The 110,887-nt window shown below is 35.3% G+C and overlaps 5 protein-coding genes and 2 long non-coding RNA genes across 8 annotated transcripts; 6 read left to right on the forward strand and 1 right to left on the reverse strand.

Moving 5' to 3' along the window:
• The first annotated feature begins 5,238 nt into the window (after nucleotides 1-5,238).
• LOC133869288 (receptor-like protein EIX2) lies at nucleotides 5,239-8,519 on the forward strand. The gene has a single exon (XM_062306242.1). It carries the CDS (start codon nucleotides 5,286-5,288, stop codon nucleotides 8,517-8,519), a length of 3,234 nt encoding a protein of 1,077 aa, XP_062162226.1. The 5' UTR covers nucleotides 5,239-5,285.
• A 3,375-nt stretch (nucleotides 8,520-11,894) lies between these two features.
• LOC133868799 (uncharacterized) lies at nucleotides 11,895-65,828 on the reverse strand. Of its 2 annotated transcripts, XM_062305810.1 has the most exons (3): nucleotides 65,512-65,767; nucleotides 65,085-65,366; nucleotides 63,766-64,125 (listed from the first exon to the last, which is right to left on the reverse strand). In XM_062305810.1, exons 2-3 carry the CDS (start codon nucleotides 65,272-65,274, stop codon nucleotides 63,986-63,988), a joined length of 330 nt encoding a protein of 109 aa, XP_062161794.1. In that variant the 5' UTR covers nucleotides 65,275-65,366; nucleotides 65,512-65,767; the 3' UTR covers nucleotides 63,766-63,985. The 2 variants fall into 2 exon arrangements, with proteins under 2 accessions (XP_062161795.1, XP_062161794.1); XM_062305811.1 differs by lacking the exon at nucleotides 63,766-64,125 and adding an exon at nucleotides 11,895-12,171 and having other exon boundaries at nucleotides 65,085-65,828.
• On the forward strand, nucleotides 43,289-48,057 carry LOC133868142 (uncharacterized). The gene is made up of 7 exons (XM_062304961.1): nucleotides 43,289-43,613; nucleotides 43,750-43,994; nucleotides 44,095-44,328; nucleotides 44,456-44,548; nucleotides 44,659-44,777; nucleotides 47,668-47,782; nucleotides 47,980-48,057. The coding sequence occupies exons 1-7, from the start codon at nucleotides 43,289-43,291 to the stop codon at nucleotides 48,055-48,057; spliced, it is 1,209 nt and encodes a 402-aa protein (XP_062160945.1).
• On the forward strand, nucleotides 58,120-61,807 carry LOC133868144 (receptor-like protein EIX1). Its single transcript, XM_062304962.1, has one exon. The coding sequence runs from the start codon at nucleotides 58,172-58,174 to the stop codon at nucleotides 61,805-61,807; it is 3,636 nt and encodes a 1,211-aa protein (XP_062160946.1). The 5' UTR covers nucleotides 58,120-58,171.
• A 1,383-nt stretch (nucleotides 65,829-67,211) lies between the features above and the next one.
• Nucleotides 67,212-69,635, forward strand: LOC133867836 (uncharacterized). The gene is made up of 4 exons (XR_009900207.1): nucleotides 67,212-67,350; nucleotides 68,491-68,598; nucleotides 68,760-68,871; nucleotides 69,445-69,635. It is a non-coding gene; the product is annotated as an uncharacterized LOC133867836 (long non-coding RNA).
• A 1,663-nt stretch (nucleotides 69,636-71,298) lies between these two features.
• On the forward strand, nucleotides 71,299-75,021 carry LOC133869770 (uncharacterized). The gene is made up of 3 exons (XR_009900531.1): nucleotides 71,299-71,724; nucleotides 73,330-73,427; nucleotides 74,720-75,021. It is a non-coding gene; the product is annotated as an uncharacterized LOC133869770 (long non-coding RNA).
• A 14,018-nt stretch (nucleotides 75,022-89,039) lies between these two features.
• On the forward strand, nucleotides 89,040-92,085 carry LOC133869290 (receptor-like protein EIX2). Its single transcript, XM_062306243.1, has 2 exons — nucleotides 89,040-89,062; nucleotides 89,169-92,085. Exons 1-2 carry the CDS (start codon nucleotides 89,040-89,042, stop codon nucleotides 92,041-92,043), a joined length of 2,898 nt encoding a protein of 965 aa, XP_062162227.1. The 3' UTR covers nucleotides 92,044-92,085.
• Nucleotides 92,086-110,887: the final 18,802 nt, after the last annotated feature.

Here is a 110,887-nt window from a genome sequence, read left to right on the forward strand (position 1 = left end):
TCATCTTTATATACACTTACACTTAATTTATTGAATATTATCACTTGCAAATAATTGACATGCACAGGGCCCATGTGGAACTTACCGGGCAATTTGCATGAAGAAGATAAACTTTTCCAAACACAATTAATAGAGCAATTATTGAGTCAAAGAAAAGTGGATATCTTTCATTGTCACACCCTAATAACTCTTCGAATTGGACCTCAACCAAACTTTGACCCGTCTCCTCCATTCAAACCTAATTAAGTTTGCATGTAAAGGTAAAACCATAAAACAAACAAACCAGAGGAGGGGAGGTAGGAATGTAGCTAGTACGAAGTTGGGCGGTGTTTCAATGTGCCACATTATGGTATAAAAATTTGTACTTCTGTTTATTTTTTTTACTTCCTAAAAAGAGAAAGCAAGAATGGTGGCAAGGATGTCGGAGATGATGGAGGAGACGTAACCAATGTGGACGGACCAATGTACGTAGCGGATGTGAATTCTTTTTATTTTCCATGGTTTATAATTCTTTGGATTTATTCTTATATAGTCAGTCAAGGGAGTAGCTTATACTCAAAAAGTCTTCACTAGTTTTGTCATGTCACAACATTAATAAATTATCATGTACTCTTAAGACTGGGTACCAAGACTCGAAGCGTGGAGTCTTTGTATTTAGATGGCAGCTGACCCATTAATAAAGCAGTACGTTGTTACATCTTCTTTATTTCCCATGCCCTATTTTCTTGGATACCCACAAACTCACGTCACAATATTAAACAATATAAACACTTTCATATATTTGAGATAAGTTTTGGGTATGTTTGGGGCTGCTATTTAAATAAATAGTGATTTCAAAACATAATTTTTAAATTTGCAGTTAGTGTTTGGTAACATTTATTAGAAAAAAGGATTAAATAAGTTTAATCGACCTCCTTTAACGACTTTATTTTTTACTCCCTATGGTTTATTTCGTATCGTAGATGGTACCTCGTTTATGGTTCAAAATGGAGATGGTACCTCTGTCCAATTTTCGTTAAAAAAATTTACAGAAGTCCACATCATTGGCCTTAAAAAATTGACACACATCCCTATGCATAATTAAAAATTTAAAAATTTAAAAACTAAAAAACTAAAAATAATAAAAAATTGAAAAAATTGAAAAAAAAAAAAAAAAAAAAAAAAAGGTGACTCGAGCCAACCCTTTTGGCCAAAATGGAGTGGTCAAAATCGGTTAACCGCTAACCACTTTTAAAAGCGATTGAAAAAAATCATTATCCGCCTAAGTGGTTAGTAATTTTTATAAAATGCGGTTATGGTTCTAATGGATGTGTGGTAATTAAGACTTTTTTTAAAGCATTCTTGGATTTATTCTTAGTGAGTTAAGAAAGTGGATGTGCAAATTAAAAAGTCTTCACTATTTTCCTTGTCACGACCTCATAGAAAATATAAAATTAATAACTCTTACAATTGACCATTTTATCGAATGTCTCTCTCTCACACACATATATAAATTTTTTGAAAACAAAATTATAAGTAAACATTTTTTTTTTTTTTTTCAAAATACATATAACATCGACTTATATATTATTTGTTCTGAGAACATTTTAAGAAAAATGAGTGACATTTAAAGGATCTAGATGTTATTTGTTCCCTCGTCGGATTTGGAACTATGGCGCCAGAGATCCAGAGAGATATACAAATTCTTTAAAAATAAAAATTTAAAAAAAAAAAAAGAAAAAAAAAAAAGAAAAGAAAGAAAGAAGAAGAACAGGAATTTTTTTTTTTTTTTTTTTTTTTTGTTTTTCTAAAGAAAAATATAATTAGATGTTAACGACGTGGGTTAGTGGCACGTGGCTAAAAGTGCCTATTTTCCTTCTTTTTTTTTTTTTTTAAAAAAATAATAATAAAAAAAATAAAAATTACATTTAGCCACATGTTAGATGTGGCTAAAAGTCTCATGTCGCTAAATAACCACATACATAAAATACCACATCGCTAATTGTCATTTAGCGACAACCTAATTAACCACACGGAATCCACGTTGCTAACGCCATGTGGCGATCCGTTAGCGACGTAGATGACCCTCATCCACGTGGCTAATTGCATGTGGCTAATTTTTATTTTATTTTTGTAGTGAGTGGAGATGTCAAAATTGCTAATATGGTCAGAGAATAACTACAAATAAAAGAAAAAACCAAAATAGGAGGGTGAAGATACGTAAGAGTGGCAGTAGAAAGAGAGAGAGAGGAGGAGGGAGCAAACTCTTCTCAGATCTGTTTTCTAAGAGATGAGATCTAAAACCGACTAGAGAGACTCTTTTGAAATCATGCTGTACTGAGTTAAAATATAAGGGGGTAAGTAAGACAAGGAGATTGTTTATGGAATAAAAGTTTAACGTAGGGAAGTTGAATTATTGCAAATTATATTCATCGAAAAAAAAAAAAAAAGAAGAAAAAAAGAACCGTTGCAAATAATTGTCATCGTATGGCCCTTATGTGGAACTTACGTGGAATTTGCGTATAGGCGACTCCAAGCGTGGAGTCTTTGCATTGGGATAAACTTTGAATCCCAAAGTGGACGGCAATTACATCTTCTTTTGAATTTATTGTGAGTAAAGAAAAAGTGGATATGTGCATGCAAAGTCTTCACTGCTTTCATTATATAATCATGACTCTTAGAATTATTGACTTTTTCAGATACATGCAATTTTATCTTGAAAGCTGAAACTCAACCATTTCATGGGTAACATCACATATATTTATATTTTTTGAAAACAAAATTATGAGTGTACATTTTTTTAAAAAATATTATTAATTTGTACGTGAATTAAGAAAAATGAGTGACAGTTTAGTAGGGAATTTGGGATAAATATTGATTTATATAGAAATAACTTCATTTTAGTATACTCTAGTTTATGGAATTGGCCATGGAGATCATAGACAAATTTATTTGTGGACATTTTAGTACGGAATTTGTCGACAACCCTTGAGTGGAAAACTGTAGATAAAGAGTGGTTTTAGTGTTATGTATATGTAATGACCGGGAGCAACCATTGTATTGAGTCCCTTCCTACCTATGTAACTTTTGGACTTATCTAAATTGTATGCAGCCTCTCATAGTTAGAACGGTACTCATGTCATTTGAACGCTTTGGTTTTTCAACTTATCATATGCGACTTCACACCATACTTTTCGAACGGTTATTTTGAATCGTTCAAATGGTAAGGTTTTCTCTGTGCCCCATGTGGGTTTCCACATAATCGTTCGAATGGTTACTTTATATACATCGTCCAAGCAGTAGTAGGGTTTTTCCTTAACCCCACATGGCATATCATTCGAACGGTATCTCTCCACCATTAAAGCGATTCTAAACAGATTTACTACAATTTTCCTAATCTACACCTTAATTATTGTCTCTTATTTATCTCTTAACCCTTATTATGAGTAATACTAAAATATCAATGGACGTAAGCACATTACCTAATCACGTAACTCTGTGTCTTGATTTTCTCTTGCTCTCTCTTTTTTCGATTCCATATTATTCATTATTATTGTGTACGATAACCACACAAGGGTTGTTCCATATGACCCATGGTATGCGCAAACTCTACCGTGAAATGTTTAAGCTTTAAGGGCACGAATAAGCCAAATAGAGTAGAGTTATGACTGTTATGATAAAAAATAATAATAAAAATAAAAATAATAACAATAATAATAATAATAATAATAATAAGAGAATAGTTATGACTGTTAATATATGTATTAGTATTATATTGTGCACCTCATCAACATGATTTTCTATCTAATTTAACTGGCGTATGATTTTCTATATACCTTTAATTGGTACATGATTTTCTGAGTACAATACCACACATAATATTTTTGCCAAACACATCGTTTTTAATTAACAAAGGTTACAGTAATATTTAATTCCAACGGTTAAGCATAACTTGTCAATTAATATAAGGTGTTTTAACCTCAGTTCTATCACTGCCAACGATTTCTTACAATGTTTATTGTGCTTATTTATATGTTTAACCTTCTTTTACTAATACAAAATGGGCTCATGACTGTATGGGCTATGTTTCATCGGTGATTTCCTTACTAAGTCGTGAACTTAAATATTTTTTGACTTGTAAAACGATCTTATTTAATTTACAGATCAATTAGCTAGCAATAATACATAAAGAAGGCTAAAAGTAATTACGGGATTTCGAGGCCGCAGTGGGATGTCATGTTATTAGTGCATTGGTTTGTAAATTTATTTAGGGGCTATGATGTTGTACTGATGATAACAGTGGAAAGGAAAAGAAAGAAAAAATGTGGGAGTAGGATATAGGCAATCTTAGATCTCTCATGAATCATGATCTACGTACAATTCCTCCGCATAAATTAATTAATTCTGATAATGTGATAGTATTATTGTAGCATTTTAAGTTAATTAACTTAATATTTTACAAATTTGAGTAGAAATAATTGCCAATATCTTTCCAAATGTTTCATGTCATCCTTATGCATGTGCATCTCATTGATTATCCCTTGTGATTCTTACGACGTGCAATTTGGGTATGGACGACTCCAAGCGTGGAGTCTTTTTAATATTGAGATAAACTTCCAAACTCATACTTGAATTTATCAACGAATTGAATCATCTTACGTACTGGAAGAATTCTAAAAAAGAAAAAAGAAAAATAGAAATTTAGACAAATTAAAATCTCACTATATTAATTTAAATCACTATATGTGAAATTTAACTGGCAAATTTAATTTGCATCTTGAAGACTCCAAGTCATGTGGTTCTTCAAATTGCGAATCAGACTCCAAGTCAATCTTTAATTCTTGACTTCTTTTATTTAACCTTCAAATTGCATTGACATAAAATTCCAAACCCAAAGTGGACGGAACATCCATCTTCTTTACTTCTTTTTGTACACTTGATTGTATTACATCTTGCAACGTACGTGTTCAACACTTAATTGTAGCATCAGCCGCCCATGTGGAATTTGCATCTCCAAACATTCCAAAAGTGCACGTGGTTCTCTGCATTCACACAAACTTTAATTTAAAGCCTAAAGTGGATTTATTGTTAGTCGGTCCCTATTGCATTTTTGTTTCTTGGACAAAATAATGACAGTTGGCTAGCTATAGCTAGCAAAGTTGGACTGGTCCCCTGCTTCTAATCTAATAAGTTGATGATGAAGCTATTGCCCTCTCTTAATCGGTAACAATAAATACTTGAATCCCCCTCCCCGCTTGTCTAGGCATCCCTTGCATTTTGATTTCTTGACTATTTTCATTCCCAAAATGATTAGCACCCACTTATTTATGTCCACTGTTCATCTCCTCCTGATTTTTTTCTTCTCTTTCTTTGGAACTGCATCCTATCTACGAGTTATTCAACCTGTTTCATGCACTAAAAACCCTATTTTCAAATGCTCTGAAATGGAGACAAAAGCCCTTCTTAGCTTCAAAGAAGGTCTCACAGATCCATCGGGTCGTCTCTCGTCTTGGGTTGGTGAGGATTGCTGCAACTGGACAGGCGTTGGCTGTGACAATTCCATAGGTCATGTCGTCAAACTCAACCTCAGAAACTCATTACCGGTGATTGAATCAGAATTTATTGAATATGAGGATGACTATGATGAAATAGTAAAAGCTTACGAGAAGTCGTGCTTGGAGGGTAAGATAAGTCCTTCATTACTCAATTTAAAGCATTTGAGTTACTTGGACCTAAGCCTGAATAATTTTAGTGGAAACACTATTCCAAAGTTTTTGGGTTCCCTTGAGAGTTTGATGTATCTCAATCTCTCTTTCTCAATGTTTGCCGGAGTTGTTCCTCCCCATCTTGGGAATCTATCAAGGCTGCAATATCTAGATCTTAATTCATTAGATTTGGAAGTCAAAAGCCTGGAGTGGTTGGTTGGTTTTCCATCTCTAAGGTACCTTAATCTGGGATATGTAAATCTTGAGAAAGTACCCCATTGGCTTCATTCAGTTAATATGCTCCCTTCCTTGGTGGAGTTGCACCTATTTGACTGTGGACTCACTAGTCTTCCTCACTCTGTTTCCTCCAACAACTTGACATTGCTTTCAGTCCTTGATCTCTCTCACAACAATTTGAACTCCTCCATACCTCACTGGTTGTCAAATGTGAGTAGCCTTTCAACAATAAATCTTGGGTACAATTCACTTAGAGGTGCTATTCCAGATGGTATGGGACATCTAGCCAACTTGCGCAGCTTGGAATTAGCTTACAACGTTCTAATTGGAAAGATACCGAGTTCATTTTCAAACCTTTGCAACTTGCAAACATTAAAGCTGTATTCCACCAACATAAGTGGGGAGGTAGTTGAGTTTTTGGATGGCTTGTCTCAATGTTCCAACAGTAGCCTTGAGTATCTAGATTTGAGTGAAAATATCTTCCTTGGGGGGAACTTGCCCTATTCATTGGGAGGTCTCAAGAATTTGAAAACTATTTACCTCTTTGAAAGCTCTTTTGGGGGTTCAATTCCAGATTCTATTGGAAACTTGACGTCATTGCAAACACTTTACCTCTCTCTAAGCTCTGTTGGGGGTTCAATTCCAGATTCTATTGGAAACTTGACGTCATTGCAAACACTTTACCTCTCTCTAAGCTCTGTTGGGGGTTCAATTCCAGATTCTATTGGAAACTTGATGTCATTGCAAGAACTTTACCTTTACCTCTCTGGAAGCTCTGTTGGGGGTTCAATTCCAGATTCTATTGGAAACTTGACGTCATTGCAAGAACTTGACCTCTCATATAATCAAATGAACGGAGTCATTCCAGAAAGCATCGGGAAACTGTCAATGCTTGTTTCACTGAGCCTTTCTTCGAATCCTTGGGAAGGTTTCCTAACTGAAGCTCATTTTCAAAATCTCACCAGATTAAAATTTCTTGACTTGAGTGTGGAACTTTTGGCAAACTATACATTGGTTTTTAATGTCAAACACGACTGGGTTCCTCCTTTTAAGCTAAGAAGAATTTATTTACGTAACATGAAGATCGGCCCAAAGTTTCCAGCATGGCTACAAACACAAAATAAACTCATCGAGATTGGGCTCGACAATGTTGGCATTTCGGACACCATTCCACATGGCCTTTGGAAGTCCTGCCCAAACGTCACTTCTTGGAGTCTATCCGGTAACAAGCTGCGTGGGCAGGTACCATACTTTCAATTTCACCCTTCGGCAGCTTATTTTGATTTGAGTTCCAACAACTTAGAGGGTCCACTTCCTCTTTTTCGTAGTAATTTGTCTTTTCTACTTCTTCAAAACAATATGTTTTCTGGAGCTATTCCTGAAAACATAAGTGAACTATTGCCCAAGTTATCTTGGTTGGACCTTTCTTCAAATTCAATTACTGGTAGGATTCCCCACTCTATTGGAATGCTTAAGGAATTGACAGGTCTTGTTTTGAGAAATAATTCCCTATCCAGGAAACTCCCCCCTCATTGGAAGGATTTACGGAAGTTAGTGGTGTTGAACTTAGCAGAGAACAATATATCTGGCAGTGTTCCAAGTTCAATGCAATATTTGAAATCACTACAGCAAATATCATTGAGCCAAAATCATCTTGAAGGAGAGCTTCCTTTTTTCTTTAGAAACTATAGATACTTGGGATTCCTTGATCTTGGAGGAAACAAGTTCTCTGGAAAACTTCCAGCATGGATAGGAGAAAGTTTATCATCTTTAGTGAAGTTAAGCCTACGATCCAACTTGTTTCACGGGAACATACCACCTCAATTATGTCTACTTTCAAGTCTTCAGATCCTAGACCTTGCAAATAATGATTTTTCAGGAGCAATCCCTCAATGTTTAGGAAACTTCAGTGATGATGGATATAGTCGTTATTATAACTATAGTGATCAGGAAATGCTGCTAGTTTCTAAAGGAAGAGAATATCTATTTGGTTGGTCTATTATTCGTTTTTTCCATTCCATAGACCTTTCGAATAATAATTTATCCGGAGAAATACCTGGTAATATAACAAGCCACTTAAGATTGGTCAACTTGAATTTATCAATGAATCATCTTATTGGAAGAATTCCAGAAAAAATTGGGGATTTACACATGTTAGAGTCACTTGATCTCTCAATAAATGAGCTTTCTGGTCCTATCCCTGAAAGTTTGTCTTCTTTGACCTTCTTAAATCACTTGAATTTGTCGTTCAACAACTTGTCTGGAAAAATTCCAAATGGGAATCAACTTCAAACATTGAATGACTCTTCTATATATGAAGGTAACTCTTTACTCTGTGGGCCTCCTCTTTCAACCAAATGTTCAGAAGATGAAACTAAACCTAGAGTAGCCAAGGAAAATGGAAGGGGAATTGAGTCAATCTCGTTCTACGTTAGCATGGTAGCGGGGTTTATTTTCGGTTTTTGGGGAATTTGTGGCACATTGATAATCAAAACATCATGGAGACATGCTTACTTTCGAAGCTTTGATAATTTGAAAGACAAGATTGCTATGTTCGTCGTGGTCAAAATTGTTCACTTGCTCAGGAAGGTCAAGTAAGAGTTGAGGGTATGGGCATTGAAGCTTTCCATATTATGAAACATTTATGTATTGTAAGTTTAATTTTCATGTTGTTGTAATAATAAATGCTCATCCAATCTTTACTTGTTAAAGTTATATATATGGATGATTTTAAAATTGTACGTGTGTGAGACATTTTATCTTTATCTTTTATTGCATCGATCCTATTTTTCAATAATCATTTGTCATCATATATCATTATGTTCTCATTTTGGATTTGAATGGTGCTGCAACAAAATGGTGAGCAAAAGGTTGGCTAAAGAAGTTCTAACAAATGCACATCGATCTTGAATTCAAATTTTAATATCAAACCATGATTTTATATCCAAACTATGTAAAAGTCAATCCAAAATTTCAGGGATTAATTAATTGCTTCCAATATGGATTACGCAACCAAGAAAACGGTTATTAGGTATTTATTAGAGAACTTTCTAAAACAAAAGTGGATTTGAGCTACAAAAAATAAAAAATAAAAATAAAAATGATTCCTATGGAAGAAGAAAAAACATAAACAATTTATTGACCTATCTTTGCATTTATCATTTTTATTTAAGAACTAGCTAGTTCTCTTAATCACTTGTTAGTAATCAAGTTTTAACACCAAATACATAGTTTAATTATCGTTAAAGTAATATATTGTAATAGTGTTTATAATCATCTAATTAATGTTAATTTTTTCTTTGCATATGCACAACAAATACAGATAAATATATACATAAGCATTATACAGAGGCAACTGATGGATTGTGTATCAAGCAAAATATCTTGAGTTATCAATCCTTTAACACCAGGATCCTACACATTCCACCTATAAGCTTTAAAGAATGCCTGCTTTGGTTTCCGTTGGTCATCTACACATCTGTCAAATGATGAACAGAAAATCCAGATCATCAAACTTGAAAGTTCTGACAGGCATTAGAGATAACATTGTTTCCGGCCATTTCAAAGAATTACTCTTGAGCTAATTGCAGATGGAGCAAAATCATGCATACTATTCACTAATAATTCACATACTCAACTTAATTCTGTCCATTCTTACTATATTTTGAACGCAAAAGCATTTCCATGTAAAATGCAATGATCACCAAAAAAATCAATTGATGATAATTCCATAGAATATGCACAGTTACCACAAAATGACTGCGAGTAAATTGAGATCAATAGTATGAATCTTACCATGCTATGCTTAAATTATTACTTAAATCCAAGTAGAACAAATGAAGGGGATGAAATCAAAATAGAACAATTAGCTGTAAGCACCTATGCTAGGTTAAGCTGCCAATAAAACGGAAGCAAGAAATCAAAATAGTACAACTATTAGAAAATCAATGACTCTGTTAGCAGAACTATTAACAAACAGAGCCAATTATATATTTTCTAATGTTACTGAGTTTGGAAAGTATATACGTAGTGCACAGTTGAACTGCAGTTTTTATCTTTAATTTGCGTCTCAAAGATGTAGAAGTCAATTAGAATTCGAACTGTAGATGGATATGTATACATCACTTAATTTAAAGAGATTCACTTAATTACTAAACCCACAATATTTTTTAATTATAAAATAAATAATAAAAATCAAATCTCTCAAATATTTAATAAATTCCTCAGAATATTTTTCAAATTTGAATGGAAACAATAAATCCCATAGACTTATGATTTCGTTTCATGAATATCACCTCTAGGAATCAATCAACAAACACTATATTAGTTAACTGGAAATTTACATCTTGAAGACTCCAAGTGTGGCTCGTTGCATTAATTTACACAATTTAGTCATTTTAAATATTTGTTCATCAAACTTAATTAATAGTTAATTTGGATGGATGGGATAAATTGATAGAGAAACTTTAAAATAGAAATCATGTTGTACTGAGTTAAAATATATATAAGGGGGTAATTTAAGCAAGACAATGATCTAGTTTATGAAAGAAAAGTGATTTTTTTTTTTTTTTTGGATTTATTTGGAATGAATCAAGAGAGTGGATACCCAAGAATTCCATCACAACATTAAATAAAATATGAGCTATATATGTATGCTTTATTGATATATATATATATATATATATATATATATATATATATATATAAACAAGTAATTTGCATGCAGAGGACTTGATAAACTCAGAAATTAGAATTATCACTTGTAAAACTATTGATATCATGGGTCCCACGTGGAATTTAAGAGGCAATTCGCAAAGGGGAGTGATTGTTGTAAGTGTACAACAATCATTATTCATTCGCAAATTAAGCGTGGATTCTTTGGATTTGTGGAAAATGTTACTTCTCCTTTATTTCTCATCACTGTCTACTTTTCTTGGATTTAATCTTGGTCAGTCGAGAAATTGGATATGTGCATGAAATTAAAAGTCCTCACTGGACTATTTAATCAATAACATCACACATATCTAAATTCTTTGAAAACAAAATTATAATTTATTTTTCTTTTGTTCTTTTTCTAGCATTCTCTACTGATGTAACATTATTAATCTAAGTGTAGATCAATTTTTATTAAAAAAAACAAAAAAAAAATAATAATAGATTAATAATACCGCATCAACAAATAATAATAAGTAAAATAATTAAAGACGAGAATATATAGTAGAGTTCTCAAATACCACATCAGCAGCTTCTTTCGGCTTGTGGCTGGGTTTATCTTCAGTATGGTTAGAGGGAGATGAACTGGATATTATAATGGCTTTGGGTAGGGAGGAGGATGACGAGGGTAAGTATGTGAATTATTTGGTTGAAACCCGTGGCATCATGAAGCAATTTTGATCCTTTACTGTAGGGCATGTTCGTAGAGAAGGTAATTTTGCAGCACACTTTTTTAGCAAAATTGGCTGTATCTCATCAGTTCAAATCAAGTGTGGTTCGACTCTTTTCCGCCTTGTATTTTGAGCGTTGTGTCTTCTGAATTTGTTGTTTCTTAATTTATGAAATTACAAGATCTTTTCAAAAAAAAAAAAAACATAGGTTTCAGAACTAATGATCGACTTGACATATTAAGATACAATTTTATCTTGAAAGTTTAATTTTAATTGAATAATTTTATATTTAGTATCTTTTGTCGTTGCTATTTCATATTTGATAAATTGATATGACACTCAACGACATTAAACTGATCAGATCATACATATCTAAATTTTCAACTTGTCATTATTATTTGATATGACACTAAACCATATTGTTAAAAAACGACAGAGTAGACTGTTGTAGAACTTAAACTTCATAATATATATTCCTCCTGGTAATTAAGGTAAGGGAAGAACTGGCATGGGGCTTCCCTAAGTTTTTATAAGTTATGATAAAAGAAAAAGGATAGTTTACATTCATGTGATTGAACAACTTTCTGAACTTAAATCCCTAAGAAACAAAATCAGAATACAAAAAACACCCATCTTAGAAGTACCAAGATTGCCCAAAGGCCACAAGAAAGCCCTTACTTAATACAGTAGGAGAAAAATATCAGTTACCAAGTATCTGCTATGGAATCAAATATGGTCCTTCCTCCTATTGGCCTTACCACGGCGCTTGCCATTACCCATCTTGAATTTTCTTTTGGACTTCTTCCCTATTCCACCGGTAGGCTTTAAAGAATGCAAGTTTTGATTCCCATCAGCCATCTCCACATCTGTCAAATGATGAAGAGAAAATCCAAATCATCAAACTTGAAAGTGCTGACATGCACGCATTAGAGATAACGTTGTTTCCACTGACTTTGAGTCAATTGCAGATGGTTGGAGCAAAATCATGCAGTATATTCACATATTCAAGTTCCTTTCTTACTATATTTTGAAAGCAAAAGCATTTCCATGTAAAATACATTGATCACCAAAAAAATCAACTTATGATAATTCCACGAATAAGCAAAGTCACCACAAAATGACTGCGAGTAAATTGAGATCACTATTATGAATCTGACCATACTATTCTTAAATTACTTTAATCCAAGTAAAAAAATGAAGGGCAGAAAATGAAAATAGCAAAATTAGTTTCAAAACAGAATCAAAGCATATAACTGCAAGCACCTATTCTATGTTTAGTTGCCAAGAAAGCATAAGCAAGAAATCAGTTAGTACAATTATTAGAAAATCAACGACTCTGTTACTTATCAAAAATAGAAAATCAATGGCTTTGTTCGTTAAACTTCACGTTTTCTATTCTCATAATAAAAACATTAACAAACAACCCAAATACAAAACAATCTTCAAAACACAAAATAGATGGTAAAATGGAGGAATCCAACGTACATAGAAACTATCATAGCACGGTTTCTTCAGTACAAAGCTTCCTTCTTCTTTTTCTCCCCCTTTGCCTTTGCTGTATACTGAGGAATCAGAAGGGGTATCATCCGATCATTGTATAATAGTTGAAACATGTAGTTATGGTAGAACGTGAATAGTGGTGTTATTGTATTGGTGGGTAATGGGGTTCTACATCATTAACCAAAATTCCTCTGAAAATTCGTATTTAAAATCAGAAGTTGAAAATAGCCCAAATTCTGATCAAAACGTCACAGTTTTGATCGAAAAATGGGCTGAATGCGGCCTCCTAGGTCCCAGAAGGAACGACTTCGTTTCACCAATACTGTGATCAATATTGGCCTTTAACTTCTTGTTATTTAATGTGTCCCATCGTTGGCATACGCTTCGGTTGCTCTTAATAATCACACGTACGTTTTACTTTTGCGTTTTGGCAAATTGCGCTACTTCACATTATTTCAAATCAAACTATTTAAAAAAATTTAAATTACTTAACACCGTCCATTTACATGTCATTAAATACCGGAGAATAAATTTTTTTATAATAAAATGACTACTCTCAATTTTAAGTAAAATAAAAAAAAAAAATCTTATTTTTTAAATCAACAATCTCATTTAAATTTAGGGCAATTGTAGACCTTGGACCTGCGCTTCTCCAAATCAACAATCTCATTTAAATTTGGAAAAATTAAATTATTGGTCCTTGTGGTTGGCCTAAATTACAAATCATTTATTGTAGGATCAAAATTAATTCTGAAATACCTGTGGTTGGCCTAATTTACAAATTACTCCTTGAAATCAAATTCCGTTAAAAATTTTAACTGGATCCGTTAGGCGCCACTCAGAGCCAATAAGATGGCGACATGTATCACTCTTAATAAAAAAAATATAAATTATATTCAAAAATATAAATATAATTATATAAAACTTAAAAAATTAATTTTTTTTTTTTTTTAAAAAAAGAAAAAATTGAAGAAAGGAAAGTAGCCACCCCCAAAGAGATCTAGGGGTGGCCGTGCCGGTCCGTACGCCACCCCTAAATCCCTTTGGGAAGGAAAATAATTTTTTTGGAAAGAAATTCTTTTTGGCTATACCTTGGTAACTTGCTAGCTTTTTAATAGGTGACATTTTTCAAGTTGTTCGATACTAGGAACAACTTGAATTTCGTAATTTTAGAATCTACAATATTTTTAAAATTCTAAAGGATCCTGATCCTATGATTCTTACATATATTTTGAACATGTGTAAGTTTCTTTTCTTTTTTTGGAGAGAATATGAATCAGTTTAGTAAACTAAATTAGAGGAATTCTTTCTGATTTAGTTGAGAGGAAAACTTTGCTCTTATTTAAAGCTATTGCCTATTTTTCCCACCTTTTTGTACATTATACTATTATAGTACAAATGAAAAGTATTGATCAACCAAAAATATTAATTTTTGAAGTCCAGCAAAGCATAAAACGGTGAGCATTGCTACAGAGGCTACAAATTTTCAAACATATATATATATTATTTATTTCAAACTGTGTGACACTTGCATGGATGTTGTCACGTTAATTGGCAACTTAACAAATAAATTTACAAATTACTGATGTAGCAATTGCCATATATATAGGAATAAGATGCTACGTTCATTAGTTTGTAGAAGAAACGTATTAATTAAATTGATAGTATCTTAATTAGCATTTTCCTAATGATTTATGCTTTCACAGAGTGAGCCATGTTATGCTCTCAACCAATGCTTTCACGCGTGAAAGCATGTATAATCCGTTTGAGACTTGAGTAATGGTACGTATAATCTTTTTATGCTTTCACAAAGTTTTTGGGCTCCATTAACACTTTGTAGTATATATCTCGATCTCTCTTGATCTCTTTAGAAACGAACTTGTTGATTCTATTTCTGAAAGCTTGTCTTCTTTAAATTTCTTAAGTTATTTGAACTTGTCATTCAATAACTTGTTTGGAAAAATTCAATTTGGAAATCAACTACGTACAGACGCTTTGCTCGTCCATCTATCAAGGTAACATCTGACTCTGTGGACCTCCTCTTCCAACAAAGTGTCCAGGAGATGAAATCGATCCAAAAGCAACATCAAATAGTGGCAATGATGACTAGGGAATTGAGTCACTATTTTTCTATATGAGCATGGCAGTAGGCTTTATTTTTGGATTTTGGGGAGTTTGCGGCACATTAATTATTAAAACATCATGGAGGCATGCTTACTTTCAACACTAAGCTAGATAATTTGAAAGACTGAATTGCTATTCATGTTATGTTAAAAGTTGTTCCCAGGCAAAAGAAGGTCAAGTTGGAGAGAAGTTGAGGCAAATGGACAATGGAGCTTTCTTTAATTAATTTGCATCATTATGTAATATTATAACTTTTTATGTTGTCATATAATATATTTCCAAAATTCCTACGCAATGGACATGCACACAGTGTAACGCGCGCCCCTAGTCTCAGAGGCGGCATAGTAGCAAACTTATGGCACTTATATATATATATATATATATAATAGAGAGAGAGAGGTTTGGTTATCTCAACGAGAAATGCTTGGTAGTACACTCTCATCCCACTCTTGTCTACTTGGACCAATAATGTTAGAGATGGTGGAGAGAGTGTAGTGGGACCCATTTTTTTTAACAATATTATTGGTCCAAGTAGACAAAGGTGGGATAGGAGTGGGATGAAAGTGTACAACCAAGCATTTCTCTATCTCAACATATGTCTTCAGGCAATTGATTGACACGTGATCTCATGAATATGAAACGAAATAGCACACACACACACACACACACACACACACACATATATATATATATATGGATTCACTCATTCAATGAAAGCAACGTAATAACTTTTTGATTTGTTGAAATCGTTTTTCAATATTCAAGCAAAGCTATCATCAGGAGGAATATGTAATTAGGGATGTTAGATTAGCCTAATTACTCGTGAACTCGGCTCGATTCAGTTCGGTTAAACTCGATTCAGTTTCGATTTGAATAAAAAATGAGTCTTTCGTGAACACAATAATCTGCTCGAATATTAAACGAGACATACTTATATAAACTCAACTCGATTCGAATAAAGCTTGTGAGCTCAACGTGTATAAATTCGACTCGACTCGCTCGGTTCAAATTTTTAGTTTGCTCGTGCGTGTGTGTGTGTGTGTATATATTGAATAGATGCGCACAAACTCACAAATGAAATTTCAATTTGTTTTTCATTTAATATTGTTTGCTTTTAGGCTTTGGCTGCATATTTACTCTCTAGACCGCCCTTATTTATAACTCCCCAAATAACCGAAAGCCCACTACTGGACAACAACCCAAATGACGGGTTATAAATCATATCATCTAAACAAACTGCAATTGCAAAACATACAAATAACATGAGATATAAAACGTTTATAATTTTTGTACAAATTTTATATAATTTTTTTTTTTCAAACTAACTATTTAATCTGTTTTATTATATGTGAGTCTTATATATTTAATAATTGATTTTTATTTTTTTTATTTTTTATTTTTAAAAAATAAAATTCTACAAAAATTGTACAAAAATCGTAACATATCATACCTCAAAACGCATACAGGTGGTAAGGGGAAATCTGAAATCCTCTATTGCGCTCTAGGTAAACACGCTAGTCAAATATCTTTTGATAACCACCTCCAATCAGTTGCTGCCATGGCTTCCTCGTAACGTGCACTACTCAGACGCGTCAGTTCCCTTTGAGATTCATGCTTATCACCCCTGCTTTCCCCATTTACCACTTTTACACAAAACTCTTCTGCAACCTTGCCTTCTCTCTGAAACGATGAAACCATTCTCTTTCACACATTGTCCAGACATAACCCCTATGCTTATATTTCTCTTTCGGACGAGCGAAAGTAGTACTCTTACTCTCACTCTCTCTCTCTCTCCCATCTTTGTGCCGCGCTGACCAATTTCAAGGGCATCTAGAATCAGAATCAAAATTCTCATCCAAAATCTGCACTTTCTTTTCCTACGATTTAGTTGACTCTAAAACCCCGTTTGGTTGCCGAGAAAATGCACAAACACCAGAGAGGTAAAGAGAACGCCCTTCTAGCTTACCCACTACCTGGCCAACTTCTCACCAATGCATCATTTTTCCGAAAAAACATTTGTTTTCTTTCCTTTCTACAACCATGACCGAGGGTTGGGATCCTTGCCGCTTAAATCGAGCTTGAGCTTGATTGGAGGCTCGGCTAGTTAACCTAGCCGAGTTCGCACTTGTAAATTCGATATAATGCAGAATTTCGTCGTAGAAAATAATTACGCAAAAATGAACTAATATTTCAATTAAATCATCTGATAAAGTTACAGATTTTTAATTAACTTAAAAGAAAGTGGAGGACCAATATATGGAGCAGATGTGACTTTTTTAATTTTCCATGGTCTATGTTTCTTTGGCTTTATTCTTAGTCAGTTGCTAGCGTAGGTACTCTAAAAGTCTTCACTGGTTTTGTCATGTCACAACGTTAATAATAAACTATCAATTACTCCTAAGACTTTGGTACCAAGACTCAAAGCCTGGAGTCTTTGCATTTTAGATAAACTTGGGCAGAGCAAGTAATAAATCAAATGTTACATCTTCTTTAAATTTCTAATGGCCTATTTTCTTGGATACCTACAAATTCACGTTATAACTTAAATAAAGAGGAATGTTAGAGCATTCCTAGTAGCCTCACCAAATTTTACTCACCAAAATAACTAAAAATTACTTTTTTTTATTATGATGAGCCACTTTATTAAAATTCTCCCAGCAGCCTCACCATTTTAACTAGTCAATATTCACTATTCCATTTAAATAATAATTTTTTCATATTTCTTTATTTTTTCTCTATATAATATTTTTATAAAAAATCATTTATATCCATGAAATAAGGACATTATCGTGTGAGAGATGGGAGATGAGAGAAGAAAATGAGAGAAAAAAGGAAAAAAGTGTGCTAATCATGTGAGAGAGAAATGTGAAACAAAATTTGGTGAGTGAGTTGTTGAGTGAAAATGCCTGGTCTAATTTGACTAGTAATTTCAGTCATCAAATTTTTTTGGTTAAAATGGTGAGGCTGCTGGGAGTGGTTTTTAAGAGTTTTCATCAAATTGGCTCACCAAAATAGCTAAAAAACTAATTTTGTGAGGCTACTAAAAATGCTCTTAGAGCTTCTTTTATTTTTTTTATAGAGTTATTCTATGCTGACATGTCACCTGTATTTTTTAATAAAAACAAAAGAGAGAAATCAAGCTGTAGTTTTTCTTTATTAATTAAAAGGAAAATGATTATTACACTCACATTGCACAACTTCAGCACTCACACTAGACATAAAGAAGTGGGAATCACACACTAGGTCCTACTTTCTTGTGTCTAGTGTGAGTGCTGGAGTTGTGGAGTGTGAGTGTAACAATCACTCCTCTAATTAAAAACAGGGTGCCATGTCAACCTAGAAGGCTATGATTTGTTATAAATTCTCTCTTTTTTTTTTTTATTTTTTTTTTATTTTTTAGTAAGTAAATAAAGAAAAGGTTAAATGGATTAGAACACTGAAAAATAAGTAGGCTCTCCAATAATAGGCCCAAATAAAGAATTTCAATGTAAAATATATGAACAACTAGTAAGAAATGGGTCAAAAAGATTCTTTGGATGCATGAGCCATGAGCACCACCCTTAGGCCTTAGCTGTAAAACTTCATTCCAATTGCGTTTTCAGTCTTTCGAGAAAATGTTATCTATTATTTGTCTAATCACTTGTTAATAATCAAGTTTTAGCACCAGATACTCAGGCTTATCAAAAAAGTAATATATTTTAGAGTGTTTGTAATCGTCTAATGTTAATTATTGTTTCTTTTCATATGCACACAACAAATACAAACAAATATGTATAATCGATTATCAAGCAAAATATCTCGAGTTATCCTTTACCACCAGCATCCAGCACGTACATTCCAGCGATTCCAGATTACAATCTATCAAAGCATTAAATAAGTAAACCAAATCCCTAGAGATAATTGTCGAGTGAAGCTATCAAAGAGGTTCTTAAATCCTTGCAATAATTGAATTCCTCCTCAAATGGTTCTCATTCAAAACAAAAGTCACATGCTTAACATTCTTCATAAATGACAGAGTAGACTGTTGTAGCAACTTGTTTTTAGTTAAAAAACAATATATAAGAACTTGAACTTCATAATATAAATTCCTCCTGGTAAGGTAATTAAGGGAAGAACTGGGGTTTCCCCAAGTTTTTACACTACTTTGTACTTGCTGCAACACTCTTTGGTGAAAGAGTCAGTTGAATAAATTAAAGGCACGTTTGTCCTCCAATCAACTATCAATATTATGAATCTGACCATGCAATTCTTAAATTACTTTAATCCAAGTAAAAAAATGAAGGGCAGAAAATGAAAATAGCAAAATTACTTCCAAAACAGAATCATAGCATATAAATCAATTAGTACAATTATTAGAAAATCATTCCCTCCGTTACTTATCAAAAAATAAATAAAAAAATTAATGGCTATGTTTGTTAAACTTCACGTTTTCTGTTCTCATAACAAAAACATTGACAAACAACCCAAACACAAAATTGATGTAGAATGGAGGAATTCAACATAGAAACTAGCAGAGCACGGTTCCTTCAGTACAAAGCTTCCCTGTTCTTTTTTTCTCCCTTTGACTTTCTTGTATACTGTATACTGAGGAATCAGAAGGGGTATCATCCCATCATTGTACAATAGTTGAAACATGTCGTAATGGTAGGACGTGAGTGGTGGTGTTGATGTATTGGTGGGTAATGGGTTCTACAAAATTTCTCTGAAAATTCGTATTCAAAATCAAAAGTTGAAAATAGCCCAAATTTTGATCACAACGTCACAATTTTTATCAGAAAAGGGGCTGAATTCGGCCCATAAGCAAAGTCACAGTTTTTTGTTTTTTTATTTCTATTTTTTGTTTTGTTTTATTTTATTTTTTTGTTTTCCCACTTAAAGTAGAAACTGATCCCTCTTATTTTGGCCTTGTTCTTGACATTATTGTGATCAATATTAGCCTTTAATTTATTGTAATTTAATGTGATATATCCTATCGTTCGCATCTACTTCGGTTGCTCTTAATAGTCAAAAGTTCTACTTGTGTTTCAGGGAGTTGCGCTACTTCACATGATTTCAAATCAAACAGAGAGATTCATTTCGTGGTCAGATGTATATGTGATTTATATTTTATCATACTATTTTTTTAAAAAAATAATAATAAATTACTTAACACCGCTCATTTACATGCCATTAATTAATGCAAGAAAATAAAATTTTTAATAATAAAATGACTACTCTCAATTCTAAGTAAAATGAAAAAAATTCTATTTTTTAACAATATGGGCCCATGACCCATGGGAGCCAGGAATTGGGCAATTGTGGACCTTGAACCTGGGCTTTCCCCAATCAACAATCTCATTTAAATTTGAAAAAATTGTATTCTTGATCTTTGTGATTGGCATAAATTACAAATAACTCCATTTGATATCAAAATTAATTCTGAGATCTTTGTGGTTGGCCTAATTTACAAATCATTCTTTGGAGTCAAATTTCGTTAGGCGCCACTCAGGACCACTCAGTGCCAATAAAATGTTGACATGTATCAGTCTTAATAGAAAGATATAAATATATTAAAAATATAAATATACAAAACTTGAAAAATTATTTTTTTTAAAAAAAAAAATTGAGAAAAAGAATGACAGTGGCCACCTGCCACCCCAAAGATGTATGGCATTTCTGACACCGTTCCGCCTAGCTCTTGGAATTCTTGCTTAAACTATCAGCCATTTGTGTTTGTCCAATAACAGACTATAGGGGAAGGTACCAAACACTCGATCTCATCGTCTAGTATTTTTTCTTAATTTGAGTTCCAACAATATAGAGGGTCCACTCCCACTTTATTTTACAAATGTAGGCATCTTATATATATCTTCAAAAAAAAAATATGTTTCCTGGTCCTGTACCCGAAACCATAGGTGAGCTCTTGCCTAGATTAATGTTCTTGGACCTCTCTTCAAATTCTATTAGGGGCAGGATTCCTCATTCTATTGGAATGTTACAGAAATTGAAAGTTCTTGATTTGAGAAACAACTACTAGCTTGTCTGGGAAACTCCCTCCTCAATGGCAAGATTTGAAGTAGAGAATACGCATATAATTCAACTATTTCTCGTCTATTCCTTAGACCTCTCAAGTAATAATCTATTAAGAGAAATACCTGATAATATAACAAGGCTCGTAACATTAATTGGTCAACATGAATCTATCAATGAACCATTTGATAAGGAAAAGTTTCTAAAAAAATTGTAGATTTGTCCATGTTAGAATTGCTTGATCTTTCAAGAAACGAACATTTTGGTCCTATTCCTGAAAGCTTATTTTATTTAAATTTCTTAAGTTATTTGAATTTGTTATTCAATAACTTGTCTGGAAAAATTTCATTTGGGAATTAACTACAGACGCTCGGCTCGTCCCGCTATCAAGGTAACATCTTACTTTGCAGACCTCCACTTCCAACAAAGTGCCCAGGAGATGAAATCGATCCAAAATCAACATCAAATGGTGGCAATGATGGCAAGGAAACTGAGTCACTACGTTTCTATATTAGCATGGCAGTTGGTTATATTTTGAGATTTTGGGAAGTTTGCGGCACATTAATTAATTGTCCAAACATCATGGAGGCATGCTTACTTTCAGCACTTTGAAAATTTGAAAGACAGAATTGCTATTCTTGTTATGTTCAAAGTTGTTCCTTGGCAAAAGAAGGTCAAGTTGGAGAGAAGTTGAGGCAAATGGACAACGGAGCTTTCTTTATTAATTAATATGCATCATTATGTAATGTTATAAGTTTTTGTTGTTGCTGTATAATAATATATATCCAATCTTCCTATGCAGAGGTTTTATATATAGGTAAAATTTTAACAAAGCCTCTTGAACTAATTAACAGTCGATTTTAAAATAGCTCACTGAATTTTTAAGTGTGCTGATGTGATCCATTAAATTATCAAAGTGTGCAAAAAAATGCCATTTTTTTATTATATTCATATAATACGCTTATTCTTTGAAAAATAAAAATAAAAAAAATAAAACAAAAAATTAAAGAAATTAAAAAAGAACTATTAATATAAAACTGAAAAGTTAAATAAATTAAAAACTTAGAAAAATTTTAATTAAAAAAACAAAAAAAAACAAAAGGGTGGCTTGGTTGGAGGAGGCCTGCGAGCCACCAAAGGTGGGGCCATTGGGGTGGCCTTTGAGCCACCCCTAGTAGTGTCTCTAGGTTGGCGTCCACCATCGCCAGCCCATGGAGGCGACTGCGGGCTACCCCCGACCACCTCTAGAGGCCACCTTGATCGACCACTTGGGGTGGCTTGAAGGTCACCCCACCCACTTCTCGAGGTCGTTTCACTTACAAAAACGACTTTAAATTTAAATTTAGTGTCGTTTGGGGAACCAAACAACATTAATTATATATATATATATATTTTTTGGAAAAATAAAACCCTTCTTTCCCCCTTATTCCTCCCACCTTCTCATTCTTGTTTTTTTTTTTGCACAACTCAAAAGAGATCCAGAGAGATTCAGTTCGAGAGAGAAGAAGGGAAAAAAACAAAAAAAGGGTTTTTGGCCATGGGTTCTATTGGATAAAATTCAAAGCTTCCCTTTGCATTTTCTTGATACCCATTGTTGATAGAACACGAAAATCATGTGATTGATTTAGGTTTTAGGTTAAAATGTGAATGTTTAAATTCATTATGCTTGAAATTAGCTTTCCTACATAATTAATGTTCGGGGTTTTTATTGTTTCATGGATTTTAAACTTTTTTTTAACCCATCCACATAATTCCCGTGTACCCAGGGTAGAAAGTGCGCTACGCTCCAGACTCCATTGAAATTTTTGTAATTTTTTTTAATTATTTTATCCATATTGGAGTTGTTTTGCAGCTAATGTTGGAGTTGTTTTACTGTTCAAACGTCTCAAAATTAGTTTTTTTTTTTTTTCCTTTCTTTTTTCTTTGTTTGTTTGGGTTTTTTTTTTTTTTTTTTTTTTTTTTTTTTTTTTTTTTTTTTTTTTGTAATCAGAGATGATTTATTTCCAGTCCTAGACCGTGGAACATCTCCCTATAGGAACTTGAACGGTCCGGCTCATCAGCTCGCCAAGTTGGCTATTACTCATGTTATATCTCAAATTTGGGTTGATTACCATCCTGAATGTATTGCATCAATTGTACTTGCAGAGCAAGTTTCCTTTTTATTAATAAGATTGAGATGATTTTTTTTTAAAAAAATATATATATATATATATATATATATATATATGAAGAGAAGAGATGATTCTTACACACTCATGATCAATGATTACTACTGTGTTAAGACTTTTTATGGTTTATTACTTGATTATATGGTGTTTCCCAATACCCATTTGTTAACACATTTCATTACATTAATTTGCGTGTAGACGAATACAAGCGTTGAGTCTATGCATCGAGATAAACTTTCAATTCCCAAGCGGACGGCTTCTTTATTTTCAAAGTAGATTTGTCTTTTGGCTTCATTGAGAATGAATCAAGAGATCAGTAGATAAGTCGCATCAAAACATTAAAATAAAATATGAGTTATATATGTAAGCTTTATTGATTATCACTTGCAAGCAAATTGACACAATGAGGTCCTACGTAGAATTTAACAAGCAATTTGCATGAAGATGACTTGAAGGGAGGAGGAATCTTGGTATTGAGATAAAGATTCCAAACCCATGTTTAGGTCTGCCTTTTTTGGATTTATTCTTAGTCAGTCAAGAAAAAGTTAGCTACATGATTATTGACATTAATTAGGGACCCATGCATGTGGAATTTAACAAGCAATTTGTTGGATTTATAGCAAATGTTAAATCTTCTTTATTTCTCGGGGTCTACTTTTCTTGGATTTATTTTAAGTCAGTCAAGAAAGTAGCCGGATATCTTCATGAAAAGTTCTCGATCACTGCTTTCATTATTGATCACAACCTCATAAAATATATGGAAAAAATATACATAGCTCTCTCAAACTACCATTTAATTATCAGTGTACTTCTCAAACTACCAATTATGTTAATGTTTCCTCCTTAAATTACTAAAAAATGTCAATGTTCCTCTAATAACAAAAATACCCTTCATAAAATTATTAAAATAAAATAAAAACTAAAAAAATTATTAAAAAAAATATAAAATAACAAAAATTGATAATAAAAATTACAAATTAAAAATTGTTTTTTGTTTTTTTTTCTCGTTTATTTATTTATTTATTTTTAAAAAAAATCTTTATTTCTTGTTTTTTTAATTTTTTCGATTTTAATAAAAAATAATTTTTTTTTTCTTTTTTATTTTTTTTTCTTTTTTAGTGTTAGTTTTTTTTTAAAAAAAAATTTATAAGGACATTTTTGTCTTATTTAAAAAAAAAAATTTAGGGTTATTTTTGTCTTTTTGTTGGCATTAGGGGGCACATTGACATTTTCTAGTAGTTTGAGGAGGAACATTGACACAATTGGTAGTTTGTGGGGTACATTAACAATTGAGTTGTAGTTTGAGAGGGATATGTGTACTTTTTCAAAAATATAAACATGATTAGTAGCTCTTAGAATTATTGACTTAACATGTTTAGATATAATTTTATCTTGAAAGCTGAAACTCAACCATTTAATCGATAACAATTAATGTAAAATCACATATATTTATTAAGGCTTGGGCTTGAACGATTTTCGAACTGGCCGGGTGATTTTAAAAAATATAAGTTGAAAGCACTATTGTTATTGAAATCGTTGCTTGGTTACTGTAAAGGTGGAAGCATTCGAACGTTTAAAAATAAAAAATAAAAAATAAAATAAAATAAAGGGCGGATTGTAAATCTCTTCTCTCTCTCTCTCTCTCTCTCTCATAATTTTGTATTTTTCTACTTGATATTCAAAAGTTTCTAAACTGATGAGAAGTCCCAATTTTTTTTTTTAAAGAGATTCACATAAGTAAACCCACAGTATTTTTTTAATAGGTGGAATTGTTAAAATAAATAAATAAATCTGCCAAATATTTAAAAAATTCTTGACATATTTACAAATTTGAATGGAAACAATACGTCCGTCGCATATATAGACTATGATTGCATGAATGAGTAATGCTAAATCTCTTCAATTTTTTTTTTTTTTTTTAATAAAAACTGATAAATACTGTCACATTAACCCAAACTTAAATAAAATAAAAGAATAATATATAGCATTAATCTTGCATGACTATCAAATTAAAGGAATCAATCAACAAACAATATTATATTAGATCTTCTGATCACACGCGTGTCATCTTTATGTACACTTGTGATTGATTATCACTTGCAAATATATATGAGGGGACCATGTGGAATTTAACTGGCCACCAATTTGCACATTGAAGACTCCAAGTGTACGTGGTTCTTTGCATTCACACAAACTTCTAAAGCCAATGTGCACGGCACAAAGGTAACAATCATCTTTGCATTGACATAAAATTCCAAACCCAAAGCGGACGGAACAACTTCTTTATTTATTTCTTATTATTATTATCATTATTATTTATACTCTCCATCAATTAGTCATGTCATGAATGGATACTTGGAAAGTTCTTAATTAGCATATAAGGATTCTCTCAATTTGAAATGGATATATTTTATAGTCATGATTAAAAGTTAATGCATTTAACGTTGTATATATAAATATATATAATATTATATAGATTATATAATATATATCATATTTATATAATATTATTATATCTATATTATGATTTATGTATTATATAATCTATATATATATTACTATAATATATTACAGCCATAAACTATAATATATCATAAATAAATATATATATTTAATATATAGATTATATATATATATATATATATATATATATATATATATATATTATATAGATTATATATTATATAGATTATATATAATAATATAATCTATATATTATATAATATATAATATATAATATATATATACCATTTTTCGTTTTTCAAAAAAAAAAAAAATAAATAAATAAAAACAGATAGAGACGTGTATAATAATACACGTCTCTAATTGGCCGGGTGGCATTACGCCACGCGGCCAATTTTTGGCCAGGTGACCTGCGCGGGACATTTCCCGCGCGCCACCTGGCTGATATTTCAATTAAGTTAAAAAAAAAAAAAAAAAAAAAAAAAAGGGTAGCTTCCAGAGGAAGCTACCCTCGATCCCCACGTACATTTCCCTCTCTCCCTCAGCTCGATCTCTCAGCTCGCTCACTCATCTCTCACTCGGTCACTCAGCTCTCTCTCTCTCTCTCTCTCTCTCTCTCTCTCTCCCTCTCCGTCCACCGACCACCAGGATCCAGTGTCTTCTCCGGCCAGCTCCCTCTCCGGCCGTGACTGCACCACCCGTGTTCGGCAATAGGTACGGTGCATGCTCTCTCTCTCTCTCTATCTCTCTCTCTCTCTATCTCTCTCTCTCTTTATCTCTGTCTCTCTCTAGCTCTCTCTCTCTCTCTAACCGAACCAGGAACCCTAACCCTAGGTCCGGACCTATCTCTCTCTACACCTCCCTCTCACTCTCTCTCTCTCTCTGGCTCTCTCTCTAGCTCTCTCTCTCTCTAGCTCTCTCTCTCTCTCTCTCTCTCTAACCGAACCAGGAACCCTAACCCTAGGTCCGGACCTATCTCTCTCTACATCTCCCTCTCGCTCTCTCTCTCTCTCTCTCTCTCTCTCTTTCTCTCTGTCTCTCTCTAGCTTTCTCTCTCTCTAGCTCTCTCTCTCTCTCTAACCGAACCACAGACTAAACCCTAACCCTAGTCTCTCTCTCTCTCTCTCTCTACACCCATCTCTCTGACACTATCTCTCTCTACATCTCTCTCTCTCTCTGAAACCTCTCCCGGTCTCTCTCTCTCTCTATCTCTCTCTCTCTCTCTCTGCCTTGTACGTGATTAGTATTTTTTTAGTTGTTTTGGGATATTATTTTGGGACTAATATGTTTTAATGCAGGTACATTTTGGCAAAGGAGCATACAAATCACAAAAAAAAAAATTATTGTGAGTAATTTTAGCATTAAATTTTTTTCTTTACCTTTTGGCTATAATAAACTTGGTGCATTTAAATTAATTTATTTAAAATCTGTTTCTAACTTTTTTAATAGTTTCATATAATAATTGTGGATTTAGCAATTAATAATGGTCTATGCAATGCTGTTAATTTTGTTGGGTTTGAATATCTATTGTTGTGTAATTTTATGTGTTTTGATGTGGTTGGTTGTTATGCATGAAAAATATTCTTACAGTTGTGGTATTTTATTTTATTTTTGGTAATATGTTTTACTGTACTACGAATTTGTGTGTGGATTATTATTTGTCACAATTATTTTATTAACTTAATCATAAAATAAATGATCAAAACCAATAAAATATAAATAAGTATTCGGTACTACAAAAAACAATTTTTGGGTTTTTTAAGAACAAAGAAAAAAAGTTTAATTGTTCATTTCAAGTAATTTTTTTACAAACAAAAAAAAACCAATTCAAAGTAAACTCGCCATCATTTCATAATAAAATGATCGTATCTAACGATTATTGGATAGATACAGAAAATTAAATTTGGCCACTGTCTACCATTTATAATTATTTTTTTTATTATTCAATTTATAACAAAGGTGTAAACAATAAACCCTAAACCCTAAATCAAAACCAATATAAAAATGCCTATGATCAAATCTCAAAACCAAACCCCTAAGCTTTATACTCTAAAAAACAAGCAAAAACCATAAACCCTAAACCCTAGCCCAAATTACCGTTCACCCTAAAAACCCTAAACCCTACAAAAGAGTGAAATTTTTTTATTACTTTTTTATTGTAGTTAAACCCTAAAAAAAAAAAATTGTATTCGGTGAGCTCGTTTGTCAAAGCTTTTTAAACTTTTTTTTTTTCTTTTTAATAAAACAAAGCAAAAACATTAATATACAATTCCAAACACCAAACATTAAAAAATTATTTTTACCTCTATATGTCACGACTTAATAGAAAAACAAAAAACAATCTATAAATTTTTACCAAAGGAACAATTTGTGGATCAAATATGTTAAGAGGACACCTTTTTCAGTCAATCGATCTCCTCAACGAAATTGAACTTTTCTTTTTTAAAACAAAACTAGTTGCCTCTAGAGATGTGAGAATAATTTTCTTTTCTAAAACAATCATTACATTTTTTTTTGGTGGGTCAAATAATAATAATAATGAGGTATAAAATGATAGAAAGCCAAAGATCGATACAAAAAAAAAGGAAGAAAAAAAAAAATCATCCTTGGTTTCATAACTTTCATGCTGTTAGAATATTCTGAGTATATATATATATTATGATATTTATCTTATTGATTTATATTTTTTAATATAAGTGGGTTTACGTGGGAATCAATATATTGTAAACTAGTCAAGTTAATGAGACACAATATTGCTTTAGGACTATTTAGAGTGGTGGACGTAAGTGTCTAACACCGAACTACTCGTAATTTGTTATTTATTATCATTTTTTTTCTCTCTTTCTTCCGCTATTATTTCATTTATTCACCTATTTTAAATTTACATACAAGTTGTAATATATGCAATGAAAATGAACCCTAACCCTAAAAATTAAACCCTAAAAACCTAAATCCTAACCTTAAAACCCTAACCCTAAAACCCTAAATCCTAACCTTAAAACCCTAAACCTCAAATACTTTCTCCCTAAAAACCTAAATCCTAACCTTAAAACCCTAAAACCTAAACCCTAAACCCTAAATTCTAACCTTAAAACCCTAACCCTAAAAACTAAACCCTAAACCCTAACCTTAAAACCCTAACCCTAAAACCCTAAACCCTAACCTTAAAACCCTAACCCTAAAATACTTAAAACCCTAAAACCCTAATCCTAACCTTAAAACCCTAAAACCTAAACCCTAAACCCTAAATTCTAACCTTAAAACCCTAACTCTAAAAACTAAACCGTAAAAACTAAACCTTAAAAACCTAAATCCTAACCTTAAAACCCTAAAACCTAAACCCTAACCCTAAAAACCCTAAAACCTAAACCCTAAACCCTAAATTCTAACCTTAAAACACTAACCCTAAAAACTAAACCGTAAAAACTAAACCCTAAAACCTAAACCCTAACCCTAAAAACTAAACCTTCAAAACCTAAACCCTAACCCTAAAAACTAAACCCTAAACCCTAACCTTAAAACCCTAACCCTAAAACCCTAAACCCTAACCTTAAAACCCTAACCCTAAAATACTTAAAACCCTAAAACCCTAATCCTAACCTTAAAACCCTAAACCCTAAAACCCTAAACCCTAAATTCTAACCTTAAAACCCTAACTCTAAAAACTAAACTGTAAAAACTAAACCCTAAAAACCTAAATCCTAACCTTAAAACCCTAAAACCTAAACCCTAACCCTAAAAACCCTAAAACCTAAACCCTAAACCCTAAATTCTAACCTTAAAACACTAACCCTAAACATCTAAACCGTAAAAACTAAACCCTAAAACCTAAACCCTAACCCTAAAAACTAAACCTTCAAAACCTAAACCCTAACCCTAAAAACTAAACCCTAACAACCTAAACCCTAACCTTAAAACCCTAACCCTAAAACCCTAAACCCTAACCTTAAAACCCTAACCCTAAATACTAAACCCTAAACCCTAACCTTAAAACCCAAACCCTAAAACCTTAAACCCTAACCTTAAAACCCTAACCCTAAAAACCTAAACCCTAACCTTTTTAACCCTAACCCTAAAAACTAAACCTTCAAAACCTAAACCCTAACCCTAAAAACTAAACCCTAAACCCTAAACCCTAACAACCTAAAACCCTAACCCTAAAAACCTAAACCCTAACCTTTTTAACCCTAACCCTAAAAACTAAACCTTCAAAACCTAAACCCTAACCCTAAAAACTAAACCCTAAACCCTAAACCCTAACAACCTAAAACCCTAACCCTAAAACCCTAAACCCTAACCTTTTTAATCCTAACCCTAACCCTAAAAAAAGAAACCTTAAAACTCTAAACCATAAATAAAGAAAGAAGAATATTAAAAAAGAAAAAATTAAAAAAGGGAGAGATCTCTTTTTTTTTTTTTAATTACTTTTTATGGTGAGGTAAACCCAAACCCAAACCCTAACCCTACAAACTAAACCGTAAAAACCTAAAACCCTAAACCCTAAGAAAAAAAAAAACTAAACCCTAAACCAAAAAAAAAGAAAGAAGAATATTAAAAAATATAAAAGAAAAGGGTTCGAGATCTCTTTTTTTTTTTTTTTTTTACTATTTTATTTTAGTTAAACCCTAAACCCTAAACCCTAAAACCCTACACCCTAACCTTAAACCCTAAACCCTACAAATATTAAAACCTAAACCCTAAACCCTAACCCTAAAAACTAAACCCTTAAAAACCTAAACCCTAACCTTAAAACCTAAAAAGGAAAAACCCTAACCCCTAAAAAAAGTATGAGAAAATGATACTTTGAGTTAACTGTTTAAAACAAACAGTAAACAAACAAGCACTTTATTTGCTGTAATCAAATAACATATTTCGTTTCAGACTGTTAACTCGCGTACAGAGGAATATGGATAAGTCGTGGATGTCAGCACCTAGAGGTACGACACAGTATAATGACGGGTGTAGAGCGTTCGCGGCATTTGCCGTTCGTAACTGTAGGTCTGCTGATGGCAAAATTTACTGCACATGTAAGTACTGCCGGAATAACCAGCGGCACCCCCCAGATTACGTTCTTGCACACCTGACAGGGGGGACCGGAATGTCCACGGGATACGGTTTCTGGTATATGCACGGTGAGACAACCCTAAACCCTGCTGGTCCTGTTCGGGGTCACGACCATCCCAGTGTCACAGATACGGCTGCATGTGGCATTGAACATGTAGAAGTCATAGAACAAGGCGGAGACCTGGAACAAGGTGGTGACATGCACGCAATGTTGCGTGACGCCTTCGGCGTGCACGAAGTAGGTGACACCGATAATGTTGGCCAGCCCGGAGAAGTAAATGAAGGAACCTCTGCAAGGGACACATTGAAGTACCTTGAGTTGTTGAAGACTGCCAACAAGCCACTTCACCCCGGTACAAAGCACAGTAAATTGAGTGCTACTGTACATTTCTACAACTTGAAGTGCATTGGAGGTATTAGTAACAAGATTTTTTCTGATATTCTGGAGCTTGTCAGTCAGTTATTGCCTCCTTGCGATGATGCATTGCCGGTTAATACGTACGAGGCGAAGAAATTCCTCAGTTCCATGGGTCTCGGGTATGAGAAGATTCCGGCGTGCCGTAATGACTGTATGCTATTCTGGAAAGACAATAAAGATCTAGATACCTGCACCGTATGTGGAGAATCTAAGTGGATGGCTGATATACATTTCGATCAGGATGGTGAGGTAATATCGTCGAGGAAAAAACGTCCAGTGAAGGTGTTGAGATGGTTTCCACTCATCCCACGGTTACAGAGGTTATTCATGTCGGAGCACACGGCGCACAATATGAGGTGGCATGCAGAAGGCCGCACTAGGGACGGGGTATTGAGGCACCCCGCTGACGGTGAGGCATGGAGATCGTTCGACTCTCTACATCCGGATTTCATGGCCGACAGTAGGAACGTGCGGCTTGGACTGACAGCAGACGGATTCAATCCATTTGGGAACATGAGTACATCCCACAGCACATGGCCCGTATTGCTTGTACCGTACAATTTGCCTCCTTGGATGTGCATGAAACAGACGTCGTTCATCCTGTCACTGGTTATCCCCGGACCGAGCTCACCTGGTATGGATATCGACGTCTACCTTCAGCCACTGATTGATGAGCTGTTGGAGCTGTGGGATGTAGGGGTACGAACACTAGATGCTGCGAAGATGGAGAATTTCAATATGCGTGCTCAGTTGATGTGGACAATAAACGACTTCCCGGCGTATGCAGATTTATCCGGTTGGCCTAACAAAGGTGTGAAGGCATGTCCTTGTTGCATGCATTCGACACGTTCTAAACATCTGAAGAACGGTTGTAAATTTTGTTACATGGGACACAGGAGGTACTTGCCAGCCGAACATCTGTGGCGGCTGAACAGAAGAACGTTTGATGGGACTGAGGAGTTAGAATGTGCTCCTGATGTGCCTTGCGGGGACGAGATCCTCCAACAGTTGGACGGAGTTGCGTTTGGGAATGAGAATGCGGGTAAGACGAGACGGAAGAAGCGGAAGACGGGTGCACGGGGTGCTGATGATGTTGTATGGAAGAAGAAAAGTATTTTCTTCAGATTGCCGTACTGGAAGGACAATTTGCTTCGGCACAATCTTGATGTCATGCACATAGAGAAAAATGTCATGGACAATATACTTGGCACTATTTTGGACATCAAAGGGAAAACGAAGGACAACTTGGCAGCTCGGCTGGATTTGTATGACATGGGGTTGAGACCTAAATTGCATCCGTTCACCGCCGCAAATGGTAAAACATATATACCCGCGGCTTGTCACACGATATCCAGGGAGGATAAAGAAAGCTTTTTAAAGGTGCTTCGAAATGTGAGAGTTCCAGACGGATATGCGTCGAACATTTCACGGTGTGTTCGGATGAAGGACCGTACAATTTCAGGGTTAAAAAGTCATGACAGCCACATACTGATGCAGCAGCTTCTACCAATTGCGGTGCGTCAGTCATTGCCAGACAAAGTGGTCTGACCTATCGTTGAGATGTCAGCATTTTTTAGAGGCATATGCTCAACCAAGCTAACCCAAGCTGAGATGGACCGACTGCAGGGTGACGTATGTATCACACTGTGCAAGCTGGAACAGGTATTTCCTCCTGGGTTTTTTACTAGCATGGTCCACTTGGTCGTGCATCTTGTGCGCGAATGTAGACTCGGCGAACCCGTTCAGTATAGGTGGATGTACCCGGCAGAGAGGTAAAATACAACAGAATATATATATATATATATATATATATATATATATATATATATATATATATATATATATATATATATATATATATATATATATATATATATATATATATATATATATATACATTTTCTCATGTAACTCATGGCATTAAACGGGGGCAAGTCCTTAATGTTTGTGTGTGCACCAGGAGTCTTGGGGGTTTCAAGTCGAATGTGCGCAACAAAGCGGCTCCTGAGGGGTGCATTGCGGAAGGTTACATAGCGACCGAGCTAGTAACGTTCTGTTCGAGATATCTAGAAAATGCACCAACCTTCCACAACAGACCTTTGAGAAACCTTGATGGTTCCAAGGGGGCGGGAACGCGAGTTAGATTGAACCGGTTGACGATGCATCAGATTCATCGTTATATTGTGTTCAACTCTGACGAGTTTCTCAATTTGCGGATGTAAGTAGTGTTTACATATTGAAACTTATTATCAAATGATATAATTGATAATAATTAGTTTTTTAATTATATCCGCTGAATGTAGGATGCATAAAGACGCTATTAGGCGATCATGCGTTAGGGGTCGCATCACGGACGCTCTGATTGAAGCCCAACATCACGAGCAGTTCTGCGAGTGGTACCGCGCATATGTAAGGAAGTAGTGGTATTTTCGTATATAATATTTACCTATGTTCAGTGTCAATTTAAGATAGGGTGTCGACAATATGCCGCTATTAACCGATGTATTCTTTTTATATATGAAATGATAACATAGGTTGATGGCCTTGACGATCAAAGTAGGGAGGAATTGGGGCTGAAATTGGTTATGCGGAGTAGAGGGTTGAAGGAGACAGCAGTGAAGTATAACAGGTACGTGGTAAACGGGAAATTGTTCTGCACGCTAGCCCATGATGTGGGAAGGAGGACTCAGAACAACGGGGTATGTGTGCCAACCGTTGAATGCGAAACCTACTACGGGCAGTTAACCGATGTGGTTGAGGTCGAGTACTACGATAGGACTACGTACGTCCTATTTAAGTGCAATTGGGCGGACCCCACGATGGACAGAGGATTTAGAGTCGACGATTATGGTCTAGCGTTTGTCAACTTCACTCACCTTGTCCACAGGGGAGAACTGCTTACTGACGAGCCTTACGTGCTTACATCTCAGGTAGACCAAGTGTTTTATGTCGAGGATGAAAGGAACCCAAACTGGGTTTGTGCCGTGAGGACTAAACCGCGCAACGTGTACGATGTTGGTCAGGGGGAAGGGAGTAGTGATGCAGATAATGCATATCACGAGTGTGTACCGATCGTATTACCCACTGATGACCTGCATGATACGAATGATGAATTCGATCACGACAGGCCCGACATTGATCCGATTGAAGCACATGTTATACAATGATTGCTATATTTATTATTGGTACAATTTGCTTAAACTCAAAATACTTTCTTATTTTGCATAGAGCTCATTGTATATTATGCATATTCTATTTTAATATTAAAATTAAAACGAATTTCAAGTAATTTGTCTCACATTTGTTCGCAGGGTTCGATGGACCCGAGACCCCCTACTTGCGCACATCGTGCACCACGCCAGCCCGTGCATTGCACGACTACATCCACACCGGCGATGTCAGCGGCACTACATACCACACCGTGGCCACACCACCCGGACGCTGTATACAGACCATTACCCCCGGGTACGGCGGGGATGAGCAGGTCAGATCCCGGGCAGACGAGCACAGCTGGATATTCTCCTTCTCTATACCCGCCTACGTCGACACCGGCGATGTCAGCGACACTACATACTACACCGTGGCCACACCACCCGGACGCCGTTTATAGACCATTGCCCCCGGGTACGGCGGGGATGAGCAGGTCAGATCCCGGCCAGACGAGCTCAGCTGGATATTCTCTTTCTCCATTCACGACGTTATCGCAGTTGGGGCTGACCTCACCGGGCCATGTTGATCGATGGTGGGCGCGAGAGTGTCATGATCCGAGCAGATTTCCGTTGTACTATCCATACCCCCTTCCACCACCTATGCCAGTTGATGAGTACCAAATATTGTGTATTTGGACCCCTTAATTTACATTAGTTAAACCTTTAGCTTTGTTATTTTCTAATGCTTTGGTTAGTTTTAGTGTTTTTATATTTTGTAGGATAATAAGAGAGAAATGATACAATTCAAGCAAAATACAAGGAAATTCGGATGCAGCAGACCAGTACATTTAGACTGATCATAACAGGACCAAAAGATATCCTTTTTGGGAGTTTCTTAGGTCTAAATTGAAGTTCAAGATGTCAACTTTCCAACGCAACAAGTTTCAGCCAATTTAGAGATGCGTGGAAAAAGATATGGCTGTTTGAATTTCAGTCGTCGGATCATCCCGAAAATCCGGAACCATCACTCTTATTATTTTTCTTTTGCTTCATCCCTTCTCTCCCCAAAGCTAGAGCCAATACACGTTTTTCTCCACATTCTCAGCCACTTAATCACTTTTTTTTCCACTCAACATCATTCCATAAAACACTCACCACTCATTCCATAAAACACTCACCACTCATTCCATAAAACACTCACCACTCATTCCATAAAACACTCACCACTCATCTCTCCACTCATACACCCACTCACCCATTCCACACAAACCACTTGGCTATAAAAGGAGACCAAGGCTGAAAATCAAGGAAGAGAGGAGGCATGAGCCTCTTTGTACATAACTTCTTGCTTCTCTTCTTCTTGTAGCTTATTTCTTTCCTTTTGAAACTCTTTGATTTTTATGCTTTTTTAATATTTTAAGTTGTAGTTATTTTATCATGTGTAGCTAATATTTTCGTTTGGGGTTGAGGATGAAACCTCACCATTGAAGAGAAACCGAGTTTTTGTGCTTGTTCATGCTATTTGAGTTTATGGATTTGATTTCTCATTGCTCTACTTCGGTTTTCTTGAAATGATGTTTTGATATCTCTTGTGGTTTCCGGATACAAGTGATGATGTGGAATAAGTTTCATTAAATCGGTTGCTTGGTTTTTCATCTATCAAAACATTGGACATTCATTGTGCGCCGTTTGACTAATACATTGTTTTATCGGTTAGAATGAAGATATCCATTGTGATTGAATGATACATTGGATGTTTGGATTTCAATTGGTACTCTTTGTGATTTGTGCTATGAACGGAATCATAGGATGATCTAAATGAATTTTGAAGCAATGTAGAGCATACCTAAGATTTATAAGTGACAACCTTGAATAAGTGTGATGAGCATGAGATTAGGTTGATATGATTTGGTGAGTGTGAATTCCAAAACCCTAAACCCCTTTATTTTCGTTATTTTCGTTTATACTTTCTTTTAACAAAAACCATAAATTTGGAACTAGGTTAAAATAGGATTAGTTTGAATAGAGATTAATTTTCGCAACACAATTCCCTGTGGGATCGACCTCGCACTTGCACATACACTATATTGCAAAAGATTCGTGCGCTTGCGAGTATTATAATTTGCACATCAAGTTTTTGGCGCCGTTGCCGGGGAATTGTTTTGTTTGTGGAAATTGATTTTTGTTTGAATTGATTTTATTTTTCTACTAGTTTAGGTAGATTTTTGTTTTCTTTTTCTTCTTCCAATTTTTGTTTCTTTTTATTTTTATTTGTTTTTGTTTTATTGTCTAACCCAAAAAAAAAAAAAAAAAAAAGCAAGGTTTTCTGTTTTATTGTTATTTCAGGTTGTGCGGAATTTTACGAAGTCGATCGATCGAACCAACTCTTGAGGTGTTACCTGGAATAGTTCAGTAGCAGAAATTCTTGCCAAAAAAAAAATTATTTTTCGGTCCAAATTTGTAAGTTTTAATTCTTGCATTTCTGGTATCTTTGGTTGTTTTATGCATTCTTGTTAGTCTTCAATTTTTTTTATTTATTTATTTTGTTTGTGCTATTTTTTTTTTTTTCTTTTAATCTTTAAAAAAAAAAAAAACTTTGCTAGTGTGGTCTACGGCGCTATCCAAGTGTCTAGGCAAGTTCTGGCTAGGAAAGTCTTGGGATTTAAGTGTGTCCGGTGTGACCCCCCTCACTTTCCTGGGAACGAACCTGGGCTCTTAGAGAATTCTGTTTGCCCCACTTGCAGCAAAAAATTTGGTTCATATCTTTGGTGGGATATTTTCTTGCTATAGGGTGTAAGTGAAGCATGGATTCTTATTTTGATAATCATTGTGATTTTTCTGCACAATATGTTTCACCTAGTGGTAGGACATTTGCTCCAACCAACTACCCTTACAGTTTCAACCCACATGAACCATGTTCATATTGCTCTGATCCTTATCACAGTGCTAGTAATTGTCCCTCATGGGGACAATTCTATCATTATTCACATGAGCAAATGAACACAAACTCCTCCAGCCCGGGATTCGATTCAAATCCCAATTTTTACAACCCGGACTGGAGCAACCATTCTGACTTCTCATGGCAAGCTCAAGCCATGGGAAGTTATGCCCCCCAATTCCAGGAACTGCATCATCCTGAATATCTGCAGTTCGAAAGCTCATCCTATGATCCCCTTCCCCAAAAATCATTAGAAGATACACTGAAGGACTTCATAGAGATGACTGGCCACTCCACCATTCAAGCTCCACACCCAGAGCTGTCATTAGAAGACACTCTCAAGGACTTCATGCAGTTTTCAAGCCAAACCATTAATGAAATGAAGAATGTCACTTTGGAAAACATTCTGACCATTAATGAAGTAAAGAATGCCACCTTGGAAAACACTCAGGCGATTGCCAGGATAGAAAGACAGTTCGAATATCTGGTTGCCGAGTATAACAGACTGGAGGAAGAAGAGTTTCAAGGTCAGTTGATGGCTAAAGGGCACTACATGATTGATGAGGATGATTCCAGCAATCTTCATCATGAGCATGTCCAAGACACATCAACAATTGAGAGTGAGGAAATGGTGGATGGCAATGATGAGGAAGAAAAGGAGGAGCACCTGGAGCAAGCAGCGCCCCCGCCAAATCCAAATATGTCCGAATACGGAATGAGTACTGAAGCTCATTCCTTCATCACCATCCCTCTTGAGACATTTCATGAGCCCCAAGCTTTAATTCTTACATGTCTCAAAGAGCCATCTTATGCCAAAACTGTCAAGGATCTATGCACACAACCGCGCAAATCTAGGAACCATCGTCCTACAAAGATCCTTCGAAGCAAGCAAGTTAGCTACATAAGATGGCGAAACATTTCTCTCGAGGGACATCAATTCTGTAAGAAGAAAGGATGGAAGGGATTGGTTGGACATCCACATGATCGGGGAAGGCGCTGTAAATTTTCTTTTACCTTTTCGCACAGTTGTTTTTTTTAATTATTTTTGTTAAATATTTTGTTTCTGTTTTACCTTATTTTGTTGTCTGTTTTTGTTTGTTAGTTTATTTTTAATTTTTCAATGGTGGGATAACTTCTTGCTATAGGGTGTAAGTGAAGCATGGATTCTTATTTTGATAATTATTGAGATTCTTCTGTACAACATGTTTCACCTAGTGGTAGGACACTTGCTCCAACCAACTACCCTTACAATTTCAACCCACATGAACCATGGAAAGCTTGCTAAATGAGAACATGGAAGCCTCGAAGGAGAGGAAGGTGGGGAATGTGAAGAAAGCAAAGAAGGCGAGGCAAGCAATCCGGAAAGGATATGAGCGCGGTACTCATATCGTAGTGCTCTCTCTCTTCTGTCATAGATCGCCATCACCGGATTGAGGATAGATGTGAAGAGCGTCCAGGTTGACAAGACGGAAGAGAAGGTCTTGCATGATCAAGAATAATCTTGCTTCTGGATAGTATGATCAAGAATAGTCTTGCTTCGTTGTTTGTGAATCTGGTTGTGATGCTGCATTTTTCCCAACTTTAAACTTTGAAATTGGTTATGAACTACATCTTCCCTTCCAAGAAGCGATGATGAGTTCAGATTAGAAGAAAGATTTGGCTCTCGAAGTGTGAAGGGTTGAGAGCTCATAGGTGTGCTTTGCCAGAGAGAAGACGAGTAAATTTATAGAGAAAATTTGAGAAGGGACGGTGCAAGTGGTGCCGACAGTGAATCGTAATATCTCCATCCCTTTCTCGGAACGCTCATCCAGCTCATTCTCGGGATGCCCTTCTACGACTGCTAGTTGCGGAAAGTGCGGCGATGAATCCGGAAAAGTCATTGGGTAAATTCGGAATTCGAGAAGGTGAAAAGGGTGAAAACTCAAAAAGAAGAGAACTCGTGATTCGAGGGCGGCTATCTACTAGTGATAATGGAGGCTGCGCTCAAAAAGAAGAGAACTCGTGATTCGAGGGCGGCTGTCTACTAGTGATAATGGAGGCTGCACTCAAAAAGAAGAGAACTCGTGATTCGTGGGCGGCTGTCTACTAGTGATAGTGGAGGCTGCGCTCAGAATGACGTTGATTAAACCGCGTCTCGCCCAGTGATTAAGTTCTCTTTCCTTCCCTTCAAATATTTCGAATCACCGCTTCATTTCTATCTTTCTCTCCTTCAGATTCTTTGAGGAATATCATCGTTTCCTAAGTTTTCCAGAAAAATGGCTTCTTCCTCTTCCCAAAATAATCTTGATCTGAATGCTACGCCAGTAGTACAACCCGAGATTTGGCGTCCATTATTCTTAACGCAAAAAGGTCCTCTCATGACCAATGACTCTGTGATGCTGAATGATGCAGCAGCTGCAGCCGTGGCTCAAGGCATCATAACTCCTCGAGATGATAAGTTGTTGGCGGATAGGACTGATGCTCAAGCCATCAATGACTCTTTGGCTTTCAGTATTCAGAGTGCTTCTTCAGTTACAAACATAGCTCGACGTCTGCAAGTTCGAGGGAATGAAGTTCAAGCGCTAAAAGCTCAAATTTTGGCGTTGCAGCGAATGTACATGGACTTTAGGCGTAGGAATCGGGTCCTACAGCAAGAAAATAAAAAGCTGAAGAAGGTGGTAGATTCATATGCGAAAGACTTGGAGAAGAGGTATGCTGAGTTGGAGCAAAATACCAATCGTCTCCAAGAGCAACACCAGGACCTCTTGCGTGTAGTCCAAAACCTCAGGGTTTTCCGCCCAGAAACTTAGTCAGGTATAAGCATACTCTGGGGATGTTGCAGGAAAGGTCCGATTCGCAAGTTTATGTTTTCTTAAAAGTACTTCGTTTTGTAAGACAATAATTATATTTTTATTTTCTTTATTTTTTATTTTTATTTATGTTTTCTTAGAAGTACTTCGTTTTGTAAGACAATAATTATATTTTTATTTTTTTATTTTTATTTTTATTTTCTTTATTTTTTATTTATTTATGGACTGTAATAATAATAATAAAAAAATGGCGCTACGAAGATCCTGCAAAGCAAGCAAGTTGGCCACCTGAGAAGGCGCTGTAAATTTTCTTTTCCCTTTTACTTTTTTTGTATAGTTGATTTCTTTCATTTTTATTTCTTTTCATTTTACTTTTATTTCTAACAGCAACTAACATTTTGATGTTTGTGTCTATGAGAAATGTTGCTGTTAAGTTTTTGTTGACAGGTGTTTTGGTGATTAAGTTTGGGGGACGCCTTGACCTTTCACACCTCGATGTTTCCGTATTTCTGGTAATGTATTTCTACACTACACATTGCGGACAATGTGTAATTCAAGTTTGGGGGTATGGAAAAACACTCTGTCTATTTGTTTGTTTGTTTATTTCATTTGTTTGTTTGTTTAAATTTTCTGTTTGTTTAAGTTTCCATTTGTGTGTTTATTTAATTTTTCTAATTGTTTTAAGTTATTTTTAGTTGTCTTTTTGTTCTTAAAATGTTTTAATTAAAAAAAAAAAAAATTATGTTGTCAAGTTTGAGTTAAGCCATAGCTGTGGTTTGCATTTCATCGGCTTGCTTAAGTTTTTGAACACATCATGTCTTTAGGAATCTGAGTCTTTTGACTTATTTTTGGGCTAGTAAGATTTCACTTGAGTTGAACTATCACGAGCACGTTAGCATGTAATTTGTGGGGTATGAATTTGTGCTTAATTGTGTATTTTGAGAGTTGTTGGATGACTTATTGATAAATAACCTTGGCTTGCAAGATATATATATATTTTTAAAAAAAAAAAAAAAAAAAAAAAAAAAAAAAAAAGATCATTTTTGAGTTTTTCACTGAGTAACCGGGCCTCTTGCCTCACTAAGCATTGAGTGTTCGCGTCAAAAGGTGAGAATTTCAATTTGGTTAATTGTATGGCTAGTTTGGCTTCGTAGCCTTTTTGACTTGAGTAAATAAGCCCTTAGGGATGTTTCTACATCTAGTGCCCTAAGACCATTTGGTTTGGGAGCCACTGGCCCAACACTTGTTACATGGGTCAATTAGAAAGCTTAAGGGAGCCGAGCATTGCACAGCCAACATATTAAAAAAAAAAACAAAAAAACAAAAAAACAAAAAAAAAAAAAACAAAAAACAAAAAAATATATATATAAATAAAATAAAATAATTTGCATATCTTGCCTTGGTTGTTTCATTTGATAGGGATTCCAATGATTTTTGAAGTACTTATCTTGAGATTAAAATGAAACCTCATAATTGCATGTTGATTTCACTCTACACTTTTGAGGAAATGTGATGTCTTAACTGTCCATTTATGAGTGATTTGATAATTGGATCCCCTGTTGATGTTTATGATGGGGTTTGTCTTTTTAAGCATGCCAATGACGTATGAACCATGGTCTGGGTAAAACTTTTTCTCGTTGACAGCATAATGTTTGAATGTTTGTGGGTATCATTTCTGGCAAACCCTCACGAGACTTCACTCGTCCACTAGGGAGTCCTAGGGGTTTAAAAGGCTTGTTGCATATGCTAAATGCAATCGTGTCTCCCACGAAAGAGGATTTATGTTTCATGCTTTGATTTTGTTTTTCATTTTGTTTTGCTAAGGGACTAGCAAAATGTAAGTTTGGGGGTATTTGATGAGTACCAAATATTGTGTATTTGGACCCCTTAATTTACATTAGTTAAACCTTTAGCTTTGTTATTTTCTAATGCTTTGGTTAGTTTTAGTGTTTTTATATTTTGTAGGACAATAAGAGAGAAATGATACAATTCAAGCAAAATACAAGGAAATTCGGATGCAGCAGACCAGTACATTTAGACTGATCATAACAGGACCAAAAGATATCCTTTTTGGGAGTTTCTTAGGTCTAAATTGAAGTTCAAGATGTCAACTTTCCAACGCAACAAGTTTCAGCCAATTTGGAGATGCGTGGAAAAAGATATGGCTGTTTGAATTTCAGTCGTCGGATCATCCCGAAAATCCGGAACCATCACTCTTATTATTTTTCTTTTGCTTCATCCCTTGTCTCCCCAAAGCTAGAGCCAATACACGTTTTTCTCCACATTCTCAGCCACTTAATCACTTTTTTTTCCACTCAACATCATTCCATAAAACACTCACCACTCATTCCATAAAACACTCACCACTCATTCCATAAAACATTCACCACTCATCTCTCCACTCATACACCCACTCACCCATTCCACACAAACCACTTGACTATAAAAGGAGACCAAGGCTGAAAATCAAGGAAGAGAGGAGGCATGAGCCTCTTTGTACATAACTTCTTGCTTCTCTTCTTCTTGTAGCTTATTTCTTTCCTTTTGAAACTCTTTGATTTTTATGCTTTTTTAATATTTTAAGTTGTAGTTATTTTATCATGTGTAGCTAATATTTTCGTTTGGGGTTGAGGATGAAACCTCACCATTGAAGAGAAACCGAGTTTTTGTGCTTGTTCATGCTATTTGAGTTTATGGATTTGATTTCTCATTGCTCTACTTCGGTTTTCTTGAAATGATGTTTTGATATCTCTTGTGGTTTCCGGATACAAGTGATGATGTGGAATAAGTTTCATTAAATCGGTTGCTTGGTTTTTCATCTATCAAAACATTGGACATTCATTGTGCGCCGTTTGACTAATACATTGTTTTATCGGTTAGAATGAAGATATCCATTGTGATTGAATGATACATTGGATGTTTGGATTTCAATTGGTACTCTTTGTGATTTGTGCTATGAACGGAATCATAGGATGATCTAAATGAATTTTGAAGCAATGTAGAGCATACCTAAGATTTATAAGTGACAACCTTGAATAAGTGTGATGAGCATGAGATTAGGTTGATATGATTTGGTGAGTGTGAATTCCAAAACCCTAAACCCCTTTATTTTCGTTATTTTCGTTTATACTTTCTTTTAACAAAAACCATAAATTTGGAACTAGGTTAAAATAGGATTAGTTTGAATAGAGATTAATTTTCGCAACACAATTCCCTGTGGGATCGACCTCGCACTTGCACATACACTATATTGCAAAAGATTCGTGCGCTTGCGAGTATTATAATTTGCACATCACCAGTCATTCCTGATAGTGAGACTCAGGATGACAGATTCCCGCTGTCACAGCGGGGGGGGATGCCTATGCCGGCTATGCGGTCGGGACAGCTGTCGGCACCGGCTGGGGGCCAGGGCCCGGGACCTGGGGAGAGCCAGATGCATGTTTATGGACAGAGCCAGTTGCCGCTTCCTGGGGAGAGTCAGGACCCAGATGTGGGGGAGAGCCAGCTGCCCCGCGAGGGGGATGATGTGATGTTGGGGCTTGATCAGTTAGCACATGATGTCCCCCAGGATATGCCTTCGGATGACGATCATGATGATGAGCATCACCCAGAAGATCAGGCAGGCGAGGAGCATGCTGGTGACCCAGCGACCGAGCACATAGCGTTCGACCAGATTCGGCTGATGGGTAAGTACATTTGTATACATCATTATAAACTAATTAATTTAGTAAGTTCGTATAATATTTAAATTGAATTTTTAATTTATTGATATAATTAAGTTATTTAGTGTTAATATATTAACGTTTTATATTTATTGACTAGGGTATAACCCAGACGGGAGCATATATTTTGAGGTGATTAAGGACCCTGAGAGAAATTGGGTGCTCCCGAGGGGTAAGAAAGTTGTGTTGCAGTACAATGCTGCAACACAACCAGTGGGACGAGCATGCAATCGTTATAGACGGGCTGCAGGCAAGCTGTTACGGAGCGGGTCTCATATTCACTTGCGGGACAAATGGGGAAAGGTAGATAAACAGGTTAAGCAGGCTATGTGGGATGCCATAATGGTAAGTGTATGAAACTAATATATGTATTTTGTGAAATTAAAGTTAAGATGATTTTTTCTTTATTGAACTGCTAAAATTAATCAGTAGATTGAATGTGCAGCAAGAATTTTATGTACCCGTATCCGTCGACCAGCGCCTGGCACAGAATGAATTCTGGGGTGATATGGGCCGTAAGCACCGTTCGTGGAAGTCGAAGTTGAGGACCCAGCTAAATATTCGAGATGGTGACACGCCATTGACAATACGTGCGAGAATGCCAGAGACGTTTTTTGATAAGTATGACCGAACGGATGTGGAGGACGTACTGCACGAGTGGTGCACAAAAGTAAATGTGGTACGTAGGTCTTTGAATGTATTACTATAATGTTGTGTTTTTTTAATAAACAGTTCATTCAATCATAACACATAAGTAATTAAAAGTATCAATTCTGACATTTTTTTTGGGAATGTTCAATGTAAAGGAGAGGTCTGAACGAATGAAGCGGCTGCGGGAGCAGCAAGACATCCCCCATAGTCTGGGGTCCAAAAGTTATGCCAGATTTAATCACGATGAGGTATGGAACAATATGTAAAAACCCTAATTCTTATTTGTGCGTAATTGTTCTTTCTTAACGTTAAATTATATATCCAATGTTTGTTATATATTTATACTGTATGGCGACAGGCATCTATATCTGGCACGCCCCCCACTCGCGCCGAGTCGTTTGTGAAGACGCACACAAGGAAAGACGGCACTTACCTGAACGAGCGGACACGGGACCTATGCATATGCTACTGTTATAGGTTATCGATTATTATTAGTTATGCGTGTGATAAAGTATTTATTAATTACCATTGTTTTGTATGTTGACGACGTACAGGAGCGGATGACACAGAGTTTGTCCACTGATCCTGCTGCCTCGGACCCCGTCTCATCAGATACGGTGCGTTGGGCACCTGGCGACGCGTACGAGCAAGCGATTGGGCGACCCGAGTATGCGGGTAGGGTTCGGCAGGTTGGGCCGAACGTTACTCCTGTTCGCGGGACTTGTTTCTCGTATAGGGGCCGCACACGGGGGGGACCGGCCAAGGGCACGTCTCAGGATTGGGCTGCTCACAAAATTGCGGAGTTGGAGGGCATAGTGCGGGCCGAGAGAGAGCGGGCTGACAGCATGGAGCAGCGCATACGACAGATTGATGATATGGAGCAGCGCATGCGACATTTTGATGCTATGGAGCAGCGCATGCGACATTTTGAGGCCTTCATGTCCTCTACAGGATTATCGTTCGTATGTCTTGGAGCTCAGCAGTCTTCACCTGCACACGTCGGTAGTACGTCATCTGTTAGTAGTGCGCCTGCAGGTATGGTTCATATTATGTATACACTTAGGTTTATTTTTAATTTGTTCTCATTACTTGTTTAAATTTGCATATAATATTATGTAGGTTAATTATTTTTAGTACTTGCAGGTAATGCGACAACTGTTGGTCCGTTGTCGCCTTCTGGACAATTGCTGAGCCAACAATCCCCTCTCGGGACTCCTTCGCCCGTTACACCATCTCTTGCGGGACAATCGACAGTTGGTGAGCTCACGCCCGGGACTGCACCTCGTGATCCGCAGAGACGTCCTCCAGATTTGTAGATATTTTGTGTATTTTTTTTTTTTTTAGTACCGAATAACTTTATTAAATTAAGAATCTCAAATTTGTTGATATTGTTGTGTAAGTAGTTATATATAGTAATGAATATATTTATTAGTACATGGTATTCGAATTTTTAAAAAAAGTTGTTTTGATTAATTTGTGCAATTTGATTTTGTGATATTTTTGGATAAAATAAATTTGGAGAATTTTAGTAAAATATATATATATATATATATATATAAAAGAATATTTATATAAAATATATAAATATATTTTAAATAAAAAGAAATTAAAAAATAGAATATATATATATATATATATATATATATATATATATATATATATATATATATATATATATATATATATATAAAATATACTGCGGCCAACATCTGGCCGCGTGTATTATTATACACGCGGCCAGATGGCCGCGCGTATTAATGTACACGCTGCAAATTGGCCGCGTGTATTAAAATACACGCTGCCAAATGTGCAATTAGCATTGCCCAGATCCACCGCGTGTATCTACGCGGCTAATTACACGCGGCGAACTATTTGCCACGTGTACAGTTACTGTACACGCGGTGAACTGCATGTGGCGATTTACAATTTTTTTTGTAGTGTATGTTCAAAGTTGTTCCTTGGCAAAAGAAGGTCAAGTTGGAGAGAAGTTGAGGCAAATGGACAACGGAGCTTTCTTTATTAATTAATATGCATCATTATGTAATGTTATAAGTTTTTGTTGTTGCTGTATAATAATATATATACAATCTTCCTATGCAGAGGTTTTATATATAGGTAAAATTTTAACAAAGCCTCTTGAACTAATTAATAGTCGATTTTAAAATAGCTCACTGAATTTTTAAGTGTGCTGATATGATCCATTAAATTATCAAAGTGTGTAAAAAAATGCCATTTTTTTTTATTATATTCCTATAATACGCTTATTCTTTGAAAAATTAAAATAAAATAAAAAATAAAAAATAAAACAAAAAATTAAAGAAATTAAAAAAGAACTATTAATATAAAACTAAAAAGTTAAATAAATTAAAAACTTAGAACAATTTTAATTAAAAAAACAAAAAAAAAAACAAAAGGGTGGCTTGGTTGGGGGAGGCTTGTGAGCTAGCCACTAGAGGTGGGGCCGTGGTTTGGGCCACCCCTAGTAGTGTCTCTAGGTTGGCGTGCACCATCACCAGCCCATGGAGGCGACTGCGGGCTACCCCCGACCACCTCTAGAGGCCACCTTGATCGACCACTTGGGGTGGCTTGAAGGTCACCCCACCCACTTCTCGAGGTCGTTTCACTTACAAAAACGACTTTAAATTTAAATTTAGTGTCGTTTGGGGAACCAAACAACATTAATTATATATATATATATATATATATATATATATATATATATATATATATATTTGGAAAAATAAAACCCTTCTTTCCCCCTTATTCCTCCCACCTTCTCATTCTTGTTTTTTTTTTTTGGCACAACTCAAAAGAGATCCAGAGAGATTCAGTTCGAGAGAGAAGAAGGGGAAAAAAAAAAAGGGTTTTTGGCCATGGGTTCTATTGGATAAAATTCAAAGCTTCCCTTTGCATTTTCTTGATACCCATTGTTGATAGAGCACGAAAATCATGTGATTGATTTAGGTTTTAGGTTAAAATGTGAATGTTTAAATTCATTATGCTTGAAATTAGCTTTCCTACATAATTAATGTTCGGGGTTTTTATTGTTTCATGGATTTTAAACTTTTTTTTAACCCATCCACATAATTCCCGTGTACCCAGGGCAGAAAGTGCGCTACGCTCCAGACTCCATTGAAATTTTTGTAATTTTTTTTTAATTATTTTATTCATATTGGAGTTGTTTTGCAGCTAATGTTGGAGTTGTTTTACTGTTCAAATGTCTCAAAATTAGTTTTTTTTTTCCTTTCTTTTTTCTTTGTTTGGGTTTTTTTTTTTTTTTTTTTTTTTTTTTTTTTTTTTTTTTTTTTTTTTTTGTAATCAAAGATGATTTATTTCCAGTCCTAGACCGTGGAACATCTCCCTATAGGAACGCGAACGGTCCAGCTCATCAGCTCGCCAAGCTGGCTATTACCAATGTTATATCTCAAATTTGGGTTGATTACCATCCTGAATGTATTGCATCAATTGTACTTGCAGAGCAAGTTTCCTTTTTATTAATAAGATTGAGATGATTTTTTTTTTAAAAAAATAAAAATATATGAAAAGAAGAGATGATTCTTACACACTCATGATCAATGATTACTACTGTGTTAAGACTTTTTATGGTTTATTACTTGATTATATGGTGTTTCCCAATACCCATTTGTTACCACATTTCATTACATTAATTTGCGTGTAGACGACTCCAAGCGTTGAGTCTATGCATCGAGATAAACTTTCAATTCCCAAGCGGACGGCTTCTTTATTTCCAAAGTAGATTTGTCTTTTGGCTTCATTGAGAATGAATCAAGAGAGCAGTGGATAAGTCGCATCAAAACATTAAAATAAAATATGAGTTATATATGTAAGCTTTATTGATTATCACTTGCAAGCAAATTGACACAATGAGGTCCTACGTAGAATTTAACAAGCAATTTGCATGAAGATGACTTGAAGGGACGAGGAATCTTGGTATTGAGATAAAGATTCCAAACCCATGTTTAGGTTTGCCTTTTTTGGATTTATTCTTAGTCAGTCAAGAAAAACTTGGCTACATGATTATTGACATTAATTAGGGACTCATGCATGTGGAATTTAACAAGCAATTTGTTGGATTTATAGCAAATGTTAAATCTTCTTTATTTCTCGGGTTCTACTTTTCTTGGATTTATTTTAAGTCAGTCAAGAAAGTAGCCGGATATCTTCATGAAAAGTCCTCGATCACTGCTTTCATTATTGATCACAACCTCATATAAAATATATGGAAAAAATACACATAGCTCTCTCAAACTACCATTTCATTATCAGTGTACTCCTCAAACTACCAATTATGTTAATGTTCACTCCTTAAATTACTAAAAAATGTCAATGTTCCTCTAATAACAAAAATACCCTTCATAAAATTATTAAAATAAAATAAAAACTAAAAAAATTATTAAAAAAATATAAAATAACAAAAAATTGATAATAAAAATTAAAAATTAAAAATGAAAAATTGTTTTTTGTTTTTTGTTTTTTTTTTTCTCGTTTGTTTATTTATTTATTTTTAAAAAAAAAAATCTTTATTTTTTGTTTTTTTAATTTTTTCGATTTTAATAAAAAATATTTTTTTTTTGTTTTTTTTATTTTTATTTTTTCTTTTTTAGTATTAGTTTTTTTTTTTTGAATTTATAAGGACATTTTTGTCTTATTTAAAAAAAAAATTAGGGTTATTTTTGTCTTTTTGTTGGCATTAGGGTGGACATTGACATTTTCTAGTAGTTTGAGGAGGAACATTGACACAATTGGTAGTTTGTGGGGTACATTAACAATTGAGTTGTAGTTTAAGAGGGATATGTGTACTTTTTCAAAAATATAAACATGATTAATAGCTCTTAGAATTATTGACTTAACATGTTTAGATATAATTTTATCTTGAAAGCTGAAACTCAACCATTTAATCGATAACAATTAATGTAAAATCACATATATTTATTAAGGCTTGGGCTTGAACGATTTTCGAATTGGCCGGGTGATTTTAAAAAATATAAGTTGAAAGCACTGTTGTTATTGAAATCGTTGCTTGGTTACTGTAAAGGTGGAAGCATTCGAACGTTTAAAAATAAAAAATAAAATAAAATAAAGGGCGGATTGTAAATCTCTTCTCTCTCTCTCTCTCTCTCATAATTTTGTATTTTTCTACTTGATATCAAAAGTTTCTAAACTGATGAGAAGTCCAATTTTTTTTTTTTAAAGAGATTCACATAAGTATACCCACAGTATTTTTTTAATAGGTGGAATTGTTAAAATAAATAAATAAATAAATAAATCTGCCAAATATTTAAAAAATTCTTGACATATTTACAAATTTGAATGGAAACAATACGTCTGTCGCATATATAGACTGTGATTGCATGAATGAGTAATGCTAAATCTCCTCAATTTTTTTTTTTTTTAATAAAAACTGATAAATACTGTCACATTAACCCAAACTTAAATAAAATAAAAGAATAATATATAGCATTAATCTTGCATGACTATCAAATTAAAGGAATCAATCAACAAACATTATATTTGATCTTCTGATCACACGCGTGTCATCTTTATGTACACTTGTGATTGATTATCACTTGCAAATATATATGAGGGGACCATGTGGAATTTAACTGGCCACCAATTTGCACATTGAAGACTCCAAGTGTACGTGGTTCTTTGCATTCACACAAACTTCTAAATCCAATGTGCACGGCACAAAGGTAACAATCATCTTTGCATTGACATAAAATTCCGAACCCAAAGTGGACGGAACAACTTCTTTATTTCGTTCTTATTATTATTATCATTATTATTTATACTCTCCATCAGTTAGTCATGTCATGAATGGATACTTGGAAAGTTCTTAATTAGCATATAAGGATTCTCTCAATTTGAAATGGATCTATTTTATAGTCATGATTAAAAGCTGATGCATTTAACGTTGTATATAATTTTACATTAAAAAAAAAAAAAAAAAAAACTTGTAAAAATTGAAGAAGGGGTTGAACCAATCCTATCCTCTTCTCTTTTTTTTCTTTTTTTTTCTTCTTCATTTTTTTTTAATAAAAAAAAAAAAATCTTATTTTTAGGGATGTAATTGAGATTTTCAGACTTGTTGTATTAAAAAATCAGAAGTCTCTCGTGGACAGAACAGGGAAAAACCTGCGAAGCAGATTAGAAAAATTAAGAATCAAGGGGGAGTGAATTGATGTCGGCCCAAAACTCACCGGAAAGGATATTTGCAAGTGAAATCTAGTGAGCCCCACCATCGCGTGGTTCACATGTAAAAGGGACCCACAGATAATGACGAAATTGCACCATCGCCAGCCCATGGAGGCAATTGCGGGCCACCCCCGACCACCTCTAGAGGCCACCTTGATCGACCACTTGGGGTGGCTTGAAGGTCACCCCCACCCACTTCGAGAGGTCGTTTCACTTACAAAAACGACTTTAAATTTAAATTTAGTGGCGTTTGGGGAACCAAACAACATTAATTATTTTTTTTTTTTAGAAAAATAAAACCCTTCTTTCCCCCTTATTCCTCCCACCTTCTCATTCTTGTTTTTTTTTTGCACAACTCAAAAGAGATCCACAGAGATTCAGTTCGAGAGAGAAGAAGGAAAAAAAAAAAAAAAAAAAAAGGTTTTTGGCCATGAGTTGTATTAGATAAAATTCAAAGCTTCACTTTGCATTTTCTTGATACCCATTGTTGATAGAGCACGAAAATCATGTGATTGATTTAGGTTTTAGGTTAAAATGTGAATGTTTAAATTCATTATGCTTGAAATTAGCTTTCTTACATAATTAATATTCTGGGTTTTAATTGTTCCATGGATTTTAAACTTTTTTTTAACCCATCCACATAATTCCCGTGTACCCAGCGCAGAAAGTGCGCTGCGCTCCAGACTCCATTGAAATTTTTGTAATTTTTTTTTTAATTATTTTATCCACATTGGAGTTGTTTTGCAGCTAATGTTGGAGTTGTTTTACTGTTTAAACGTCTCAAAATTAGTTTTTTTTTTTTTCCTTTTTTTTTTTTTGGTAATCAGAGATGATTTATTTCCAGTCCTAGACCGTGGAACATCTCCCTATAGGAATGCGAACGGTCCGACTCATCAGCTCGTCAAGCTGGCTATTACTCATGTTATATCTCAAGTTTGGGTTGATTACTATCCTGAATGTATTGCATCAATTGTAATTGCAGAGCAAGGTTCCTTTTTATTTATAAGATTGAGATGATTTTTTTAAAAAAAAAAAAAAAAAATATGAAGATAAGAGATGATTCTTACACACTCATGATCAATGATTACTATTGTGTTAAGACTTTTTATGGTTTATTACTTGATTATATGGTGTTTCCCAATACCCATTTGTTACCACGTTTCATTACATTAATTTGCGTGTAGATGACTCCAAGCGTTGAGTCTATGCATCGAGATAAACTTTCAATTCCCAAGCGGACGGCTGCTTTATTTCCAAAGTAGATTTTTCTTTTGGCTTCATTGTGAATGAATCAAGAGATCGGTGGATAAGTCACATCAAAACATTAAAATAAAATATGAGTTATATATGTAAGCTTTATCGATTATCACTTGCAAACAAATTGACACAATGAGGTCCTACGTAGAATTTAACAAGCAATTTGCATGAAGATGACTTGAAGGGAGGAGGAGTCTTGGTATTGAGATAAAGATTCCAAACCCATATTGTAGGTCACCTTCATTTGTCATGGTCTACCTTTTTTTGGATTTATTCTTAGTCGTCGGTCAAGAAAAACTTAGCTACATGATAAACCTAGGATTATCACTCGGAAATTATTGACATTAGGGACCCATGTATGTGGAATTTAAAAAGCAATTTGTTGGATTTATGGCAAATATTGTTAAATCTTCTTTATTCCTCAGGGTCTACTTTTCTTGGATTTATTTAGGTCAATCAAGAAAGTGGCCGGATATCTTCATGAAAAGTCCTCGATCACTGCTTTCATTATCGATCACAACCTCATATAAAATATAAACATGATTACTCTTAGAATTATTGACTAATTAACATGTTTAGATATAACTTTATCTTGAAAGCTGAAACTCAACCATTTAATCGATAACAATTAATGTAACATCACATATATTTATTTAAGCTTGGGCTTGAATGATTTTCGAACTAGCCGGGTGATTTTAAAAAATATAAGTTGAAAGCACTATTGTTATTGAAATCTTTGCTTGATTGTTGTAAAGGTGGAAGCATTCGAACGTTTTAAAAAATAAAAAATAAAAGAAAAAGAAAAACAATTTATAAAATAAAGGGCGGATTGTAAATCTCTTCTCTCTCTCTCTCTTACACTCTCTCTCATAATTTTGTATCTCTCTACTTGATATTCAAAAGTTTCTAAAATGATGAGAAGTCCCAATTTTTTTTTTTTTATTTATTTTTTTTTTATTGAGATTCACATATATAAGTAAACCCACAGTATTGTTTTAATAGGTGGAATTGTAAAAAAAAAAAAAAAAAAAAAAACACCAAATCTGCCAAATATTTAAAATATTCTTCACATATTTACAAATTTGAATGGAAACAATATGTCACATATATAGACTATGATTGCATGAATGAGTAATGCTAAATCTCCTCAATTTTATTTTATTTTATTTTATTTTTTTATTTTTATATAAGTACCGATGAATACTGTCACATTAATCCGAAGTTAAATAAAATAAATAAAAAATAGTATATAGCATTAATCTTGCATGACTATCAATGGAATCAATCAACAAACATTATATTAGATCTTCTCACGTGTTCAAGACTTATAGTCATCTTTATGTACACTTGTGATTGATTATGATCACTTGCACATATATATGAGGGGACCGTGTGGAATTCAACCGGCCAGCAATTTGCACATTGAAGACTCCAAGAAAGTGTGGTTCTTTGCATTCACACAAACTTCTAAATCCAATGTGCACGGCAGGACGGCACAAAGGTAACAATCATCTTTGCATTGAGATAAAATTTCAAACCCAAAGTGGACGGAACAACTTCTTTATTTCTTTATTATTATTTTTGATACTCTCAATCAGTTAGTCAAGTCATGAGTTGATACTTGGGAAGTTCTCAGCGGATAAGATTTTCTCAATTTCAAATGAATGATATGAATAATATTTATTTTATGGTCATAACTTTAAAGTCGGTACATCTAACGGTGTGTATAATATGCAAAACATGCTCTTTATTTGAAATAGAGTACATCCTAGTCTTTTTTTGAGTCCATCAAAAAAAAAAAAAAGTCATAAATACAAATTTTTATAGAACGCATTAAGGCATTGACTTATTATTCATATTTAATACAATTTAAAAATAATAATTAACATTTTTGAGGGAATAACATATTTCTATTTGATCATTCATAATAAAGGCGTATAATTCGATATCATTTTGTGAAGTTATCCCTAATTATAAGTACAATTTTTTTTTCTTTTCAAAATACATATAACATCGAGTACTTATATATTATTTTTTCTGAGTACATTTTAAGAAAAAAAAAATGTACAACAGAAAATTCTAATGGAGGACTGAGATTGAAATTTTCTGAAAAATGGATACCCTAAATCAGGCCAATAACGAAGAATCCACGAATTACAAGATGTTAATACTAACAAAATATTTGCAATCGTCACACTCTTGAATTACAACAAGTGACACACTTGTCTACTTCTCTCCCAGAACCTCTGGAGAGTTCTACTTCTTAATCTCCATAACCGAAACTCCAGTTGGCTTCAATTCACTACAAAAAAATGGGCATTTATAGACGATTCTTTTTTCAAAACTGTCTGTAAAAGATTTTCGGTTATGAAACTCTCTGTAAAAAATTTATTATGGATGGTTTGATTAAACTGTCCATAAAATTCCAGATGGTTTTAACTAAACCGCCTGGAAATTTACATTTCTAGATTGTTTTTACAAAACCATCCATAAAATTTTAGTAAAAGTAACCGTCTGGAATTTTTTTTCCCAGTACTCCATGTCATCAATTCGCGTGATGCCCCCAGATTTCACCACATCCATCTGATTTTTTTCCCAGCCAAAATCACAACCATTCGTGAAACCAAAAAAAAAAAATCATTTATTTCGCCAAATTAGGCCTTTTTCAGTAATGTCATGGAAAATAAATGAGGACAAAAAATGACAAGTGGCATTGGTAATATGGGAATATTTTACCAAATTGAGCATTTTTCAAAGGTTTTAGTAGTTTGGATGGCCAGAGTCCAAGCGTTGATAGGTCAAGGGGGTTATCCGTAGAATGACTGGTAGTTTAGGGGGGAAATTGTATTTTTCCATTAAAAAAACAATTTTTTTATTATTATTTTTTTTAAAAAAAAAAAGGAAAAATGCACCATTAGAGCATCCTGATTGATCGAACTCTATCATGATTAATCTGTCTAATGCAATATGGTTGATCGGATGTTTGATTGATTGAAGTAATACACTTGGATCAATCGATCATACTAGTACACTAGGATCGATCTGACGTTCGATCGAACCTTCACTATGTCGAATTTGATCGATCGAACTCTACCACCATTTATCGAATTAATGTATTAGGATCGATCGGATGTGTCGCCGTTAATTTGATCGATCGAACTCTATCACGATTGGTCAGACTAATGAATTAGGATTAATCTAATGTTAGATCCATCGAAGAATGCATTAGGATCGATCGGATTTTCTATCAATCATATTATCCTATAATGATTGATCAGACTAGTAAATTATGATCAATTATACATTCGATCCATCGAAGCAATGCATTAGGATCAATCGGATATTCTATCGATCATATTATCCTATCATGATTGATCAAACTAGTACATTGATCGATCAGACGTTCAATCGAACCTTCCCTATCTCAAATTTGATCGATCGATCAAACTCTATCAAGATTAATCCAATTAATGCACTAGGATCGATCTGATGTTAGATTCATCAAAGTAATGCACTAAGATTGATCCGATCTTCTATCGATCATATTATCCTATCATGATTGATTGAACCTTCACTATGTCAAATTTGATCGATCGAAATCTATCATGATTGATCAGACTACTGCACTAGGATCGATCGAAGTAATGCACTAGGGTCAATTGGATCCTCTATCGATCATATTATCATACTAGGATCGATCGGACTAGTACAATAAAAGTAATGTACTTGCAGAGTAAGGTTCTTTTTTATTGAGTAAGGTTCCTTTTTATTTGTAAGATTAAGATGATTTTATTTTTTATTTTTTTAAAAAAAGAAGATAAGAGATGATGATTCATACACACTCATGATCAATGATTACTATTGTGTTAAGACTTTTTATGGTTTATTACTTGATTATATGGTGTTTCCCAATACCCATTTGTTACCACATTTCATTACATTAATTTGCGTGTAGATGACTCCAAGCATTGAGTCTATGCATCGAGATAAACTTTCGATTCCCAAGCGGACGGCTTCTTTATTTCCAAAGTAGATTTTTCTTTTGGCTTCATTGTGAATGAATCAAGAGATCGGTGGATAAGTCACATCAAAACATTAAAATAAAATATGAGTTATATATGTAAGCTTTATTGATTATCACTTGCAAACAAATTGACACAATGAGGTCCTACGTAGAATTTAACAGGCAATTTGCATGAAGATGACTTGAAGGGAGGAGGAGTCTTGGTATTGAGATAAAGATTCCAAACCCATATTGTAGGTCACCTTCATTTGTCATGGTCTACCTTTTTTTGGATTTATTTTTAGTCGTCAGTCAAGAAAAACTTAGCTACATGATAAACTTAGAATTATCACTCGGAAATTATTGACATTAGGGACCCATGCATGTGGAATTTAAAAAGCAATTTGTTGGATTTATAGCAAATATTGTTAAATCTTCTTTATTTCTCAGGGTCTACTTTTCTTGGATTTATTTTAGGTCAGTCAAGAAAGTGGCCGGATATCTTCATGAAAAGTCCTCGATCACTGCTTTCATTATCGATCACAACCTCATATAAAATATAAACATAATTACTCTTAGAATTATTGACTTAACATGTTCAGATATAATTTTATCTTTAAAGCTAGCTGAAACTCAACCATTTAATCGGTAACAATTAATGTAACATCACATATATTTATTTAGGCTTGGGCTTTAATGATTTTCGAACTGCATGGCCGAGTGATTTTAAAAAATATAAGTTGAAAGCACTATTGTTATTGAAATCGTTGCTTGATTGCTGTAAAGGCGGAAGCATTCGAACGTTTTGAAAAAAAAAAAAAAAACCAAAAAAAAGAAAAGAAAAGAAAAATTATAAAATAAAGGGCATTCAAACAAACTTCTAATCCATTGTGCATTGTGCACGGCAGGTATCAATCATCTTTGCATTGACATAAAATTCCAAACCCAAAGTGGACGGAACATTCATCTTCTTTATTTCTTTATTATTATTATTATTTATACTCTCCATCAGTTAGTCAAGTCATGAGTGGATACTTGGAAAGTTCTTAATTAGCATATAAGGATTCTCTCAATTTCAGATGAGTGATATATATTTATTTTAGGATCATAATTTTAAAGTTGATACATCTATCTGTGTGCATAATATACAAAACATTCTCTTTATTTGAAATAGAGAGCATCTTAGTCCTTTTTTGAGTCCCTCCAAAATAAATAAATAAATAAAAACATAAATACATATTTATAACTGTTATAACTAAATAAAATCTGGTCGTCACAGTTATAACTGTTATGATTAGAAAAAAAAAAGGAAGATAATAGTTATGACTGTTAATATATGTATTAGTATTATAATGTGCACCTCATCAACATGATTTTCTATCTAATTTATCAGGTGTATGATTTTCTATATATCTTTAACTGGTATATATACTAAAAAAAAAAGAAAAAGAAAATGGCATTTCTAAACGTTTTAATCTTTAGTACAATACCATGCATAATCTTTTTGCCAAACACATAGTTTTTAATTAACAAAGACTCGATGGATGTGTGGATTCTTTGCACCAATTTCTTGGCAAGTGATAACCAATTAATTAATTGCTGTCATTTTCCTGTCTCTTGTGATTCTTACGACGTGCAATTTGGGTATGGACGACTCCAAGCGTGGAGTCTTTTTAATATTGAGATAAACTTCCAAACTCATACTTGAATTTATCAACGAATTGAATCATCTTACGTACTGGAAGAATTCTAAAAAAGAAAAAAAGAAAAATAGAAATTTAGACAAATTAAAATCACTATATTAATTAAAATCACTATATTAATTAAAATCACTATATGTGAAATTTAACTGGCAAATTTAATTTGCATCTTGAAGACTCCAAGTCATGTGGTTCTTCAAATTGCGAATCAGACTCCAAGTCAATCTTTAATTCTTGACTTCTTTTATTTAACCTTCAAATTGCATTGACATAAAATTCCAAACCCAAAGTGGACGGAACATCCATCTTCTTTACTTCTTTTTGTACACTTGATTGTATTACATCTTGCAACGTACGTGTTCAACACTTAATTGTAGCATCAGCCGCCCATGTGGAATTTGCATCTCCAAACATTCCAAAAGTGCACGTGGTTCCCTGCATTCACACAAACTTTAATTTAAAGCCTAAAGTGGATTTATTGTTAGTCGGTCCCTATTGCATTTTTGTTTCTTGGACAAAATAATGACAGTTGGCTAGCTATAGCTAGCAAAGTTGGACTGGTCCCCTGCTTCTAATCTAATAAGTTGACGATGAAGCTACTACCCTCTCTTATCGGTACCAATAAATACTTGAACCCCCCCGCCTTGTCTAGGCATCCCATACATTTTGATTTCTTTACTATTTTCATTCCCAAAATGATTAGCACCCACTTATTTATGTCCACTGTTCATCTCCTCCTGATTTTTTTCTTCTCTTTCTTTGGAACTGCATCCTATCTACGAGTTATTCAACCTGTTTCATGCACTAAAAACCCTATTTTCAAATGCTCTGAAATGGAGACAAAAGCCCTTCTTAGCTTCAAAGAAGGTCTCACAGATCCATCGGGTCGTCTCTCGTCTTGGGTTGGTGAGGATTGCTGCAACTGGACAGGCGTTGGCTGTGACAATTCCAGAGGTCATGTCGTCAAGCTGGACCTCAGAAACTCATTACCGGTAATTGAATTCGGATATAGGGTGATAAAATTCGGATATGGGGTGATTGAATTCGAATATGGGGTGATTGAATTCGAATATGAGGATTACCTTGATGAAAAATTAAAAGCTTACGAGAAGTCGTGCTTGGGGGGTAAGATAAGTCCTTCATTACTCAATTTAAAGCATTTGAGTTACTTGGACCTAAGCCTCAATAATTTTAGTGGAAACACTGTTCCAAAGTTTTTGGGTTCCCTTGAGAGTTTGATGTATCTTAATCTCTCTTTCTCATTCTTTTCGGGAGTTGTTCCTCCCCAACTTGGGAATCTCTCAAGACTACAATATCTGGACCTCACCTCATATTCATCTTCAAACATCATCAACTATTTCATTTCCTTTCCACCATGGGGATTGGAAGTCAAAAGCCTGCAGTGGTTGGTTGGTTTTCCTTCTCTTAGGTACCTTAATTTGGGATATGTAAATCTTGAGAAAGTACCCGATTGGCTTCATTCAGTTAATATGCTCCCTTCCTTGGTGGAGTTGCACCTAGTTGAATGTGGACTCGCTAGTCTTCCTCACTCTGTTTCCTCCAACAACTTGACATTGCTTTCAGTCCTTGATCTCTCTCTCAACAATTTTAACTCCTCCATACCTCACTGGTTCTCAAATGTGAGTGGGCTTTCAACAATAAATCTTGCAAACAGTTTGCTTAGAGGTGCTATTCCAGATGGTATGGGACATCTAGCCAACTTGCGCAGCTTGGCATTAGCTGACAACATTCTAATTGGAAAGATACCGAACTCATTTTCAAACCTTTGCAACTTGCAAACATTAGATCTGTATTCCACCAACATAAGTGGGGAGGTAGTTGAGTTTTTGGATGGCTTGTCTCAATGTTCCAATAATAGCCTTGAATATCTAGATTTGAGCTTTAATAGGTTTCTTGGGGGGAACTTGCCCTATTCGTTGGGAGGTCTCAAGAAGTTGAAAACTATTTACCTCATTGAAACCTCCGTTGGGGGTTCAATTCCAGATTCTATTGGAAACTTGACGTCATTGCAAACACTTGACCTCTATGGAAGCTCTGTTGGGGGTTCAATTCCAGATTCTATTGGAAACTTGAGGTCATTGCAAACACTTGACCTCTCTGGAAGCTCTGTTGGGGGTTCAATTCCAGATTCTATTGGAAACTTGACGTCATTGCAAACACTTCACCTCTTTGGAAGCTTTGTTGGGGGTTCTGGAAGCTCTGTTGGGGGTTCAATTCCAGATTCTATTGGAAACTTGAGGTCATTGCAAACACTTGACCTCTCTGGAAGCTCTGTTGGGGGTTCAATTCCAGATTCTATTGGAAACTTGAGGTCATTGCAAACACTTGACCTCTCTGGAAGCTCTGTTGGGGGTTCAATTCCAGATTCTATTGGAAACTTGAGGTCATTGCAAACACTTGACCTCTCTAGAAGCTCTGTTGGGGGTTCAATTCCAGATTCTATTGGAAACTTGAGGTCATTGCAAACACTTGACCTCTCTGAAAGCTCTGTTGGGGGTTCAATTCTAGATTCTATTGGAAATTTGAGGTCATTGCAAACACTTGACCTCTCATATAATCAAATGAACGGAGCCATTCCAGAAAGCGTCGGGAAACTGTCAATGCTTGTTACATTGAGGCTTTCTGGGAATTCTTGGGAAGGTTCCCTAACTGAAGCTCATTTTCAGAATCTCACCAGATTAAAATCTCTTGACTTGAGTGCAGAGCTTTCTGCAAACTATACATTGGTTTTTGATGTCAAACATGACTGGGTTCCTCTTTTTAAGCTAAGAGAAATTTATTTAAGTGACATGAAGATCGGCCCAAAGTTTCCAGCATGGCTACAAACACAAAATAAACTCATCACGATTCTGCTCGACAATGTTGGCATTTCGGACACCATTCCGCATGGCCTTTGGAAGTCCTGCCCAAACGTCACTTCTTGGAGTCTATCCGGTAATAAGCTGCGCGGGCAGGTACCATACTTTCAATTTCACCCTTCGGCAGATAGTTTTGATTTGAGTTCCAACAACTTAGAGGGTCCACTTCCTCTTTTTCGTAGTAATCTATCTGAAATATCTCTTCAAAACAATATGTTTTCTGGACCTATTCCTGAAAACATAAGTGAACTATTGCCCAAGTTATCTTGGTTGGACCTTTCTTCAAATTCAATTACTGGTAGAATTCCCCACTCTATTGGAATGCTTAAGGGATTGATAGGTCTTGTTTTGAGAAATAATTCCCTATCCATGAAACTCCCCCCTCATTGGAAGGATTTACGGAAGTTAGTGGTGTTGAACTTGGCAGAGAACAATATGTCTGGCAGTGTTCCAAGTTCAATGCAATATTTGAAATCACTACGGGAAATATCATTGAGCCAAAATCATCTTGAAGGAGAGCTTCCTTTTTTCTTTAGAAACTATAAATACTTGCTAGTGCTTGATCTTGGAGGAAACAAGTTCTCTGGAAAACTTCCGGCATGGATAGGAGAAAGTTTGTCATCTTTATTGAGGTTAAGCCTACGGTCCAACTTGTTTCATGGGAACATACCACCTCAATTATGTCTACTTTTAAGTCTTCAGATCCTAGACCTTGCACATAATGATTTTTCAGGAGCAATCCCTCAATGTTTAGGAAACTTCAGTGATGATCAATATAGTCGTTTTTATAACTATAGTGATCAGGAAATGCTGCTAGTTTCTAAAGGAAGAGAATATCTATATGGTGGGTCTAGTATTCGTCATTTCCTTTCCATAGACTTGTCGAATAATAACTTATCTGGAGAAATACCTGATAATGTAACAAGCAGCTCAAAATTGGTCAACTTAAATTTATCAATGAACCATATGTTTGGAAGAATTCCTGAAAATATTGGGAATTTACACATGTTAGAAACACTTGATCTGTCAATGAATGAACTTTCTGGTCCTATCCCTGAAAGCTTGTCTTCTTTGACCTTCTTAAGTCACTTGAATTTGTCATTCAACAACTTGTCTGGGAAAATTCCAAATGGATATCAACTCCAAACACTGAATGACTCTTCTATCTACGAAGGTAACTCTTTACTCTGTGGGCCTCCTCTTTCGACCAAATGTTCAGAAGATGAAACTAAACCTAGAGTAGCCAAGGAAAATGGAAGGGGAATTGAGTCAATCTCGTTCTACATTAGCATGGTAGCGGGGTTTATTGTCGGTTTTTGGGGAGTTTGTGGCACATTGATAATCAGAACATCATGGAGACATGCTTACTTTCGAAGCTTTGATAATTTGAAAGACAAGATTGCTGTGTTCGTCATGGTCAAAATTGTTCGCTTGCTCAGGAAGGTCAAATAGGAGTTGAGGGTATGGGCATTGAAGCTTTCCAGAATATAAAACATTTCTGCATTGTAAGTTTAATTTTCATGTTGCTGTAATAATAAATGCTCCAATATTTACTTGTTAAAGTTATATATATGGATGATTTTATAATTGTACGTATGTGAGACATTTTATCTTTATCTTTTATTGCATCCCATTTTTCAATAACCATTTGTCATCATATATCATTATGTTCTCATTCTGGATTTGAATGATGCTGCAACAAAATGGTGAGCAAAAGGTTGGCTAAAGAAGTTCTAACAAATGCACATCGATCTTGAATTCAAATTTTAATATCAAACCATGATTTTATATCCAAACTATGTAAAAGTCAATCCAAAATTTTAGGGATTAATTGCTTCCAATATGTATTGCATAACCAAGAAAACGGTTAATAGGTACTTATTAGAGAACTTTTACAACTAAAACAAAAGTGGATTTGAGCTACCAAAAAAAAAAAAAATCTCGAGTTATTGATCCTTTTAACACCAGAATCCAACACATTCCACCTATAGGCTTTAAAGAATGCATGCTTTGATTCCCAACAGCCATCTACACATATATTTGTCAAATGATGAACAGAAAATGCAGATCATCAAACTTGAAAGTTCTGACAAGCATTAGAGATAACATTGTTTCCACTTCAAACAATTACTCTTGATTCAATTGCAGATGGAGCAAAATCATGCATATTATTCACTAATAATTCACATACTCAACTTAATTCCATCCATTCTTACTAGATTTTGAACGCAAAAGCATTTCCATGTAAAATGCAATAATCACCAAAAAAATCAACTGAAGATAATTCCATAGAATAAGCAAAATACTTACCACAAAATGGCTGCGAGTAAATTGAGATCAATAGTATGAATTTTCCCATGCTGTGGTTAAATTACATAAATCCAAGTAGAACAAATGAAGGGGAAGAAATCAAAATAGAACGATTAACTGTAAGAATTCTCCTTTTCCACTTAATTTGCGTCTAAAAAATGTAGAGGTTAAATAGAATTCGAGCTGTATACATCACTTAATTTAAAGAGATTCACATAACTAAACCCACAAATATTTTTTAATCGGTGTAATTATAAAAATAAAAATAGAAAATCATATCTCTTAAATATTTCAAATACTTTACAAATTTGAATGGAAACAATAAATCCCATAGACTTATGATTTTATTTCATGAATATGATCACCTCAAGGAATCAATCAACAAACATTATATTAGTTAACTGGAAATTTGCATCATGAAGACTCCAAGTGTTGTTCTTATGCTCTGTTTGTTTCGATGTAAAATAATTTCCGCCAGTGAAACATTTTCGAATAAATCATTTTTTCAGAAAAAAATTTTAGCGTTTGACTTGCTTGAAAGAATTTCCAACGGCAAAAAATGGAATCCGACAACTACTACCGAAATTCGGCCATGTCCAGTAGCAGTTGATGGATTCCGACCAGTATAGATTCCGGCTACATCCGACCGGAATCTGGAATCTGGCCTAATACGGCTGGAGTCCGGTTGTATGGCCAGAATCTGGCCAGATCCGGTTGGTTTGCCAAATTCCAGCCAGACTCCGGCTGTATTAGCCGAAGTCATTCAAAATAATTGCCTAAGATGGTTACGGCTATAAAATAATTGAAATCCTCCTCAAATGGTTCTCATTCCAACAAAAGTCGCATTCTTAACATTGTTCATAAATGACAAAGTATACTGTTGTAGCATCTTGCTTTTAGTTAAAAAACAATAAGAACTTGAACTTCATAATATATATTCCTAATTCCTCCTGGTAAGGTAAGGGAAGAACTAGGGCTTCCCTAAGTTTTTACACTACTGTGTACTTGCTCCAACACTCTTTGGTAATTAAAAGTGTCATTTGAATAAAGGCACATATATCAGTATGTCCTCCAATCAACTAAAATTATCTCTACGTGGGTGGGAAAAAAATTCATCCATTGACATTTATAAATTCTGATAAAAGAAAAAAGATAGTTTACATTCATGTCACTCAACAACTTTCTGAACTTAAATCCCTTGGAAACAAAATCAGAATACAAAAAACACCTATCTTAGAAGTACCAAGATTGCCCACAGGCCACAAGAAGCCATTAATACAGTAGGAGAAAAATGTCAATTACCAAGTATCTGTTATGGAATCAAATATGGTGCTTCCTCCTAATGCCCTTACCACGGCGCTTGCCTTTACCCATCTTGAATTTCCTATTGGACTTCTTCCCTATTCCACCGGTAGGCTTTAAAGAATGCAAGTTTTGATTTTCATCAGCCATCTCCACATCTGTCAAATGATGAAGAGAAAATCCAAATCATCAAACTTGAAAGTGCTGACAGGCATTAGAGATACCGTTGTTTCCGGTCACTCTGAGTCAATTGCAGATGGAGCAAAATCATGCAGTATATTCACATACTTGAGTTCCATTCTTGCTATATTTTGAATGCAAAAGCATTTCCATGTAAAATACAATGATCACCAAGAAAATCAACTTATGATAATTCCACGAATAAGCAAAGTCAGCACAAAATGACTGCGAGTAAATTGAGATCAATATTATGAATCTGACCATGCTATTCTTAAATTACTTTAATCCAACTAAAAAAATGAAGGGCAGAAAATGAAAATAGCAAAATTAGTTTCAAAACAGAATCATAGCATATAACTGCAAGCACCTATTCTATGTTTAGTTGCCAAGAAAGCAGAAGCAAGAAAGCAATTAGAACAATTATTAGAAAATCAATGGCTCTGTTTGTTAAACTTCACGTTTTCTTTTCTCATAACAAAAATATTAACAAACAACCCATACACAAAACAATCCTCAAAACACAAAATAGAAGGTAGAATGGAGCAATCCAACATAGAAACTAGCATAGCACGGTTCCCTCAGTACAAAGCTTCCTTCTACTTTTTCTCCCCCTTTGCCTTTCCTGTATACTAAGGAATCAGAAGGGGTATCTCATCCGATCATTGTATAATAGTTGAAACATGTCGTTATGGTAGAACGTGAATAGTGGTGTTGATGTATTGGTGGGTAATGGGTTTTACATCATTAACCAAAATGGGCTACACACAAAATCGCCAAGTAGCATGAAAAAATCCAATTGCAAAAGGACAAAATTTTGAAAAACTGTAAACTACTACTCACAACACAATCAACAATTGGGAAATATTGAATACCAGACGAATCATTGAAATCCAGAAACAGGATAATAAGCGCAGAGAGAGAGAGAGAGAGAGGTTACCCATAGCGTTTGTAGTTGTAGTGGTATCGGTACTTGTAGAAGAGGGACGGGCGGGGAGCTTAGGGGCGGCGAGGGCAGCCTCCTGAGCAGCGAGCTTAGCGGCGTCTTTGTTGTCGTAGAAGGGCTCCACTATCTCTCTCCGAATCGCTCGAAGCCTCTTCTCTTTCTTCGACCTCATTGACTTCGCCATCGCTTCTTCTTCTTCAACCACCGCCTTCGCTTCTCTTTCGCTTTGTCTCCCGTAGGCGTTAGGGTTTATAAAATAAAAGAAAATCAATGGCTCTGTTATTTATCAAAAAAAGAAAATCAATGGCTCTGTTCGTTAAACTTCACATTTTCTGCTTTCATAACAAAAACATTAACAAACAATCCAAACACAAAACAATCCTTAAAACACAAAATAGATGGTAGAATGGAGGAATCCAACCAAGAAACTAGCAGAGCACGGTTCCCTCAGCACAAAGCTTCCTTCTTCTTTTTCTCCCTCTTTGCCTTTCCTGTATACTGAGGAATCAGAAGGGGTATCATCCGATCATTGTATAATAGCTGAAACATGTTGTTTTGGTAGAACATGAATAGTGGTGTTGATGTATTGGTGGGTGATGGGTTCTACATCATTAACCAAAATTACTCTGAAAATTCGTATTTAAAATCAGAAGTTGAAAATAGCCCAAATTCTGATCAAAACGTCACAGTTTTGATCGGAAAATGGGCTGAATGCGGCCTCATAGGTCCCAGAAGGAAAAACGTTGTTTCACCAGTATTGTGATCAATATTGGCCTTTAACTTCTTGTTATTTAATGGGGAAATGCTGGATGGGGACACTCATCCGTCCCCATCACCCATATATAATAAAAAAATAAATTTTTATTAAAAAAGTTGGCTTTGATGAGACATCAAAGCCAACTTTTTAATAAAAAATTATTTTTTTATAATAAAATGCTCACATGGGACGGATGAGCGTCCCCTGTGTAGTAAGTCTCTATTTAATGTATCCTATCGTTGGCATACGCTTCGGTTGCTCTTAAGTCTTAATAGTCACACGTACGTTTTACTTATGTGTTTTGGCAAATTGCGCTACTTCACATGATTTCAAATCAAACGGAAAGATTCATTTCATGGTCAGATGTATATGTCATTTATATTTTATCATACTATTTGAAAAAAAAAATTAAATTACTTAACACCGTCCATTTACATGTCATTAAATGCAAGAAAATAAAAAAAAATTATAATAAAATGACTACTCTTAATTTTAAGTAAAATGAAACAAAAATCTTATTTTTTAAATGAACAATCTCATTTAAATTTGAGAAAATTATACTATTAGTCTTTGTGGTTGGCCTAAATTACAAATCACTCTTCGTGGAATCAAAATTAATTCTGAAATACCTGTGGTTGGTTTAATTTACAAATCACTCCCTGAAGTCAAATTTCGTTAAAAATTTTGACTAGTTCCGTTAGGCGCCACTTAGAGCCAATAAGATAGCGACACATATCACTCTTAATAAAAAAATATAAATATAAATATATAAAACTTAAAACTTAAAAAATTATTTAAAAAAAAAAATTGAAGAAAGGAAAGGTAACCACCCCCAAAGAGGTCTAGGGGTGGTTACCTTAATTAAATGGATGCTGTCACATTGGCAACTTAACAAATAAAATTTACAAATTACTGATGTGGCAATTGCCATATATATATAGGAATAGGAATTAGGATACTACGTACATTAGTTTGTAGAAGAAACGTAGTAAATTGGTAGTATCTTAATTACCATTTTCCTAATGATATATGCTTTCACGGAGATTTATGCTATGTATAATCTTTTTATGCTTTCACAATTACAAAGTAACATCTTATTTTGTGGACCTCCTCTTCCAACAAAGTGTCGAGGAGATGAAATGGATCCAAAAGCAACATTAAATGGTGGCAATGATGACAAGAAATGCTATACAGGAGTCCTTTGTCCGTCTCTCATCGGCCCTTTTACCCACGTGGCATTTTTTTTTCTTTTTTTTAAAAAAGAAAGAAAAAAAAAAAAAAAAAGTTGAAAACGCGGGTGTGCGTCATTTCACATTTATTTCCAAAATTTCCCCCCATTTCCCAAATCTCCCCCTCTCCACCGACCGACCGGCGCCCACCGACCGGCGCCCACTGACGGACACTCTCCCTCTGCCAGCTCTCTCTCTCGAACCCAGCAGACACGAGCACCGCGGATGTCCGACCAGGTCCGATGAGGAGCGCCACAGCCGACCACTCTCTACGGTTAGTATCTCTCTCTCTCTCTCTCCTTTGGTGACTCCTTCTCTCACAAACACGGAGGTAAGGGCCCTTAAATCTGAAACCACAAACCCCAAAAGCCCAAGCTCCAAGGACGGTCTTGGGTAAGCATTTTTCTCTGCTCAACTCTCAACTCTTTCTTTTTGTTAAATTCTTTGGTCACTAATGTAGCTATCTCTGTGCCACTCTTGGACTGAAATTTTCTTTTGTAAGTGCTGTTTGGTTTCTGGGTTATGGACCTTGTGGTTCTCTTGATCCAGAACAGGGAGAGATCTGGTTGTTCTGGGAAAAAGCTCTTGTTTTGATTGTGTCAAATATAGGATTTTATAGTTAGTGGTTGATAATTTTTTTTTTTTTTTTTTTTTTTGGGGGGGGGGGGGGGGGAGGGGTGTTGAAAATTTGGGTTTGTGTTGCAAAGGATTGGATTTGTAGTGAATTCTTAGTGATCGTGATGTAGTTTGTAACTTTGCTTGAGCTTGAGATCTTGTTCTTGAAGCTTGTTTCTTGGTTAATGGGGTCTGTAGTTTTGGATTTAGTGAATTGATTTGGTTATTAAGTGGGTTCTGAGTAGTGAGTAGTTGCCACGTTTGTTTGGTTTCTGATCAAATGTGAAAGAATTAATCATTTGTGGGTTTGAGGGGACTGAGCTAATGCTCTGTTTGGTTGATGGGAAAATTTTGGTAGGATACAATTGAACTTTTCATTCTTTGGTTTATGTTTTATGAAAAACTTGGCTGTTATGTAAAGAACAACTTTACTGCCATAATCTTTACAACTGATTAAGTAACATTTGTGTAAAAAACATTGACAAGTAATATATGCTGGTTTGTCCTAATATCATTTGAAATCTTAAGTCTTCATGCATCCTCAAGTTATCGCTTTTTAAGTTGTTGAAACTTACATCTGTACAAGTCCCAATATCATTGCCTTGTTACTGTGGGTAGTCATGTTTGATTAAGACTCTAGAACTGGAATGCTGTTTTTAATTTGCACTTCGGAAATCATTGCCTTGTTACTTTTTTGGTCCTGGTGTGTTTTATTATTGTACCCTGATTAAAAGACGAAGTCATCAGGGTGATGCTTTTCAATTTGTCTGATCTGACTCCTTGATTCTTATTTTTACAGTAAGCTTTCGAGTGATACCCTAAAAGTGTCTATCTCCAGACTTATGGCCAGATCTGTGAATTTGTTTTTATGGCAAGAAATGGTGTGTCCCTGTGATTTGCATTGCAGGTTTGCAGCATACTTTATGCTATCAAAGAAACTGCGATTGTGCTTTATGACATAGCATTCCTTGACTTTTATGATAAGCCTTCTTTATTGGTTGTGTTGGTTAATGTTTCATTTTCAATCTTACTTCTCACCTCTTTGCTTCTTTTATTTCACTATCTTAGAGTATACATATCACAATATCATGGATAATGCTTCAATTCCTCTGAGAAGTACTTGAAGAAAGATATCGTTGATTTGCTTGCGAATGGACTCGATATCAATGCTTATGGACGGGTAATCTAATAATCTTTGTATTTTTTGGATTTTCGTTTGGTTTTGTTTAGTGGATTAGATCTTGAGTTGAGTGTTTTTGTTGGAATCTTATTCGCTGTCATTTGTTTGGTTCGTCAAGATGCTCGCTGAGTGTTTGACAAAATGTCTGAAACAAATATGCATGTTTTGTCTTGGTCCATTTCGTCACTGTTGAGAATGGGTGTTTGGGGAGTGTCACTTTTGCTTTTTGATTTAGTGGGGTTCGCATTCTGATCAAGATTCTTATGCTCAGACATGATAAACTATTAAGATTAGGCTTGCGTTGTTCTCTCTAAACATAAACAACCATTTGGATTGAAAGAATAATTATTCAAACTAGTAAAGAGCAAACAAAGGGGCTCCAGTTACTATCAATCTGTTTCGTTGCTCTGCTGATGTAGCAAGTTAGAAGACACAACTTGAATTTTTCTGCAAAAGTGTTAGGTTATTAAGGAGATCTCATTTACTTCTTGTAAGTGTTAGATTATTAAGCATTACTTGTAAAGTTGATATTCCCTTGTTTTTTATTGCTAAACGTGATCTTATATGTTTTAGGTGATATTATTGATTTATTGCTGACACTGGGTGCCTAAGTTGAATCACCAAAATTGTCCAAGTGAGCGTATGGATTCTAGGCAGCTCCCAAGCTTGCTTATATCTCTTTGGTAATCCATGGTGGCATAATCAAGGTTCAGAACCAGCAGACATTGCAGCTTTTGAAGAAGGAGAAAACTGAAAACATGAAGTAAAAGGCCTGCATCGTCATTCATTTTATTCAGGTAAAATTTTCAATGGCAAAAGCGAAACATGAAGTGTGATGTCATGAATCACTCGAGGTTTCAAATATGACAGTTAATTTTTTTTTTTTTTAATTTTATTATTATTATTTTTTGATTCAGTATCATGCTTACTTATTGATGCAATAAGGATGCAAGGAAGAGTTTGTTGAAGGAGAGACAAGGACCTGGTTGTGACTGTGATGTCCGCAATTGGAGAGAAGCAGATTTGTGCTATGAAGGACATTGGCCTTAAGTAGTTTATTTATATAAATTATTGAAGGACTATTGTTGCAATTTTAGTTAAAGATTTATGTGAGCCTTTATAGCTTGTTTTTCTTAAGACTGGGTATATTGGGTGGTTGATGTGGATCTGGAACAAAGTTCTATTACCTTTTTCTCTTATGGTATGTTTGATTTTTAAGGACTTTTGTGTTCATTATCTACACTGATTTGATTTATTTATGGATCGATGGTTGTATGTGAAAGAAAAAAGTTATGGAAAGTGCTTACCAGCCGAAAAATGTACACCGTAAGAAGTCTCATGAAATGTGTTGATATGCTCAATTTGAGGGATTTGAGAAAGTGGACTATATCTCTTTACCTTTCTTTTCCACTTCTCTCCTCTAAAATGCAGCCATGAAAGTGAAATGTTTTGTCTTGAATGAAGCACCAGTGCTTAAAGTGTTCCCTTCATTGGGGTGTTTGAAAGATTTTAATTCATAATTTATAAAAATTTAGCTGTTATGTCACAGGATAATCTGAAAGGGAATGTTTGGCATAAGTTTTTTGGGACCATTTAACTTGGACCATAATTGAATCAATTTTGTGGTTTACACTTTACAACCCAAAAGCATTAAGCTCTTTTCAATTTCACAGTTTTGCCTCAAAGGCAAAAATCATCTCATCAAAAGAACATGACATAAAAGCTCTGGTCTCGATTGGCAACACATTTTAGTAAAGCATTAACATACAATTTCAAACATAAAATACTTACAAATTACTTTAACCTTTACGTCATAACACAATAAAAAGCGTAAGATAAATTCTAAAAAGTTTTACCAAAAAAATCCTCTATTTCTTTTACAAATTAGTGCACAAAGGTACTATATATTGTAAAGACCAAGAAAATAAATAGGGGTTTAGCAATTAATAAATTGTGTTTATTAAATAGATGGGACAAATAATTATATTCTAGGTAGTAATATTTATATTATGGAGATATAATGTAATGGAGCTAAAATAGAATAATAATAATAATAATGGATTTATTTTGTTTAACTAAAAATAAGCTCATCTAGTGTTGTAAAATCGCACTTGATGATTTAATTAAAAAAAAAGTGAAGAGACAAATGTAGAATATTATTAATAGGTCGGTTGCAATTAAATAATGATAGGTGGAAATGGGGATTAAAATACCATCTTGGCCCATGTGAAAATTGACAAGTTTTAGCCCCACTTTATTCTCATTTCTATTTAAGCTTGAGGGGTATCTTGGTAATCACATTGGCTCCTCCTTTCCTTAATTCACGCATCTCTCTCCCATTTTTCCCCACTTGCTAACTTTTCTCACTTAAGGATAGGGCCCACACTTGTTCCCTTTCTTTTTGGTTTCACATGGCTCACTCTTCTTACACGTGATTCCCATCAATAAACAAAGACAAACAAAAACAAGCAGCACACTTCTCTCCCTCCCACTTCTTCTCTCTCTTCCTTTTCTCTTCTTTTTCTCTTTTCCCCTTTTCTCTCCCCCTGTTTCATGGCAGCAGCAGCCCACTCTCTCTTTTCTCTTCCTCTTCATTTCTTTTCTTCTCCTCTCCTCTTTGTAGCAGCACGATCTCCATCTCCCTTCTCTTCCATTTTTCCTCTTCTCTTCAGCTCACACACACACACACCCGTGTGGTCACGAGGGACCCAGTCCGGATGATGCAGCTCGTGAGAGAGGGAGCTACCGAGAGGGTGAGACACTGAGATCGTGAGAGATGTAGGGACTTGCGGACCGGAGGAGAAGAAAACTGAGTTTTTGGTCCATGGGGGTTCGGTGTTTTGGAACAAAATGGTAAATCCCTAACCTTTTTGGTACTTTGTTGTTACCTATTGTTTATAAAGCATAGAAATCAAGTGAATGGTAGTGGGTTCTGGTTTTTGAGAGATTATTGTTGATATTCCATCATACCCATTAGATTTATTGCTTGAAATCACATTAATTTGTGGAGTTCCTAGTTGAGTCCGAATTTAGGGTTTTGTTTGGAAATTTTGGGGTTTTTGTTATAATGTTGGGTTGGGGTTTGATTGGTATTGAATATTTTCTTAGTATAGCCGAATGGAATGGTGTGGTGGTGATGGAATTTCCATTTGGTTTTATGAGGTTGAACCATGTTGGTTGTTAGTGTTCTTGAAGTTGAGTTTTGATGGGGTTTGACATTTTAATTTGATGGATGTTTTGGTAGAACCAACTCTTGTTGGATTGGTAGTTTTAGTTCTTTAATTTCATTAAATGAATGAGTTGTTTAGATTGAGAAATTCTGGAATTTCTTCTTGGGTTGGTTATTAATTGGGTTAATTGATTTGGTTTTGAGGGCTGGATTTATGTATGTGGTTCTTGATGATTTTGGGTTGATTTTTGGAAGGATTTTGGTTGGAATTCTAGATAGGTTTCCATGGGTTGGTGATTTTTAGTGGATGATGGGCTAATATGTGCTCCATGATATGCTTATGATGTTAAATATTTTAGGTGTTGATGAAGTTGAATTAATTAGAGATGTGTGGTTTTTATTTTTATAGGAGTTGGTTTTAGGCCTTTGATGCTTGTGGGTGTCTAGACCCTTGATTTGCAGTTAATTTTGAGGATCCTTGCTATGTGGTAGATCTTGGTAAAAATTGGATTATGAGCATATATGATCTTGGAAGTGAAGGGCGGTACTTGTTAGGAGATTTTAGTAGAAGGTATGGTTGATGGGATTATTTAAATTAGAGGTTAGTTATGGGAGCTTATGGCTAATGCTTTGAGGTTAATGTATATGCCTCAAGCTTTAAGAATGTATATTATACTATGTGATCGTAAGTAGCTTAAAAAGTGCTATTAAATTAATATGTTGTATAAGGTTAAGGTTCTATAATCTAAACTATTTATATGGTTAGTAATTAAATAACTAATGCACTTATTCACCTATATTAAAAGTACTTAAGTTTATTACTGAATTAGGCTTATATGGATAAACAAACCATAAGCTTAATGTCTAATAATGATAGTAAGGTAACTTGGTATCCAATTTACTTATCTATGTATACTAAGTAATTTAGTGTATTAATGGACTAGGTTTAAGTATTGTATATGTATATGTATATATGTACATATATACATATGCATGCATACATGTTAAATATATATTGTTAACTTAGTAAATAAGCAACAAATCATTAATGGATTCACAATGGTAATGTGATGTAATAAATAATATGTAGGCAAATAAAATAGTAAATACATCTCCTAATTAATAAGCAAGATATAATAAGAACCTATAACCAATGATTAGCCTAATAATAGTTTAGGATACCTAGCTAGCTTTAGAAGCGAGTGATGTGACGTGTGAGCACGCGGGTAGTTAGGATGTCATAGAGTATGTGATTCAATAGCATAGTCTAATGCTACCAATGTTTGCAGGATCATGTTCGGATTGGAGACTTTAATTGGTTCTCCAATGTAGAGTCCAAGTGACTAGAGTCCAAGGAGTGTTCGAGTTGGAGTCTAATGCAGCCAAGGTGGGTATTCCACTCACTGAGAAAATATATATTTTTATATGTATTGGATTGATAAAAATATATATATTGTTTATGAAACTGAACCAACCATATGATGAAATGTATATGCTTTGAGATGATTTATTAGTTTCGATTATGTTTAAACTATATCAATGATGTTTAAGAGATAGTGCAAGAGTGAAAAGTATTGACTAGATTTAAAGTGTTAAGTTCTGCGGTTGAGATTTAAATTATGCAAATTGTTTGAGAACATGTCATGTTGAAACTACGTAGATTTGATAAAGAAACTGAGTTTTGAATGTCTTCGAAATGATTGATAAAATGCTGGATTTGTTTAGTTTTAAAAGGGCGTGATTTAACAACTGCATGATTTCAGCGTGACACAGTAGTGCAATATATACTGGTCAAGCACGGAACATTGAGCATGTAGTATAGAGCATACATACCAGCAGTATCAGTATATCAGCAGCACAACAGTATCAGTATCAGCAGTATCAGTATCAGCAGCATAACAGTATCAGCCCCAGTTCATGCATAGCATATATAGCATTGTTTTGTGAGAGAGGTTTTTATGTTATGAGTAGATTTTACTAGACGTGTTGGTATGCATAAGTGTCTTAAATGAAAAGCGCTTATGTATATTTCTATCGGATAGTCATGTGTTAATAGCATACATTGAACTTGAAAGTACATGGATACATGACTACCCAGGTGCGAGTAATGGCATGTCTATGAGTAGGAAAGTTGACTGTTCTTGTTCTTCAGGAAAGACGTGTTAGCATGATTGAGTTTAACTCTAGTGCTCTCATGATCTACTGACGTCAAGGCACGAAGCTAGAATACGATTAGAGATGGTGTTGCGAGTGTTTTGTTGAAGGATGTTATCCTAGTACGGAAAAGTAAGATGCCATGTTCTTTGCTGAAGACTTATGTGTATACGTGATATCTGTGATGGAGTGATCGTGTGCACATATGTCCAAGCGACCGGTGAAAAGTATTATTATAGAGGGGTCTATATGTAGAAACTTCCAAGGAGGGATGTCTGAAACTTCTACATATGTTCACAGCTATATAGTATGTTTTAAATGTTTTCTAAATAGTCGGTGTTTGCTGCATTAGCTGTTGGTAAATTGTGGCTAATATAGTACTCGCACGACTAAAAATAAATAGATGTTGGTTCTTTGTGAAAACTCAGTTAGTCTTATACCATTGAGGTCTTAGTATGAGGTATACTAAGGCGGTGAACTCACTATTTCACCTATGCGGATGTGGATACCACCACAACCGTGTAGATGATGTTTCTTTGGCTGCAGGTACTTCGGTATAGTCGATGGGTCGATAGCAGTGTGCTTGGGATATTATGACTGAAGCTCGCCGCGACAGTTGTAATGGTCGGACCACGGGTTGTCCACTATTTTATAGGTTTGGTATGGTTTGTGACGTTTGTGTCACTTATTCTTTGTTAAGCCATTATTGTTATAGTGTTAATAAGACTCAAACATATAGATATTAAATGGCTCTTTGTTGTAATTAACTTGTGATAGATGTATAAGTTGTAATTTCCGCTATTCAGATTTATGTTTTCCGCTGCATAGATAGATGTATGTTGTACTCTGATTATCAGGTACATGTTATGGGGCATGTGCCATATGTTGGCTGAGCGACACGTAGTCGTGCCACTGCGATGACTCGTTTTATGTTTGTATAAAAAAAAAAAAAAAAAAAACGGGTCGTCACACATATTTTCTTTACACTTTCACACAGGTAAAACACTAAAAGTCCAACTCCGTTACACATCCACTCCCATTACACAACAAATTAACTCTGTTACTTGAGTATCAACTTTCAAGTATTACATAACTTCCAAAACAGAAAATCAACTTCAATGAAGGTACATATTTTGTTCTTTTGTCATCATCCTCAAAAGGTTACAATTCAAGATAACGCCACAGCAAACTTCAAATGTTTCTCCTTTGCTTTATATAATTTTTTAGTTCTCCAACTTATTCATTCCTCTCATAATCACTAGTAATAACTCTAATCCAGATGCCATGGCTATCCCATTGATTGAAGCACTCCACTAGCATCCTGCAAGCAACAGACATGCAATGAGACAATTTTTAAATTTTTAATAGCTTCTTAGATGAGTATAATATTACTATTGTTTGTTATACTCATCTTCGTGATATTAGACCAGGCCATTGCACGAATCAGAGAGAAAATGAGCTGCATACATCCTTTCTTTAGAACGAATTGCCCTATATTTTTTTGGGTTAGGTTATGAGTCCCAAAAGCTATTATGGTTCATGTTTAAAGGAATCAATAGATAATTAGCCTAATGGGTAAAAGAAGACGATAAAAAACTGATTGAGTGAACTTCAGAAAAAACTAAACTAAGTTACAGAAAATAATTTTTACATCAAAGTCCCACCATTTCATTAACAGATGCCACAATTTGGATGATCAAATAACAGATGACCCCTTTAAACATATATATGAATCAATAAGTAAATTACCATCATCATCTTGTCCAACACAACCAAGCCATCAAATTTTAGATTCAAAATATACCAAAAACAACACAAGCAACCGCAAACCCAAAATGAACCACCACGACAAGCTGAAAATGAACTAAAAAGACTTCACTTGATACTTTAATCCAATGTCAAGAAAGCTAATACATACCAAAACTGAAAAGAAAGCCAATAAAAGCCCAGAAACCCAATTGAGGATAGAACCGCTCCGGCACACCTCACATGTAAAGCGCATAAAGGGTAAAGAGACAAATTAGAACCAGAACCAAAGATTCAAACTTTAATTATGTCAAGACAAGCTAAAAATGAACCAAGAAGACCAAGTTTTCTTTGTAAGTTATATCAATTCAATGTCAAGAAAGCAAACATATACCAGAACTAAACAGAATACCCAATAGAAACCCAGAAATCTAGTTGAGGACACAAATCCAAAAAAATCTCACGTACCCATGTACCAAAACACATAGACTTCCAATTAAAAAAATATTGCTCCTCAGAACACAAAAATCCAATGATTGTTTTGTCGAAAGCAAATATTTCACAGTATACGCATACAAAACCCAAAGTCAAATTCAGACCCAGCCAGTTGAGAACAATCAAACCCAAATTCCAGAAAAATCAAACTCTAAAGAATGAGATGAGAGATTGAGAAGCAAAAGCTGAGATTTTGTTGACAGAGAGAAGGAGGCTTCGCACAGAGAGGGGATCGAATAGCACTGACCGTAGATCTGCAGTCTCGTAAAAGGCCGGCTCTGGCGTTCCTTGTTGCAAATCTGCGGTGGTCTGCTGGATCTGAGTGAAAGAGAGAGAGAGTCGGAGAGAGAGACTGACCGGAGATCGGCAGTGCTCATGTCCGCTCTGGCGCTCCTTGTCAGACCTGGTCGGAGATCGAGAACTGCGGTGCTCGTGGGCGACGCTCAGTCTGCTGGGTCCGAGAGAGAAAGCAGAGCGATGGACGGTGTCGGTCGGTGGGCGCCGGTCGTTGGGGGGCAGTCGGTCGGTGGGCGGGGGTCGATCAGTCGATGGGGGAGGGGACGCTGGAGAGAGGAAGATTTGGGAAATGGGGGGGAAATTTTGGAAATGAATGTGAAATGACACCCACCCGCGTTTTCAACTTTTTTTTAAAAGAAAAAATGCCACGTGGGTAAAGGGGCTAATGAGCGACGGACAAAGGACTCCTGTGTAGCATTTCTCCAAGGAAATTGAGTCACTATTTTTCTATATTAGCACGGCAGTGGGTTTTATTTTTGAATTTTGGGGAGTTTGCGGCACATTAATTGTTAATACATCATAGAGGCATGCTTTGTTTCAACACTTTGATAATTTGAAAGACACAATTGCTATTCTTGTTATGCTCAAAGTTGTTTCCTGGCTAAAGAAGGTCAAGTTAATTGGAGAGAAGTTGAGGTAAATGGACAATGGAGCTTTCTTTAATTAATATGCATCATTTTGTAATATTATAAGTTTTTCTGTTGTCATATAATATATTTCCAATCTTCCCACGCAGAGGACACGCATTGTAACACCCTAGTCCGAGAAGGCCAAGTTTATTAACTGTAAAAGTCTCAGAGACGGCAATAGTACAAATTAGCAAACTTATAGCACTTATATATATATATATATATTATTAAGTGTACTTGAATAGATGCGCACACACTCACAAATGAAATTTAAATTTGTTTTTTATTTTAATTTTTAATATTATTGCTAGCTTTTGGGCTTTGGCTGCATATTTATTCTCCTTACTCTCTAGGCCGCTCTTATTTATTGCTCCCCTAATAACCGTAAGCCCACTACTGGCCAACAATCCAAATGACGTGTTATAAATCTTATCTAAACAAAATGCAAGTGCAAAACATATAAAATGCATACGACCATTATGATGCTTTAAAATTATTTTCACTTTTCGTAATTTTTTCGTGCAAACCAAACGCCGAAAAATATTTTCGAGAAAATTAGTTTTTTTAAATATGATTTTGTCGAAAATATTTTACGACGGAAATCATTTTACGTCGAAATAAACGGAGCATAAGAGGAAATAAGAGAAAACAAAGACAATAATATTATTATATGTTGAGGGAAATAAGTGAAAAGAAAATCACATTTTTCTTTTTTTTTTTGAGGGAAATTAAAGCTCGGTGGAGGGGAAATTCCCTCCTATGTGGTTTATTTGTCATGTCACTAATTGGACGTGGCAAATAAATCATGTGGCTAAAATTTCAATTCTTCTTTTTTTTTTTTCATAAAAAGTACACATAATCTTTTCATTATCAAAGTACCCTTCATATTACCAATTGTGTCAATATGACTCCATAAACTATCAAAAAATGTCAATGTCTCTCTGATGACAAAAATATAAAATAACAAAAATTTATACAAAAACAAAATTAAAAACTTTTTTTTAAAAAAAATATAATTTTCAGTTATTTTTTCATTTTCTTTTCTTAAAAAAAAAAAATCATTCTTTTTTCTTTTCTTTCTTTTTTTTTTTTTTTAAAAAATGTTTTTATAATTTTCAGTTTTTTTTTTTGTTTGCCTTTTTTTTTTTTGGAAAAAATATATATATTTTTTAAGTTTTTAAGTTTTAATTTTTTTTTTTATAAAAAAAATTAGTTTTAGTTTTAGTTTTTTTATGAATTTATAAGGACATTATTCAAAGAAATTTAGGGTCATTTTTGTCATTTTGTTGGTCTTAAGGGGGACATTGACATTTTTTGGTAGTTTGAGGGGAGACATTGATGCAATTGGCAATTTAGGGGGTAGATTGACAATTGAGTGATAGTTTGAAGAGTATACGTGCATTTTTTTTTAAAAAAAATAATAAATAAATAAAACAAAAATTAGCCACGTGGTTTAATTTGTCGTGTCACTAATTGGCAACGTGGCAAATAAAGACGTGGCTAAATTTTCAAATCCTCAAAAAATGGAAAAAAGAAAAAAAAGAAAAGAAAAGAAAAAGGGTCATGTGGTTTATTTGCCACGTCACTAATTGGCGACGTGGCAAATTAGCCACGTGGTACATTTCGTGACATATTAAATTACCCACGTAGCGAAATCGCGACGTGATAAATTACCCATGTGGTGAAATCGCAACATGACTACAGTATCGGTTACTATAACCACGTGGCGAAATGTCAATTTTTTTGTTGTATGAACGGTACAATACGAAGGTAGATGAACGAATGCATAGCGGATAGACAAAAATTGTTGATCTAATTAGAGAACACCTATAAACAAAAGAAAAAACCAGAATGGGAGGGAGAAGGTACGTAGGAGTGGGGAGTAGAAAGGGAAAGAGAGAGGAAGAGGGACCAGACTCCTCTCAGATCTGTTTTCTGAGGAGTGAGGTCTAGGACCGGCTACAGAGAGTCTTTCGAAATCATGTTCTCCTGAGTTAAAATATAAGGAAGTAAGTAAGACAAGGATATTGTTTATGAAAGAAAAGTTTAATGTATAGTAGGGAAGTTGAATTATTGCAAATTATATTCATCGAAAAAAAGAAAAAGAAAAAGAGAAGAAAAGAATTGATGCAAATAGTTGTCATAGTAGGGGTGGGTGTTTCGGGTTAGCTTTGATTTATCCTATGTATACTACCTTTATACTTAGGGACACCTTATAACTTTTTTTTTTCTCAATAAAACTTAATTACTTATAAAAAAATAAAAAATAAAAATTGTCATCGTAGGGCCCTTACTTGGAATTTGCGTATAGACGACTCCAAGCGTGGAGTCTTTGCATTGGGATAAACTTTCAACCCCAAAGTGGACGGCAATTACATCTTCTTTTGAATTTATTGTGAATGAATGAAGAGATTTCTTGGATTTATTCTTGGTCAGTAAAGAAAAAGTGGATATGTGCACGCAAAGTCTTCACTGCTTTCATGATCACAATCTCGATCGTAATAAAATATAATTAATCATGACTCTTAGAATTATTTTTTTTTTTTTTTTTTTTTTATATAGATACGATTGAAATACAAAGGGAAACATTACAACTGAAACATTACAACTAATTATTAAGGAACAGGAAATTTTGCCCAGGATCTAAAATAGCACTGACAATCTGAGTAGTAGCAGAAGAGGTGGCTGATGAGGATGTGGGAATGCTGCTTGACTGGAATCGAGCTGCGGCCCAATGTGCCACATAGTGGGCACCGAAGTTTGCACTTCTATTGACTTTCCGAAATGACCAAGTCGAATCAGGAGGGAACAAGTCTAGTGTTTGTTGGATGATGTCAGTGATACGCCAATCTTGAACAATATTTGGCTGTTGTAGAGCAAGGATTACAATTTGAGAATCACCTTCAATGATAAACCGGTCAAGGCGAAGGGATGATGCTAGAGAAACAGCGAGTTGAGCAGCTAAAGCCTCGCCTTTATTAGGTGAACATGCAGCCTGGATTTGAGTAGCCACCTTGATTAACTTTCCCTTATTATCTCGACAAATAGCTGCTTGACAGGAAAAAGAGGCACGTATAGCAGTATCAAAATTGATTTTATACCAATGTAATGGAGGCCCAATCCATTTTTCCGGTTTAGGAAATAATTTAGCAGACCAAGCATCACAATGCTGACGGTAGCAAATGCAAATAACATTTGCAATGGAACGAGCATCAAAGTTCAGCCCATCATGATAGGCTTTATTTCGATGAAACCAAAGAAGGTCACAAGTAATCGCTGCAAAGACCTGAAACTGATGCTTTTCCAAGAAAGGAATATTGAGCAAAACATCCGGGTATAAAATAATTCGTATCCAGTTAAGCAGATCAGGAGAATCGAAAGTAGTTGAATCAAGTGGCCAAGGTGAAAGACGCCAAACTACTCTAGCAAAGTGACAGTGAAAGAAAAGATGTCTGATGGAATCCTGACCAGATTTGCAGAGCGGACAAGAAGCATCAGGATGATATGTAGGAATGATTGACTGTAACCGCTGAGTAGTTGGCAAAATATTCCAAGCTATCTTCCATATAAATATTCTAAGACGATCCGTTAGTTGGAGTTTCCAGATATCTCTCCAAAAAGTAGACAAAGGACATAGATGTGACCCAGTAAAATCATCATTCAAGATTGAAAGATAGGCAGTTGAAGTGGAGAACCGCCCAGAACAAGAAGAAGTCCAGAGATAGCTTTTAGCAGAGGCTATCATGATCGGTAATTTCCCAACTGCCACAGCCGAGGAAGGATCAAATAGAACTGAAAGCAAACGCTTATTCCATTGACGAGTTCCTGGCATAATCAGGTCAGAGATAGACAAGGGGGGAAGAAATCTTGAATTTGGACTACGGGGAGAAGGCCGATAGGATGGAAGGGACGGAACCCAGGATGTTGTCCAAATACAGTCTTCACTATTTACTGAAACATTCAGACAAGACCCAGCAACAAGAAATCTTTTACATTTCTGAAGACCTTTCCAAATCCAAGAAGCAGTAGTAGCAGTGGAAGTAGTGAAGAATGAGCCATAGTGAATATATTTTTTCTGCAAATGTTCGACCCATAAAGAATTAGAGTGCAAAAACTTCCATCCCAGCTTAGTAATAAGTGCCAAATTTGTAGTAGACATCTTTCGTAACCCAAGACCCCCTTGTTTTCTTGGAAGACAAATAGAGTCCCAAGATTTGAGACAGAGATTACGGGCCTTTTCTGGTGGAAACCCCCACCAAAAATCTTTGAACCGACGATCCAGAATATTACAGAAGGAAGAAGGCAATAGGAATGTACTCATAGCATAAGCAGGAATTGCCGAAGCCGTAGATTTAATGAGTACCGTTCTCCCAGCCTGAGAAAGTGTCTTTGCCCTCCAACCATTCAATTTAGACAGAACTTTATCTAAGAGAGGTTGAAAAGCCTCCTTACGAGAAGCTCCGAAAAACAGTGGTAGACCCAAATGGAAAGGGCTAGAAGATGACAACTTAAAAGGAATAATTCCCAATATACTTGAAATACTGGCAGAAGATGTATTCTTGCTAAAGAGAATAGATGATTTCCCTGAATTAACTTTTTGTCCTGACCAACTGCAATATTTTTGGAGACAGGCAGAAATGGAGTTAGCATCTGAGGAAGTAGCATTACCGAAGATGATCAAATCATCAGCAAAAAGCAAATGATTTATCGGGGGGCAAGCTTTGGCAATACGAATTCCTTTGAGTAGTCCAATGGATTCTTGCTGATGAAATAAACGAGACAGAACTTCAGTTCCCAAAATAAAGAGGAAAGGTGAAAGTGGGTCACCCTGTCGCAAACCCCTAGTTGGCGTAAACTTCCCAAAAGGGGAGCCATTAATCAAGATTGAAAACGAAGAGGAAGATACGCAAATCCTGATCCAATTTACCCAAGTGGGGTGAAACCCCAGCTTAATCATAATAGTCAACAGAAAATTCCATTCCATTCTGTCAAATGCTTTTTCCATATCAATTTTTACTGCCATAAGACCCCCACGGCCTCTTTTGGACTTCAGCGTATAAAGAAGTTCATGTGCCATAATCGAATTATCCTGGATTGAGCGAGAAGGAACAAAAGCTGACTGATATGGTGAGATGAAGTAATGAAGTAGAACCTTTAGGCGATTCGCCAAAATTTTGGAAATCACTTTATAAATGAAATTGCACAGACTAATTGGTCGAAAATGATGCACCATAGAAGGCCCAAGCTGCTTTGGAACAAGAGCTATAAAGGTATGATTGTGTTCCTTTAGGAGATGATGCATATTGAAGAAATTCCAAACACAGCTTAGCACCACCGGTTTAACGAGCGTCCAATATTTTTGATAAAAAACTCCTGTAAACCCATCTGGCCCAGGAGCTTTAGTAGCTCCAATACTAAACACAGAATCATGGACTTCAACTTCCGATGGAATTGAACAGATGGACAAGTTATCTTCAGCAGAAATAACAGTATCAAAAAGATTAAGTAACTCATCTGGAAATTCTGGATTGGAGGTAGTAAAAAGCTCAGCAAAGTGAGCACAGAGAGTGGTCCCAATAGCCTGACGATCAGAGATCCAGGCTCCACTAGATAATTTCAGAAAATCAATAGCAGTTCGACGACGCTTAATAAGCGTAGAGAGATGGAAAAATTTTGTATTTAAGTCTTTACACGTGAGCCACTGCTCGCGGGATTTAGACCTCCACAGAGTTTCTTCATGCTTCCTTAAATCATCTATAGCCTTCCGTAGTCCCCACTCCTGAGACGAAAAAGATGATAAAACAGATGATTTCTGTAACTCATCCAACTGAGAAGTCAAGGAATGAATCTGATGTTGAATATTGCCGAAAGATAATCGATTCCAAAGCTTTAGAGCTAATTTAGTAGAGCGCAATTTCTGATTTAAGATGAATCCAGGGGAGCCAAAAAAATATGAAGACCAGGCCCGAGAAATAGTTGTATAGCAGTCTGGATGATGGATCCAAAATTCCTCAAATTTAAAAGGCCTAGACAATGTTTTGTCTGAATGAACAGTTTCCAATAGGAGCGGATTATGATCAGATCCCGAGGCAGGAAGATGTAAAATGGAGAAAGAAGGAAATAGATGGATCCACTGGGAGGAAGCCATACCACGATCCAGACGTTGACGAATAAGTTGATGGCCATCCCGATGGTTGGACCAAGTAAAAGGATTTCCAGTAAATCCTAAATCAATCATCCCAAATAAATTAACAAACCCAGTAAAAGAATCTGTTGAAGAAGATGCATACGGTAAACCACCCATCTTATCTTGCTGGGATAATATCATGTTAAAATCACCAATACAAAGCCATGGTACTGTTAAATTAGCACCTAATTGCATCATATTATCCCAGAATTCAGGTTTACCCGAAGCATAAGGAGAACCATATATACACGAGAGCATCCATGGATTATTTGGAGGATCAGAATAACACCAAGCACTTATTATATTTACATTGATTTGAAAACACTCAAGATCAACCCCTAATTTCCATGCTAACACAAGTCCTCCTTTAGTACCACAAGGAGGAGCATGGACCATTGAAAAAAACCCCAGACCATTCAATATAAAACAAGCAGCAGATGGCGGAATTTTAGTTTCAGATAGATACAAAATATCAGGGGAGTGTTTTCGAACCTTTGCCCGTAAACTGCGAATCGCAGAGGCCCGGGCCAAGCCTCTGCAATTCCATGCTATTAGTTTCATTTATGGGGAGGTAGACCATCCTGGTCCACCCCCTTGTTATCAGTTTCCTGTGCTGGAACCGAGTATGAAGAAGAGCCAGCTGCCGAGTGGGTAGCTGCCAAGTGGGCAGCTTGGAGCTGGGAATACACATCAATCCCTCTAGCAGCTCGTGTGAACCTGCGCAGGGGTCTTTGTAAGGCCAAAGCAAGATCCGGCTCTGTCCTAACTGGAGCAGTTTTTTCTGGATGCACTGGCTGGGGAACAGGGCCCTGAGTACTTGGAGAAGGAAGAGATTCCTTAAGTGCATCAGACTGAGAGTCAATGGCCAAAAAAGATCCCACCGAGGCATCTCCATCCTGCAGAGACGTTAGTGAAATGGCTGCTTGCTCCAGATTAGATAAAAGCCCAGGAAACAAGTGGTGTGACTTTGTTTTCTTAAGAACTGCCAGAGGTATATTATCATCTGTCCATTTACGCTTAGACTGCAGAGCCGGTGAAGGGGAACGGACCCGAATAGCATCCGGGGTTAATGGAAAAGAAGGTGGCCTGATTTCAGCAGCCGGTCTAGTATAAGGGTGAAACCGTGAGAATGTAGGGGAGTGGTGAAAAGCTGGAATAGGTGAAACAGGAAAAGGAATAGATGAAGCCAACTGAGGAGGAGGAGGGGAAGAAAGGGTAACAGGTGATAGTGTAACAGCAGTATAAGGGGGATAAAGCTGAAAAGGGAAATGGCTAGGGCTGAAACCAGGAGCAGCAATATTCCCATGGCCAGCAGAAACAGTAGAAATCGGAATAGCTGTTATAGGGGAGGAAGAAAACAAAGGCCTAGACGGCAAGGGAGAGGTATTGGCAGAAGAAGAAGGAGGTATGATAGATAGAAAGGAAGGTGTCGATGAAGCTTGAGATGGGTTGAAAGTGGGCCTCGGTGGGAATGGATATGGCCAACAAGCCAAAAAGTCAGCAAAATGGGCTGGACAAGTGTGAGAAGGGCTGACTGATATTGGACACGGATGCGATATATTCGAAGGGGGAAAGGAAGAGATGGGATCAAGGTAACCTGAGGCAGTCGTTGGTTGAAAGATCAAGTGGGATTTGCCTTTATCAGCAGCCGACAACCGGGATGATCCCAAGGAAGACGTGGCAGCTAAGGAACTGATAGAAGTATCTGAACTGCTCGAGGAACCAAAGGGATTCACACCCACTTGAGTACCCACATTCTGAGATAAGATATGCATGTGCTGGGGAGAAGACACGTAGCTTGCGTGAAGAAAAGAACCAGCTACAGAGGGGAACAGTGCAAGAGGTGGGAGTGCCGTTTGGGACGTGAACTGCATGCCAGGGGATCCGAAAATTGTGTCCACACGGGAAGGAGGAAGAGGAGCATGCGGGAGAGGCACCAGCTGGAGTCCCAAATCAGCACCCTGAGCAGGACTAGACCGTCCATCCGAGTAAGATGGTGAAGTACCCACTGAAGATAACCCAGAATCTGAATCATCACGCGAAGCAGAGGAAACAGGCCGTAGTCCCACCAAAGAAAATGTCTGTAGGGGAATTTTATATTTTTCCGGAGCATGCCGAGCTGTCGGTTGATTGCACTGATTTCTTTTATGGCCAATAAGACCACACAACGTGCAGTAATCTCCAAGCCTTTCATAGCGGAAACTAATCCACAGAGGTTCATATCCACTACGTGGAAGATGAAATCCTGGAAGCAGAGGCTGTGTAGCATCTAACTCCACCCGAAACCTCAAGAAAGGCTGGCAAATAAGACCTTTCGTATCATGGTGATCTACTGCCAGAATTTTACCTAACCTCTGAGCAATAATCACAGCATTTACAGCAGCCATATTTTGACCTGGAAGTCCATGAACTTGAACCCAAAAGGAGCAAAGGCTAAGATTGACCTCGTCGAGTGCAAGATCAGGAGACCAAGGTTTTAATAGAAGAAGTGAACCACGAACATTCCAAGGCCCCTGATCTAGAATAGCTTGAACATGTGCTTGATTCGAAATACCGAATAGATACTTATGATGACCCACAACCGCAAACGAAATAGGAAGAGCAAATTTCCATGCATGTTGAAGTGTATCCTTAACTGATTGAGAATTGATAGGCTTGGGAGAAAGAAGCTGACCTAACAAAGAGAAAGCACCATGATGGTGATGTGGACTATCAGTAATAGTAGCCAGCAGAGGACTATCAAGATCCAGAGCTTCAGCACTCTGGATCAATGCTTGAAGAGAAGCAGGAAGGTGATCCATGAAGAGAAGCCAAAAGAAAAAGTAGGAACCACTCCACTGAAGGAACGGAAGAGAAGCTCTTGAGGGAGTTGCAGAGCGAGTTTTTTTTTCTCTTAGAATTATTGACTTGTTCAGATACAATTTCATCTTGAATGCTGAAACTAAACCATTTAATGGGCAGCATCACACACACATATATTTTGAAAACAAAATTATGAGTGTAATTTTTTTTAAAAAAATATTATTAATTGAGATTTGATTGTTGTACTACAAGCCTACAACATGGGCACAACATCCTCTCATATGACGGTGGACCCCACACAATGAGTCACACCCTCATGTGAGGAGCTGTTGTGTCTATGTTGTGGACTTGTAGTGCAAGTAACATTTTTCTTATTAATTTGTACGCAAATTAAGAAAAATGAGTGACGCTTTAGTAGGGAATTTGGGATAAATATTGATTTACATAGAAATAACTTCATTTTAGTATAATTTATTGTGGACATTTTAGTAGGGAATTTGTCGACAACCCTTGAGTGCATTGGTTTGTAAATTGAGAGGCAAAGACAAGTTGCAAGGGATAATGTAGTTAGGGGCTATGATGCTGTACTAATGATAACAGTGGAAAGGAAAAGAAAGAAAAAATGTGGGAGTAGAATATAGGCAATCTTAGATCTCATGAATCATGATCTTCAATTCCTCCGCATAAATTTATTAATTATGATAATGTGATAGTATTATAGTAGCATTTTAAGTTAATTATCAGTTAATTAACTTAATATTTTACAAATTTGAGTAGAAATAATTGCCAATATCCTTCCAAATGTTTCATGTCATCCAAATGGAACGTACGTCTTAACATGCAATTCCAATTAGCACCAATTTCTTGGCAAGTGATAACCAATGAATTAATTGCTGTCATTTTCCTCTCTCTTGTGATTCTTACGTGCAATTTGGGTATAGACGACTCCAAGCGTGGAGTCTTTGTATTGAGATAAACTTCCAAACTCATCCTTGAATTTAACAACTAATCATCTTACTTGAAGAATTCTACAAAAAAAAAAATAAAATAAAATTTAGACAAATTAAAATCACTATATTAATTTAATTCTTCCAACGGGTTCAAGACTTGTAGCTAGCTAGTCATCACTAATTAGATATGTAAACATGTGGAATTAAACTGGCAATTTGCGTCTCCAAAGACTCCAAGTCATGTGATTCTTTAAATTGACACAAACTTGCAAACCCAATGTGGACGGATAAAATATTCTGGACTTTTTTTATTTCTTATGGTCTGTAGTCTTTGCATTGACATAAAATTCCAAACCCATAGTGGACGGAGCATATATCTTCTTTATTTCTTTTTGTACACTGATTATATTACAGCTTGCAACGTCTTTATGTACACTTGATTGATTATCACTTTCAAATAACATCAGGGCCCCATGAGGAATTTAACTGCCAATTTCCCACTCCAAAGACTCCAAAAGTGTGCTTCTTTGCATTCACACAAACTTTAAAGCCTAAGGTGGACTGACCATCATATTTTTTGGATTTATTGTTAGTCGGTCCTTATTGCATTGATCACCTCACGTACAACATCAATTTTCGTGTAGAAGAAGACTAAAAGACTAGAAAGTTCAAACCCAAAGTGGACGGAATGAGAACATCTCCTTAATTTCTTTTTTAGATTTATTGTGATAAGTGAGTTAAGCCATATTGAGTGGGACACTTACAAAGCAATTTAGTCATTTTATATATTTTTTTCTTCCAACTTAATAGCCCTCATTGTCATGTAGAATGAAGAAAAAATATTAGTTTAAGTTTTATCTCATTTTTAAGAGCCGGTATTATTTTGTAATGGTTAGTAATATTTAATTTATGTTTTAAGAGTCAGCTTTTAATGATGGGCTTGGCCCAAAAGTCCATCATATTAGGGTTAGAGTTTATTTCCAGTGTCTATTTAAATGTTCTTTGTACTCCTATGATATAAATTATGTTGAATAAAAACAGAAGTTTTGTTTGAGATGTGATTTTTCTTCTCTTTTGGTGGTGAGACTCTGCTAAGACCAGTGAAACTCTGGTTCAACCACCCCTTCTTAAAAGAAGATAAAAAATTTTCATTAAAAAAAAAAAAAAGTGGAGGTGGAATGAAATAGCTTTGAAATAGGCATTCTAATTTGAGAGGTATAGTTATTCCTCAATTTAAGGAATATGCATTCGTTCATGAGTAATGAGAATGGACATTCCTAGTGTTAGTGCCTTATCTTATTATTATTATTTTTTTGAAGAAATATTACTCATCTCATTAAAAAGTGAAATATATATATATATATATATATATATATATATATATATATATATATATATATATATATATATATATTTCATTTTACTATACAATTTAATTAAGACCAATTTGTGTCTTAAAAGATCTGGATGTCAAACTCTACCGTGCATAATGGTACGTTTAATTGAATTATTATTAGCTGTTTGCTTAATTTTCCCAACCGATTAGTATTGTCTACAACCTTTTGGAATAAATGAAGTCATAAAAGAGAACTTGAAAAGAGAGTCATAAATTAAAGAAGAGTAGAAAGAATTTCATCCGCCCACGACCTTTAATTTCTTATCGTTCACAATATATACTTGAACCCTATGCATTTCTAGGCATCACATGCATTTTGATGTCTAACTCTTTCACTAGCAAAATGGTTAGCAGCCATATCTATATGTCCGTTGTTCATCTCCTCCTGATTTTTTTCTTCTCTTTGCTTGCAACTGCATCCTACTTGCAAATTATCAAACCCCGTTTCATGCACCAAAAGCCCTATTTTTAGATGCTCCGAGATTGAGAAAAAAGCACTTCTTAGCTTCAAAGAAGGTCTCATAGATCCATCAGGTCGTCTCTTTTCTTGGGTTGGTGAGGATTGCTGCGATTGGACAGGCGTTACCTGTGACAACACCACCGGGCATGTCGTCAAGCTTGACCTCAAAAACCCATTTCCGGTGAGTGAATTTTATTTTCTCAATGAAGAAAGTTCGACCCCATATACAGAATATGAGTATCATCGTGATGAAGTAGAACAAGCTTACCACAAGTCATGCTTGGGGGGTAAGATAAGTCCTTCGTTACTCAATTTACAGCATTTGAGTTACCTAGACCTAAGCTTGAATAATTTTAATGGATACACTGTTCCGAGGTTTTTTGGTTCCCTTGAGAGTTTGACATATCTCAATCTCTCTTTCTCAATGTTTGCCGAAATTATTCCTACCCATCTTGGGAATCTATCAAGGCTACAATATCTAGACCTTAATTTGGGAAATATTAATCTTCAGAAAGTACTAAATTGGGTTGATGTGGTTAATATGCTCCCTTCCTTGGTGGAGTTGCACCTAGTTAACTGTGGACTTGTTAGTCTTCCTCAATCTATTTCCTCCATCAACTTCACATTGCTTTCAGTGCTTGATCTCTCTTCCAACAGTTTTAACTCCTTCATACCTCACTGGTTGTCAAATGTGAGTGGCCTTTCAACAATCAATCTTGATTCCAGTTCACTTAGAGGTGCTATTCCAATTGGTCTGGGACATCTAACCAGCTTGCGCAGCTTGAATATAGCTGGCAACCATTTTACTGGAAAGATTCCGAGCTCATTTGCCAACCTTTGCAATTTGCAAACATTATATCTGCGGAGCAACAATATAAGTGGGGAGATAACCGAGTTTGTGGACGGCTTGTCTCAATGTTCCAATAGTAGCATGGAGTATCTAGATTTGAGTAAAAATATGTTGCTTGGGGGGAACTTGCCCTATTCATTGGGAGGACTCAAGAATTTGAAAGCTATTGAATTCCAAGGTTGTTCTTTTTGGGGTTCAATTCCAGACTCTATCGGAAACATGTCTTCATTGCAAACATTTGACCTCTCGAACAATAAAATGAACGGAACGATTCCAGAAAGCATTGGGAAACTGTCAATGCTTGTTTCGTTGAGCCTTGCTCGGAATTCTTGGGAAGGTGTCCTAATTGAAGCTCATTTTCAAAATCTCACCCGATTAAAATCTCTTAGCTTGTCTACGAAATTTTCTGCGAATTGGACATTGGTTTTAGATGTCAAACACGATTGGGTTCCTCCTTTTATGCTAACGGAAATTAAATTAGAAAAGATGCAGATCGGCCCAAACTTTCCAGCGTGGCTAAAAACACAAAATGAACTCAAATATCTTTGGCTCAACAATGTTGGCATTTCTGACACCATTCCGCATGACCTTTGGAAGTTCTGCCCAAATGTCACCTCTTGGAGTCTATCCGGGAACAAACTACGTGGACAGGTACCATACTTTCAATTTCACCCTTTGGCATATTATATTGATTTGAGTTCCAACCACTTAGAGGGTCCACTCCCACTTTTTCCTGGTAATTTGAGTGACATATCTCTCTATAATAATATGTTTTCTGGACCTATTCCTGAAAACATAGTGGAGCTACTACCCAAGTTATCTTGGTTGGACCTGTCTTCAAATACAATTACTGGTAGAATTCCCTACTCTATTGGAAAGCTAAAGGAATTGACATGTCTTATTTTGAGAAACAATTCCCTATCCGGGAAACTACCCCCTCATTGGAAGGATTTACAACAGTTATGGTTGTTGGACTTGTCAGAGAACAATATATCCGGTAATGTTCCCAGTTCAATGCGACATCTGGGTTCATTAGGGGTATTATCATTGGGCCAAAATCATCTTGAAGGAGAGCTTCCCTCTTTCTTTAGAAACTATGGAAACTTGCAAACCCTTGATCTTGGAGGAAACAAATTCTCTGGAAAACTTCCAACATGGATAGGAGAAAGTCTACCAGATTTATTGAGGTTAAGCCTAAGGTCCAACTTGTTTTATGGGAACATACCTCAACAATTATGCCTTCTTTCAGGTTTTCGAATCCTAGACCTTGCACACAATGAATTTTCAGGAGCAATCCCTCAATGTTTAGGAAGCTTCAGCAATGATAAAAATAGTGAAATTCCATATGGTGAGCAAATGATGCTGGTTTCAAAAGGAAGAGAATATCTATACGTTGATTCAATCCTTTATCTTGTTCATTCAATAGACCTTTCGGGTAACAACCTATCAGGAGAAATACCTGATAATATAACAAGCATCTCAAAATTGGTCAGTTTGAATTTATCAATGAACCATCTGTCTGGCAAAATTCCTGAAAAAATCGGGAATTTACACATGTTAGAATCACTTGATCTCTCAATGAATGAGCTATCTGGTCCTATTCCTAAAAGCTTGTCTTCTTTGAACTTCTTAAGTCGCTTGAATTTGTCATTCAACAACTTGTCTGGAAAGATTCCAAATGGGAATCAACTTCAAACACTTCATGACTCTTCTATCTACGAAGGTAATGCTTTACTCTGTGGACCTCCTCTTTCGACCAAGTGTTCAGAAGATGAAATTAGACCGAGAGTAAAACCAAATGGTGGTAATAGAGTAGCCAACAAAAATGGAAAGGGAATTGAGTCAATCTTGTTCTACATTAGCATGGCAGCTGGATTTATTGTTGGATTTTGGGGAGTTTGTGGAACACTGATTATCAAAACTTCATGGAGACAAGCTTACTTCAGAAGCTTTGATAAATTGAAAGACAAGATTGTTGTGCTCGTTATGATCAAAATTGTTCACTTGCGACGGAAGTTCAAGTCGGAGAGAAGTTGAGGCTATAGGCATTGGAGCTTTCCTTAAGATGCATCAATTATGTATTATAAGTTTTTCATTTTGCTGTAATAATATACGCTCCAATCAAGTGTGTTAATGTCCTATATATATATGAATTATTTTAGTGTGAGACATTTTTGCTTTTATTCCATCCCACCAATCATTTTATCATCATATGAGAAACAAATGATTTTTAAATAGAATTCTTTTTCAACTTTGTTGGTACGACTATTAAAAAAGCTTATACTTCTCAAATATTAAGATATATATATAGCAATTGTATAAATTGGAGTGGAAAATTTTCTTTCAACCCAATTTGAAGGAAAAACCCCTTCCTTCATCTAGATATAACAAAGGCCGTTTCTATGCATTTTTTTTTCTTTGTTAATAGGTGTCCAGAGAACCATACAGAAACTTTACCATGCATAACCAACTTCTAGAATTGTAGGTAGGTTGTTTGCTTGGCCTCCCACACCAATTCGTCAATTGTTCGTCTATTCAAGGTAGACCAAAGCATGCACATTCTTGGTCGGCTTCATCTATTAAATGCAACAATTTCTGCTCAAGTTGGGCTCGCAAATGTTAGAAAATAATCGAAAGCAGAAAAACGAAATGCTCCTAAGGCGCGTTTCAACGTCGCTTTCCTTAAGAAATTATTTGCCCCCACCAGAAAGGTATGCAAAAAAGGTTACAGCAAATATTTCTCCAGGATACAATGGAGCCCAGAAACCTCTGTTTGTTTAATCTCGTTTTGCACTCACGAAAAATTAAACCCGAACACTCTCAGATTTTTCTATTATATCAAGAGACAGACAGAGACTCTTTTTAATTTTAAAATACAGAAGGTATCAGAAAAAGCATTGAAGATAAAAGAAATTTTATTATTTCTTTTAAAAACACTGTACAGCAGTTATTTCTGTATATTTCTGATAACTGGACAGCAGTTACTTCTGTATAATATTTAAATAACTGCTAATCTAACCGTCCATAACTGCTTCCATAACAGTCATAAACTGCTGTTTCAACAGACACTTAAATCTGACCATCAGATCAAATAACTGTCTATGATTGATTAATAATAACCATTAGATCGTTATTAATTAATCTCAACCATTAGATCAAATGTGATTTGACCTCACAGTTTATTTATTTGATTGTCCAGTAAATCCGACCATTGGATCTACCTAAGAAGCATCCTATGGTTTAGATTAAACCACTAGATCAATTGATCATGACCATCCAAAATCGAAAGGTCATGATTAGATTGCTCCGAGCTCCGATGCTTCGTGCTAAGTGCCAAGTGCGCCATCAAAGCGCCACTAGCGCCCTACAGCCCACTGCCACGCGCGCGCGTGCGTGCGTGTGCGTCCGGTGCTTCGCACCGTACTATAGTATACACATAAGAGTATACACCTAAGCATTACTTTAAATGCTTAAAGTGTGTTGGGCCTTATAAATGCCAACTTCGGTTTCTCTTTTTCCCATGTGGGACTATCTTCATTTAATGCTTTTAAATACCTTCCTTTTAAATCATTCCCAAGACACAAAATAAATATTTATATACATATTAATTTTGAAAATACTTTAACAATCCCCCACCATTTTCAAAATCAAAACACAACTTGACTATAATAGGAAAAAGCATGCATAAATGAAGGTGTCTTGAGGACTTGAACCTTTACTTAGTGATAATATGTCAGAGCTAATCAGAATACCATGGTAGACAAGCTTTGAACCAGTTATCCTATTTGACTAGCCGGGCACATCTCACACATGCTTTTTCTTCTCTTTGAGTAGTTCTAGAAGCCGACACGTGGATTGGCCTTGTGTCAATATCCTGGTTTCATGAGCGCTCTAGAGACAAAACCTTAGTCTCATAGAAGGCGGCACCACCTCCGACACTCATATAGGTAAGCTTATCAAAAGTGCCCTGTAACTGATACACTTCAACATAAATCTGTTATAAGCCTATTAAGTGCAAAATGCACAACCTCCATTTTAACATTACAGATTCCAAGCACCTTAGCCTTGAGATGGTTTATTAGTTTAAAAACTAATATTATATGGGTGCTTGCGATCACATCATATAGTGTACTTTAGCTCATTGAACTCAAGATCTTAATAATTTAAGTGTTGAGTTGAGTTTCCACTATTGGTGATCTAAAGGTTTTAACCCCATCTCCTTTGATGTTTTCCACACCAAATCCCTTGCAAGTCCTTTAGTTAATGGATCTGCTAAATTTTGAACAGATCTCACAAAATCAATTGTAATTACTCCATCAGTGAGTAATTGCCTTACATAACTATGCCTTAAACCAATATGCCTCGATTTGCCATTATAAATATGACTATAAGCCCGCGACAGTGTTGCTTGACTATCACAATGTAAAGAAACAGGAGGCATAGGTTTAGGCCACAAATGAATTTCCATTAATAAATTCCTTATCCATTCCGCTTCTTTGCTACAAGAAGCTAATGCCACAAACTCTGCCGCCATGGTAGAGTCTGTAATAAGGGTCTGTTTCTTAGAACCCCAGGAAATAGCTCCTCCACCAAGGGTGAATATCCACCCACTGGTTGATTTGTGATCATCGTTATCCGTGATCCAACTAGCATCCGTATATCCTTCCAATACTGTAGGATACCCGCTGTACAAAATTCCATAATTAATGGTTTTCTTTAAATATTTAAGAATCCTTTGTACAGCAATCCAATGAATATGACTAGGGTTACTAGTATATCTACTCATTTTACCTACTGCATATGCAATATCAGGTCTAGTACATGTCATTGCATACATCAAGCAACCAATAACTCTAGCAAATTGTAATTGGTCTACAGCTCTACCAGTATTAGGATATAATTTCATGCTAGTATCAAAAGGTGTAGTCACAGGTTTACTATCAAACTGATTAAACCTTTTGAGAACTTTTTCAATATAATGTGATTGAGTAAGAATTAAATTTCCATTATTTCTAATAATTCTAATACCAAGAATCACATCAGCTATACCCAAATCTTTCATGTCAAAATTAGAAGACAAAAAATTCTTAGTATTAACAATGCTATCATAATCAGTACCAAAAATCAACATATCATCAACATATAAACATATAATGACTCCTTGATTTTTATAAAACTTACTATAAACACATTTATCAGAATCATGGATTTTAAAACCATTTGCAATTGCAGCTTGATCAAATTTTTCATGCCATTGTTTAGGAGCTTGTTTAAGACCATAGAGAGATTTAACTAATTTACAAACTTTACGTTCTTGATTAGGCAAAACAAATCCCTCTGGTTGATGCATATAAATTTCTTCTTCAAGCTCACCATTTAAAAAAGCAGTTTTAACATCCATTTGATGAATATCAAATTTATAAATAGATGCTAAAGCAATTAATGTTCTAATAGTAGCAATCCTAGCAACAGGAGCATAAGTATCAAAATAATCCAAACCTTCTTTTTGTTTAAATCCTTTAGCAACCAACCTTGCTTTGAATTTTTCTATGGTTCCATCTACCTTCAATTTTCTTCTAAAAATCCATTTACAACCAATAGGAGTGGAACCAGGGGGTAAGTCTACTAAAATCCACGTGTTATTACCTATTATAGAATCCATTTCATCATTAATGGCTTCCTTCCAAAATTCAGAATCTTGAGACTTCATAGCCTCTTCATATGTCAAAGGATCCGAATCTATATTAGGTGATATCATCTTTTGCTTACAAGATGAATCTCTAGATCCTTCAACCAAATATACAATGAAATCTGGTCCAAAAGATTTTTCTTTTCTCATTCTTTTGCCCCTCCTTATTTCAGAAGGTTCACCTGGTTCACCAGATTCATTGTTATTTTTTATAGGTTCCACCATCTTATCATTAATAGATGGAATTGAGGTGAACCTATGTTCATAAAATTCCGCATCTCTGGATTCTATAACGGTATTTACCTCAACAGAAAGATTAGGTTCAATTACTAAGAACCTATAACCTTTACTATGTTGTGCATAACCTAAGAAAATGCATTCAATGGCTTTTTGTCCCAATTTCCTGATTTTTGGCTCAGGTAATCTGACAATAGCTCTACACCCCCACACCTTAAAATAACTAAGGTTGGGTTTTCTTTTCTTCCATAATTCATATGGAGTAACCTTGGAATTCTTTTGAGGTATTCTGTTTAAAATATAACACGCAGAAAGAATAGCTTCTCCCCAAAAACTTTTATTTAGTCCAGAATTACAAAGCAAGGCATTTACCATTTCAACTAAAGTTCTGTTTTTCCTTTCTGCAACTCCATTTTGTTGTGGAGTATACGCAATGGATGTTTCATGAATAATGCCTACAGATTCACAATATGAAGGAAAATAATATTCTCCTCCTCTATCGGATCTGAGGCATTTAATTCTAACATCACATTGATTTTCAACTTCTGTTTTGTAAACTTTAAAATTTTCCAGAACTTCATCTTTTGAAAACATAAGATAAACATAACAGTATTTTGAAAAATCATCAATGAAAGTTACAAAATACTTTTTGCCTCCTCTTGTAGGATTACCATGCATATCACAAACATCACTATGTACAAGTTGTAACAAAATTGAAGATCTATCAATTTTTGGAAAAGGTTTTCTGGTAATTTTTGTTTGCATGCAAATTCTACATTTATCAATCATATCATTTACAGATTTAGGAATCAAATTTAAAACAACCATATCATGCATTCTTCTAGTATTAACATGACCTAATCTATTATGCCATAAAGAAATTGAGTCAATCAAATAAGCAGAATTGTTAACTTTATTAATAAGGTTCAACTTAAACATCCCTTCAAACAGATAACCCTTCCCAACAAAAACACCTCCTTTGGTCAGCACAAACTGATCTGACTCAAAGACAGCCTTAAAACCAAATTTATTAAGAAGACCTCCAGACACAAGGTTCTTCCTAATTTCAGGTACGAAATAAACATCAGTTAAAGACAGAACTTTTCCAGAAGTGAATTCAAGATTCACTGTTCCTTTGCCTTTGACAACAGCAGTGGAAGAATTTCCCATAAAGAGAACACAATTTTCCACCGTTTCAAAGGTCTTGAAAAGACTCCTTTCCTTGCATATGTGCCTGGTTGCACATGAATCAATCCACCACGAACCCTCTTCCTCGAGCATAAAAATCTCGGAAATCATTGCCACAAACTCTTTCGAGTCAGAATCCTGCTGTTTCTTTTTCAGAAAACGGCAGTCTCTCTTAAAATGGCCTGGCTTGCCACAATAGTAGCAACCACCCTTAATCTTCTTCTCATGGTTCTGGTCCGGCTTTTGATTCTTAAAGTTCTTCCTCTTCTTCTGATTGGGCTTTTTGAATTGAGAGGGCTTCTTTGAAGAATTCCCTTCCTTTCCTTCCTCCACCATATGCACTTTCGAGGACAGAACTCCTTGCTCTTCATTTTCTTTGATTTTCAATTCTTCCTCTATCTGAAAGTGTTGGCCTAACTGATCAACAGTTATCTCCTCCTTTTTGTGTTTCAGAATCTTTCTCTGTTCTTTCCAGGAGGGAGGAAGTTTATCAATGATGGATGAGACAGCAATTTCCTCATCCATTTTCATGTTATGCTGACCAAATTGACTCAAAATATGCAGAATTTCGTTAAATTGTTCAACAATAGGTCTAGCATCAACCATTCTGTAATTCATAAATTTAGAGGCCAAGAACTTCTTACTTGTAGCATCTTCTAAAAGATACTTAGCCTCGAGTGCATCCCAGACATCTTTGGCCGTTGATTTGCTTTGGTAGATGTCGAACAGAGAATCCACCATAGCATTGCAGATGTGGCCCTTGCAGATGTAGTCATCCTGCTCCCATTTCATCCTTGTCCGAGTATCAGCAATTGTCTCGTTCTCATGCGCTTCAGGTTTGGGAGTTGTAAGCACATAAGCCACCCTCAGTCCAGCAAGGAGGAAATGCATCTTCTTCTGCCATCGCTTGAATGAGGAACCATCAAACCTTTCGAGTTTGATGAAATCAGCAGCAAGTTCTTTCAGAGATTGCGGTGCCATTGAAGCAAAAATAATTTCTTAAGATTGTTAGAAAATAATCGAAAGCAGAAAAACGAAATGCTCCTAAGGCGCGTTTCAACGTCGCTTTCCTTAAGAAATTATTTGCCCCCACCAGAAAGGTATGCAAAAAAGGTTACAGCAAATATTTCTCCAGGATACAATGGAGCCCAGAAACCTCTGTTTGTTTAATCTCGTTTTGCACTCACGAAAAATTAAACCCGAACACTCTCAGATTTTTCTATTATATCAAGAGACAGACAGAGACTCTTTTTAATTTTAAAATACAGAAGGTATCAGAAAAAGCATTGAAGATAAAAGAAATTTTATTATTTCTTTTAAAAACACTGTACAGCAGTTATTTCTGTATATTTCTGATAACTGGACAGCAGTTACTTCTGTATAATATTTAAATAACTGCTAATCTAACCGTCCATAACTGCTTCCATAACAGTCATAAACTGCTGTTTCAACAGACACTTAAATCTGACCATCAGATCAAATAACTGTCTATGATTGATTAATAATAACCATTAGATCGTTATTAATTAATCTCAACCATTAGATCAAATGTGATTTGACCTCACAGTTTATTTATTTGATTGTCCAGTAAATCCGACCATTGGATCTACCTAAGAAGCATCCTATGGTTTAGATTAAACCACTAGATCAATTGATCATGACCATCCAAAATCGAAAGGTCATGATTAGATTGCTCCGAGCTCCGATGCTTCGTGCTAAGTGCCAAGTGCGCCATCAAAGCGCCACTAGCGCCCTACAGCCCACTGCCACGCGCGCGCGTGCGTGCGTGTGCGTCCGGTGCTTCGCACCGTACTATAGTATACACATAAGAGTATACACCTAAGCATTACTTTAAATGCTTAAAGTGTGTTGGGCCTTATAAATGCCAACTTCGGTTTCTCTTTTTCCCATGTGGGACTATCTTCATTTAATGCTTTTAAATACCTTCCTTTTAAATCATTCCCAAGACACAAAATAAATATTTATATACATATTAATTTTGAAAATACTTTAACAATCCCCCACCATTTTCAAAATCAAAACACAACTTGACTATAATAGGAAAAAGCATGCATAAATGAAGGTGTCTTGAGGACTTGAACCTTTACTTAGTGATAATATGTCAGAGCTAATCAGAATACCATGGTAGACAAGCTTTGAACCAGTTATCCTATTTGACTAGCCGGGCACATCTCACACATGCTTTTTCTTCTCTTTGAGTAGTTCTAGAAGCCGACACGTGGATTGGCCTTGTGTCAATATCCTGGTTTCATGAGCGCTCTAGAGACAAAACCTTAGTCTCATAGAAGGCGGCACCACCTCCGACACTCATATAGGTAAGCTTATCAAAAGTGCCCTGTAACTGATACACTTCAACATAAATCTGTTATAAGCCTATTAAGTGCAAAATGCACAACCTCCATTTTAACATTACAGATTCCAAGCACCTTAGCCTTGAGATGGTTTATTAGTTTAAAAACTAATATTATATGGGTGCTTGCGATCACATCATATAGTGTACTTTAGCTCATTGAACTCAAGATCTTAATAATTTAAGTGTTGAGTTGAGTTTCCACTATTGGTGATCTAAAGGTTTTAACCCCATCTCCTTTGATGTTTTCCACACCAAATCCCTTGCAAGTCCTTTAGTTAATGGATCTGCTAAATTTTGAACAGATCTCACAAAATCAATTGTAATTACTCCATCAGTGAGTAATTGCCTTACATAACTATGCCTTAAACCAATATGCCTCGATTTGCCATTATAAATATGACTATAAGCCCGCGACAGTGTTGCTTGACTATCACAATGTAAAGAAACAGGAGGCATAGGTTTAGGCCACAAATGAATTTCCATTAATAAATTCCTTATCCATTCCGCTTCTTTGCTACAAGAAGCTAATGCCACAAACTCTGCCGCCATGGTAGAGTCTGTAATAAGGGTCTGTTTCTTAGAACCCCAGGAAATAGCTCCTCCACCAAGGGTGAATATCCACCCACTGGTTGATTTGTGATCATCGTTATCCGTGATCCAACTAGCATCCGTATATCCTTCCAATACTGTAGGATACCCGCTGTACAAAATTCCATAATTAATGGTTTTCTTTAAATATTTAAGAATCCTTTGTACAGCAATCCAATGAATATGACTAGGGTTACTAGTATATCTACTCATTTTACCTACTGCATATGCAATATCAGGTCTAGTACATGTCATTGCATACATCAAGCAACCAATAACTCTAGCAAATTGTAATTGGTCTACAGCTCTACCAGTATTAGGATATAATTTCATGCTAGTATCAAAAGGTGTAGTCACAGGTTTACTATCAAACTGATTAAACCTTTTGAGAACTTTTTCAATATAATGTGATTGAGTAAGAATTAAATTTCCATTATTTCTAATAATTCTAATACCAAGAATCACATCAGCTATACCCAAATCTTTCATGTCAAAATTAGAAGACAAAAAATTCTTAGTATTAACAATGCTATCATAATCAGTACCAAAAATCAACATATCATCAACATATAAACATATAATGACTCCTTGATTTTTATAAAACTTACTATAAACACATTTATCAGAATCATGGATTTTAAAACCATTTGCAATTGCAGCTTGATCAAATTTTTCATGCCATTGTTTAGGAGCTTGTTTAAGACCATAGAGAGATTTAACTAATTTACAAACTTTACGTTCTTGATTAGGCAAAACAAATCCCTCTGGTTGATGCATATAAATTTCTTCTTCAAGCTCACCATTTAAAAAAGCAGTTTTAACATCCATTTGATGAATATCAAATTTATAAATAGATGCTAAAGCAATTAATGTTCTAATAGTAGCAATCCTAGCAACAGGAGCATAAGTATCAAAATAATCCAAACCTTCTTTTTGTTTAAATCCTTTAGCAACCAACCTTGCTTTGAATTTTTCTATGGTTCCATCTACCTTCAATTTTCTTCTAAAAATCCATTTACAACCAATAGGAGTGGAACCAGGGGGTAAGTCTACTAAAATCCACGTGTTATTACCTATTATAGAATCCATTTCATCATTAATGGCTTCCTTCCAAAATTCAGAATCTTGAGACTTCATAGCCTCTTCATATGTCAAAGGATCCGAATCTATATTAGGTGATATCATCTTTTGCTTACAAGATGAATCTCTAGATCCTTCAACCAAATATACAATGAAATCTGGTCCAAAAGATTTTTCTTTTCTCATTCTTTTGCCCCTCCTTATTTCAGAAGGTTCACCTGGTTCACCAGATTCATTGTTATTTTTTATAGGTTCCACCATCTTATCATTAATAGATGGAATTGAGGTGAACCTATGTTCATAAAATTCCGCATCTCTGGATTCTATAACGGTATTTACCTCAACAGAAAGATTAGGTTCAATTACTAAGAACCTATAACCTTTACTATGTTGTGCATAACCTAAGAAAATGCATTCAATGGCTTTTTGTCCCAATTTCCTGATTTTTGGCTCAGGTAATCTGACAATAGCTCTACACCCCCACACCTTAAAATAACTAAGGTTGGGTTTTCTTTTCTTCCATAATTCATATGGAGTAACCTTGGAATTCTTTTGAGGTATTCTGTTTAAAATATAACACGCAGAAAGAATAGCTTCTCCCCAAAAACTTTTATTTAGTCCAGAATTACAAAGCAAGGCATTTACCATTTCAACTAAAGTTCTGTTTTTCCTTTCTGCAACTCCATTTTGTTGTGGAGTATACGCAATGGATGTTTCATGAATAATGCCTACAGATTCACAATATGAAGGAAAATAATATTCTCCTCCTCTATCGGATCTGAGGCATTTAATTCTAACATCACATTGATTTTCAACTTCTGTTTTGTAAACTTTAAAATTTTCCAGAACTTCATCTTTTGAAAACATAAGATAAACATAACAGTATTTTGAAAAATCATCAATGAAAGTTACAAAATACTTTTTGCCTCCTCTTGTAGGATTACCATGCATATCACAAACATCACTATGTACAAGTTGTAACAAAATTGAAGATCTATCAATTTTTGGAAAAGGTTTTCTGGTAATTTTTGTTTGCATGCAAATTCTACATTTATCAATCATATCATTTACAGATTTAGGAATCAAATTTAAAACAACCATATCATGCATTCTTCTAGTATTAACATGACCTAATCTATTATGCCATAAAGAAATTGAGTCAATCAAATAAGCAGAATTGTTAACTTTATTAATAAGGTTCAACTTAAACATCCCTTCAAACAGATAACCCTTCCCAACAAAAACACCTCCTTTGGTCAGCACAAACTGATCTGACTCAAAGACAGCCTTAAAACCAAATTTATTAAGAAGACCTCCAGACACAAGGTTCTTCCTAATTTCAGGTACGAAATAAACATCAGTTAAAGACAGAACTTTTCCAGAAGTGAATTCAAGATTCACTGTTCCTTTGCCTTTGACAACAGCAGTGGAAGAATTTCCCATAAAGAGAACACAATTTTCCACCGTTTCAAAGGTCTTGAAAAGACTCCTTTCCTTGCATATGTGCCTGGTTGCACATGAATCAATCCACCACGAACCCTCTTCCTCGAGCATAAAAATCTCGGAAATCATTGCCACAAACTCTTTCGAGTCAGAATCCTGCTGTTTCTTTTTCAGAAAACGGCAGTCTCTCTTAAAATGGCCTGGCTTGCCACAATAGTAGCAACCACCCTTAATCTTCTTCTCATGGTTCTGGTCCGGCTTTTGATTCTTAAAGTTCTTCCTCTTCTTCTGATTGGGCTTTTTGAATTGAGAGGGCTTCTTTGAAGAATTCCCTTCCTTTCCTTCCTCCACCATATGCACTTTCGAGGACAGAACTCCTTGCTCTTCATTTTCTTTGATTTTCAATTCTTCCTCTATCTGAAAGTGTTGGCCTAACTGATCAACAGTTATCTCCTCCTTTTTGTGTTTCAGAATCTTTCTCTGTTCTTTCCAGGAGGGAGGAAGTTTATCAATGATGGATGAGACAGCAATTTCCTCATCCATTTTCATGTTATGCTGACCAAATTGACTCAAAATATGCAGAATTTCGTTAAATTGTTCAACAATAGGTCTAGCATCAACCATTCTGTAATTCATAAATTTAGAGGCCAAGAACTTCTTACTTGTAGCATCTTCTAAAAGATACTTAGCCTCGAGTGCATCCCAGACATCTTTGGCCGTTGATTTGCTTTGGTAGATGTCGAACAGAGAATCCACCATAGCATTGCAGATGTGGCCCTTGCAGATGTAGTCATCCTGCTCCCATTTCATCCTTGTCCGAGTATCAGCAATTGTCTCGTTCTCATGCGCTTCAGGTTTGGGAGTTGTAAGCACATAAGCCACCCTCAGTCCAGCAAGGAGGAAATGCATCTTCTTCTGCCATCGCTTGAATGAGGAACCATCAAACCTTTCGAGTTTGATGAAATCAGCAGCAAGTTCTTTCAGAGATTGCGGTGCCATTGAAGCAAAAATAATTTCTTAAGATTGTTAGAAAATAATCGAAAGCAGAAAAACGAAATGCTCCTAAGGCGCGTTTCAACGTCGCTTTCCTTAAGAAATTATTTGCCCCCACCAGAAAGGTATGCAAAAAAGGTTACAGCAAATATTTCTCCAGGATACAATGGAGCCCAGAAACCTCTGTTTGTTTAATCTCGTTTTGCACTCACGAAAAATTAAACCCGAACACTCTCAGATTTTTCTATTATATCAAGAGACAGACAGAGACTCTTTTTAATTTTAAAATACAGAAGGTATCAGAAAAAGCATTGAAGATAAAAGAAATTTTATTATTTCTTTTAAAAACACTGTACAGCAGTTATTTCTGTATATTTCTGATAACTGGACAGCAGTTACTTCTGTATAATATTTAAATAACTGCTAATCTAACCGTCCATAACTGCTTCCATAACAGTCATAAACTGCTGTTTCAACAGACACTTAAATCTGACCATCAGATCAAATAACTGTCTATGATTGATTAATAATAACCATTAGATCGTTATTAATTAATCTCAACCATTAGATCAAATGTGATTTGACCTCACAGTTTATTTATTTGATTGTCCAGTAAATCCGACCATTGGATCTACCTAAGAAGCATCCTATGGTTTAGATTAAACCACTAGATCAATTGATCATGACCATCCAAAATCGAAAGGTCATGATTAGATTGCTCCGAGCTCCGATGCTTCGTGCTAAGTGCCAAGTGCGCCATCAAAGCGCCACTAGCGCCCTACAGCCCACTGCCACGCGCGCGCGTGCGTGCGTGTGCGTCCGGTGCTTCGCACCGTACTATAGTATACACATAAGAGTATACACCTAAGCATTACTTTAAATGCTTAAAGTGTGTTGGGCCTTATAAATGCCAACTTCGGTTTCTCTTTTTCCCATGTGGGACTATCTTCATTTAATGCTTTTAAATACCTTCCTTTTAAATCATTCCCAAGACACAAAATAAATATTTATATACATATTAATTTTGAAAATACTTTAACAGCAAACTAGAACCAAAATAATTAAGTTCTAACAAATGCAAAACTTGTATTCAAAATTTATTATCAAACCATCATTTTATTTCCAAACTTTAATTTGTAAAAGTCAAGCCAAAATTACAGGGATTGATAAATGATATAAATCCATTGCCTACATATCTCATCTTCAAATTCATCATTGGATTTATGGGACACACATTGGATCCCACAAATTTAATGGTAGATTTGAAACTTAGTTGTATGGAGATGTGTAGGAGATATGTAGGTGATGTACGTGTATCATTTCTCCTATATTTACATTTATATCATTTATCTATTATAGAACTAGCTACTTGCCTAATCACTTTTTAATAATCAAGATTTAACACCAAATATGCAACTCATAATCAAAGTAGTATATCTTTGAAATTTAGCGATGATCTAATGTTAATTATTATTCTGCATATGCATACAACAAATTAATACACAAAGATATATACATTTGCATTATATCGAGGCAACTGATAACCTATCCGCAGCACATAATTCGTCAAGCAAAATTTCAGAGAGATTATCCCTTTACGCAAGAGACCATCACCTTCCAGATTACAATATACCAAGCAACTGAAAAGTTTAACAAATTTTAGCGATAATAATAGGTGAAGCTAGCTATCAAAGCTGTTATTTATAAATCCTAGCAGTAATTGAATTCCTCCTTGGATGGTTCTCATTTAAATCTCAAAGAATTACAAAAACTCGAGGGCATAGTACTCCTGATAAGACCAACAACCAAGCAGGAAAAACTTGAACTATAACAAAATCATAACAGAAAATAGAGGAAAAGCAAAGCCCTACTATGATACTATCTAAATAAACTGAGCTATTAAATCCAAAACCAAGCATGCCTTGAACAAATAACGAAACCTCATTTTATTTTTTCACAAATATTTTTTATTTTTTCATTCAATCATATTAACATATAAAAATCAATTTTTATTCACAACTTTAAAATATTAATATAAAATATTTTTAAAAAATTAACCTAATAATTTGAGTTTTAGCAGTGGTCTGGCGAGGGCCTGTCGGTAGTTTGGTGATGGTCAGCAGTGGCGGATGATGGCCTGGTGGTGGTTCGACAGTGGTCCGAGTGTGGTTTAGGGTGGCTTGACAGTGGTTCGGCAATGGCTCGATAGTGGTTCAGGGTGGCTCGGGAGTGGTACGAGGTGACTTTGTGGTGGTTCAAAGGTGGCTCGTTGGTGGTTCAGAGTGGTTCGGTGGTGACCCAGTGATGGTCCGGTGGTGGCTCGATGGTAGTCTTAGGGTGGCTCGGTGGTGGTCTGAGGTGGCTTGGTGGTGGTCCAGCAGGGGTCCAATGATAGTTCAGCGGTTTGAGAAAGAGAAACTCAAACTTGGAAAATGATTTACGAAATTTAAAAATAGAAATCATTTTTCGAAACTAAATAAGTTTTTTTTGGTCAAACCGAAAATATTTTCGGCTTGAGTATTATTTTTTGTCTCACGAAACACCGGAAAATACAGAAAATATTTTTCAAAAAATATTTTACGCTGAAACAAACGGAGCATTAATTTTCTAAATTGATGAAAAGTTTCAGAAAAACTACAGTTAGTGCTCTAAGAGAAAGAATGTTGGAGATAGTAGAGGAGATTTGCCAATTTTGGAATATGTTGCGATGCTGTAGAGCTAGAGTACTGACAATCTCCGAGTCACCTTCCAAGGAGAACCGAGGGTGAAAATTAATCTGCATATGCTTCACCTTGATTTGGGTCGCAAGAGGGGCTGATGAGAGACCCTCTTGATCTCTACATACCGTAGCAGTTATCATTTTCATATATAAATGAGTAATGATTCACTACCACCTAAATATACAACTTTTCACCACCTTACCTATGTGGCAAGGTGGTCCCCCACCTTAATTTATTTTTAAAAAATAAAAAAACTCAAAAAATAGTGGAGGACCACCTTGCCACATAGGCAAGGTGGTAAAAAATTGTATATTTAGGTGGTAGTGAATCATTTCTCTATATAAATTATAGAAAATTTTTTACAAATCGATTTATAGAAAATTTCTGTTTATCATAAATGGAACTTTTGTGCAATTTGCAAATAGACGACTCCAAGCGTAGAGTCTTTGCATTTAGATAAACTCTCACTCCCAAATTGGACGGAAATTACATCTACTCTTGGATTTATTGTGAATGAATGAAGAGAGTGAATACACAGAAATTCCATATATACTGGTATTATTGTCCCATCACGACATTAATTAAATGACTTTATCAATTATATGTATGATATATGACTTGAGCAAGGAGTCTTGGTATTGAGATAAACTTCCAAACCCAATGTGCACGACCAGGATAACAATCTTGTCTTCTTTTATTTCTTATGGTCTGTAGTCTTTGCATGCAATGAGATAAAATTCCAAACCCAAAGTGGACGCATTCAGAACAATCACATCACAACGTTGAATAAATACAAGGACTCCTAAAATTTTTTAATTAAAAAAATAAAAAATAAAAAATCAAAGGGTGACTCGGCATATTATTTTGATTTAACCATTTGAATTCCATCAAGTTAGACGGCCCACTCCCACTCTTTCCAGGTAATTTGAGACACATAAGTCTCGATCATAATATGTTTTCTGGACCTATTTTTGGAAACATATGGGAGCTACTATCCAAGTTACATTTGCTAGACCTGTCTTCAAATTCAATTACTGAAAAAATTCTCTATTCTATTGGAATGCTAAAGGAATTGAAAATTTTTGTTTCGAAAAACAATTCGCTATCCGGGAAACTACCCCCTCATTGGAAGGATTTAGATCAGTTAACGGTCTTAGACTTAGCAAATAACAATATACGGAGTGCAAGTCTTGGAAGTTTAAGGGGCTAAATTGTATTTTTTTCGCATATGCGAATGCGGATAACGGTTAATATTCGTATCTGCATTTCCTTTAGGTATATTATATATATATATATATATATATATATATATATATATATATATATATATATATATATATATATATATATATGACTTATGTACTCTTTATTGATTATCACTTGGAAATTATTGACATCGTAGGGTCCTTAAGCGGAATTTAAGAGGCAATTTGCAAATTAAGCGTGGATTCTTTGGATTTGTAGAAAATGTTACATCTCCTTTATTTCTCATTGTCTACTTTTTTTGGATTTGTTCTTGGTTAGTTGAGAAATTGGATATGTGCATGAAAAGTCCTCACTGAATCATTTAATCCATCGATCGATAACATCACACTCATCAAACACACAAAAATGGTTTTTACCTCTATGTCAAACCAACAAACATAGAGGTAAAAACAAATTTGGGTTTGATAAGAACCTCAATATTTAACAAATTTGAATGGAAACAACAAATCCCATAGACTTATGATTACGTGAATATCATCACCTCAAGCAATCAATCAACAAACATTATATTAAATCTTCCAACATGTTCGTCTCTAATTATGTAAACTTGATTGATTGTCATTTGCAAATATCATCAGGGCTTAGGGGCCCTTGTGGAATTTAACTGGCAATTTGCATCTTGAAGACTCCAAGTGTGGTTCTTTAAATTGACACAAACTTCTAAACCCAATGTGCACGGACCAGGATAATCATATTGACTTCTTTTATGTCTTAGGGCCTGCAGTCTTTGCATTGAGATAAAACTCCAAACCCAAAGTGGACGCATTCAGAACAATATAATCTTGACTTCTTTTTTGGATTTATTGCGATGAGTTAGTCAAGCCATGAGTGGGATACTTTCAAAGTCCTCAGTGGTGTGATCACATCACAACTTTGAATAAATACAAGGACTCTCAAATTTTTGAGAAATGATCCATACACTCATTTCTCACAACAGCTCCACAACAAGCTGACGTGGCTGGTAATATTTTATCATTTTTTTACAAAAAGAAATGAAAACAAAACAAAAAAATAATAAAATATTATCAGCTACGTCAGCTTGTTGTGAGGCTGTTGTAAGAAATGAATGTAGGGATCATTTCTCCAAATTTTTTTATTTAAAAAAAAAAAAAAAAAAAAAAACTAAGGGGTGTCTCGGCAGCCACCCCTTGGCTGGGGTGACTTGCGAGCTACCCCTAATGGCGACTCCGGGGTGGCCTGAAGTCCACCGCTGCGGAAGCAGAGGGTGGCGCGTAGCCACCCCATGGGCCGAACGTGGGTCTGGAGTGGCGCGCGCCATCCCAAAGCCGCCACCACTGGGGTGGCTCGAAGGCCACCCCCACCTCGGATGGCTCGCTGGCTGCCCCAGATAAGGGGTGGCTGCTGTGGTGTATTAATGGAATCTGCTAGATATTTTGATGGAATTTGACTGCAGGGAATAATTTGTATTTTTGGCATACTCCATGATATAATCACACATTGTATTAATAAAGTATTAGGACTCTGTTATAGTGGTGGTATAATTCAATGGTTCTATAGAAATTTTTAAGTGGATGGTGATAAAGTCCATTGAGTTTTACTCTTCCACAAAAGGCACCTTAAGGGAAGAGGTTTACTCAAGTCTTATAAAGCTCACAATCCAAGCATACCTTAGCAATGTGAAACTCTTAACATGCCCCATTACGTGTGACACTATTGTGCAAACACGTATACAACGGGAGGGAAGACCCAACATTGTCCAAGGTCCTGAAGCTCTCATATCATGATAAAGTCTATTGAGTTTTACTTTTTCACAAAAGACACCTTAAGGGAAGAGGTTTGCTAAAAGCTTATAAAGCCCACAACCCAAACATATCTTGCCAATGTGAGACTCTTAATAGATGGAAATGTATTGGGCGTGAGTTCGAATCTCGCAATAAAAATCTTTAGACAAGTTTGGTATTGTTAGTTGCTTTAGGTTCTACTCATTTTCTGGCGGGGCTAGATTAGGCTATGACCAGGGGAGGAAATTAGGCTATGACCAGCTCCCCCAAGTTGGGGGGGCCAAATTGAAAAAAAAAAGTTTTGGGGGGGGCCAAAATTAGAAAAAATAATAAAATTTGGGGCAAAATTTTAATTTTTTTAATTTTTTTTTTTTTTGGGAGAACCTTGGGGCTTGGGGGGGCCTGGGCCCCCCCAAGCCCCAAGGTGGCTCCGCCCCTGGCTATGACTCAATTGGGCTTGAGGGAGCGCCTACGGTTTTCTACCATCTAGGCTTCTCCTATCAATAGTTCCCAGCGGAAAAGTGCAACTGTGGTCATGACCAGGTAAAGTAGTTACAGTACATTGGTTGCTCCCTTCTACCATTTTTTTTAATTAGAAGGAAATATATATATATATAGACTCTGAACACTTGGTAAGAAGGCCTAACATAATATGTTGGTATAGAATGTTAATTCGGGTAAATTACAATTTCTCCTGTAACGTAAACTATGTTTTGTTGTTTACACAAGGAAAGGTGGATGTCTTAAAGCACATGAGTGACCAAGATCTGTTAGCCCCTTACCTGCACTTATGCTAATTTTTTAGTTGGTACTTTGCACTTAGGCCTTTAAACTTTAAAAAGCTATACTTGACTCTTTCTAATTAATTGTAACTTCGTTACAAGTTATACACTCCGTTGATAAGAATCAAGATGATGAATTTTTTTTTTTAATAAAAAAAAAAAATTTAGACCAGTTTTCCACATAATAAAGCAATTTAGTAGTTTTATATTTTTTCTTCCAACTTAATAGCACTCATTGTATTCTTGATTTTTTATTTTTATTTTTTTTTTAAAAAAGAAATAGCTAATTTGGATGGATGGGATAAATTGATAGAGAAATTAAACTTTAAAATAAAAAAAGCATGTTGTACTGAGTTAAAATATAAGGAGGTAAGTAAGATAAGGATATAGTTTATGAAAGAAAAGTGAATTTTTTTTTTTTTTTGGGATTTATTTGGAATGAATCAATAGAGTGGATCCCTAAGAAATTTCATATCGGTATCGTCACATCACAACATTAAATGAAATATGAGTTATGTCCGCTTTATTGATTATTACTTGGAAATTATTGACATCATGGGGTCCTTATGTGGAATTTAAGAGGCAATTTGCAAACTAAGCGTGGATTCTTTGAATTTGTAGAAAATGTTACATCTCCTTTATTTCTCAATATCTATTTTTCTTGGATTTATTCTTGGTCAGTTGAGAAATTGGATATGTTTAATTAAAACCCACAACGTTTTTAATCGTTTTCAAATCCCTCAGTTAAGTATGGAATAATTATGAATGATCTTTTTTTT

This window comes from Alnus glutinosa, chromosome 5 (genome assembly GCF_958979055.1).
Source record: "Alnus glutinosa chromosome 5, dhAlnGlut1.1, whole genome shotgun sequence".
Taxonomy (NCBI): Eukaryota; Viridiplantae; Streptophyta; class Magnoliopsida; order Fagales; family Betulaceae; genus Alnus; species Alnus glutinosa.

Bases quoted from the DNA above. Each gene is read 5' to 3' on its own strand.
- LOC133868142 (XM_062304961.1), top strand. From the start codon at position 43,289: ATGCCGGCTATGCGGTCGGGACAGCTGTCGGCACCGGCTGGGGGCCAG. The intron at 43,995-44,094 runs GTAAGTGTATGA...TTGAATGTGCAG, and splicing joins CTATGTGGGATGCCATAATG to CAAGAATTTTATGTACCCGT. The intron at 47,783-47,979 runs GTTTCCTTTTTA...ATTTGCGTGTAG, and splicing joins CAATTGTACTTGCAGAGCAA to ACGACTCCAAGCGTTGAGTC.
- LOC133869288 (XM_062306242.1), top strand. From the start codon at position 5,286: ATGATTAGCACCCACTTATTTATGTCCACTGTTCATCTCCTCCTGATT.
- LOC133869290 (XM_062306243.1), top strand. From the start codon at position 89,040: ATGGTTAGCAGCCATATCTATAT. The intron at 89,063-89,168 runs GTCCGTTGTTCA...CCCTATTTTTAG, and splicing joins GTTAGCAGCCATATCTATAT to ATGCTCCGAGATTGAGAAAA.
- LOC133868799 (XM_062305811.1), bottom strand. From the start codon at position 65,274: ATGGCGAAGTCAATGAGGTCGAAGAAAGAGAAGAGGCTTCGAGCGATT. The intron at 12,172-65,084 runs GTAACCTCTCTC...ATCATTTGACAG, and splicing joins TACAACTACAAACGCTATGG to ATGTGGAGATGGCTGATGGG.
- LOC133868144 (XM_062304962.1), top strand. From the start codon at position 58,172: ATGATTAGCACCCACTTATTTATGTCCACTGTTCATCTCCTCCTGATT.